Raw genomic sequence first — 139,657 nt, 5'->3', positions numbered from 1 at the left:
ATGCAAGGGGTGCTGGGAGATGTAGTCTTCGCAGGGGGTGCTGGGAGATGTAGTCCACCTTTGGGATGTGGGGGAGATGAAGTCTTCGTGGGCCCAAGAAGAAGAGGAAAGCCCTATGCTATCCTGCTTCCGTCGGACGTTGAGAAGCCATAGTCTTTTACAAACACATACATAATCACTGAGCCACAGCACCCTGAGACCTGTATGATCCCGATTTTAGATCAGACAACCAACGCCAAGAAGGCAACGCGCTCTGCCCTGGGCACACGGCCCGTGAGGAGAAAAGCCCGTCACACATGGACCACCTGTTGTCCACCTGCAGGCCCCAGCCCGGGGTGCTCCCTGTACAGGGACTTGGGGCGGCACCGAGCCTGGCCTGCTAGGCGTCCCTTGGGCCTCCTGGGGGGTCACCTGCTCTTCTCCAGGCGGAGGGGAAGCAGAGCGGGGCAGACCTCCCCCGCCCCCACCGACCTCGCCAGAGGGACAGCCCTGCCCTCGGCCCACCACGGAGACATCGCCTCTGCAGTGAGTCCTCTCACAGCGGACACCTTGCTCCTCCCCGCAAGGCCACACGATGCACAGGGCATGCCCGAGGAGCTTCCGGGGGCTCTGTACTCAAGGCCTCTGATGACAAATCCAAATTCCACAGCTTCGGGGAATCCGTGGCTCTACCAACTGTGATCCAAGCAGTGGGTGAACCCGGGGCCTTGTCGCCTCAGGAACCCTCCCTCTGGACTCTGTGCAGCCCCTGGTCCCTCACCCTTCCCACCCTCTCTGAGCTCTCTCCTCTGGCTTCGCTGACGGCTCCAAGAGGCGGAGGAAACTGGAGGTCATGGCCGGAGCTCCCCAGACCAGCAGTGGTTTTCTGTGTCACGAAAGCAGATCGAACGCGTCGTGCTTCCCTTTACAACCCAAGAAGAGAGGGCTTCTAGATTTCTTTCCCCGAGGAGGAGGGGTGGAGGGCTCGGGTGGCCCCCCTCCAGAAGGAGTTGCTGTGCTGGAAGGGGATGGAGAAGATGCGCATCCAGGGCCAGAGAGCATGCTGGATGGAGATTTGCTGGGCGCCTGTTTCTGGGAAGATAGCCAGGCCCCCACAACCCCTTGGGCCACCCTTTGGTCATCTCACCAGGTGGCCCATCTGCGGGGAAGATGTCTCCGTGCTTTGTTCATGCGCTGTTTGCTGGCCCCAGATTCGTCTTGTTGCCAGAGGAGGCCTGGCAGGCAGTTTCCTCCCTCACAGGGACCGTTCTTTGTGCAGGACTAGAACTCCCCAGGAAGAGGGGATACAGCGAGATCTTGCTGAGGAAATAGTTCTCCTTTGTGGGGGATGCACATGGGGCTGCGAGGCCCGTGCCCTCGACCAGAGCCACCCGCACACCCTCCTCCAACACGCCGCCCCAGAAGGAGAGCGTCCAGGATGAAATTGGGCTCTGAGTCCTGAGCACTCACTGCCCCACAGGTCCCTGCTCATCCTCAGAGCTGTTTCCGGGGGCAGTTGGCCTTAGCGATTCCCTAACTTCTTGGGAAAACCTTCGGGGCATTTGAATGCACCACCCTTTGCAGGTGGCTGCCAACAGGCCTGGTCCAGACGTGCCCCGTGGGGCCAGTCCCCTCTGCACGGCCCAGTGCTGACCACTGCCTCTGAAAGCCCCTCAGTGAGTGACCCTGCATTTTAATCTCCATGTTTCAATATTTGATGGGAAACGTTTGGGAGGGAGAAATCCAACATCTGCTTCGAACTGCGACCCCCAAAGGCCCCATGAAAGCTGGAAGGTGAAGGTCGCATCTGCTCACCCTTGGCCTAAGGACGCAGGAGCCTGCAGTTCAGGCTTTGCTGGGGGAGGTGAGGGGACCCCGGCCTGGTGGCCTGGTCTCACCGCCACAGGAGCTTTCCTCCTGGGCCCATGTCACACCCCCACCTCATCTTTCTGTCCCCGGGGGCCGACAAGCATCCGGTGGCTGTGGAGGCTTGTGCACAAAGTACCGCAAGCCCACGGCTTACACCACCACGCCTGGCTTCTACCTCTGCTCGTGCGTGGCCTGGCCGAGGTGGGCCTCTGCTGGGGTCTCAGCAGGCTGAAAGCAAGGTGTCCCCTCCTGGAGCTCACCGTCCACCTCAAACTCATTCGGGGTCTTGGAGGAATTCAGGTCCTTGAGGCTCCAGGACTGAGGCCCCATGTTTGCACTGGCTGTTGGCCAGGGGCTCTCGGTGCAGAAGGCCCCATCGCCACATGGCCGCCAACTACCTGAGGCAGCAGGATACGCTCCCCCGTGTCCAGGACTGCGTTGTACGCAGCATCCACTGGACACAGGAGCAATCATGTGCTGGACGCACCCCTCACCCAGGGAGGGTCGCCACGGTGCGGCACAGGGCAGGAACTCCAGAGCCACAAGCGTGTTATTTCGTGCTAGGGTCTTTAGAGAAATAAAAATGTTTACACAGTCTCTGCCTCGAGAAACGTAGCCTGTTACAATTGTACGGGGTAGAACAATGAACAAGCCAAAAAATTAATAATACAAACAAGCTCATTTTTATTTCCAGTAAACAGATAAGAAACTGAACACGCGCGCGCACACACACACACACACACACACACACACACTCACACACACACGCACACAGCACCGAGACCTCAGAGCGTGAGGTCCTGCACTGCAGACCTTCTCATCCCATCAGTTCTGATCAGCAAGACACCACCCTCAATATAAGCAAATCATAGGTTTTCAGGAATACAGCAATTTTTTAAAATATATATTTATTTATTCAAGAGAGAGATTGAGTGGGGCCAGGGGAGGCAGAAGAAGAGGGAGAAGCAGACTCCCCGCGGAGCAGGGAGCCCGATGTGGGGCTGGATCCCAGGACCCCGGGATCATGACCTGAGCCGAAGGCAGACACTTAACTGACTGAGCCACCCAGGCGCCCCAGGAATACAGCAATTTTTAAAATGTGATTGTGTCATGCACAAGCCCGCGTGTTTCCTGTGACTGGGCTGATTTCTGCCCTCCCTCCGCCCTAAGACGAGAACTTAGCCTGCGGTGCAGCCTCTGATGCCTGCCCTGTCCGAGGGTGTACTTCCGGGCGGGGGGCAGCCCCTGAGGTGTCCGCGCCCCACCGTGCCCCCCGCGCCCCGCTCGCTTCCTCCCAGGGGTCCGCATGGTGCCGTCCTGGGCAAAGGCGCCGGATCCCCTGGGACGGAGTGCCGGGCTGGCTCACGGACTCTTCCCTCTGCATCCTCTTCGGCTCCCGCCTCTGCCGGACACCACTGTGTCCTGGGGTCTCCGGGCACACCCCCATCTCAGCTGTCCTGGGCCCTCCCTCTCCCTCCTCCATCTGGCCCTGAGGTCTTCGTCCGCACCCACAGACCTATGCGGTCCTTGCTGATGCTGGGATTCGGCATCTCCAAAACACCTCGCCTGTGAGACCCAGAAGCCTTTTCCTGATGTTCGCTCCAGCATGTTTGCTGAGGCAGCAGGAGCTGCGAGTTCAACACGGTCTCGAGGAAATGGGAAGACCGCACCGGCGCCGGCTGGCTGCCCGGCACCGCACTCAGGGCTCACGGCCCGTGGGTGCCCCGGGGCCCTGGGGAGGAGGTTCGCGCTCTCTCCTGAGCCCCCCGCACCCCTTGCGCTCTGGCCTGTCGCTGCCAGCAGTGGGCCGGCCATCGCGGACCCTCGGGGCAGACGGGCTCCGGCCTGCAGCCGCCCCGCACCGGTGTGGCCGCCCCACGCGCGAGGCTGGGAGCCCTGAGTGCCATCCCTGCGGCCGAGGTCGCTGGGTCCGCGTCCCTCCTTCTCAGCCTGCTACCATCGCAGAGAGCCCCCCTTTCCAAAAGGGTCCTCCTCACAGGCTCTGGGCACTGGGACGTCAACGCGTCTTCTCGGGGGGACAACCGACCCACGGCAATGAAAGACGCGGAATTTAGCTTGCAAGCAGAAGGAGAGACAAAAAGAGAAACCGAGTCCTCAGTGTCTGTCAGGATGAGCTTCCTCAGCACAAAACCCAAGCAGGGGCTCAACCAGGTTCAGGTTCCCTGTCAGGTACGCAGGGGCCAGGCCGAGTGGCGGCTTGTGACTGGCAGACCCTGCCCCCGCCCGCCGCTCCACCACCGGGCGCTCAGAGCTTCCTCTCGGGGGCTCCTGTCGCTGATGAGGGGCCAGGGCCGCTGACTCTCAGGCGCCCAATCGAGGTTCCGTCTGTCCCCTGGACCGAGAGTCCTCCTGGGGCCTCACCTCACCCAGGCGCTGGCCGCCCAGGTCGCGTCACGCCAGAGTCCTCCTTGAGGTTGAGGAGCAGCTGGGCTCCCGCCACCCTGGCCCACAGGAAGCGGAGAGGAGAGCACCTTCGGTGCAGACTACGGGCCCGGTGGTGGCAGCCATCTCTCTGGGAATCCCGGTCCGCAGCCTGAAAACGCATTTATCTCCACCGATCTCAAAACTCTACTGAAATGGCCTGCTCTCCTTTTATAAATCCATGAAATAAAAATAATGAAAATGAAGAAAGCAAAGAGTGTTCCCTCACCTGCATGGCGTCACGGGAGCTGAGGTGCTGGGGGACGCAGGGCTCGGGTCCAGCTCTGCGGGGACAGACGAACAGTGGTGCCCGATGGACGCACGGGGGGTGGAAGCCAGGCGTGAGCACGCGGCGTGTGCGCCCCAGGACCCTGCGGCAGGATTCAGGGCAGCCTCGGAAACAGAGCAGGAAGTGGAAGTCTCTGTGGGAAGAGTGGGGCTCCAGATGTCTGGCCCCCTGCCCCCCTCGCCCAGCGGAAAGGGCGCTCCACGCTGGGGACCCCAGGGGGTGGGAGGCAGGAATGCCCAGTGCAGGGCGAGGCCCTCCGCCTCTGGTTCCCAAGCTGCTGTGACCACAGCCTCGGCCTGCGTGCGTCCCCCACGACCTCCAGACAGGAGCAGAGCCCCCCCAGAAATCTGCAGGCCCCCGAGACAAGCCTCAGCAGGAGATACTCGGGAGATGACCAGCCATTTAAGGGAAGCACTAAGTAACATGGCAGAAAGCAAAACAGCCTTCAAAAAGGAAAGAAAAGCTCGGAGAAAACTGACATTTCTGGAAAGAGAAATTTTTTTAATTTGTCATCCAATAGAAAAGGAGAATAAACGGAAGAGTATGACTTCTTCTCTTCATAATCCAAGAAAAATCAAGAGAACAACAAAGATCTCTTTGAAACAAAGACAAGCGAAATAAAAAGTTCAGTTAGAAGGTTAGAGTGTAAAGTTGAGGAAATCTCTCTCAAATTATAAAATGAGAAAAGAAGACAATTAAAAAAAAAACTGGAAGAATCGTGGGGCTTTCGAGCCGGCTAACAGGAGCCTGCAGCAGGTGGGAGAAGAGAGGAGCAGAGGAAGGAGAATCAGCGCGGAGAGGGCAGGGGAGGCGTCCCCGGGCACAGGCGCTGAGGGCTCCAGGGCTCGGTCCGCAGCTTCCGCCTCCAGGGGATGAGCTTTGAGAAGGCGCCATCGAGGAACCAGGGTGCTCGTGACAGGGCACGTGCTGGACAAGGGTCCCCCAGAGAGCAGCAGAGCCAGGGCAAGAAGCCCTCCTCGGGCGCTGCGTGGGGGCTGGGGGCCGGGGCCCAGGACACTGTCCCCAGGCCGTCCTGCCAGGTGACCCTCCCACTGGGTGACCCTCCCTCTTGATGACCCTCCTGCCGGGTGACCCCCCGGCCAGGGCGGCCAGCCTTCCCCAGGGCACCGTGCCAGCGTCTGCCCTCTCCCCACACATCCTGGGCTGGGCATCTTGAGACCCTGGAGTGCCAGGAAGCAAGCCCAGTGCAGGCGTCCCACACCCTCGGCATCAGCGTCCGGCCACCCACGCCAAGCCTTGTCCTCATGAGCGGGCTGGCAGAAGCCGGTGGGGCTGTAACCCAGAGCGTTAGCAGGTGTCTGTGCTGCGGGCCCAGGGGCACCCACTGGATCTCCTCTTTCGCAAGTGAGAAGTTACATCGTAAGAGGGTCCTGATAGCAAGGTGAGGCCGGAAAAAGTAAAATACGGTATTGAGGTGGTGAAACTTGGCTTGAAATAGGCTGTTTGCCCCGGGAGTGTCCCTCCAGGCGAGGTGCTGAGCCACAGGCACCATCTTGCACGATCCGTCGGAGTCCTGCGTCTCTAAACATTCCGCCCCAGCTGCTCCCCGGGCGGCGAACAGCCTCTGGACTGCACGTGCCAGTTTGCTCGAAAGCCAGCCTGTGTCCCTTGAATGGACGAGCCTCCCTGCCTCTATGTCTTTATAACCACACATCCCGGAAACGTCCACTTACAAAGCTCTTTTCAGCTGATGGATTCTCCTGAAGGAGGTCCCTGTGGGGCCGGTGTCCCGATCAAACGTCTGCCTCCCTCTCTCCCTCTGAAGCACCTGCCTGGACCCCACACTGGCCGTGCTGGTGCTGCCGCTGCAGCTGGATGTCTCAGGGCTGCAAGCTGAGGGGCCACCGGTTAGCTATTTGGTGCCCAGAGGGACCAGAACTAAGATTCTGCAACTCTCCAAACCCCCACTTGGAGCAATGCAGTTTTGATTAGAGGAGTTTCCACAAGGGCCACTGGGTCTCCGAGGGAACCATACTGAGTGCTCGGGGTCCACTCCTGGAAGGGGACAGATGTGGGACATTTCCCTGAGTCCTCCCACCATCCGGGGCCCCAGGAGCCAGCACACCAGGACTCGAGGTCAGTGCAAGCCGCCACTGGATGCACACAGACCCGCCCTGCACCCAGGTCAGGGCCAGGGGACGCTTCCATGTTGGACCCAGGTGGACCGTGCAGTCCCTGTGCGCAGGCTGGCGTGCTTGAACGAAGCACGTCACTCCGTGGGCCCGTCTGTGCCCTGATTCAGTGTCCCAGCTTCAGGGGACAGCTCCTGCAATGACACCATCGTCTGCATCCCTAGCTGGCCCTTTCGATACCTGCAAACAGAGAAGCGAGGGAAGATCAAACCGGGTTCTGCACGTCCGCGGCTCTGGGAGTCGTGTTTAAACGGTGCTCAGGGGCCGCTGCTGTGCTCAGGTCTGGGGCTAGCATGGTAGGTCCCACAGGAGGACCCGGGTGCGTCTGCTCTGCCGGCTTCGCCTCACTGATCCCTCGCCTTCTCTGCTGTGCGCCCACGCTCTGTGGCGTCCCTAACTTCTCAGGACAGGAGGATCGGGCGGGGAGATGCCGAGTGTACGGGAGCCTCTGGACTGGGCTGGCAAGGAGACGGCCCCTGAGAAACAGCCCCGACGAGCGCAGATAGGGAAAGACAACCAGGATGCAAACTGGCCGGCTCCACCGGGTGCCCTCCCGAGACCCGGGGACTGGAGACGGGCCGGGCCTGCTTTGTAACAGCGGGGCCGGGGGGCAGACACAGACACCAGCAAACTGCACCTGTGGACATCGGGCGCAGGGTCCTGAGAAGACGCTGGAGGTGGGCGGAGGAGGAGGAGAGGGACCAGAGAGTCCCTGGGGACTCACGCCTGTCAATCTAAAACACCACCTGCAGACACGGTTCACAGCAGCATGGTCCGGGAAGAGCGACGGATGACTCAGCATCTCCCGGATCCTCTGTGTGGCCACCAAGTACAGACCCCTCACCGACGGCTCATCAAAGACAACGTGGACATCGGTGTGAACTGTGAGAAAATCTGTGTGAAGATACTTGGAAAGCATCCTTACATTAATGTAGACAATACTAGTTATTGCTAACAACCATGTAATCCACACTGGCGTTGGGTGTTGGATGGGCACAGGTACAGATCAGCCCCCAAAATCATCGCCAGGCTGTGAACAGAGGCCATCTGGCTCCGAATTACAGTTGAAACGCATGTGTGATGTAAATATACATGTAATACTGGACATACAGCCGTGTGCAAATGTACAGTTTTCATGTCACGAGGGCTGGGGGCCCCCTGTGGGTGCCCTCAGATGGTGGCCGGGGAGTGTGAGGGGTGAGCCCCCCAGGGGCGGGTGTGATGCAGCCCAGGCTCGGGGCCACAGAAGGTGCTCGGGACACAGAATCGTCCTCCATGCATACACAGAACGAAAGGGGAGGGAGGGGAGCCGTCCTGAGAAGACAGTGGTCAGGCGCATGGACCCATTTCCAGGTGCAGAGCGTGTGCACCCAGAGAGGACCAGTGTTAGCAACATCAGGGGCGGTGGGGAAGTTTGCAAAGAGGCCGCTCATTTGATGTCAGCGGCAAACGAGTTTTAAACCTTCAAGTGAGGTCGTGAAATTGGGGTTCTGTTTTTACACCTGCTGCCACCCCCCAGTAATCTACTGGAGGCAGGACGGGGAGACGGAAGTGCCGTGAGACAGAACCGTTGAACCTGGGCTGAGCTCATTATTCGATCTTTCTACATCTGTATGTTTAAAAGCAAATCTTAATTCAGGCCTTGTGTAAGTTTGACACTTTACACAGTAAGGAAGTTTCCAGATAGTCGCTCCATAGAAAACCCCAAGCGGCTCCAGGAGGCATGCGGTGAGGGGCATGTCCACTCCGGCCTGGAGCCCGGCTGCTGTGACTTCCGCTGAGGCCCCGACCGACTGTGTGTCGGCCTGGAACTGCCCCTGATCCACAGGCAGACGCAGCCTCCCTCGTGTGCGGGGAGCGGGCCACACGCGTCCGCCGCTCGGGCTCATTTCCCATTGGCACAAAGCCCATTGCCGGCAGCCAGTCTGATAAAATGCCTCAGTGACATGCCAGGCTCCCGACTCTTCTCGCTGCAGGGCTGGGGGCTCTTCTTCCGAGACCCGTAACTCATACCTCCTTGTGTCTTGTCCCCAGCTTGTCGGGGTGCCCACGAGCCACGTCAGCCATGAAGAAGGCGAAGCTGTCGGGAGAGCAGATGCTGACTATCCGACAACGGGCCAGCAACGGTGAGCACGCCTCCCGGGCGGCCCCAGCCCCGGGCCATCCTGCCCAGCCGGAGCCCCAGACAGTGGCAGCCCCTGTGCTTCGAGAGCCTGGGCGGGATTATTCCGGCCACGTCTAGGAAGCCGGTCCACTTGCTTGGAGGAGGGGCATTACCAAAATCACCGCTTGCTGGGACTCCTGACGGTCTCAGTGATTTGCTCCCCAGAACCTGGCGGCCCCCCATTGTGCCTTTGCCCCCAGGCCCTCCTGCAGGGGCCGAGTCCAGGACAGCTCCCCTGTCCCCTCCACGCTCAACCTCCCAGTGGATGGGCCTGACCACGCACAAGCGCCGTCTCCCTCCACGTGCCTGTGGGCACCCCGGGGAGCAGAGTGCAGGGGTCCCCCAGGAGGGCCAGGGGCCCAGCTTCATCCTTTCGAACCCCACTGTGGCCAGAGTCCCTCTGGGACCCCAAAGTCGGTACTCGTGGTGTTTTTGGGGTCCCTGGGGACGTGGCAGGGTGGGAGAAGTGTCTGCTGGCTGAGGGGACGAGGCCACGCTCGTCCTGTAACAGGGTCCTTTCCGTAGTCTCCTAAAGGGGACACTTTCCAAATTTGGGGAGCTTTTGTTGGTGATTTCTGCATGAAAGGCCCCCACGTGTGGAGCAGGCGAGTGCTCCTTGCACCAGAGCTGTGGGGCACCCACGGGGACACGGGTGTGTTAGGTGAGCCCCGCCCACGCCAAGTCATGTGCCACTGGCCATGAGGTCGGAATTCATGAAGCAACACTGTGCATGCAGGAAGGTGTCTTCCAGCAGAAATACACGTAACACAAGCGTACACACTGACAGGCCGATGAAAATGAGCAGAGGCGCCCGGGGGGAGCAGCTAACTCGGGGTTGGCGGAGACTCCGGAGGACATCACTCCAGGGACTACGGAACAGAGCGTAATCTACAACCACTCACCAAACTGTGGCCTTGGGGGGCAGGAGGACCTTGTGAGCAGGAGGCTGACGCGGAGCCGGTCCAACCGTGACGCTGGGGCAGCAGAGGCCCGGGGCAGGCACTCCCCTCACTGTGGGCTCCTCAGAGCATCGAGCACTGCAGGACGTGGGTCACGCCTGGGCAAAGTCCCTGGACCCATCCCAGGAGCTATGTGCCACGGCTCTGGCCCCATGGACCCCAGCCTCCTGTGCTGAGGCTCTGCGTGAGGCTGCCTCCCCTTGTGGGAAGGCCAGGTGGGCCAGGGCCCCACGGCCTCCGCCAGTCACCTGACCGTTCACGACAGGTCCTGACAACAACTCGGGGCCTCTGTGCGTGGCCTGCACTAAACAGTCCTTAATGTGTGGCTGGCCACGGACCGGTAGACGGCGAGGGTCATGGTGTTTGCATCTTGCTGGCATGGGCTCCAGCCTCCAGCTTCTGCTGGACAGGTGCTGGCTGCTGGAGGCAGGGAGCATGGTTAGACCGAGCGCCACCTCCCACACGTTCTGGGACCCACACGGTCACCCGAACCTCAGGCCCCATGTGGGGCAGCCTCCCTGAGACGCCAGGCCCACCATGTCACTCGTTTGGGGCGTTGCGGGGCAGCGCTCATCACCCCGGAAGAAACTGCCCCGACACTCTTTCCAAAACGTCCCGTGTCGCCTGTCCCCCCAGACAGCCCTGTGCCCAAGCAAGACTCCGTGGGCCAGTGGGTCTGCTTTGTCAGCTTCTGACTCGTCAGCGAAGGAGGCAGCTGTGAGCTGGGTGGCCAGCGCAGAGCAGGAAAGGAAAGGAAACACGAGCGGATCCGCAAACCTGGACAAGGGTCCATTCTGTCGGCGGGAAGTCACGGGGCGTATGCATCTCAGGACCACAAAGGGCCGTGTCTCTTCCAAGGGACAGCGGAACCCAGAGTCCTCTGGCCATGCCGGGCATGGCTGCCCGCAGAACCAGCACTTTCTCGGGGATGGGAGCATGAGCGGCAGTCTGGGCAGGACAGCTCCGTCCCACGGGGAACCACACACGGCGTCCGGGTCTGCACCTGGACAGGGGAGGCCTGATTCCGGGGTCGGGGCAGGAGCCCAGCTCTCTGCGGCGGGTTCTGGTGAGCACGTGCGTGCCGTAAGGATGCTCTGTGCCCAGAGTGAGCCGTGGAAGCCGGTCCAGGCGGGTCTCCACGGGCCCATGGCCAGGCTGCAGCCTGTCACGTCTTATCTGTGCAGACCAGAGTCATTCTCACTAAGCCCGGAGGCCACTTCGTTCCGTGCCACAGCTGTGGCACAGGACGTGGATAGTCAGGCATCGCCTGCACCCCATGTGGCTACCTCAGCGGCAGCGCGTTGCTGCTCCTCGGGGGACAGGGCGTGAACACCCCGCTTCCTCAGCAACTCCTTGCCCGTTCTTCAGAATCAGAAGATCTGGCTTTGGTGCTGCGTCGCTCCAGCTCTCTCCTTGAATATCTGGAGTGTAGAATCTTACCTCTTGCTTTTACGCATTCCTAACACACGTGTCCAGAAGCTTCCCTCCCTCCACACCCTGGCCTGCACGGAGCGCCAAGACCTCAGGGAGACCACTGTTGCGTGGCTGGGGCTGACTTGGCGGGGCAGCGCCTGCGCTGGGCTCCCAGGGCCTCCCCTCGAGTGTGCGCCTGCTCGGAAAGGAGCTGTGTTCTAGATGACCTTGAAGCCCTATTCTAAGTGACCTTGAAGCCCTGAAGCCCCGGGTCTGCCCTTCCCTCCCTCCTCCTCGATCTCATTCTTCAGGCTTTTGGAGAAGAGTCCGCTCTCATCCGTTCCCACACAAGGTCACTGTGAGTTCTCTCCCACTGAATGAGCTCCAGAGCGGCCGATGTGCGGAGACATGACCGTGGCTGCCTGCCTTCCCTGCCCACCCGCCCGCATCGCCACCGGCAGCCCGGCTGTCCCTGGCTCTGTGGTGGGTTTTTGTTGGTTTTTGCCCAGAAGGAAATGAGATAAGCCCTCCTTTTTCTTTCCTCTATTATCATAGAAGACTGGAAGCTGAGGGAAGGGCTGTGACTTCTGTTGCACAAGGAGCTGCAGGCGACCCTCTGTCGGGCCCCTGCGCCGGCAAGCAGTCTCACCTGCAGCATGTAGTATAAACGTTTAGCTCTCGCTTAGCCGCCCTTGAGGGGAGGGCGCCGCGGGGGGTTGCAGGTGTCGCCCTGAGACACAGGCATCAACAAGCAGTCCAAGGACACTGGCTTCCCGGGGTGCAGTCCCCCATCCCCGCTGCACCCTGGTCTGCACTCCCAGGTCCGGTGCTCTCCCCTCTCCAGGAGTGGGCCTTGTGCCGAGCCCTGGGGCCCTCGGGGTGTCCTAGGGGCAGGCGCACATACGTGGCTTTAAGGAAATTCGTTCCCAGACACTCAAATTCCTCCTGACTCTCTCCTGAACCCAGGGGACTGAGGGTCCGTCCGTCTCCCTGCCCCTCATGGTGTGCTGCTCACCCCACCTTCACGGGAGAAAGGCCGCTCAGAGTTGGGCCGAAGTGCTTGCTGGCACCCAAGAGGGCACCCGGACAGCTGGGCTCTGAGGGTGCAGCCCGGAGTGCCGGCGGGCCGGGCGAGAGCGCCTCCTGGGGAGACACGGCGGGCAGCCTGCTCCTGTTTCCTGGAGGCAGAGCCTCGATGCTCACGGGTCCATCCGTTCAGCACACTCCCAGAGGGAAAATCAGAGATGGGAAGGCCACCACAGCAACCCTTGCTGTAGTTTCACTGGACTTAAAATGACCTCTCTCAGGAAGTTGATCTGAACTGCAGACTGGTTTGGTGATGACGCGTGATCAGCCGGTTGGTTTATGTAGTGGACATCTCCCGTAAATCTTACGAGCTGAACATTTTGGTCCAGGTTTTGATGGACATATATTTAAGGCACTCTGCAGCATACAATTTTGGATTTATATATATATATATATATATATATATATTAAAATGTAGAATAAGAAATTTAGAGGACGACTTTAAGACTTATAAAAAGAAATTCTTTTTAATTCTTTAATTCAACAAAAAATGAGGCCCATAGTGCTAGACCACATACCATATTTTTGCTCTTTCTCTTCCTTTTAATGATTTGTCAGCTCGCAGCACTGAGTTAGCAGGACAAAACCATCCCGTGCCACTTTTCAGGCAGGTAAGCACGGAGCCCATGGATGCTCGGGGGCCTCTGGCTTCTGAGGCAACTCCTGATCTTCGACAGTCTTTTCTAGCCGCGGCTTGGCAAGTCCCACTGAGTCAGGTGTCTTACGTAGATTTACTTATCTCTTCCTACCTCTGTGTCAGGGAGGGACACTTTGCAGTGTGGAATTGGAGGTTTAGAAGGACTAAGAAAATTACTCATCACAAAACTCTTAAGTGGAAAGACATGGATTTAGATCCCAGGTCCATCATGTTTCAGATCCCAGGCTGTAACCCCCCGACTTCTCAAACCCCACACCAGGGCGGTTCAGAAATGCACCCAGCCTTTGGGAAATATCTATCCTATCCCAGGTTGTGTGATCTCTGCCTCTGCTTACGTGTTGGTTCCCATGAAAGTTAAATAGAAAGTAGTCTTTGTTGGCCGCTCTTTTGTAAAAATCCAGATCAGTTAAATGGACCTCCAAGATTTCAGCCATATTCTGGGGAGCCACGTGCTCTTCTCAGAAATTTATCCAACTTCTAAGCTTGCATCTGCCAGATTCCAGGGCCAGGACATGTTGACGTTTCAGGCTGTTCTATGTGCTTCACTTTATATCAGCTATACCATGGATAGAGCATGTCTAACAAGGCACTTAAGATGATTTCATTGCAACCCTTAGCCCCACTATTTCCCCCACAGTTCTCTGGGCTTTATGATTACGTGGTGATCTCCAAACAGCCTGTCCCGAAACGAGTTGTTTCGTTCATAATTCCACTCATACATTCTTAGTGGAAACATGCTATCTTGATGTTGGGAACAGGCATGTGCACAGAGCATTTATCACCTGCGCTGTCAGGAAGTGACCAAAATCAATGTCCCGATCCAATGACGGTCCCGGAAAGGAGCTGCACCAGCCGTCCGGTGCGGGATCCACCGTGGTGGTTACCTCCTCAAAACGCAGCAGGTCTACTCTTTGACACTTTAAGCCACCATACATACATAAAAAATTAGAATTCTTATCTAATGGATATAAGAAACCTGTTCTTTTGTTTATTGATTGCTTTTCCTCTGGGCAGTGCATTTACACACAACCCTGGGAGGGACCCTGGGGAGAGACAGTCCCCCCACTGCAGGGGCCCGGAGAAGAGTGCTTCTGAGGGCATAACGGTGTCTTTCAAAGTAGTGTGACACTGGAGAGACACCAGGCCTCGGGGGTGGGAGAGAATAGGAAATCTGCCCGTGCTTCCAGAACCCGAGACGGCCCCTCGCGCTGATGCAGCTCTGTGTTCCGTGGGAACTATCACGCACGGCTGCGAGGAGAGAAGCTCTAAGATTGCTCACACCTGAAACACTGAAGAAATATGACATGAAGAAATCTGAGCAGAAATTCCCTCGGAACAAAGCACAGCCCCAGGCATGGAGGGGCCGTCGCGTGGAGGCCGCCACGGCCCCGTGCACACGGGAGATGTCCTCCGAGCTTGGGCTGGTTGCAACTTAAAGGAACACGTGGTGAGCCCGGGTTAGGGGTTAAAGGGCTTACAAATCAGGATGCTTAGGCCTCGGGCATTCCGATAATTACGGTGGCCACCTCCTGGGACGAGTCTCCTGCGTGCAACGTATCATGTGCAGGAACTCACTCAGCTGCACTCCTAATTGTGAAAGTTGCCACAGATGTCTGGTCTCATGTGGAAAGGGGGACAATGTAACAGCCCGCCCCTGAGAAAGGGTACACCTCGTCGCTGGAAGGGTTTCCTGGGAGCCGTGAACTGCTTCCGGAGATGCATCTGATGGCGACCAGAGTTGCTCTAGACCCGGGGCACAAGGGCCAGGGACATGCGCCCAGGGCCTCTGCGGTGGGGCCAGGGCTGCAGGACCCAGGCTTGGGGTCAGCGAGCCCCAGCCGGTCCCTGTGGGTGCGGGGGGCGGGGGGCGGCAGGCTCCGATCCACATGTCCCCAGGCGGGTCTGTGGGAAGAGATTCCGGAGGAGGGACCAGCTCACGGGGCCTCTGCAGTGTCCCTCCGTGTCTTGGGCCTTCCCTCCCAGGTGGCCTCACCCCTTCTGTCTGCAGACCCATAAAGGGCGTCTGCCCTGGGACCCCCGAGGCCTGGGCTCCGTGCCATCCACGTGGTTTTGCATAAGCAGCCCCTGCTGTGCCCTGTGACCCGTGTCCCGGGTTGTCAAAGGTGATGGCATCTGCAGGCGTCCTGCTCTTCTTCCCCAAGTACACTCAGCCGCATGAGACCCAACAGCCAGAACGACGAAGGGTCTGGATCGTTCCCTCCCTGGCATGTCCCACTGCCAGCAAACAGCCCAGGCGCCTGGTATGGCCCCCAGGGCACACACAAGGCTGCCACCATCCTGCCCTTGTCAGTGGAGGTGCATTTTCTGCATTCAAAGGGAGGAGTTGTTTGCATCAGTTAAATGTCCTCCGTGCGGAGAGCCCTTCAGAAGACCCCTGAAACCTGCCTCCACCACCACGGGGCTCCCTTGCGGTGGGGGCGGGACGTGGCCCTGAGCACTCCAGGCCTCAGGGGTTTGGTCACCTGTGGGCAGTGGTGCTGGGCCTGGCGAGGGTGCGTCTGCACAGCCTGGCACGTCCCCCCAGTGGCGGCGGAGAAAGAGACAGACAGACAGGGAACAGACCAAGGAGTCAGGTGATGGGCTGAAGCAGGTCACCCACCGCCAGGACGGAGCTGCTCTGGGCTGGGTCGGGTGGTAGCGGCAGCTCTGGTGGGCTGAGACGGCACTCCAGCGCGCAGTGCAGGGGGTTGCGTGTGCTCGGCTGATTTTCTCCGCAGTTTAGGCGCTGTGATCACGAGGAGGGCGGCCAGAGGGATGGACGGACACATGAACTGTCACTGTTTTTTTTTTAATCCAAGAGTATATTTGTCCAGCAGATTCAGTTCCAAATACAAAAAGAACAAAGAAAAGTCAAAATTCTAACTCCGTCTTCACGTTTGATAGCTTTAACACAGTCCTGTCACCCGTGCAGGCATAGAAAACGATGAAGAAATCAAACAGTTAGATGAAGAAATCAAGGAGCTCAATGAGTCCAACTCCCAGATGGAGGCCGACATGATTAAACTGAGAACTCAGGTAACAGTTTTTGAAGCCCTCAATTTTAGCCGCATGCGCCGGCCCCGGGACGCACCAGCGGTTGGCCTCGGGGCGCGTGGTCCCCCTTCCTTTTGCTCCTTGTCCCCCTTCATCTCGCATCCTGCCCGCCTGCTGACATCAGCTGTTCAGCGGCAGAACGCACTGGCGCACCGTGGCCACTGGCCGCCCGGGTTCTGCCCACGCACGCTTTAGTGGGAGGCCGTCTGCGAACAGTGCTGCAAAGAGGGCCGCTTGTTGCTGCAGATGAGCTGCTTTCTTCCCAGGACACAGCAGGCCCTAACGCCCTGTGGCCACTGTCTTAGGAAGAGAGCTAAAATTCCCCAGAGAAGGGCAGCCTGGCCCCGGGGTCTGGTGGAGGGCTGCGAGCTCATGCGGGTCCCAGGCCCAGATGCCCAGTGACAGGAGGGAGGGAGGGAGGGAGGAAACAGCCTTTATTGAGCACCTACTGGATGCCTGACTGTGAGGCCGTGGTGCGTAGCCCCACTGTGCTCACGGTGGCCAACCAGGTAAGTGTCATCACTGTCCTCTTATACACACTGTGACCCCTTTGGCTGAGCCCGGCCGGATGGCCAAGCTGCTGCAGCTCAGAGCCTCCTGCCCCTGAGCCCCAGGCTGTGCCCCCGCGCCCTGCCGCCTCTCCCAGAACAGCCTGGGGTCCCGGTGCCACATGGGCTCTGGGATTGGGCTTGCACACACTGCCATCACAGGTCACAGGTACGGCCAGGCACTTCTATCTTGGAAGAAAGCGGGGCTGCATGCCCCCCATCCCTGCAGACCCTTCCTGGCAGCCGACAGTGTGGCTGGTAGGGTTCCGGGTCTGGCCTTAGGACACCAGGTAGTGGTTGCAGCTCTGCCGCGGGCTGGTTCTGTCCGCGGTGGCACCCCATCTCCAGGGAGGGGCATCTCAGGCTGTGTCCCCACCAGAACACCCAAAAGGGCCCCCATGGGTGCCTGTGAGTGGGAAGGAAGCACAAAGGGTGGACGTTCTCTACCCGGGCCCAACCGTTCCGTGGGTTCGCTTTCACACCCACCTCCTCGCCCATAGCAGCCTCGTCCGGGCTGTGCTCCGGCCCCCAGCTCAGCACGTTCACCTGGCCAAAGGCTCGCCTGGAACAGGTGGCAGATTTCCGTAGCATTTATCCAAATGCCCGGCTGTGATCAGCCCGCGGCTGGAGGTCCACCGGAGGTGCTGGCCCCAAGAGGACTCCAGGACCACACAAACACCGCGCCCCCACCTCAGCCACGACTGGTTTCACCAGATCCAGTGAAAACACCTGCCCCGACTCTGGTTCTGCTCCCGAGGGTGCTGAGCAGCCTCATCAGCCCTGCTCGCACTCCAACAATCCCGAGGACTCAGAATCCCTCTTCTGTGCAGGGTGATGACAAAACACACTTGTGACCCCCCGGGGAAAGCTGCTTTCCCCCGGGTCTGACCAGCGGAGCTTTCCCGCCCTGTGGACAGGACCGGCGTGGGGCAGGCACGGCTGCAAGGGCCAGATGCTGCGCCCCCAGACCCAGCTTCCTGGGGGCCCTGGAGCACGCATGCTCCAGTCACCCCCACTGGCCGTTTTGTCCCCGTGCAGGTCGCCAGGGACCATTTGGGGCTCTCTGACATCCAACGTGATGTGCTCCGCCAGGCGTCTGCTTACCTCTGATGTCAAAAATGAGTTTTAAGGGTTGCTGTGTATTCTCACTGTCCTGGCCGATGTCCCTCGGGTGGCTCCTCTTCTCTGGAAGGCCAGTGTCTGCAAGTGGTGGGAGGACCCTGAGCCCTGTGGTTGCCGGGGTGGGAGGGGGCAGCAGCTCATGAAGGACAGGCGGCGTGGCTGAGCCGTCCGGACCTGGTGTCAGCCAGCGACAGAGCATTCCCGCCGATTCCGGGCAGCCTCAGCCAGCCGCGCGGCGCTCAGGAACAAATGAGGCTGCGGCCAAGTAGCCCATGTACCCGTCAGCCCCGTGAGTGCTTTGGCCCTCTAACCTTTGGCCAAGGCACATGTAGCGTCCCCACTTGTCTCAGAAAGTGCCGGAAGGTTGGTGGTCCTGAAGCTGGGCTTTCACCAGCCTCTGGTGCCCTCACTCCAGGATGGGGACGGAACCAACAGTGCAGGCGCCTTCCATCACAGACACTTTCTACCAGAGCTAGGTCTGGCTTTTCTGACACTGGGCATCGCTGCCACAGCTGCACCCACGGTTGCTCCAGGAAGGCTTTGAGAGGACAGCATTGGCCTCCTCCTCGACCCTGCCCCTCCCAGAGCAGGAGCAGGGGTGACCCCACCCTCCCACAGCTGGGGCAGGGAGGCAGGGCCTGGGGCAGGGAGGTAGGGCCTGGGGCAGGAAGCAGAGTCTGGGGCAGGGAGGCAGGGCCTGGGGGGCAGGGAAACAGGGCCTGGGGCAGGGAGACAGGGCCTGGGGGCAGGGAAGCAGAGTCTGGGGGTGGGGAGACAGGGCCTGGGGGCAGGGAGGCAGGGCCTGGGGCAGGGAGGCAGGTCCTGGGGGCAGGGAGACAGGGCCTGGGGGCAGGAAGCAGAGTCTGGGGGCAGGAGGGCATAGCTGGGGCAGGGAGACAGCAGGGGAGCAATCCAGGACGTTTCTGGGGTACATCACTTTAGTGGGGACCCCTGACTAGATCAGAAGTGCAGCAATAACAAAGATCTTCTTAGCGCAAACACTGTGCATGTCTCTCCAGGAGATGCTCCCGGGGCATGTACTGTCCTTTCTGTTTTCCAGAAAACAACCCAGAGTCGGCCTGACTCACCTAGCGCAGGTGAGGCCAGCAACACCCCTTCGACCCCCGTCTCTTGGCTCCCTGAGAAAGCACCAGGCTGGCTAACAGGAGCGGGGGATCCGTCCATGAGAAACGGGGTGGGGGCAGACTTTGGGGGGCATTTATGGTAACTCAGGGGAAAGGCAGGTTCCATGTGAGGGACTGGGCTCACGTCCCCGTTTCCTGGGCCCTGACGGTGCCCTCGGTCCCTGCGCCGGGCCTGCCTTGTCCTGGCTGTGCACCCTGCAGCCCAGACAGGTCGGGGCAGCTCCCCTCCGTCCGCCTGTGTGTGCACCTGGCTGTGTCAGTCACGGGTCACCTGGCTGGAGGGTGGGGGGCAGGGAGACTGAAGACAGTTAGATTCCCTCTGGCAAATACCAGGAAGCCGCATAGGCCTGCCTGCAAGGCAGGAATGCGGCCCTTGTCCCTCCACCTGCAGATAAGGAGGGTGTCTGCCTGTTCCACCCGAGGAGCCGCCGCCGGAGAGCAGGGACTGGCGGCCGTGGACATGAACGCAGGGCGCCTGGCACCTGTGAACAAGACGGTGACTGGCCTCCCCAGTAAATTACAGTTCAGGACTTCTCTGTGGCAGAAGTAGATGTGGGCTGGAAGGAGTTGGCCTCGGCGGCAGGGAGGGTCAGAGTGGTTGATGGAGATGTCATCCTGTGGTAGGCCATGGGTGAGGACAGCAGAACTTTGCAAACATTGGGTAACAGCAGACACAGCCCATGAACCCCTCCCCAGAAAGCTGAGCCCCAGTGTCCCATTGCCAAACTTGCAAGTGTAATGGGTTGAAGCGTAAAAACCGAACCCTTAAAATGCCCAGCTGTGGCCACAGAAGCCTTTTTGTTAAAGCAGAAGGGCTGTTTTCCTGGCACAGGTAGACGGCGGCTTGCCTTGTGTTACATGTCACCCCAATTTGTGCGTTCCAGATCACCACGATGGAGAGCAGCCTGAAGACCATCGAAGAGGAGAACAAAGTGATCGAGCAGCAGAACGAGTCTCTTCTCCATGAACTGGCCAACCTGAGCCAGTCCTTAATTCACAGTCTAGCTAATATCCAGCTGCCACACATGGTAAGTGACTAGGGGCGTGACACGAGGCGCCGGGCGGTCCCCCGCAGTGCACGGCGTGGGGTAGAGGTCGGTCTCTCTGGCTGTGTTCCTGGCTCTCTGCACGGTCACCGCCCCAAAACCGTAACGCGAAGTGCTAGAAGCACTGGTGGGGCAGACCCCCTGCGCCCCATCAGACGAAGTATGCTGAGTGGGCCGTGTAAATAGCGTGACACTATAGCGTGACACTATTACACCATAGTGACGCCACACTATGCTGCTATTTTTTGCTGATGTGAGTATCCTATTAAGAAAGTAAAAGTTGTGTATGAACTACTATTTGATATCTTGTAGGATCCAATCAATGAACAAAATTTTGATGCATACGTGACTACTTTGACGGACATGTATACAAATCAAGACCGTTATCAGAGCCCAGAAAATAAAGCCCTCCTGGAAAATATAAAGCACGCTGTGAGAGGAATCCAGGTCTGAGCGGCTGCTGAGGTGGCGGGACCTTGTTGGAAGGGGGCCTTTTACTCCTTGCTGCTGTGACTCGCCAGAAAGTGTCACATACCTATTTCTGTTGGAAACAGTGTTACGCTCACAAGACTTCATGATGATTTTCTGTCTTGCTTTAAAGATAGTTACCTGCAGAATAGTTTTTGAATACATTCACATTTTGTACGTTTTCATATGAGCTGACATAGTGTGACAATGCCATGTAATGTTTATAGCTGCTAACGTCTGCACACTTGGGGGTATATATATTTCTGAAGAGGTAAGCTGATCAAAATAAATAGAGTGTAAATTCTTTTTAATGCTTTAGTGATTAAATGTTTTAGTATTTTGGACTGAAATGGACAAAAAAAAAAAAAACCCACAGCTTTGAATGATCATGTGGTGGCCTCTCAGCCACTTTTTAGACATTATCATTTTGCCTCATGTTGGAGGATTTTATGGAATTAAGAAATACATTTTGTGTGCATATTGTTTCATAGCAAGAATCGGTTGCAAAAAAATGCTTTATTTTTGAACAATGCTTGGAAATATTATGTGATTTTTTTGTTTGTTTGTTTTAGGAGGATGGTGTATGGTGGGGGCAGTAAATGAGGTTTTTTGCATTCCAAGGAAATGGCATATGGATTAACTGTAAGAGATGAGATAAGTAATTTATTGTAAGACAACATCAAGCCATGGAAATTTGGCAGAAGATTCAAAGCAGCTTAAACAGCACTTTTAAGTTAACTCCTGAGCATTACATGGTGTGACTCTGGGAACTTCAGTTCAGACAGGGGCTTGTTAGAGGTGGACCGCGTGAAGATTTCCTTTTGCAGTGTCTGTAGACTTTGGAGCAGCCTTCCCCTATCTCCCCGAGAGCGCTGTGCCCCTCGGAACCCTCTGTCATTGGAATGGCGTGTGTCTCACAGAACCTGTGTGCTCTCTTTAAGTTCAGAGCTAATTTAAGAGTATTTATTTCCCCTCTCTCCACTTTCAAAAATGATTACTATCATTGTCGCTGTGATTATTCCTCCACGTTCGGGGGATAAGGCAAATGGTGTGCTAGTCCGTGAGCTACTGCACGCGCTTTCTGCTGGGCAGGAGGGCTGGGAGGTGGGGGCGGGGGGAGGGGGCTGGCCGCCCCCGGCCCGTCTCCCCCGTCCCCCGCAGAGTGCTCCGCAAATGACCTTCCTGTTGCAACTCCCCTTGGAGACCAGGTGACCACGGGGCATTTGCATACCCTTGCTGTTTGATTTGTCACAACCTATTCTAAGAATGAATGCAATCAGATTTTAAGAGTAATTCTCTATACTTGAGCACTTTTTTGCTTTACACTAGATCATCTTAGACTTGCTTATACTTGGAGATTTGATTGTTTCCTTCCAATGACTGCACTATATGTATGCATAAGACCACTTTTGATTGCCGCGTTCCCCCGTCCCTTCTGAGTAGTCCCTAGGACGGCGTGTTGTGTTTTCTGGTGTTGACTTGAGTTACATGTGACAGCATCTCTTCCTTCCATGTCTTGATGTTATGCAGGAAGTACAGAAGTACTTTAAAATTTTGTTATGAAAAAAAAAGATGGGTTTTGTAAAAATAAAAAAAAATATTTTTAGCAGAACAGGACTTACAGGGTCATTGTCCCCACAACGTGCCAGTCGACTATTTGCACTTACCTTGTCCTATATTATCCATACGGAGGTGTGCAATTCCTGGGGTCAGCGGCCTCGCGAGGCTGACCCCGGAAGGATGAGGGGAGCCCTCACGGCTGACCCGACGATGTTGCTACGGGAGATTACAGGGATCTCACAGCAAATATTCTGATACAATACTCAACCTCGGTGTATATATATGTATAAATATATGTACATCCCAGCGGCACTTTATACTCTGCTCACTGTACAAACGCTCACAGTTTTCCACGAGGACTTGAATAGCGAGCTGGGACAGATGATGGAATTCCCCGGGGCTCCGCCGCGCCGTCCCTGGAGCGCGCCCTCTTTCTGTTGTGCGACTAATTGTAGCTGCCATGCTCAGAATTGCCTTTCGAGAGCTGAAGCAAGGTGCTTCTCGTCACCTGATGCCGTGGACCCCGTGGGGGGCCCCCTCCCTGCAGGGGCCCGCTGTTCACATGGGCATATGCATTTCCCCGCCGCGTCGTGTCTGCAGCTTTTTTGCCAATATAGTAATGCTTTTAGTAGAGTGATAGGTAGTATCAGTTTTGGATTCTTCTTGTTATCACCTATGTACAATGGAAAGGGGTTTTAAGCACAAATCTGCTGCTCATCTAACGTTGGTACATAATATCAAATCAAAAGTTATCTGTGACTATTATATAGGGATCACAAAGTGTCACATATTAGAATGCTGACCCTTCATATGGAATTATTGTGAGTCATCAGAGTCTATTTATTATAACTTATTGTTCATTATCATTTCTAAGTTAATTTAAGTAATCATTTATTAAGACAGAATTTTGTATAAATATTTATTGTGCTCTCTGTGGAACTGAAGTTTCATTTATTTTTGTACTACACGGCATGGGTTTGTGGACACTTTAATTTTGCTATAAATGTGTGGAATCACAGGTTGCAGTGACACTTCATTTTTAAATTGTGAAATTTGTACAAATTTTGTCATGCTGGATGTTAACACATCTTACTCTAAATAAAAAAGGTGTTGCCACATTTGTAGCACGATGGATCTCTACCCGGGGTCTGCGTCTTCACTTGAGTCTGGAAGCGCTGTGTGGGCCACGAGGCGCGTCTCGCCCCGAAGCCAGTGGCTTTAGCCGCCGTGTTGGTCCGGGTGCGCGCCCCTCCTCGAAGGCGCGGCATCGGTGATTTCTCACACCCACCGCAGGGGTTTTGGGAGGCTCCCTACCCCTTGCTTGTGTGGAAAGTCACTCTGCCACATTTGCTTGTGTGAGGACACGTCACATCTAACGGCAGGTGTCTCCCCAGAACGGGGACGTTCTCTGACACGACCACGGTACAACTCCCACACGTGATAAGACGTCCTCCTAACTTGCAGGTGTATCCAGATGCTCCAGCTGAGCCCATCATGTCCTTTACAGGTTTGCCCTTATCTGATGATCCTGGAGGACCGCAGGCTGCTCTCGGCGCTCACGCCCCTGGTCCCTCACTCCTGAGCAGCCCCTGGGCCTTCCTTCCTTGGTCTCCCAGGGGCAGGAACGTGCATGAAGTGTCCAGGGCGGTTGGTTTGCAGACCCTGCCTGGGTTGGCTTAGTCTGATGGCCACATCCTGGGGGCTCAGGTGCCCTGAGCGATGCCATGTCCCTTCCTGCAGCTCACTTCCAAGGGCCCACGTGGTCACTCACCAATGATTGCCCCTGGGTGCTTCATCATCCATTGTTTCTTCCAAACTATCGGCGAGGACCACCCATAAAACTTAAATTACCCTTCAAATATGGTGTATCATTGAATTACCCACTTTCCCTTCGTCTATTTGAGTAAAAGTCACCCTTTAAAATTCCAGAAACACCCTCTTATAATAGACACAATCCCCCAAAATACAACGTTTGAGGAAGAGGCCCGGTAATCTTTGTTAAATCCAAAGTGTATCCCCGCAGGGGCCCTCTACCTCCCCGAGACTGAGGGCCACCTGAGCACCCAGCCGGCTGGGGCTGTTGGAGATCATAGAGGTAACAGCTTGGCCAGCCTCGTCACAGTGACTGAGGAGAGGGAGGGGCGCCCCTGCAGGTGGCGGGCGGCAGGTGCGGGCTCTGTCGAAGGCCCCGCTTTTAGGACCCAATGGAGTTAACGCAGAAGGTGGTGGGTCCACGAGGGGCTGTCAGTGACTTAAGCCTGTCAACCTGATTACTGAAAAGCCGTTTTCGTCTGAGGGGCAACATGGCTGGAGTTGTTACAAACATTCTGGAAAGCAGTTTAGCCATCATGTCAAAGACCTTATAAAATTCAAATTTTGACCCAGTAATTCCAGAAGTCTTTCTTACAATACCATATACTAAAAACAATTGTAGATGCACGGAAATAAATGAAAATAACCCAAAAGTTCTATTTTAGAGGAACACTTTAACAATTTATGACAAATGCACTTTTGAGGGTACCCCAGATCGGGTAAACATTAGTTAAGAGGCTCGTGAATAAGACGTTTGTGATGCTGTAAGTGAATAGTACGGAGGCAGAAGTATAAACAACTCAGAAGCAGCGAGGTCGGATCGGCTTGCCTCACCTTGCCCAGCCCCCGCACCGGGGGTCGGCCACGAGGGTCTGCCACGGCAGCCCTGGCAGGCAGCACCTGTGGGCTGGGGCCGGAAGCCAGCCTCAGCCAGTGAGGGGAGGGGAGGACCCGGGAAGCCGGAGTGAAAGCCAGTGCTCTGGGCTCTGGGTCAGGATAGGAGAGAGGCTGCACAGTGTAAAGACAGGGGTCCTGGGAGGACCGTTTGTTCTCTGGTTCCTTTGTCTACGACTATCCTACTGAACATGGTCACCGTAGGAACACCAAAACATTTTTAAATAAATAAATAAAAAGCCGGAGTCTAGTGAGGTTTCTAGAAGGTTCTGGAGATCTCCCAGGGGTCTGCATCGTGCACTCAGCCCCGTGGGTATTAAAAGCAGAGAGGACGGAGAACACACAGCAGAGGGGCAGGGCAGGAGGGCGGGTTGGAGGGGCAGGTGCTGCAGGCCAGGCCCCTGGGGACCCCCCCAGGAAGCCCCATCCGGAGCCCAGACACCTGCTGTGTCACCTCCTGGACGCCCCATTCTCAGGAAGGTGAGGCTGCCCATTGCCCACCCACTCCTTCCCCTCCGGCCCTGCCAGAGCCTCAGGAGCCCCCAGCCCACAGCCCAGCAGATACTGGGCTTCCCTCAGCTCCGGCCACGCAGCATCCGGACTGTTCCTGCTCAAGGAAGACTCCAGAGCAGTCCGGGTCCCTCCCTAACCCTCCTCACCTCCAGTCAGTGTCCACACAGCAGAGTGATGCACGCACGGGAGGGCCACGGTCTCAGCAGCAATATTTAAAATACATGTTAAGGAAAAAAATCAAACTTCCATATTTCGTCTTTATATTTCAATCACCATAACACCCCCAAAAAGTTATTGGTCACTATACAGACTCCAAACAAAGTAGAAAAACAGCATAAACGTAAACATGAAGCCCATAATAAATGCAGGTAGAATAGACTCCGCAAAATGACAGAACAGACATGTCCCTGCTCCCCGCACACCTGTCCCGCATCCAGAGCCGTGGCCTGGGATGTGGCTTCTGAGGCGGCCCCAAGAGGACCTGACGGGCCCCGGCTGGGGTCGGGGAGCACCCTGGGACCCTGTCCCAGGACATTCGTCTCTGCTGTCTGACCCCGTGTGCCCTTCAGAGTCCCCTGCTCTACACTTCCTGTCCTATCATATCCTCTACGTTGCCTCAACGTCATATTTCGAGCAAGACAACCTAAGACAATCAACAGGGAGGGGCGTTGCCGGGGAGGGGACATGGGCCTCTCTCGGCCCTCCTGGGTTCTCAGCCAGGTCAGCCACCTCGGCAGATTCAAAAGGGGAGAGCATCCACGCTTATGTAGTGTAAGTCTCACAAGACCCGGGAGCCTCACTAAGGAAATGAAGACCAGGGAAGTGGTGAGGGCTGAGTGTCCTTGCCCCGCATTTGCTGACCAGCAGGGCCTCGGGAAATGTGCCCTGGGGGGCACGTCCAGCCAGGGCTGCTGGCCAGGACTGCCCCGGGGGCTCTCCGCGGGGAGACGAGGGTGTGCCTCTCCGCAGCAACGCATGGGCTCCTCTCCCTGAGGGGCTGCGACCTGTTGCAGGGGGAGGTCAGAGGCCCTCCTGAAACCCCGTCCCCAGATTTCTCCACCGTTAAATACTCAGGATGCCCAAGGGCCATGTTTAGTGGCAGCACGTTCTGAAGCCCAAACAGGTGTGTGTGTGTGTGGGTGTGTGTGGGTGTGTGTGGGGTGGGTCTGTGTGTGGGTGGGTGTGGGGGGTGTTTTGGGGGTGTGGGGGGGTGTTGGGTGTGTAGCATGATAAGGACAGAGATTAACAGAAAAGGGAAGGGAGAGCCGGCAGATGGCTCGTGCAACAGGAACTGGCCTTCGAGCCCGAGAGAGGAACAGTATTAGGTCATCACGGCCATCTGTGATTCTGTGGGTGCAGCGACGGTTCTCAGGGCCTGGGTGCAGTCCTCTTCTGTGACCTGATGCGGCGGAACGTCCTGCCCAGGTCAGCTGCGATTCCCGGGGAAGGCGATCCGCCCTCCAGCACTCCCCGCCCCAGCAGACCGACCTCACATCTGCTCTTGCCCTCGGCCCCCAGACCAGAAATAAGGGACGATGGCTCTGTGACCCGTGGCAGTAGCACCCCACCCCCAGTGCTCGTTAGCGCAAGCAGCTGACAAAAACCCGGAAACCGACACCTGTGCTGAGATCAGGAGTCGGACGCCTAACCCACTGAGGTGCCCCTGGGTCATATTTAAAGACATATTTATCACTTCCAAATTTTGATAGAGCAGACCTCTCTTCAACCCTTCATTCAATTCTGATGCATGCAAGTTTACTTTTCTGGAAACATCCATTTCTGGTAAATATATGTCCACCGTTTTAGGGATCATTGAAAACACGGGAATAGGAGGGAAGATTACAGAAGGGTCAACAAAGGTCAAAGGAGAGCAGGTGTGTATTTTCTGTCCTGCATGGGAGGAACACCCATCTCGGGGGAGGGGCGGGGGTCGTGGAGCCCGGGCTGGGACAGGTCAGTGGGAGTTCAATCCTTGGCTAGAATGCCACACCCTGGGAAGGACATCTTGGAGCAAAGCTCCTAGTGACAGTCGTGTGGAATGCCGCAGACGCCCTCCGTGTCTCATGGGGCTTTATCTGTTTCCGTCCGCTGGCCGTTGAAAATACAGGGTCTTCCAGCTTTCCCATCTTATTTTTCCATGTAACATTCTCCAAATCCATTAAGTTGTGTTAGGGTGGTTTGGAAACATGTCCCTGAGAATACGACACTTGGGCAAAAGGATCTGTACGATGCCACCACCGCATCCCACGGCGAGAGAGACACCGAGGGCTGGGACACCTGCCACCTTCCCCACGTGTTGATATCAGTGGGTTACACTGTCCGTTAGAAATTACTACGGAATAAATGCTATGTCCCCCGAAATTCTTATGTTGAAAACCTTACCCCCGGTGTGGTAGTGTCAGGAGATGGGGCCTTTGGGGGGTCATAGGTCACGGGCATGGAGCCCCCGCGACGGGGTTAATGCCGTGTATGGGTTCCCTCCGGAGGAGGGGACAGGTGGCCATCTGCAGACCAAGACTCAGGTCTCTGCAGACTGCATCCTCCAGAGTGCTGACCACGGACCTGTGAGAAAATGCATCCGTGTTCTTCAAGCCCCAGTCTGTGGCTGCCGTGGCCCGCACCGACGACCACAGACACACGCCAAAGTAAACACAGTGGGCTTTCTTCTCTGCACAGGGGCCCTTGGCTGGAGCTTTTGAGAGTCGACAGGGATTCCGCACACAGAACATCCGTAAGGAAAGTACTCAGAGTTCCAGGAAGACTAGTCTTAAAATGTGCACAGGCTCTGTGCCATCGTAAGGAATGCGCCCTTTTTATTTGTCTGTGGACAACACACCAGTTCCCTGTGTGCAGAAGCGCTCCGATACACAATTTCGTAACTGATTTTTGGTTTGAGTTGGGGCATGAGAAGAGATTTGGGATGAGTAACAGGCTAGTTGAAAATTTTCTTCCATTAAATAGAAGTATGTTCCCAATTGAGGGAGCACTAAAGGCACTGAAGAAGGTGCTAGATCAGCAACAGAAGGATCTAGAAAACAAGGGTCTGATTTTCACAGATGTTACCTTAGAGCTACACCTTCTGGAGCCAGCTTTCACGGTTGGCCTTCCTTCTTCCCCTGAGCAGCTCAGCCTGCAGCCCGTGGTTCCACCTCGCTCCAGCACCTGTGCGGGACCCAGCTCCCCTCCCCACTCCCACCTGCAGCCCTGGAGCTGTTCATTGCTTGTGAGTCACGTGGTATCATTCCCTATGCTGACAAAAACATTTCCCAAGAATAATCCAACTCACTGTTAATTCCCAAATACTCTGAAATGCTTTGGGCTTCTCAGATGCAAAGTGTAGTCTCATTTTTATATTCCTGCAGAATGAAGGGACACCCTGCTCACTTTCTAGATCTACAACGCCCTCCTCAAGTGATCTGAATCTTGATCTGTCTCTCTCTGAAAAAGGAAATGGTCGCCTTTCTTAGCCCCACCTGAGGCTGCGTCACCTCCAGTCTCTGGTCCTCTGCCAGACAGGTGTCCCTCCACACCTTGTCCTTCCTGCGCCTCATCTTCCTGGTTCAAAACTAGGTTCCTGGGCCCTGGTAAGCTTTTCCCAAGACCTGGCTGCTCATAGAATGAGCTTGCAGGCTTGGCATCTGTAAGTCAGGGTGTGCCTAGAAGAGTTCAGAGTGGTACGGATTGTCGAAAAACATAATTCAACCTAGTAAATTTGAAGATAATTTGCTTTACGAAGGGATTCATGAGTCGGGCAGCATCCCGTCTAGCAAATAGAGGGGACCTCAGAGGACTTGTACAAAATGGAAGCTTTTTACGGGAAGGAGGGCAGGCAAGGAAGTTATCAGCAAAAGAAAAGAAAGGATTGTTTCAGGCAAGGTCACCTTCCCTTTGGGGGAAGGGCAGGGGGCTTCATCTTCCGCTGGGGGCTGGAGAAGGCCCAGGGGGACAAAGGCTTCCTTGGTGCTGATCAGAAAGTGGATGACCTACCAGTTAAGACTCACACTTTCCGGGGAGGTTAGAACGGAAGTCAAGTCAGGTATGAAAGCCCAGTTTGGTGACTGGGCTTAAGTAACACCCTTTGGGGGCCTGTGGTTTTCCTTTTCACGGGACCAATGGGAGAGTGTGCTGAATTCCTCGCTTGCCGTGGCCATGGTGACAAGCAGCATAGCCTTTGAGGACAAACACGGAGCACTGAGACCACAGGCCTGGGTTCATTTACAACTTGGTTTGGCACAACAGAAAATCCCAGTTTAAGAGACCGGCGGCCAGGACCCCAGCTCTTTCATGAACTCGTCCTGGGGTGCGCTTTATTCCGTGCCTTCATTCTGGGTGGTGCAGGAGACCCGAATGTGCCCTCCCAAAGAGGCCTCTTTAGCACAAGAGATTCTTTTGCTCTGAATATTTTGAGAGAGGCAGGCAGAGGAGAAGCTGTAAAGACAGAGGCTACAGTTCCCTTTTGTGGGGGACTTGATGCTGATTTGTCAGGGGGCCTCCCTCTCTGAGCTGGAAGGGAAGGATGATTGTAAATCGCGGGAGCTTCTTCTCCGTGGAGACTTCCCAGGGTGTCCCCTGTGTGCAGGTAAGGTATACATGTGACTTCTGTCCCTCATTTTTCTCCTGGTACAGGAGGCCCAGCCTAGAACATGGAAGGGCAGAGGGAGGGTCATTTTCTTCTCCCCTATACTGGGGACAGGCTACGTCCTGGAACCCTGAAGTCGTCAGGGTGATTGGCCACTCCGAAGGTGAACCTAGGAGACCACTACTTACGGAGACTCCCTAGTCCTGCTCCTCTGCCGCCGACTGTGGCCGGGAGCAAGGACCCTCTGGCTGCCCTGAGAGCCCAGCGAGATGCTCTCAGGCCAGTCACACTCAGACCTAGCTCAGACCTCCCCGCACACACTGGCCTCGCTTCCGCTTTCAGGCCCTCTGGGGCCCTCTCCATGGCTGCCTTCCCTCAGGTGCTCCCCATGCACAGCTCATGGTGCTTCCCACACTTGTCGTTCCTTCTGGAACCTTCCTCGGGTGACTGGGCAGGGAGGGGTACTGTGCGTTCCCCCCGGGCCAGAGCCGCCTCGTTTGGAGCACAAGCACGTGATCCAACCCTGGTCTCCGAGCCGAAGGCCAACACAAGACCTGGGAAGCCTTGCGTAACCGTGCGCCCCTAAATAAGGGTTCCTACAGAGCACAGACTTACGATTGCTGGGATATTAACTTTCCGAGGCTGTCGGAACAAAGTGCCGCAGACTGGAGAGGTTAAAATCGTAGGAATGTGTTCTCTCCCAATTCGGGAGGTTGGAAGTCTGAGGTCCGGAACTACGCCCCCCGGGGAAAATCCTTCCTGCCTCTTCCAGCTTCTGGCAGCTCCTGGGCGCCTCCGCCTCTCTGCCCTCCAAGTCCATCTTCACGCCATGTGTCGCCTCTTCTCATCAGGGTGACAGTCATCACCTGTCGGGGCCACCCCAGCCATCTCATCTCACCTGGACCATCGGCAAAGATCCTGCTTCCCTGGGAGGTCACACGCACAGCTCCCAGAGATGGGACTTCAGCCTATCTTTCGGGGCACATGATACAACATGATGAAGTAGAATGCCCATCCCTAATATGTACAGGGTCATCCTGTGGAGTGGGGTCAAGGGCCGAAATTTATCACTCCTGCAGCTTATGAAGCTCAAAATCGGCTGGTGATTTTGAAGGAATGCCTGATAATTAAAAGGATCTAGAAGCAGCGAGAATCAAGATTGAGCTTTATAACAAGAACGGGCTAGACTCTGGCTGAGCCCTGACATGCCCAGACCCAAGCTGGGGCAGCAGTGAGTACTGGTTGGCTTGCCCCTGTGAGCCATGTGAAGTCAGGCTCTCTAGTGCCCACGTGCTCTGTGCCCGTGGACCCTTTTCCAAACAGTTACACCCCCCATCAGCCTTGCTCCGGCCTGGGTCCACAAGACTCCTGCCCTGCCTAGGTGCACTTCCAGGGAGAAAGGGCCACAGATGAAGGAATGTGCCAGCCCAAGTCCACACCCAGCTCCTCTCCGAGAATCCTGGAATCAATCCCCTTCCCAGAGGAAGGGCCGTGCATGCACTCCCAGGCTGCGTGGTGGCTGTGACAGCTGAGGCCCGCATGCTGAGGCCAAATGACAGGCTGGGAGGGACCTTCTGTGAGCCCGGCCGCACTGGAGTCTCTGTGTGTGCACTTGCTCTGGGCCAGACAGAGCGAGGGGCAGGACTCCTGCCGGCTTGTCCCAGACCCTTCCACTGCGGGGGTGGGTCTGCAAGGCCACTCCTAGGTTCAGGCATTCACTAGGTCTCAACACGTAGAAAACGGTCACATCGCAGTTACGGTTTGTCACCCGGAAAGGACACGTTAAAATCAGCAGAGGGGGAAGGGGCAGGAGGGAGAGCTGCCGGGGCACCTCTCAGTGGGGCCAGCCGCCCCCAGAAGCATGAGGATCAGCTCTGCCCAACACACCACAAGGGCCCGGCGTGTTCCCAGACCTGGACCGTCCCCGCAGCTGCCGTGACAAAGTACCCCAACAACAGAAAGCATTCTCTGCCAGTTCCGGAGGACAAAAGTTCAAGAGCGGGGTGTGGGCAGGGTCATGCTTCTGCTGAAAGCTCCTGACGTGGGCCCTCCCTGCCCCTTCTGGTTCGCAGGGTTGCACGCAGCCCCTGGGGTCCTCCGGTGTAGGGTGCCCCGCGCCTGCCTCCGCTCTGTCGCCACAGGGCCCTCCTCTGGGACCACGTCCCCGTCACTCCCCTGTTCTTGTGAGAACACAGGGGCCCACCTGCTCTGCCCCGACCTCAGCCACGTCTGCAGCAGTTCTAGTCCCAAATAAGGTCACATCCCCAGGTGCTGGGGGGTAGGACGCCCACATGTCTTCTCGGGGGGCACAGTTCAATGCACACCAGGCGGCCAGGAGAACCCCTGTCCAAGGAAGACCCACGAGCTCACTGAAGACTCCAGGGTCTGGCCACAACATTGGTGTCGTTTGCAAGCACTGGAGTGATGCCCTTAATGCTCTGGTTGCAGAAACACTGTTAAATAAGTCACTGTGGAAACCCACCATAGCCGATTTGAGAAATTAAAATGACATTAACCGTTACTCCGAGATCTGGTTTCTCTAATGACAACGACAAGGAAAAGCAGCAGAAAAGCTTTGAACTTTTGACCTATAGGGTGGGCATTAAGTCTGAGATTTCGAGGCCACGAAGGAAAGCCACATCTTGGCCAGGATGTGTATCCATGTCTTTGTTTCCATCGATTTCCATACAGTATTTCAGACAGTGTCCTCTCAAAACACAGTCGGTGTCGAATCCACGTAGCTCCAAAGACAAAACCATCAGAAAGGAAAACAGCACAGCTGAGGCGTCTGGTTAACGCACAGAGACCTTCATACTCATGACCAGTGTTTGCAGGGTCTGCCTGCAAACCAGCTGTCCCTGTCCTCAGCGTGCCCGGGTGAGCCCGCGCCCCAGTGCCAGGCTGGCCGGGGGTCCTGCCGGGGAGTGGAGGTCAGGCGGAGGGCATCAGCCTGCACTCGGTGACCCCACCAGACACGAGGGCTTCAGGAAGTGCCGGTCACCATGCTCATGGTTCTCCTAGCCTGGCTTTGTTGCCTTGTGGTGTGGAGTGCAGTTTGGGTATGAAATCAAGAAGTTTCCATGTCATGACAACTCTAACCAAAGAAGGCCATGTCCTTCAGAGCGCTGAGGGCCCTCCCTGCCAATTGGGGCCATGCAAGTGACTCATCGGCTGGGAGCTCAGAAATTTGAACTCATTTCGCACACAGAGGCCTGAACTCCCTTTTCCAAAGTGAGCAGGTGTCCCTTCCCCTCAGCTGGGAAGCAAGCTTTACTCCTTAGAGAAGTCCAGGCGGGTGGAAAGGGTCCCGGGCCCCGGAGGCCCCTGCTGCGTGGGGCGCCGACCCCACCATACGCACAGCCCGTGTCCCTTTGGCCCGTCTTGGGCACGTGGTTCCACCCCAAGGACAGGGACTCCGCGCTTCTGACGGCTCTGTCTGTCCAAAGTCGGGCCGCACACGGCCCCGTGTGATGTGCACAGACTTTCGAAGTCATGCTGAGTTGACAAGGGAGGATCCTGGGATTTTCTCCTGAAATAAGCCCCTTCACTTCTTGGCGGGACAGCGCACACACCCACGCTGAGCTCCCGTTCCGTGGCGCTGGGGTTGACATTCCTGGGCTGCTGGGTAATGTGAGGCTTGTTTACACTGATTGTGTGCAGACTCTCGGAGATTAGGAAGTATTAGTCAGCCGGCTGCAGCCTCGGGGCCCGCGAGCCCACAGCCCACGCTATTGTTCTGAAAGTGATTAATTTATTAGAAAGGATTATGGGGCATTTTTGGCAAGACCTAATAATGATTTCACCTGGGTCAGCCGAGCGCATGCTCAGCATTGCACTGTGTGCCTCTGGTTGGGGAGCAAGTGTGTTCGCCAAAGTGGGAGGTGGAGACTCCTCAGTGCTCTCTCTGTCCGTCCCGCATGAGGGCTGTGAGAGCCCCCCATACAGCACGCGCTCCTGCAGAGGCTTGGACTGCCCCATGCTTCTCCTGGCCTCAGTTCCCCTGAGCTGCCTCCCTGGCCCGGGAAAGGGGATGCCCTCCTCCCAGGGAGAAGTCAAGCGTCCTCTCTAGGAGCAACCCCACGACCTAGCCAGGGAAGTCGAGGAAAGGCTCTGTGAGCTTCAAACAAAGTGACTTTTTATCTAGTTGAAAACGCTGCATGTTGAGGGGCGAGTATTAAAACTCCTGGGGAGAGTCTGAATACATGTTTATTAAACCCCAAATCAAAAGCAAGCATGAAGATCTCTACTTGAAGGATCCTTACGTGAGCTTTGTTCTCCCCCCGGAAGGCGCCTTGCTTACCCACTTGCTCCACAGACCTTTCCTAGAGGCCTTGTGGGGGGTGCCGCCGGCCCTGCCCGGCTGCCCTCCCGGCTGCCCGCCCGGCTGCCCATCTTGCTGGGCTATGCCAAGGTGACGGGAAGCAGCATGGAGCCACGTGGGGAGGAGGGCGTGGGGCACCTGCCGGCCTGCGGGTGATGTGGCGTCCGCAGGGACAGGGCTGCAGACTGCATACAGGGAAGAAACGAGAGTAGGCGGGCCCTCCTCTGGGAAAACGCTCCCACTCACCCCTCATCCAGCAGAGGCAGACCCGGGCTCTCCGGGAGCGTCCACAGCCGAGACAGGCAGAGTCAGAAGCTCTGCCCAACAAACCAACACGGTCTGTTTTCCCCAGGATGGCAAGATGGGCTTCAGGTGCCAGGGGAAGCTGGGGGCGTTGGAGGGCCCCCCAAGGAGGGCGGTGGGCGCCAGGGTGGAGGGGTGGCTTGTGCAGTGGAGGTGACGCAGGCCGTCTCCAGAGAGAAGGGACTGGCTGTGATGTTGAGCTATGCACATGTCCTGTGACTTGGTTCCCCTTCTATCCCAGTGGCTCATGGAGAAGTCTGTGTTTGCCCCAAACTGCGGGTTTCTCAGGACAGGGGCCCTGCTCAGGGGCTTCAGTCACTCGCTGCGTGGACCCGGTGCTCACCAGCCTTCTCCAGGCCTCGAGCTCTGAAGGGAGAGTCACAGGGTCCACCTGCTGTGTCTGGGCGGATTACAGGTCTGGCGGGGGGGTGGGGGGGTGGGGGGGTGTTACCGCCCCTCCCCTGCCTTCCGAGGCCTGGGAGGGGTGGAGATGCGCAGGGGGGGTGGATCCTCACACCCCTTGGTTCTTTTAGGGTCCCTTCGCCCACCTCAGAGAGCTTGGCTCAGTTCACCTCTCCTGGCTCAACCGTGCACGTGTGCGTGTGTGTCCTCCTGGAACCTGACCGACACGGGCCTGGGCAGACGCACCAGACTGTGTGTGTCGATGGGCTGGGCTGTTTGTGCCCAGGGCCCGTGGTCGTGGTCGGGAACAGCATTACTCAGTTGGGACCCTTCTCCCGGACTTGCCCTCTGCTGCCAGACCCCGTCCTGCGGGCGCAGGGAGAGCCCCTGTGATCTGAGAAAACCACTGAATTCAAGTGTGTAGCTCGACTTACACGAAGACACCAGAGCTGTACGGAATCTACGCAAACACTTCTCAGGGGGAGAAGCAAGTGGAACATGACCCTCCAAAGAAAAAGGCTTTTTAAGATTTCTCTTTTCTTGACCACACTGGCAAGGTATGGGATGCCTGGGGCAGCGCTGGGGAGGGATGCAGAGACAGAGAGACAGGCATTACGTTCTAGAGTATCAGGTTCACGTACGCCCTGGCCTCCCCGGCGGAGCCCAGCACCGTGGCCTTGCCTCGAAGCCCCTCGGCCACGCCACTCACCTTGATTTTGTAAGCTACTCCTGCCTGGGAACTGCTGTGACCCAGGCTCTGTGCCAGGCACCTTCCCTGCTGGAGTTCACGACCACTTACGAGGGAGACAGGCCCTTCGATGTGACCCCAGAACTTGACTCCATCTCTGCCCCGTTGCCTCTGACGCCAGAATCCTCGCCCTCGCTGGGAGCTCAGAATGTGACCTTGTGTGGAAGAAGGTTGCTGTGGATACAGTTAGCCATGTTAGGAAGTGATGGCGGGGAGGGCTCTAAGCCAGTGTGGTCCAAGAGGAAGAGGAAAGGACGCCAGGAGGGCAGACAGACACAGGGAGCACCAAGGAAGGACCACAGCAGAGGTGGGAGGGATGCGTCTACACGGCCAGGAGCGCCAGGAGCGCTGGAGAGAGGCCTGGGCCAGGTTCTGTCCTGGAGCCTCCAGGAGGCCCCCACGAGGCTGATAACTTGCTGGCAGACTTCCTGGCCTCCAGGACTGAGGGACCAGACTCCTGCTGCCCAGGGGCAGGTCTCCGGTGTGGCTGCAGTGGGCGGAGCTGGTGGGGGCTGGGCGGCACCTGCCGCAGGCACACACAGGGGGAGGAACTCGCAGGAGGGGTGTGAAGGTTGCGGAGGGAGGCCTGAGCCTCAGGCACAGCCAGGTTCCGCAAGGGGCTGACTCATCGTCTGGGAATGGCCCCACGGCGGCCTTCCAGCCTTCCAGACTCGGGGCCCACCCAGACCCCGGGAAGCCTCCTGGGCAAGAAGGGGGCTCAGCCTGCTGAGTTCTCGCAGAGGACCGTGTGCAGGCAGCTCCTACATCTTCTTTCAGGCTCGCTGCCACCTGCCCTCCTGTCACAGATGGGGAAACAGACCCAGGGAGGAGAAGAGAGTGGCCAAAAGTGTGAGGCTGCCTGGTTCTGGTTCCAAACCGTGCTCTTTCCCGCATACATCCTTGAGGACTGCCCCGTCTGGCAGGGAGACAGGCAGGTACACAGAGGGCATCATTACCCCGTGAAAGGGCAGCAGGAAATGCAGACTGCCATCCTCGGGGGGAGCCTGTGGGCATGAAGGGTGAGAAGTACCCCGGGCCTGGGGCTTCTCACCAGAGCCAGAGGGACATGGGGGCTCTCAGGAGTGGGGGCGGAGGACAGAGCAGGGGAGGAACTGTCCGCCCCCCCCAGCTCTGCAGCCTGAGGGCAAGGGCCAGCCCTGGCTCAGCCAGGGGCCTTGGGCTGTAGCTATAGGGATGGCTCAGCTTCCCGAACGTCCAGGTGCCAGGCTCCAGGTGGCCCCAGGCAACTCTGCAGAGGATAAGGGGGGACTGGGGTGGGGTGCAGCGGCCCAGCGGGGGTCTCAGAGGGTTCCCACCACTGTCAGGTGTAGTAGAGGCAGCTCCCGCCAGAGCTCGGCACCACGTGAACGCAGAGCCACCTCCCTCCCCCCCTCCCAACCTCCCCCCCGATTAGCTACAAGTCCTCTGGCAAGGAGCTTCCATTCTCCAAGCGCTGGTGACTTCCTCATCCACGGGTCCTTGCACACAGAGCTCGCACTGTCTTCAGTCTCCAGGGTCACCCTGAGACTCTGGAAGGATCGCATTCACAGAAAACAGAGGGTTGAGGTTAGCACAGAATTTCTTCACTCCTTATCTTGGCTTCTTTGTATGAATACCAAAGCAACTAAAGGTTATCAATTAGCACAGAGATAGCAGGATTTGGGCTAGATAATAAGATTTGCAAAATCTCCATCAAAGGGAAATGGGGATATCTCACCTGGGTCCTGGGCCACGCAGACCTTCTGTGGCTTTGAAGTCCTCAGACGTTCTGGGGCAAGTCAGGAGCCTGGGGTGTGAGGCTTCCCTGGGCCTCTAGAGGGCAGGAGCAGAAAATAATGAACGCAAGACGCGGGAAGTGCCCTCAGCCCAACAGAAGGAGCTTCGTTAGGGTGAATTCTTTCAGGCATGGATGCTGGTACCGGCCTCCCCCCACACCTCCTCAGCTGGCGCTCTGCAAATGGCTGTGTCAGCCAGGGGTCTCTGGAGAAACAGCACAATCGGAAGATGGAAGGAAGGAAGGAAGGAAGGAAGGAAGGAAGGAAGGAAGGGAGGGAGGGAGGGAGGGAGGGAGGGAGGGAGGGAGGGAGGGAGGGAGGGAGGAAGGAAGGAAGGAAGGGAGGAAGGGGGACTGATGGACAGATTGGACAGATGGACAGTCACACCGCTCCTGTGATTGTGGGGACTGGGGATTCCTCAATCTGTAAGGCAGGGCAGCAGACTAGAAACTCAGGCAGGGGTCGAGGCTGCAGTTTTCAGGCAGAATTTCTTCTCTGGGAACCCCCAGCTTTTACTCTTAGGACCTTAAACCGATTGGGTGAAGCCCACCCACAGTGTGGTGGGGAATCTTGACTTCAAGCCAACAGATCCTCACTGTCAACCAATGCTAGTCTCATCTACGAGATCCCTGCAGCACCACACCTAGATTAGCATTTGATCAAAGCACTGTGTGCACTACCCCAGCCAGACGGACTCCTACAATTAACCCCACCGCTGGTGTGGACAGAGCTGCCTAACTGAGAAGAGAAGCTAACAATGTGTGTTAGAGGCCCATACCTCCTGGGGTGGCCGGAGGTCGAAGGTGTTTTGTGAAACATGGCCTTTGCCCACTTCAATCCGATGTCTGGACTGGGAAGGGGTGCAGCCACAGCTGTGACATATTCTCTGTCCCCTGCAGGGAGGATGGTCAGCCGACCCAGGAGGCAGGGTCCCCAGGAGGGAGTCTCGGTGGTGAGCCGGGGGCGGTGGGGAGGGACGGCACTGTCAGTGGTTATGGAAAGCCAGCCTACAGAGAACAGAATTTCTCCAGCCGTGATGAGCACCTGGAACTGGAATTCACAGCTCCGTGAAGCGGGCTGAGGATGAGGGTGGGGACAACTTCCAGGGGGAAGTTACAGGAAAGTGGTTTGGAGGACCAAATTAGTGATTCAGGAGGAGAAATACATTTTCAGGGAGAGTCACGTTTCACATTTCTGACATGATAAGCTTAAAATTCTTGTGGGGCGATCAGGTGGGGACTTGTAGAAATACGGGGGGCCCAGGAGTGCCCACTGGGGGACGTTTATGACTGCTTAGTATATAGCACCCTGTGAGGGCTTGTGCTGGGTCCCTAGGTGACCAGGAAGGCTGCTCCATGTGGTAGTGGGGACAGTGGCCTCGATGACACGAAGGGCCTTGAGCCAGACCCCAGCTCAGCTGCCCCCAGATGGGGACCCTTGAAACTGTGTGCCATGCAGGTATGTGTTCACCCATCCCCAGGAAAGTGCCTGGTCACTTACCAGTCTCACCCCGTATGCCCTCTGGCACACCTGGGTTAGACTGCCACCAGGCCACACAGTGGACACATCGCACACCAGGGCTGCACCTGGACACTGGCACTTGGTGACGATCCTCATCTGCCAAATGCAGAGATTGGGTTCTTGTGAGAATCAGTGGATAACATGTAGAGTGTTAGAACAAAATTGCAGACATGTATATGTGTGACTCAGTGTCACCTCCTTTCCACAGCTCCTCCTGTGTCTGCTGGTGGTTCCGCCCAAGTCCCACTTGGGGTGGGTCCAAGGGTTTCCTCTGGGTGTGTCTTCCAGGCAGTGAGCTAAAGGGCACTGAGCATCAGTCCACCTGTCTCAGCACTGAACCCAGGACTCGACACAAATGTCGTCTGTGCTCCAGACAGTGCCCTGGGGCCACCACTGGCAGAGAGCAGGTCGGGGGTTGGGGGGGGCACAGGCAGGTGCCAGACTGCTTGGCTTCAATCCTGCTGCAGCCTGTGTGTGTTCACAGAAAGAGGAGGCGAGGTTGATAGATTTAGAGAGAGGAAGAGAGAGGTAGAGTGCGGGAGAGAGAGGGAGAGAGAGAGAGCGAGAGGCCCCTTGGAACCGCGCCTGGAACAAAGTGAGCACGCTAAAAGCGCTTTTATAAAACAAAGACCAAAAAAAAAAAAAAACCCCACAAAAACCCTTTGCACACATGTGGAAAGCGCAGCTAGGCGAGATGGTCGAGGCCCCCAGCTCCCAAGTGCAGACGTAGACTTGTCCCCGGGGGCCCCATCAACCCTCTGCACCAGTAAGCCTCCAGAGAGGGCTGCCGGGCGGCCCCTAAGCTGGGACCCGGGCGCAGCAGCTTGACGCCGGGCCTGAGGTCCCGCCCCGCCCCGGCCCTCCGGGAGGGTGCGGAGGGAGGAGCCGCGCGCATGTGCACAGCTGGCGCCCCCCGCCCCCAGCGCACAGCTGGGACGTGGGCCGTGTGGGCGGGCGCACTTCGCAGCCCTCAGGGTCGCGCCGGGCCCTCCCGGTCCTCTTGCGTCCGAGCGTCGCGCGCCCAGGGCCATGGCCGTGCGCCCCGCGGGCCCCGCGCGTCGCTGCCTGCTGGCGCTCGTGCTCTGCTGCGGCTGGGGGGCGCTGGCCACTGTCGCCCCGAAGCCGGGCGCCGGCTGTCCGAGCCGCTGTCTGTGCTTCCGTACCACCGTGCGCTGCATGCATCTGCTGCTGGAGGCCGTGCCCGCCGTGGCGCCGCAGACCTCCATCCTGTGAGTGCGGGGGGCGCGGGGTCGGGGGTGGGTGGGTGAAGGGCCCGGACGGGGGACCCGAGGGCGTAGGCGGGGCTGTGAGTCTGGGGGCCGGGCAGTGGCCCTCCGGCCTTTGTCCGCCTTGGCCCGGGCGCGGAGGGCGGACCTGAGCGCGGGGCGCGCGGCCTCCGGAGCTTCCTTTGTTAGCAGCTTGGAATCCCCGGCTGGACGGGGAAGCTGTTGGAGCAGCCCGGGAGAGTCCCGCTCGTGGCCCCCGCCCGGCCCCATCCCTGTCGGTTCGCGCCCCCTCCGCGCACCAGTTCTCCCTGCTCCCGCCCCTCTCCGTCCCCACCCTGCCCGAACGCGGTGTCTCCCCCACCCCTCCTCCTCCCCGTCCCCCTCCCCGTTTCCCTCTCCTGTTGGTTTCCCTCCTCCGCGCCCCCTTCTCCCCTCTGCGGCCTCTCGCGGTCCCCCTCCTGCCCTAGATTGGTGCGCCCCGGCACCTCCCCCTCCTCCAGGACCGCAATAGCCCCGTCCCCTCTTTGGAGGACATTCCCTCGCGGACCCTCAGAGACCCTTAGCGGCGCCCTTTCCCCTCATCCGCTGGGCGCCGAGAGCCTCCTGCCCGGGTATCCCCGGCTCGAGGGGCGCGCGTTCCCTCGGACTTTTCCGGTGCCCCAGCGAGCGCGGCAGCAGTGGTGCGGGTCTGCGAGTTCCGGGGCAGTTCGGGCGTAGACGGAGGACTCGGAGCGCGTTTCCGCTCCGGCGCGCCTCTCGCGGGGGTGCCGCACTCGCTGCCACTTGGCGCTCAAGTGGGTACAAAGTGTCGCGCACTTGGCCCCTGCGCGGCGCAAACACCCGTGCCGACCTCGCTTCTCTCCAGAGTGCCCCCTTCCCCGGAGGCCGACCCCGACCCTCGGCCGCAGCCCAGGCCTAGTGCGCCCCGAATTGGCTGCAGGCCTCGAGGTTTCCGGATGCGTCCCTGATTAGAAACTCTCCAAATCTGTAAAGGCAGGCATGCCTTTTAGGCGCCGACTGTGTCCGCGTCCTACAGCTGCCCTTCTGGATGCCAAAAATAGTTTCCACTTTTCTTGCCTGAGCCCGACTCATTTTGGCACCGCCCAAGAGCCTGCAAAAGTTGTAAAATCTTGAGTGAACTATAGGAAGTGGGCGGACAGCGTTGGAACTTGGAAACCGAGTATCTGGCGACCACCTCTGTCGGGGGCCGCTGACTCTGCAGGCAGCCTCGTGGGGTCTTTGGCCGGGGTCATTCTCCGCAATGCTGTTCCTTCCAGAGGGAAATCGGTTTTCCTTCCAGAGGGTCTGTGTAGCCAAGCGAGGCGGACATCCGAGAGGGCATCCCACTCCTAAGGCAGGCACAGCGAGGGTTGTCTGGGTATGGATAATTTTTTTACTGAGTCGGTGTTAGAAAATCGGACCCTGAAGCCACTTTTCACATCTGGCCAGTACTGTGCTTTGCCACCAAATCTTAATTGCTTTTTAAAAAGAGCAGTATTTTAAAATAGGAGGGTTGCAGAACAAAAATGGGGTCTTCCGGCTTACTGTGCATGGCAGAATTCCCCACAGAAACTTAAAGTGTTTCTAAAATAGCCAAAGAAAGTGACGTCATAGTGAACACTCACAAGATTTCCAGAAAGCTTTCATTTGCATAAACTTTACCTTCTATCTTCACGGATTTTGTAGCTTCAGAAATGTTTTGAAAGGACCCTGCTTAGCCTCACAGATTCTGTGAGGCAGGCGGGACAGATGCTCTGCTGACCAAGCCCCTTATGGAAGGAAGACGACTTGCGCAGATTATTGGTGTAATGAACACAAACCCGTTTCACCACCCTGTAGGCTCAGGTCCGGAAGAGGGAGCCTGGCATTGGAGACCCTGGGACCAGGGCTGGGCCGGCTCCTGTGACAGGTTCCAGTGGGAGGACGTTTTGCGGGTCGCTGGGCCCTGGACTGAGGTCACAGGAGCCGGCTAGTAATGGTGAGGACATAGGCTTTGGGAAACGGAGGGGACAGTCCAGATGAGAAGCCTGTGCGGGGGACGCAGGAGATGAAGGGGAGCGTGCATCTGAGGGGCCACGCTGCTCGTCTCTGGGGTCTGGTAGGTCAGAGTGGGTGCTTGGTAGGTGCAGTCACGTGACAAACTGCTCATGCAGAAATATTTAATTTTCCCCCATGGCTTGTTTCCCAGCTCTCTGCTCTCATACACCAGGATTTTTTTGTCTTCTATTTTTAAATTATTTGGTAGAAATTGGGAACTTAAAAATATGAAGATAAAGACAGAACCTGGCCCCCAAATTAGCTGGACCTTGTGACCCTGCATCATCCCTTTGCTTTCGAGACCTCCCCCATCGCCCCCCCACCCCCAAAAAAGATGGACTCAGAGCCACTGGACCACTTCCCACAGTATTTCCGGAGGGTGTTCACGCGGGGCGGAACCGGGTCGCTGAGCTTCGGAAATACTGGTCTGTGGCCGCCCGGTGGTTCTGGTGTGTTTGGCCCCAGCTCGTGCCCACTGGCAGCATCTGCTGGGTGTTCTAGAATGAACTGCACCGGCCCCCTGAGGTCTGGAGCCTGGGGCTGCGGTGGGTGGGCTGCGGTAACCCTCTGGCCTGCAGGCCGGCCGCTTTGCTGCCTTCATGGGCTCCTTCCCCACCAGCTGCTCTTCTGTACACAGGCCTGTTCCAGTCTGGAATGTTCTAGTCTGTTAAGCACCGCAGTAGAAGCTTGTCACCACGATAATTAAAAAGCGAGTCCTAAAACAGTGTGACATTTCTGCCCTTCTTGCCCTCCTCTGGGGCTCTGGCCTGGGGCTGGCAGGCCCTCTGCCCTCGCCAGCCTCCCCCAACCCCTTTCTCGCCCTGTAGCCTCCATTGTGAGGTCATGGGAATCTACTCCAAAACTGACATCCATCAGACAGCCAGGCCATGCCAGACCACTGTCCATGTGACAGGAAGCCCTGGGCGGGAGGCAGCCTGGGGACCTAGCCCAGCCCCAAAGTAGGCAGGGGGCTCTGCCTGCCAGACAGCTGCCCTGTTCTGCCGCCTCAGCTTCCTGATCACCTAGCGGGTTTGGGGATCTGTGCCTGGATGCAGCCCCACCCAGGGGTGCAAGAGGCCCTGTGGAGCTCTGGAGAGCGGGGCCTGCAGGCAGGATGAGGAGCCACTGGGGCAGGGCCCTGGAAGCAGCTAGGGGCAGCCACACCACTGTGTGCCTGGGGACCCCAGGGCTCATGCATCATGGGGGAGGGCACCCCAGGGCTCCCGCTTCATGGGGGGAGGGGACCCCAGGGCTCCCGCTTCATGGGGGGAGGGGACCCCAGGGCTCCCGCTTCATCGGGGGAGGGGAACCCCAGGGCTCCCGCTTCATGGGGGAGGGGACCCCAGGGCTCCCCCTTCCTGGGGGTAGGGGACCCCAGGGCTCCCGCTTCATGGGGGGAGGGGACCCCAGGGCTCCCCCTTCCTGGGGGTAGGGGACCCCAGGGCTCCCGCTTCATCGGGGGAGGGGAACCCCAGGGCTCCCGCTTCATGGGGGGGAGGGGACCCAGGGCTCCCGCTTCATGGGGGGAGGGGACCCCAGGGCTCCCGCTTCATCGGGGGAGGGGAACCCCAGGGCTCCCGCTTCATGGGGGTAGGGGACCCCAGGGCTCCCGCTTCATGGGGGGAGGGGACCCCAGGGCTCCCCCTTCCTGGGCGTAGGGGACCCCAGGGCTCCCGCTTCATCGGGGGAGGGGAACCCCAGGGCTCCCGCTTCATGGGGGGGAGGGGACCCAGGGCTCCCGCTTCATCGGGGGGAGGGGACCCAGGGCTCCCGCTTCATGGGGGGGAGGGGACCCAGGGCCCCCGCTTCATCGGGGGAGGGGAACCCCAGGGCTCCCGCTTCATGGGGGGGAGGGGACCCAGGGCTCCCGCTTCACGGGGGTACCCCAGCTTCCGGCAGGCCGCTCTGGGGATGGTGATGCCTGGCGGCCATCTTCGTCCCTCTCACTTGGTCCCCCGTCCCCTGGAGACGAGCCCCCCCCTGCGTCACCCGCATCCCTGGGAGCTCCCGAGACCTGGCCGCTCCCCAGACGCGGCCATCAGGAGACTCTCATTTCCCGCCAACTTCCCTTTGCACAGGGATGAAGTCCTGCTCACGGGTTCAGCAGAAAGGTGTCCGAGGACTGGGAGGTGGGGGGTCCTCCAGCTGTTCCTCTCTCTACACGTCTGTGTTGTCCCTTCGGCTCATAGGAAGCTCCTCACTCCTGACCCTGCCCTCTGGGGACGCCCTCAGCTCCTGGGGAGGCTGGCCTGAGGGCTACAAGGTCAGTCCATGTGGGTCCTCTGGGCTCTGCAGGGCCCTTGGGAGCAGTATTTAAGTTGGAGTCTTTGGCTTACTTAAAACAAATTCCTAATTTTCCTTGTAAGTTCCTTGTTATGTTGAAGTCAGAGTCTTTATTATCACAGCGCAAATGGATTTGACAAGCACTATAGGAATATTTTAAATGTAAGGTATTGGTAATCTGTCTTCACAAAACACTGATGGACCCACTCCCTGCATGGCCAACTGCCGCTTGGGTCCTTGTGCAGGGCAGCTGCTGGCCGTCACTTGCCGGGTGGCCGGTGTGCTGGGGTCCGGACGAGCTCCGAGAGGGACCTGCCCTTGGAGAGCTGTGAGTGTGGCGTTCGCCATCGGGGAGTGGGTTCTGTGTGTGGTTCGGGTGTTTGGAGAGCTGGCTTCCTCCTCCGTGTTTTCATCCAGTCAAGGGCATATACATGGAAAAGGAATGCTCCCCAGTCCCTGCAGCTCTGACTCCAGAAGGTCGCCCGGCTCTGACTTCAGCTCGGCGGCAGGCCCCGTGCTGGTCATGCTTCATTGGCTTCCGTCTCTGCCTGGCCCTGTGACTCGTTTCCCTCCATAGAGATGCCTGGCAGCTGTGGGCTTCCCTTCGGATGGCCTGGGTGCAGCCTGAGCAATTCGGTGTCCAGGCACAAGCTCTGGGAGTTGTTCTGGAGCCCGAAGGTGTCTGCTCCGCCCGAGACACAAGCGTTCCTCACAAGGGAGTGTTGGGCAGACCCGACTCTCTTCTGTACTGAGTGAGGCTTCAACATTGTAAGTGTCTGCAGAAAGAGGGAGAAAATTCCAGTCTGCACAACTGATCTCTTCAGTTTGAAAACCAGGTAGAAGTCTGGCGTGCCCTGGGCTGGTGCCCACCGGCCTACCAGTATGAGTTTTCTCTTATGGGGGATGCTGGGCTCTCTCTGGGGCGTCCACAGCAGGAAGAAACTGGAATAGATACCCATGGGGCGGCCCAGCTGTGCCCTCAGAGCCCGGGGCTGCGGGGGCAGGGGCTGGTCCAGTGCGCTCCCAGTGTCTGCCCCGGTAAGGTGTCCTGAGGCTGCCGGCCGGCCCCGGTGCGCTCAGCCCTTAATCTTGACAATTTCCAGATGTGTCTGGGGCACACAGGAAAATACCAGGGAATGCAGTTTACTTAAAAATACATTTTGTGGTGAATTCCATGTAAAAGCAGTGGAACTTCCCTGAATTTGAGGCTGCACAGCCCCAGAGGGAGGCTGCCTGTGCCACCGCTCCCAGGTGCGGCCCCCCTCCCCCCGCAGGTGGCTCCGTGTGTGTGGGTTCTCTGCGTGCAGGCTCCATGGCCCTCCCTGGCTGAGTGGGGGCTTTACTGGTGTGGACGATAATCTCACCGAAAATCAGCTTAAAATCTTCTAAATCGATCATTCCAATGGTTTCTATTGCAGTTTCTCCTCCCCAGCCCCTGGGCTTCTCTCCAGATGTCTCATGTTCACCAACAGCCTCCTGGATAAATCCTGAGACCTGGCTGGCATACATCGCTCATCTCTTGATTCCTTTCTGTACTCTGGAAACTGTTACTTCTCCTATTTCTTGACATTCGGGGGATACGGAGCTTCACCCACAGACCTCCAGTGAAGAAAGAGTGATCAGACCCCCTCTGTGTGTCCCAGGCACTCTGTCCCTCTGTAGGATTTTCTTGGGCCCCTTTTTTTCAGTGGTTTGTTCCAGACCTGGTTGCCCACTGGATCCGCAGCCCCCTGAGGATGGGGATCAGGCCGTCTTCCAGATGAAGCCCTGCCCTGGGCGGGTGGAGGATGTTTGGGGAGCTGTGCTCCACCCTTTGGCGGGAACAGGCTCTGGCCTCAGGAGCCTGGGAGCTCAGAGGTTCCCCGGGATCATCCCTGCTTTTGTTCTGTGGTCAGGTCTGAAGCGGAAGCTTAACGGGAGATTAGTCCCTCTTTTGACCTTTGTCCCGGTGAATTTTCACTTAAGAAGAAAAGCCTTATTGAGGCACAATTAACATTTTAAAAGGTGCAGCTATTCAAAGTGGTAGGTTTTGACCTGGTCCATTCCTGTGAGGCCCGCACCACACTCAGGATAAGGAAACTCCCTTGCCCGCTAGAGCTCCCCGCCCCCACCCTGCCCCTTTGGCCTCATCGCCGGTTACTGGGTCTGCCTTCAGGGGGAAGGCTGGTCTTTGTTCTCTTCCTGGAATGTCTTTGTCTGGTTTGGGCACATCAAGGTCAGTCTTGCCCCCTAGGACGAGTTCAGGAACATTCCTTCCTTTTCCATATTTGGGGGGAGTGTGAGTAAAACTGGTTTTCTTTCTTTCTTCAAAGTTTGGCAGAGCTTCCTGGAGAAGCCTCCCGGGCTTGGGGTTTGGGGTTGTCTTCGCAGGAAGGTTTTCGACTACAACATGGATCCGCCAGTGAGTCTAGGCTGCTCAGGCAGTTTTCCTCCTGAGTGAGCTTTGGTAGACTGTGTCTCCCGCAGAGCTTGTCCCCGTCACTTGAGTTACTGGATTCGCCATCCCCTTACTATATCCGAGGAATCCTGAGGGACGCCGCTTCTCTTGCTCCTGGTGAGAGAAAGGGGCGTCTTCCATTTCCTGACGAGTCCGCCGGGAGCGTTATCAGTTCTTCTGATCTTTGCAAAAACCTAACTTTTGGATTCATTGGTTTTTCTCTTCTGTTTCCTGTTTTATTAGTTTCTGCTGTGACCTTTGTTATTTCCTCTCTTCCTCTCTGGACTCCACTTGCCCTTGCCGTGTGCCTGTTCGCGTGTCTGGTCAGCTCCCAGCTGAGCACTCCGTGCTCCGAGGCTTCCTCTCAGGTCTTAGCTCAGGCACACGGTCCTGCGAGTCTGCTGCCTCGGTCTCCCCAGAGGCACAGCATCGTCCCCGCTCCTAGACGGTGACCTGGGGGGCTCGGGTGGTCTCAGCGGTCCTGTTCTTTGTTGACTGATCTGTGCTGTCCTCACAACACCTGTTTGGTGTATTGGGGGAGCTTTCTGGCCGCTTCAGGCAGGAGAACATGTCCAGCCCTTGTTAGTCCATCTTGTTCCAAAGTGTGAGTCCCCACTCATTTTTGTTTCTAATTAAAAAAACAAAACAAACCTTTAAATTCTTCTGCAACAACGTGTATTGAAAAGTGAAAATTAGAAGGAAATAACCACTGGGTTCCCATGCCCAAGTCTAGACTTTAAAGAAAATCAGAAACTGTTCCACCCTGCAGTTTCCCTTCTGCCCTTGGAATGCCGAGCCGAGCCTCAGTCAGGGAGGTTTAACCTCGGCTGCTGTAAGGAACACTCACCACGTCTAGGGGGATTGAAACCATGTGAGTTTTTACTCTACTCACACAGACCGCAGTGCCGACGCGCCTGGCTGGGCGGCTGTCCTTGGGGGGTTCCGCTCTTAGCCAGGGGGCCGCACACCCTGGCCTTGGGATCGCTGCCCCTCCTGGGGTAGACTGGTCTGTACCAGAAAACGCCACACCCCTTCATTGACGTTTTATCCAGGACCGCCTTCCAACTACGAAGGCAGAGTTGCACAGGTGTGACAAGCCAAAATATTTACAATCTCAGAAGATGTTTGCTGTGACTGTGACTCAGGGACCCAGGCTCTGGCCATCCTGTCGCTCTGCGCCCTTACACCCTACCCTGGTCCTCCATGCTGTCCCAGCAGGGGGAGAGGGGGCGAGAACCCGGGGAAGGCCTCCCATGGTGGGTTGCTGCCCCCTGTCCCAACCCGTTTAGCATGTGCCCAGGAAGGGCCCGTGCATTTCGGGCGTCTCCTGAGTTTCTGCCATGCTGTGCTGTACTTGGTCGCCCGTGATGACCGTGTCCCTCGTCAAGCCCCTTGTCGTGTGCCCTCCGCCGCGGGCGCTGCCGTTCACGCGCACCGAGCAGCCCTGAGCTCTCGCCCCGTTTCTCACTGAGGTCTGCTAGATGCCGGGCTGCTGCTGGCCACGGTTCCCTGTGCACCCCGACCCCCGCCTCGCTGCACTTTAGCTCTGGCTACAGCCAGTACCACCGCGGGTACATGCAGGTGAACAACTTGCCCCCTCTTCTTCTAACACAAAGAATTTTGTTACTTGGGGTTAAGGCAGCTTATTTAACCCCCATAGAGAGTTGCCTGGTGTGATTATCTCTGGTGCGGGTAGAACAGTCCAGTGGTAGTGACTCGGACATCAGAGCCACGTCTCTTGTAAGCCAGTTGCTGAACTAAAGACTTCTCCAAAGGACGACAGATTGGGGCTTGCGTCAGTCCTGGGTAAGCGCAGAGATAATGCGCCAAGGGATGAGGGGCAGGAGGAGAAAAACCAAGAGGAAGCCTTAGTCCTCAGGTTGGGTCATGAGCTTCTGTTGTGTTTCTGAGGTTCATACCCCAGATGTAAACCGTGCTGCTCTGGTAGTGCGCATGCCAGGGACGAACGCTGCCCGAGAATGCACGCGCCCCTGCCCGCAGGACCCCGGCTCACTCTTGTTTACTTCCTGCGATTCTGTCATTGTGTTTGACCTTGTAAGATCTTCGGGTTTGCCTCATGGCCTTCGGTCTCAGGTACCCTCAGTTATTCATCACTGTCCACCCCTCCTGGGCAAGGAGTCGGCTAGATGCAGGGTGTGCAGCAGGGCCCTTCCCGCTTGAAGGAAGGTGAGCCACGTTTGTGCCACGAGACACAGCAGAGGAAGCTGTGAGACCTGCCTTCTTGCCCACTAACTGCACCGTCCAGCTTACTGTTCTTACAACATTTTAGAAGTATTTTATGCAAGTTGTACATGTTCCTGACAGAAAAATGTGAAAATGCAGAGGAACACAGCACAACAAATTACTCGCATTCTTTTTTTTTTAAAGATTTTATTTATTTATTTGAGAGAGAGAGAATGAGAGACAGAGCACGAGAGGGAAGAGGGTCAGAGGGAGAAGCAGACTCCCTGCTGAGCAGAGAGCCCGATGTGGGACTCGATCCTGGGACTCCAGGATCACGACCCGAGCGGAAGGCAGTCGCTTAACCAACTGAGCCACCCAGGCGCCCCTACTCGCATTCTTATTAGAGGAAACTTAACAGATTGGGCTTGCCCGTCAGATGCACACATACCCAAACGGTCACGTGTGTGTGGATGTGCACGGAGATATGCGTATGTCTGTGTGTCTTTAGGATGTGTATCCACATCCCTGTCTCCGTATTTACCCTGTCTGTCCGCATCAGTCCATCCATACCTTCTGTCATCTACGTACCTATCTGTGTCATCTGTTTTCATCCATCCATCCGTCTTTCTGTCTATCCATCTGTCCATCTGTCTGTCCATCTATGTACCTATCTGCATCATCCATCTGTCATCCATCCGACCTTCCATCTGTTTACCCATCTATTATCTATTTACGTATCCATCTATTGATCCGTCTCTCCATCCATTTATCCATCCATCCATCCATCTATCTATTATCTGTCCATCCATCCGTCTACCCATCCCTCTATCATCTACAAAAATTGGGACACAGTTTATGTCCTCTTTAGTGCACATTGCATGTTTTAACTCCTGTGACACATTGTGGCCTTGTGTCTATGCAATAATTAAAGGTCTGCACCATCATTGTTAACGGCCACGTAGTATTTATTTGCTTAAAATCACCAAATTTATTGGACTACATTTTTATGGGTCATTTCTTTGTTTCCATGTTTCTGCTACTTTATTTTTTTTATTTTTATTTTTTTAGATTTTATTTATTTGACAGAGGGAGAGAGCACAAGTAGTCAGAGCAGCAGGCAGAGGGAGAAAGAAGCAGGCCCCCCCTGAGCAGGGACCCCCCCCCCCCCCGCCCCTCCGATGCGGGACTCTATCCCAGGACCCTGGGATCATGACCTGAGCCGGAGGCAGACGGAGGCAGACGCTTAACCGACTGAGCCACTCAGGCGCCCTCTGGTACTTTAAGCAATACCTCTCAAATGTCATTGTGTATATACTTTGGTTACTTTAGGGCACATTTCTATAATCTGCAAAGTCTTAGTCTGCACCAAGGACTCTGGTCAGCATGTTGTGGGCTTTTCCTGGTCTGTTATTTTCCTGGACACAGTGTTTTCCTGAGGACAGGCGCCCTCCGTTAGCTGAGCATTGGTCCCTTACCTGCTACAGAGCTAATCCAATCAGATCAAGGTGAGCCTACGGAGAGAGCAAGGTGCGTGTTGCCGCAGTTGGTGGGAAGCATGGTGCAGGGGCACCTCTCTGATGCCCCGTGGAAATGTGATGCATGTACCTGTGTTTCCTTGTTTGTAAGGACACGTTAGTCATTATGATTTGTCTTCTCTCTGAAGACTTTGTTTCTCAGTTTGTCCTGAAAACCAAACCGATCATCCAATTTGTGTCCGTCACTGGGCTTTTGTGGACCGGATCTGTTTTATTTTGGATCCTGACAGGTTCTGTGTGTGGCCTGGTGTTTCTGGTTTGGTCTCTGCCCATGGTTGGCTTTCTCCTGGACTGACAGTCGCATTGTCGCCCTGAGAACCTGCCCTGGGAGGAGCTCCAAGACCCTGCAGCTCCACACCTGGCCTTCTGCTAACAGAGGTGATGTTCATGGTTGACCCTCGTTGGCGTGGGTTATGTTTGTAAAGTCATTGCAGATGCTGTTTTCGTGAACACTGACCTGTTAGTGCAGGGGACATTCAGGGCTAGGTTCCTGGGAGCCCCTTGTCAGAACACTTTCATCAACTGATCAGTAGATGACCTTCTTTTGTAAGTGTTTCTATTTAAGCACACCTTATTTAATGCAGACTTCTGCTTGATTAACCACGAGCTCGAGCCTGAGTAAAGCTCATCTCACGCCCCTGTTTTCTCCGGAGACACATGAGGGCGTCTCGAACTCAGGGGCGCGAGACGCCAGCACAATGCTTGGGGACAATTTGAAGCTGCAAAGTCACCAAAAGAAAGCACAGAAATGCAGACAACTTACCACTCAGTGGCTGGTGAGAAGGCCCGTGTGTACAGCCTGAGCAGGAAGAACCAGGCAGAGGTTCACCTTGCTCCCGCACTGCGGGGAACGTGAGCGTCGGGCAGGCCAGGCTCTCCATCGCTACCTGCTTGTCCTTGAGTGACCGCCAAAGCTCCATGAGTATTGATTTTAGGGTCACAAAGAGATGTTAGGGAGTGGGAAAATTCCTAATACGGAATCCCCAAATCATGAGGATTGAGTGTGTTCTCTGTTATTCTGGGTAGAGAGGCCGACATCTGAGGGATGAGGGAGGGGCCCCCCAGGGTAGACACCGCAGCCCCACTCACTCCTGGGAGACCTTCTCAGTCTGGACCATGGTTTCTGGGAGGTGCTGGGAATAAGGCAGGTCCCTGCAGAACACGGAGAACTGGACCGTGTGAGTGACTTAAAAGTCATGATGTTCAGTTATTATTTAGAAATGTCCTAAGGAACCCACCGTGGGGGGCACTCCAGGTGAGGTGCTGGACATCGAAATGAACCAGGCTGCCTCCCGGTTTCCAGCGTGCCGCAGTCGGAGGCAGGGTGAGGACTGCACGGAGACCAGGGTGTGAGAGGTTGGGTGCTGACCTTGGGCGTGGCAGTGAGGAAGGACCAGTCTCTAACTGAGGACTGAGGACAAGCCTGTGGGAGCCTGTGCCAGGCTCGGGGTGTGCCCAGCCCGCAGCTGAGATCCTGGCACCATGCTTCCAGGGTGAGCTCATTCACCCCCTGAAGACTCGGTTTCCCCATCTGTGGGGGCACTCCGAGGAATAAGGAAGGGCGTGCATGTGAATCTGCTAACGCAGCCTGGCTCGGTAGATGCGTTTGCTGTGGAAACGTGTTTCTTCAGGACTTGAGTGTGCTAGATTTAACTGTGGGGCTGCACCAGCAGAGTCCGGGGGACGGAGTGCCCCTGTGCTAGGCCCAGGAGGGAGAGACCTGGGACGCTGGTGACAGGCCCGCGTTCCTCCTGCTGCTGTTCTGTTGCATTGTGCGTGTACTTTGATTGAGGCAGATACTTGTGATTCAGACAGGAAATACCACGAAGCATAATTTTCAGTGCATGTTAGAAATGCAGTTTTCTCTAACACACCAAACCCAAACGTTTAAAAAGCATGACGTTTACCCCACGTGGACAGCACCTGCAAGGATCCGGGAAGGCCTCGGTGATCGCCCGTGCCCGTCCTGCCCAACCCTGTGAAGTGCCACTCAGGCAGCGTCTAACGCTAATTACTGGCTGGGGACTAAGGACAATAACAACAGAACTCAGAGTTACTCTAATCAAATAGAAGGTTGACATCAGGACATGTTGCTTTGGCAACGATCGGAGCTCTTGGATCATTATCTTCTCCTTGTGGGGAGAATAAAACTTGTACGGCCCTTGAGCAGGAAGAGTCCTTCCCCCAGAGCTGTTGTGCAAAGAAACCTGACTTTGCCGACACGTGAGAGTGTGTGTCACCAGAGGACAAGGCTGCCGCTCATGGGAAGTCCTTGTTCAGCTCATGCCTCACTTCCTTCACAGCTTCCCCTAGGGAAGGAGAAGCTGGATTAGGCTCGTCGCTTCCTGGAATGGAACAATATTTCTGAGATTCTACAACCAGCTGAGCAGCACTTTAACTTTCAAAAATAGCAATCAAAGTGGATACACTTAGTCATCATTGTTATTTATTCAGGCATGTGGGATGTTTGTGTTGGCATGGCAACAGGTGGCTAAATATTAATCTTGAGCATTTGTTTTCCTGTGGATTTTTTGTTGTGTAATTTTCTTACATCAGTGTCTGTCACCCATCCATCCAGTCATCCATCCGTTCTTCTGTCTTCACATTCATCCATTTACCCATCCATCCATTGGTCTGCTTACCTGTCCGTCCATCCATCCATCCATCTGCTCACTTGTCCATCCATCCACCCACCCACCCGCCCACCCACCCGCCCGCCCACCCACCCACCCGCCCACCCACCCATCCATCCACCCATCCACCCATCCATCCATCTGCCTACCTGTCCATCCATCCACCCACCCACCCACCCATCCACCCACCCACCCACCCACCCATCCATCCATCCATCCATCCATCCACCTGTCCATCCATCTGCTTACTTGTCCATCCACCCATCCATCCATCCGTCTGCCTACCTGTCCATCCACCCACCCACCCACCCACCCATCCATCCATCCATCCACCTGTCCATCCATCTGCTTACTTGTCCATCCACCCATCCATCAGTCTGCTCACTTGTCCATCCATCCATCCGTCCCTCCATCCTTCCATCCACCCATCCAGACTCATCCATCTATCAATCCACCCACACACTCACCTACCCCTCCATCCGTCTGCCCTCCTGTTCATCCCTTCCTCTCTCCTTATGGCATCCCCGTTAGTGTCAAGCATTGGTGCTGAGACATGCATGCCCTGCTGCAGGGGGGGCTCCCTGTATGGGGGGCAGGCTACCAGGCACACCCAGCAGTGCCCACCGTGTGTGATGGTCATGTGCCTCTGTCCTGACACAGCCCAGTCCCTGCTCCTTCCTTCCCTGTCCTGCGTCAGGAGTGGAATTGGAAGCTTAGCTAGAGGGACACAGGAAAGGAAATGGTTGTGGAAATAACTTTCTGTAGATCCAAGCCTCTTTTCTCTAAGCTCAGAAAGCATCAGCTTTGAAACTCCTCCTCCTTGGGGTGCCTGGGTGGTGAAGTCGGTGAAGCATCCGACCCTTAGTTTCGGTTCACATCGTGATGTCAGGGTCGTGGGATCGAGCCCCGGGTGGGGCACTGCACTCGGGGTGGAGTCTGCTTGAGCTTCTCTCTCCCTCTCTCTCCCTTTCTAGTAAATAAATGAATAAATAAAAATAAAAACAAAAAAATTAAAATCCCAGCTCCTCATCTTTTAGCCATGGAGAAGCCTTCTAATTCCTCTGAGCTTTCTTGGTACTCTGCGTGTTGCAATAGCCTTCTCGACGGGTTCCTGAGAGAATGACGTCCAGCAGGAAATTATGTGAGTGGTTGTTTGTCAGCTTCTTCAAGGCTCCTACGCAGCATCTGGAGGCTGGAAAAGACCCAGCTCAGTACACAGTGGGAGCTGCATTAGGGCTTCCCATGTTCTCACTAGGGAAGGACTCCCAGGCCGCAAGGACTTTGAAAATCAGGACAGAGAAAGAAGACAGCTCCACCGCGGAGCTGCAGGTCCAGGAGGGCCTGCTGATCACGGGAATGACCTTGATTAGAAGGAACAAATCCCCGGAACAGACTTCCAAGAGGGTCTTCCTTGGCTACGGTTTATTTCCTTTCTCTTTGCAAGATGCCTGTTTGTGTCCCCTAACCTCAGAAGCCTTCCCTGAAATTCACCCCAAACCCATCTGTTGTGGGCCTTTTGTAGCTGATGATTCCGTGCTTCCTTTGTCCTAGGATATATTTTGATTGATGAAACTACCTTATTTAGCACTCTAAAATGTTTTCCTGTCCAGTAATTAATTGAGTTGTATTTCCTGTCTTCCTAAAACTTGCTTCTGTGTGTAGGAAGCCCCTTTGGTGAGATGTTCTCAGAGCCTCCTGGGTGGACAGTAACTATTTTCTGTCCATATTTATTGATTCCATTTTACAATCCGTTTCTTCAGTGTAGGTTATTAAAACACAGCCTGATGTGAGACTTAGAAAAGCAGCAAGCAAAAATGAGTCCGCTTTGGTAGAGCCTGCAACCGGTTACTTCTTGGGCTTGGTTTGTGCTGACAGAATGTGACTCTCTGCTTACCAGTCTGCGAAGATTTGGGTGAGCGCCCAGTGGGATAACATGATTTATCCATTTATTTTGCTGAACTCAGAGAGCAAGCTCTCGCTCTCCGTCTGTGCGGGAACGATCTCAGTTAACCCGTTCAGCTGTTTAAATTCTAATATTTGTTGCAGTAAGTAGGCTACATCAATGCCTGGGTTTCTCTGATGGTTAATTTTGTGGGTCAGCTTGGCTGGGCCACAGTACCCATATATTTGGTGGAATATTATTCTAGACTTTACTAAGTCAGTAGCCTTTGAGGAGAGCAGGTTATCCTCCACAGTGTGGGTGGGCCTCATCCAAGCAGTTGAAGGGCTTAGGAGAAAAGTCTGGGTGCCCTGAGCAGAAAGGAATTCTGCCAGCAGAAGGCCTGGGGACTCAGACAGCACCTCTTTCCCGGGTTTCCAGGCTGCAGGCCCATCCTGCAGATTCTGGACTTGCCAACCTTCCGTAATTAACATCTCCTGAAAATAAATACCCCTTTCCTGTAAGTGTATGTGCACGCACGCATGCCCTGTTGGGTCTGTTTCTCCAGACAAGCCAGACCCATGCGGTGTTCTTGTTGAGCGTCCCGTGACCCTGGTTGTCCTGACCACAGCTGGGTGGATCTGGCAGGCATCTGACCAAGGACAGTCTGTCCATGTGCTGGCTAGTTGCTGATGGTCAGGCCCAGCCTTGACTAAGAACAGACGGCTCTCTGGGGACCTGAAACTAGAAAATATTAAGGGAATAAACAGCTAGCAGTGGGTGCCGACACCAGCAGGCTGTGGCTGTAGAGAGGTTCAGAGTAGCCCTAAAAGCCGTGTTGTAGGCACAGGGCCCCGAGGACGCAGAGAGAGGTGGCTGGAGCGGCCCGCGCACGCCCCTGCGCCCCATGTGCCAGAGAAGAGCCCGTGTCTGCAGAAGCCTCTTCTCCTGCGCAGGATCACATGTCCTTAAAAGGGTTTTTATTACTTGAGCCCAGAATAGTAGGAAAAACTTGATTACTTTGTTTTAAAACATTTTTCAAAACTCCCATTTTTTAGTTATGTGTTATCACGTAAGCAGTACCATTTAAGAAGACTTTTAAAGCACGTTAAGGACAAAACAGAAAAACACTTGTATTTGCTGCCCATGCACTTGGGCGTAGACACGTTGCCTTCTCCTCCCACACGTCTGTGTTTCTGTACCGTCGGTTTGCTTATTTTCTGCGAGGAGATAGATCATCCACGCCGCTCGTCCCTGCACCACACGGTCGGTTCCGTTTCTCCGCCCTTGCTCTCCTGTGTGCTCAGATCAGAGTGGCGACCGAGGACGTCTCGGTGTCACGTGCTGGTCCCTGTTTGGCTCTCCCTGCTCACCCTCGAGGTGGTCATTTTCTGTGCTGTGGTCATTGCCACGACCCACTGAGCACCTGACAGTAGCCCTGCTTTTCAGGGATGGAAACTAGCCATCGTTGTTGGGGTCAGGGGAAGGCCCCTCCGGGTGGCTGGTCAGGGTACAGCCAGGGTCCCGCGTGGGCTGCCTGAAGTCAGGACACCGTGCCCAGTGCTCCACGGGGGTAACACGTGCCTTGAGCATGTGCATCGTGGTGGGAGCGTGGTCTCGTCTGGCTGGCCCCAGCTGTCAAGGGTGTGGGCGAGAATGCATGCCAGGGACTCGTCTGAGTATGCGGTCTGATGAGGGAACCCTGACTGGGTGCAGAACCTGCCCGAATGGACCCCTTCTGTGGGGTTCTTGCCACATGGGGGCCGTGGGGTCCAGAATGCTGGGCCCTTCCTGCCCGGCGGCCCCCTGGCACCCTGCCCCCACCTCCTCCAGAGTCGCCTTTGCCCTTTCCACTCTGGGGGGCACCTTTCCAGCATTGGCAGGCGTCCGCCCTGGTTAGGTGCCATCTGGTGGACGGCCTGCTCCCCTCCACTCGCCAGTCCCGCCTCTCACTTCCTGCAGGCTTTGTCGGAATTACGGACAGAGGGACAGTGACTCAGAGGGAGCGGGCCCAGGGCCGCCCTTGAGGTCAGGGGGGAAGGTCAGTATAGGAGGTTAGTGGGATTTGTTTGTATACGAGTGGTTGTTGGTTAGTGGGGTAGGTTAGTATAGCAGTGGAGTAGAGTATGTTAACATAGTGGATTGGTGGAACAGCTTATCCTAGGAGAGCAGGTCAGTAGCAGTGGATTGGTGCATTATGTGGGTGATTGGAATAGCGGGTTAACGTGGCGTGTTCGTGTTGTAGATGATACCGCAGGTTAGTGCCGTGGATGAGTGTGGGGACTGGTTTGTGGAGCACAGACCGGTACTGCACATCAGTGGACTAGACCACGGGTTCCGGGAACCCAGATCAGCTCGTTTCAAGCCCAGGGCCCCCTCTGCGCCGCACACCGGATGCTGGAGCACGTGCGGGGGTGGCCAGCTGCTGTGTCACGTCTGGGCGTTGTGTCCTGAGGCGTGCTGGGCCCGAGGGGCTCTGCTCCTGTCGGCGGTGCCTCGCTTCATGGGTTCTGGTGTGTCCACGCCCCGGAGAGATCATCACAGTCACCACCGCCCCCCTGCCCCTGCCCCTTTGCCCCCCCCACCACTTGGCTCTGAGAGACATGGGGTAGTTTCTGTTGCTCAAAGGAGGGGGCAGCTCCCGAGACCCGACTCACATTCAGCTAATCGCGGTCTTTTCTCCCATCTTTCCTCCTTCTATGGAGCAGTTCTGTCTGATTTTAGGTGTTCGTGGTGAGGGTTTCCATGTGGCCACGATGTCGTGCTGTTCCCATGCTGAGTTACACGAAACATGTCCTCTTGCACGCTCAGGCAATCAGGTGTTCACTCCGACCCGCTCCAAGCGAGCAGAAGGTTTGTCCGGCTTCCTCTCTGTGCCTGCAGTGGAGACAGTCCCTGGGTTTAGACTTTTACCTGTGCAGAAATCAGCCCGAGATCCCGCCGCCTCGGTCTGCAATCACTGGTTTCCTAGATCGAGGCGGGTCCAGTTTATCTCCTCAGTCAGTTGTATTTGAAGAGCGTCCGGAGTCTCCCGGCCAGGACAGCTGCTCTGGCGACGGAGCCGTGGGAGGGTCTGCCGCACCCTCCGGAGCCCGACTGCGCCCGAGCAGTGCCGCCCTGGGCGGCTGCTTTCCCGACACAAACAAGAACGGAACAGAAACGGAACTGACCCATGTACCTGAAGGTTTTGACCAAGTTTGGTTTTATTTGAAGGAAAAGAACGTGAACTATGTTAGGGTCGAGAACAGTTATTCACCACAGCGCTGTTTAATTCAGCACATACTCCTTGGGTGGCCATTGGTTGTTGGCCAGGCCCTGGCCCTGAACCCCGGTGTCGCAGGGGGTTCGCAGGTGGGCTGATAGCGGGGTGGGTGTGTCCGGTGACCGCACTCAGACGTGACACCCTGTGCAAAAGGTACGGGACACAGGAGTTCCTTCTCTTCCAGGCTTAGGGACGGGGGTGTGGTTATTAGTTGATCCAGACTTTAAATGACGGGTCGATTTTGAAGCGTTGAGTGTGGGAGAGCCTTCCACCAGCTGCGGGAGCTCTGAGCAAAGTCCGAGACCTTGGGGAGCATGGGGTACGTCTGGGGAAGTGGCCGGCTGCAGTGTGCTGAGGGGGTGGGAGTGGCGGGGCCCCCAGCGCGTGCAGCCTGAAGACCAGAGGCCCTGCGGTGGGAGAGAGGAGTTTCTTCCACAGGAAGTCCTCTGATTTTCATCCTGAGCATCTACAAGAAGTTATTGGATGAGCACGTGAACAAACACAAACGGTACTGATCTTGCTGCACATCGAGCTGGTATTTTAGTGGGTTTTTTTTTTAATGAAAGAGAACTATATTATTTTTAATGAAATACTTTTTTCATTTTGTTAGTTTTATTTTTCGTTTTATTCATATATACTTTAGTATGTATTTTTTTTTAAGATTTTATTTATTTGAGAGAGAGAGCGCAAGTGGGGAGGAGAGAGGGAGAAGCAGACCCCCCACCGAGCAGGGAGCCCGATGCGGGGCTCGATCCCAGGACCCTGAGATCATGATCTGAGCTGAAGGCAGACGCTTAACTGACTGAGCCACCAGGTGCCCCTAATATGTATGTTTAAAAGATAAAAACACCTTAAAAAATAACTGATCAATCTGTTCTTCTGTGAGTCTCATACTTCATTTCTTTTTTTAAAATTTTTTATTGTTATGTTAATCACCATACATTACATCATTAGTTTGTGATGTAGTGTTCCACGATTCATTGTTTGGGCATAACACCCAGTGCTCCACACAGAACGTGCCCTCCTCAATACCCATCACCAGGCTAGCCCATCCCCCCACCCCCTCCCCTCTAGAACCCTGTTTGTTTTTCAGAGTCCATAGTCTCTTCATGATTCGTCTCCCCGTCCGACGTACTCCCCTTCATTCTTCCCCTCCTGCTATCTTCTTCTTCTTCTTTTTTCGTAACATATGTTGCTCATACTTCATTTCTTACAAAGCTAACAGATGTATGTCCCGCCGGGTTTCCGTGCTCTAGACATTGGCAACATCTTCTGTGCACGACATGACTCTAACCGTGTCGATCGCAGCTGGTCGCTGGGGCGTGAGAATCCGTCCTTACTTCTCTGGCAAGTGGGCTTGTCGGTGGCGGGTCACGCCCGGTCACGCGTGGCTCGTGGTTGCTCTTCTCTTGTGATGTTTGGATTGATGGATCTCTGGTTTCCCGAGACGTCGGCTGGACTCAGTCCCCGAGATTGCCCCTCAGCAGACGCTCTGCCGTCACTGCTGGTCACCATCTGATCTGATTTCCGGTTCCGTGGCGCCTTCTGCATAGGACTCTGCTGTAAACGAGAACTTACCCGCACCTGCAGTTTGCTGGTCTGATTCTGAGCTGCTCACACACCAGGTGGACAAAGCGTCTGCTGGCCATTCTTCCCAGTGGGAACTTAAGCATCAGGGGCGTCATGCTGAAGTTTATGTGTGTGTGTGTGTGTGTGTGTGTGTGTGTGTGCACGTGTGTGCGCGGGCTCCATTGTTCCGGTAACACAGTTACCAGTCGGGAAAAGCTGCTGAGCCCCGTCGGATGCGATGGCCCTGGGCTGAAAGCATCCGCGCTGTCCACAGGCGCCCGGCAGAGAACAAAGAGGCCTTGACCAGCGGCCGACGCTGTGGAATCCGCGCCCGGCCGACTTTCCACGGCCTGCTGGGGATTAGCTGTCCTTGATGGAGGACGGGGATTCCCGGCGTGCACCCTCTTCTGTCCTGCACTCGCCCCAACTGTGGGGTCGTCCATGTGGCCACACTTTCTGGGGCTTGGGCTGGCTTTAGCATCTGTATTAAAATCACGTCAGTCTTTTCCTCGAAGCAGGCATCTTAACCAAGTTAAAGTCGGGAAACGGCGAGCACTACTCTGACCCTTTCCAGATGGCGCCCCGGGAAGGAAGGGGTCTCGGCCCTGTGGGCTGCGTGCAGGGGCCAGGCCCCTGTAGGCCAGTCAGCTCACCTCTCTGTAACCTAGAGCAGCGCTGTGCGGTGTGGATTGGAGGTGGCCTGTCTCTTTCAAGGGCGGCCCCTCACAGTGCGCCGCAGGCACACCCCTCATTCCAGCGGGTGACCCAGGCCCCCCTCTGATCTCTCTTACCAGTCGGCCTCCTGTTCTGCTCACTTCATTTCCTGCTGTCCTCACGGCAGGGGCAGGTGACATCATTGCTTTATTCTGCAGAGGAGACCGAGGATCAGAGAGGTCAAGACATTTGTTCAGGAGCTCATAGCCCGTGAAATGCGGAGGAGGGATTTGAACTCAGGCCTCTGGTGTTTCCTCTGGGCAACAGTCAGCCTCCTTGCTGCCAAACTAGAAAATGACATACCTACTCAGAGCAGTGGCCTGGAGAAAACGTGCGTGTGCATGCACACACACACGTGCACATGTTATTTTTGTTTGTCACGGAGGAGTCCCGGGATGCAGGGTGGAGGCAGCTCGCAGGGAGGCAGGCCCTTTGCGGGCCATTCCACCCACTGTGGGGGCACCCAGGTCAGAGGCCGGCGCCCAGGCGTCTGTCCCCACAGGGTCCCAGCGCCCTGGTGGGTGCGTGGTCCATTTCCCGCTGTTTTCACTGCAGCCTGCTTGGCTTCCCCAGGCCGGAGTGGGAGCCAGGCGCAGCCCCAGAGCTGGTGGACGCATCATCGAGCCCTGTGATGTCGTGCGCCGAGGCGCTCTTCCCCTGAGAGGAGACACTCACTTATCCGCACCCGCGTCCTGTTTTCAAAACAGGAAGACCGCACATACACGTTCTCAGGAAGGGGGGGGGGGCTCCCGCCTCCCGCGGCCTGGGATTGTGTTGGCATGATCCTGCTGGGATCGTGCCCCATTTATTTGCTGTTTTCTTGGCTGTTTCTAATTAGAACCATGTCTGCCTGCTCTGTTTTCCCTGACACACTTAGTTGGAGAGAATGGATTTCATGCTCGCCCATGCGGGTTTCTGTGCCTCCTTGTTTGCTTAGAAGATGAGAGTGGGGCCTCTTTCCCTCTAATTACACGCTGTCCTCGGTTTAACCCCTGCATGCTGGGCTTTCTGGACAGAGAAAACGGCCTTGGGTAAAGCCCGTGGTATGCAACTCTGGCTTTTTTTTTTCTTTTTGGGTCTGGAAAGTAGGAAAAATACTGATTTCATTTTTTTAAATACCCGTGGAAGAGGTTTGGGATTTTTTTCCCCAGGAGAAACAAACACATGAACTCTAGTACATTTATTTTGTTCACTTGTAGGGCAGAGAGAAGGCTTTGCGCGAAATCAGTTGCCTTTTCGTGTGGCCTGAAAAAGGACACCTCCTGAAACATAAAGCCTGGGAATAGTCAGTAGGATGCGGCCGGAAGGACATGGTGCAGGCCCGACTGGGGCCTCCCTCCCTGCACCCAGGGGCAGACCCCGGGCCGAGGGCTGGAACAAGCCCTTGCCTGCTTTCATCTGGCCTGTGAGCTTGCATTTTACACTTTTACACGGTCGAGAGTAGCATTTCCTGAAGTCACAGTTGAGTTGCGAACTCCAGTGCGTAGCCGCTGTGACAGGACCCAGAAGCTTCCACAGGCACGGAGCAGGTATGAAGCCCATGGTCTTCCTGCTGGCCTCTGGGGGAGTGGCTGGCTGTGCCCTCCGGGAGGGCGGACGATCTGGGAGGTGCCGCTCACAGGGTCCCCGCTCCCCTTGGAGGGTTCAGTCTTTCTCTCGGACACCCAGGAGTTGCCAGCACGAGTGGTGGGTCCCTGAGGGCCTGCGTGGTGAGTGGTCCTGCAGGGGCCTTCCCTGGGGCTCCTGGGATGGCGGCTCACTGGATGGCCAGCAAAGGTGACAAGTGGGTCCACGACACATGAGGCCTGGAGGGCAGTGCAAGAGGCTGTCAGAGGCGTCCCTGCAAACATTCACACCGTCGTCCTCGATGGCGCCCCTGCAAACATTCACACCGTCGTCCTCGATGGCGCCCCTGCAAACATTCACACCGTTGTCCTCGATGGCGCCCCTGCAAACATTCACACCGTCGTCCTCGATGGCGCCCCTGCAAACATTCACACCGTCGTCCTCGATGGCGTCCCTGCAAACATTCACACCGTCGTCCTCGATGGCGCCCCTGCAAACATTCACACCGTCGTCCTCGATGGCGCCCCTGCAAACATTCACACCGTCGTCCTCGATGGCGTCCCTGCAAACATTCACACCGTCGTCCTCGATGCCGACCCCTGGGGCCAAGGAGGTTGTAACTGGTGCTGCAGACACTCTTGGGAACTTTCCTGCCTGGGGGCTGTTTGCAAAACCACCAACTCCAGAATTGCTGTGGGTCCTCAGGAACCCCTTCGCTCTCCTGCGGGACACCTGTGCCAACAGCCCAAGCTCAGATCTGCGTTCCCGCCTGCCGAGGTACCCCCACCTCCTTCTCTTTTTAAGCCACAAGAAGGGGGGGGGGCTCAGGCTCAGGACACAGCCAGCCTGCTCCACAGCGTTTTGACCAGGAGACGTCCCCGCACGTGGCGGACGTCGGGAAGCGGCAGCGTGGGCCGTCCGTCTGTCAGGACTGGGCTCTGTCCTGAGCCTCTGCCCGCTCAGGCCGCCAGCTTGTCCCCCCCACGGGTATCTGCACACCTGTAGGGAAAGTCGGAAGTCTCTCCTGCCGACACTCCTTCCTTCCAGTCACGTTCTCGTTGGGTTTGGTTCTGCCTGTTTCCTGTGGGCAGCAGGTCTGTGCGTAGCTGGCGTCACTGTGCTTCAGGCTGTGACGACCCCTGTTAGGAGGCAAGGGGACCGGCCTTGGAGTCCTTCCTTCTCCCCTGCTGTCCGTCCTTCCGGGTCTCCTGCGTTGTGTCATTTCATGAGGCTCCTCACATTCTGACTTGGTCCTGGACAGCAGGTGTCTTCCGTGCTTTACACGTAGCTAGCCTGTAAAAATTTAAACCCCGTAAAACAAGGTTTACGGTGTTATGATTATTTAAATATCACGCATTACAAATCCAAGCGCTATAGTGTCGCCTTTTCTGGGAAGGCAGTAATGTCGCCAAATCCCAGAGAATTCTAATACTTAGGTATCATTGCTGCCTTTATACATTTACTAATAAAGGAAAACCTTCCAATACCTAAAACCAGAATAGAAATTTCTGTGTATGTTTTTCCTTTGAATGGGTCAATACCTTGGTTGATTTCTGAAAGTCAGTTTTCTTTTAAAGTTTTCTGTCCCATGCTTTGAACTAGTCTTACTTGTTTTTGTTTTCAAGTGTATGTTGGAGAAAAAAATTTTTTTTGCCTTTGTCTCTTTTCTTTATTTATATACATTACTTCATATTTTTGCCAACCAGACTTGGAAGGCATTGATCAGAAGGCTTCCCAGCAGTTGGCCAGTTTGGGCATCCTGCCTTCTGGGGGGTCCCCGAAGGTGGTGGAGCAGTCCCCCAGGCTGGCTGTGCCCGTGCCGCCCCCTCCCGCAAGCCCTGGGCTCGGGGAGACCATGACAAGTCGATGCCCCTGAGTAAGGGAGCTGAGGTCTCCTCAGACCCCAATTCCCGGCCTCTCTGAGTGGGGGGCCGCTCGTGGGGGCCGCGGGAGCAGCAAGGAAGGCTCCTCAGCCTGGAGGCACCCCTTCCCCCCTCCCCTGGGCAGGGCCCTTCCAGATCCTGCCTGTGACTGCCCTGTTCCACCGCCTTGATGGAGCCGCCCCCCACCCGGTGCGCACCTGTGAGGCAGGACAGGCCCTCCTGGTTGCCTGGCCCCGAAATCCAGAGGCGGGTCAGGCGAAGGACAGACGCGTGCCCGACCGAAGCGCCGCCCCCGTGAGCCGCCTCTGTGTGGATGGCCTTCTCTAGGGATGAGCAGCCGTGGAGGGCGCACGCCGGTCCCTGGGACACTGAGCACGCAGGCCTCCGGGGCTGCCTGGCCTTGGTGCTTCTCCGGGATCGTGGGAGAGGTCAGGTCGCATGGAGCACAGAGCCTCCGTGTCTGCCTCTCGGCATGTCTCTGGGACGGCCCACCAAGCAGAGGTGGGCCCTCGCTTTCGTTTTGTGCCCGAGAAGTGGCCCCCGTGTTCGCCAGTTCTTGTGGGTGTCACCTGAAGAAGGGGTGCTCAGGGTGCCCCTGGGCGGGGTGCTGGCGTGCAGGCCCCTTTGTTGCTGGTCCGCAGCAGGGTGGAAGGTGCCTGCCCGGTACCTCGACCTGTCAGAACGTTCTTTACTGTGTTTTACAATCATCCGTCGGTGGCAGAGGGGGACGGAAAGGAAGCCCCGCGGACTGGTCCTTTACCGAGGTTGACCCGAGCCCCACTGGCCTTCAAGCATCTGGCGCCGACCCTGCGAGCGTGCGCCCATCTGCTTCATGGTGGGCCGCGGCCAGCTCGTGCCGGGTGAGGAGGATCGAACCCGCTTAGCCGGGGCTTGTGGGGCTCTGACGGCCCCCTCGGTTATCTTCAACAGTGTGGCTCAGAGGGATGCCCTGGGCTCTCGTGGGCAAATGGGGCGTCCAGCCACCCTGGCATTTGGAAGGATGGACGTGTGTCAGCACCGCCTGCCCTGTCATGTCCACGGGCTCTCTGCATGTGGAGGCATCCCATCCAGGACCCCAGGCGGCGGCAGAGTTGCGGCTGGTCCTGCCTGTCGGGTGCAGGCTCCCTGGTGGTCCCTTGTCCAGAAACACCTGCTCGTACGCGTTTTCGTCACCCTGCCCTGGTTTTCCCTTTGCTGACCTGCAGTTTTTGTTTTTTTAGTTTTAGTAACTTGGATAAAGAAGGGAGTGCATGCCTGTTACACACACAGACGACTCAGGCCTCACGGGCTTAGCGAATCCTTGAATGCAAATCTGGGTCAGAAAGACCTCTGGAGGCCGGAAGGATGAGCCAAGATAAACAGGGATGAAATCTGTGTCCCTGCGGGCTTGGAACCGTGCTTTAGCGTCGTGCCGGTGGGCCCCTGGTGAGGGGCGGGACAGACGGAACCAACCGCCGAGCCTCCTTTCGGGATCTTGTTGACGTACAGTTACGTGGTTGATATTTAGGAGGATCTGTGTGTGGATTTTACCTTTGTCTTGTATCAGTAAGAGCCTCATTTCTCCCGGCCGGTTGGCGAAGGACTTTTCTGGGCTAAGGAATCTTGTGCTAGATTAGGTCCTGGCTTTGCTTGGCTGCGAGGGTGCTGGGAGCCAAGCCTTCTCCTGCCTCTGCTCCTTAATCTTGGTCTTTCTCTGCCCGTGTCTTCCCCTTCTCCCTGAGTCCTTAAGCTCTCTTATCGCTTGTGTTTGGTGTACTTCTGTGCTGCCTCTAATTATTTGTGAAAGAAGATAAAGTTGGGAACAAATAAAAGTGTGTATAAATGTTCCATGATTTCTACCATGACTCCTGTTTTTTTCAGGTCTATTCAGTAAATATTGAATTAAGTTGTATTTTTTTAGATTTTATTAATTTATTTGAGAATGAGAGAGAGAGAACATGGGGAGTGGCAGAGGGGGAGAGCGAGGGAGAGAGAGAGAATCCCAAACGGACTTCGAGCGGAGCGTGGGGCCCGCAGGGGGCTCAATCTCAGGACCCCAAGATCGCAAGCTGAGCCAAAACCAAGAGTTGGACGCTCAACCAACCGCGCCACCCAGGCACCCTTAAATTATATTTTAAAAGTGAGCTGCACACGTCCAGGTTTTAGGGGGAGACATGAAGTTTAAGCCCCTCAGTGAAGCACAGACCAGAAGTCCCCGGACGGTCGCTTTGTTCTGTTTTCCGAGAGGGCAGAGTTCATGCCCAGGGTGATGCCGAGATCTGGTTCTGTCCCGGCAGGGGACGCGAGAGTCCTGGTCAGAGACGGACGCCCTCACTGCTTGCACTCGGCAAGCGGCGTGCTCTTCCCGTTCTCGTGGGTCCCTGAGCCCCTTGAGCCCCTCGGGGGTGATGTGGGGACCCTGCCCCATGGAGGACAGGAGCGCTGAGCCTGGGAATGACCTTCAGGGCAGGTGGTGGGCAGGCTGCCCTTGGACTGGACAGGGTATCCCCTTACCCTTCAAGGCTGCACACACTGCCCCCAGGAAAGGCCCGGGGAAAGTTTCCCCGGGGGGAAAGGGATTTGGGCCACGTGTTCTCAGCACGGCCTGCGGAAACAGATGGGCTTGGGGGGAATGCTCTTGTGCTGGTCAGCCTGTTTCTGGGAGGGCAGTGGGTTGTGGGAGCTGTGTTTGAAGACAGGTGCACCACATCAGCCTTAGAGGTGTGACAGGTGTGCGCTGTGCATGCTTTGTCAGCTGAAGAAAAGCGCGCAGGCTCTGAGGTGTGCTCTTGCCTCTGGCTCAGGTTGCTTCTGGGGCGGGGAATGTCTCCCGTGGTCCGACCTCTCCCCCTGGACCTCCGGCCCTCCCAGAGTCCCACTGAGCTGCAGGCTCCTTGCTGTCATTGCCCACAGCACCGACCGCTTGCCCTCCTCCTGAGTGCTGACCCCCACCCCTCTCTGCTCAGGGGCAGACGTCCATCTGATTGTGCGCTCGTTCTACTCAAAACCTCCCTCCAGCTCCATTTCAGGAGAAGTCGGAGCCCCGTCCCGGCCTCCTTGACCCCAGCCAGAGGCAGGACAGTGTCTTGTGGGGAGCACAGTCAGGGCCTGAGTCTCTGCGGGGTCACGTGCTGGGCCGACGGCAGCAAGCCTTTGTGGAAGTGACCAGCCCTTAGCAGGTGCGCAGCCCATGTCAGCTACTATTAAACGTGACTGTCCTCCCTCCCAGCAGTGCTGCTTACAGGAATCTGTTCCAGAAACACCCTCGCAAAAATCCAAAATGATACCTACAGAAAGCTGGTCATTGCAAGCTATTTTTAACTGCACAGACTGGAGGGAAGTGCGTGAGCCCTTGGGGAGCCCAGCAGTGAGCACACATGGGGCCCCTGGGGAGCTGCGAAAGGAATGAGCTCAGAACTTAGGAAAGCAAATGACAGGAGCAGGTGCACGGCGGGTGACTGTTCTTGCAGGCAAGGAAGGGACCAGAACAAGCCCGCAGTGGAGTGGGATGAGGGAATGCGGTCTGTCAGGGCACCCCCCTCAAAGCCAGGTAGTGACAGGCGCATGTGCCTTTCAGGACGGCGGGGCCCCAAAGGGCCCACACTGTACCTGGGACTGCTTGTCTGCAGGCCTGGTTCCCCCTGAGCTGTTTGCTGCCTGGGTGGTCGGGATTTTAAATCTGTTTCAGCACACTTGTTAAGAATTTCATTAATAAAGTGCCTTTTGGACTTATACAGCATAGACGTCTCTGAACAGATGGTCTTGGCTTTGCCCAGAGTAGTCACTGCCATGGACACAGAACCTGGGGCAAGTTCTTCATTTTCTGTACGTCGGGTGCAGTTTACCGACCAGGCTCAGCACGCTCTATATAATAACAGAACTTCAGGAATACACATAAAATGATGTGTGGTCCTAACAGTGCTGTTTGGCCTGGTCTTGGAGGCCAGGTCCAGTTTCCCGAGCAAACGTGATGTCCTCGCGGGACAGGGGACTGCTTGTGCCAAGGGTTTCTGCACGAGGGACGATGGCAGGCACGTGGGCCCGGCCATGGGAAGGGATCTTGCTTTGAGCAGCAGAGTTGTCTTGGTGGTGGGAGCGGGGGGCAGTAGTGGGCATGTTAGGTCCCAGAGCGACGTCAGATGGGGCCAGGCCTCCCGCGGTCCTGCCGAGTGTCGTGTGGGGGTGGGAACGAGGAGCGAATGGTGGGAAACACTGATGGAAAACAGCGGGCCTGGCAGTGCATCGGAGGCAGGAAGTGAAGGAGACACGGGGTAAGCTTCTGGCTCACCTGTCCAGGTGGCTGAATGTGCCAACGAGACTGGCGGAATTCACGAAGAAAACGGGATTTGTGGGGGAAGGTAATGTGCTTCGGCTGAAGACCGTGAAGTCCAAGGTGCATCCCGTGGGAGGCCCGTCGTTCCCTGTTCCCAGCAAGGCTACTCTCTTCTCACCCAGTCGTTTACAGAGTAGAATGTGAGCGGCTCTTATACTTTTAAGGTAAAATGCTAGATTTCAGAAAGCAATACTGTGTTGGGTTGATTAAGGTCACTGTTGCCCAGAATGTGCAGCACAGTCTGAGCACGTGGAGGTGGGCCTGGCTAAGCTGCAATGCTCGGTGGGTTAGGAGTGTCCCACGCGTGTTCAGCAGGGTATTTGCAGTTTACGCCGGTTTACAGGACGTCACCCCATTGCCCATCAAGCAAGATCTGTACCAATCTCCTGAATTACACCTTTACACAGGAGATAAGAATATTATTCCAGGGTCCTCATCTCCAATTCCACCACCCATAGGCATCTGCAAGTTAGATTCAAGTTTAAGAATTGTGACATTCCGTTTAAGAGTGGCATCATTTTCATCCAGGAGGGTAATGTTTTTTCATTTTTGTGCTTAGAAACTGTGGAAGGTGCTAGTGTGAAAAAACCCAGTTCCCTTGTTCCATCAGACTTCCTGCAGCACAGAGCGGCTGGGTTCACTTTTTTGTACAGCAGACGTTACCGACCCGTGATGGTGAGGGTGAGCGTCTGCCCCGTGTTCGGTGGGCCCAGGAGGCGCTGGGGTCCCCGAGTGCAGCCCAAGCTCAGCAGGGCTTTACTGTGTCTTCAGAGATTGCCTGGACGGGTCGGCACACTAGAGGTTTTCAGCGCGCCTGTGTGGACAGTGGGTGCGGTCCACGGGTAGCGACAGAGGGGTTGTAGCAGGCTTGGTCCTGCTGAAATCCCTCCGAGGCGAGAGCCGGCCCCTCCCGACAGCACTGTCCCCCGCTCTGCGTTAGGAGCCCCGGCTCCCCACGCACGCCCCGGCCCCTCCCGGGCTCCCTGTTCCCCCAGCGCGCCCCCTGCAATGGCTGACAGGCTTCAGGACGTCCCTGGCCCTGTCCCGCCCCTCGCTCTGCTGTCGCCCAGAGGACCCTCCCAGGTCTGGCTCTGCGGTTAGCTCTGTGCCCTTTGCCAACACTCACACCTTTCCACTTGCCCTCCGGACTTCGCCGCGCTCCAGACCCACGGGTCCACTTGTGGGTCTAGTCGGCATCTCGGGCTTCTGTGCCTGGAGCTGAACTCTTGACCTCCCCTGGCCTTCAACCCTCCGAGCGCAGGGGACAGCTCCGATACTCAGAGAGTCGCCTGAGCTGCTGTCCATGCCGTGCTTATGTGGCCCACCACCCGTCCTGGCGATTCTTCCTCCTACACCCGGAGACGGGCTCCGGGTCTGTCCCGTGGCTAGTCCAGTGCCGGCTTGAAGCTCCCGGCGTTTTCCTTTCCGCAGTGATGGACTCGCGGCTGCTGCTCAGTTACCACTTGCTGAATGAAGAGGTGAATGATGCTGTTAAGTCCTAATTATTGGCGGTAAAGAGTTACGTGTGCCTTACGAGTCTGTGCATCCAGGGACGTTTTGATAAATACTAACAGTAAATCAATGGATTTGCATGTGACTTCCTCCTATGCCAACACAGCACTCTCTTTACCGCGAAAAACACGCATTTTAGGTGTTCCTTCAGTGTCTGAAAGGCATACATTAGTATCAGAAATGTAAATCATTTATTCCAGCCAAATATCAATGAGAAACCATAAGGCTAGGTTTAGGATGTTGCTTTCCAAGCTACAACGGTCATGAATCTCTAGTTCTTCAACATTTTTGGTAGGGGTTCAAGAGGGTGGCATGATGAGAGGGTCTGTGTCCCCAGTGGTTGGAGAAACTGGGGCTGGTGTCTGGATTCATGCCCTCAGAAGGCCTGCTGTATTTGTCATGACCCTAATTTTTAAAGTCTGTGAAGTCTCCCTTCTGAAGCGGACACTTCCAGAAACTTCATGTCTGTGTCGTAGATGCCTCCGCTGTGCCCAGCACACTCATCACAGTCCCCCAGAAGCTGCATCGGTCACTGTGTGGCCTCCATAGGGAGCGCTCCTGCTGAAATTACAGTTAACAAAGCAGCATGAAAATGAGGCTAGTTCCGAAGTTGGCCTTCAGGTTAACTTCAGGTGATGTCTAACACTGTGGTCTTCGTGTGATCAGAATTCCCACCTAACATAAAATACTTTATGCCCCAATACTTTAAAAACAAATCCAGACGAAATAAAGAGAAGGTACTAACAGAAGTGTGCAGAGAATAATGACAGTTCACTTCTAAAATGTGCGATTTGTGGAGAAATAGTTACCGGCAGCATGGTGGTTGGATGTGGCCCCGAAGCACAAAGCCGGCTGGAGAAGGGGCGAAATGCAAGAGTTCTCATGATCAAGGGGCGCCTGGGGGCTACCTGGGTGGCTCAGTTGGTTGAGCATTCGACTCTTTTGATTTCTGCCCAGGTCACGATCTCAGGGTTGTGAGACGGAGCCCCGCATCCAGCTGTGTTCGGTGGGGAGTCTGCTTGGGATTCTCTCTCCCCCTCAGCCCCTCTCCCCTGCTCATGCGTGTGCGCACGCTCTCTCTCTGTCAAATAAAGTAAAAAAGCAAAAAGTTCTCGTGATCACATCATAGAAGTAGCTGTAGTCAAGTTTCGATGTTTTGATAGGGTTAAACTGAATTGAAATACTTTTGGTTCTCAAACAGGACATACTGTGTAATTTTGAATTTGTTCACAAATCATTTTTAATTTTTCCTATTTCTATTTTACTTTTGCTATTTAAAGGTAAATTAAAACGTGTGTCACTTTAGTGAATGGGAAAAAGTATTTTAAAAATCACCAAAGACTATGGCAAGGTGGACTTTATGATAGAAACTTTAATGATTCCCGTTTATTTTCTCTCATGACTTTTTTGTGATTTAGCTAAATATTGCTGAGTGGTTTGGAAATGTTGCTGAGAAGGGGTCCCAGAGCTCACGCTGGGAAGGGGGCATCAAGAGAGACACACTGGGTCGCTGTGGCCTCTTCCGGCTCTGATCGGTGGCCGTTCTGCGGTCTGCCATGAATTATGATACGACGCTGACTAGGAACTGGAACCTAGGTGCTGCATCCCAGACCCTCCAGGTGCTCAGTTTCTTGTTTTTGCTTTTTTCTGGTAAGTTTCTGGTTCCATCAGTAGTTTGCAATAATGGAAACATTAAAACAAAGCAAATCACCTAAAACTTCTTGCCTTGTGAACTTAGGAGTTTGTTGGCCTTTTTAATATAAAGTGTAAATCGACTTCTGTTTTTGGGGCTCTATCTGCCTTGCAGAATCCTACTGATTTTGCATGGTTTTTCTAGGCCCTTCTGCAGGCTGAGAGGGTTTCTCTGGCCCTGCACTTCCTCGAGGTCAGAAGGGGCAACACTTAGCATTAATTTTGGGGAGTTCCTGAATGTAAGCGCCGCGGGGCAGGGGCGGCCTGTGAACCCCACCGGCAGGGGTGAAAATACCTTCTCCCCACAGGCTTCCAGGGGGAGCCCTGGCAGCAGAGTCTGATTTTAGCTCTAGTCCTGCTACTCACGAGTGAGTTACCTGGGGCTCGTTGCGGGATCTGTCTTCAGTTTCTGAATCCTTGTTTGCCGAATGCAGGGATTTCTTCTAACCGAATGCAAATTCTCCTTCCTCCTTCTTCCTTCCTAAAACCGACCACCTTTACCATGCCCTCATGTGTTAGAAGCCAGATACGGTGGAGGTGGACCACGAAGCTCACCGTGATCTTGCCCTGAAGTCATAATTTCTAGGAGCCCTTGAGTGACTTCCTGCACGACCCTGAGATTCTGTACGTGTAGCGACTACTCAGTCCAGAGATTGCCACGGATGGTGTGCTTCGTGCCTTCAGTGAGGGAGTCTGGGAAATCCATCGGAACCCGTAGGTGATGGTCACCATGGATGTCTACAAAAGGCTTGACAGTGTAGGGAGCACTTTCCATAGACATGATCTTCTGTGGTCCTATTCTGTAGGGTAGACATTCTGTCTCTCCAGGCATGTGTAGACCTTATTTCAAAAGTTAAAGAATGGGGGGGCGGGTACTTAGAGTATAACTTGGTTAACTGGCTTTGCACTTAACATAAGCTTTATGTCAGTGATGACAAATGGGCTAAGGATCTGATGTGGAGGAAGAGCAGAGGGGACAAGCAGACACCTGCTGTGCATGTGTGTGCGTGTGTTCATGCATGTGTGTGCATGTGTGCACGTGTGTGTGCGTGTGCGCACACATGTGCATGTGCATGGTGTGCAGATGCCGCACATCTATCTGACACAGACAGGTGCACACACTCGTAAATACATATGCAGTCACACCATGCACACTGCTGCCTCCCCAGCATTACTGAAGAGCAGAGTTTTCAAACCTCACCTTGCTCCTCCTGGAGAAATGATTAAAACTCAGATTACCAGGCCCCACCCCCAGAGTTTCTGATCCTATAGATTTGGGGTGGGGCCCAGAATTGGCTGTTCTAGCACGTTCCCAGGGGATGCTCCTGCTGCTGCTGATCAGGGGACACCACTGAGAACATCGCTTAAGAGCATCATCACCATTCCTGGATTAAGAAATTCCTGCTGGTACTTCCTAAGAGTGGGAATCAATTCAGGTAAAACACAGTCTCTGTGATCTGTGGTGATGACTTGGAATTTGGTTCCTATTGGGAATCCATGGCATCTTCATTCCCTGGGCCTGTCTCTCTGGGTCCGGGCCATGCGGCCCCTGACCACCTCTCCTGCGGCTTCTCTGAGGCCGGCCGTCTCTGCGGGCCGCCTCATGTGTACGAGGTTATATTGAGGGCACAGGTGCTGTCCCCCGCTGTCCCTCAGACCACATGCTTCCTGGCATCCTGCCCTCAAGCTCACCCCATTTTCTGCCCTCAAGCTCACCCCATTTTCTGCCCTATTCAAGACGTTAAGTCCATGCAAGGACTTTGCATTTCAGCTGTTATGTGCTTCACTTCCAGAATCTGTTTGGTTCCTCTCTGTTGTTTAAATTTCTCTGCTTCTGTTGGAAAGGGGGCCTCTATGTGCCCCTCCCTGGCTGGGCTGGCATGTGGTCTTTCTCTGGTTCTCTCCTGGGAAGCCGGGAGCTGGCCTGGATGCTTGAAAAGAGGTTGAACGACCATATATGTAAGTTTAGAAGTTGCAGAAGTTACAGTAAAAATTGGAAACAGGTTAATTTTACCTACTTTATTTAGCTGTCTGTCAGACACGCTCATATTTCAGTGTGTAGTCTGTGTGCCAGTGTGTTAAAGGCACTGAACTCGGCTTCCCCCTGAGGTCATTCAGATCTGGCATGGGTCTCCCTGGACCCCAGGTCTCTGTGAGGCCCGGCCCGCTCAGGCGCTCTGAGCTCGTGTGCGGTGGCCGCAGGGTACATGGCAGCCTCCCTCCAGGTGTCCCCTGAGGCTCCCGGCACGGGCTTCACACCCGCAGGCTGGCCTTGCCGCGTCAGGAGGTGGCCAAGTCCTCTGTCCCTCAGCGGCTTGCTTTCCAGATTCCAGGAGGTTTCCGTGTTGCTCCCCTCTGTGTCAGAGGCGTCAGAAGCCACGTGAGCCCATGCCACCGTCCTTCCTGAGGACTTGAGGCCTGGCTTCTTGGTTGGATGATGTCCCGACCGGTTCTGCTGTGCGTGGCGCATGGCACCTCACGTTCCAGGGCACACCTTCTCCACGTTGGCCCCAGGGCGTCTGTCCAAGTCCTGGGAAAGCTTGTGTTTGTTACATGTGAGGAGACAGCTTCCCCACCACCTGTGTTTACACTAAAGCCCAGCTAGCCAGTCTTTGCTCATTAATCACGACCCCACATTCCACACGGGGGACGGGGCCTCTGGACGCACCTGCCCTCCCCTTGGGGACCTGGCTTCAGCACCTCCCCAGTGGACCCACCTGCAATGTTCTTAGTGTGCATGTAGATCAATTTCTCCTTAAAAGTCACAGATCAGTGCAGGGGAGGCGCGTTCCGGGAGAGCATGCTGGTGGCTCTCGGGAACGGGTGGGAGCCCCCGGGGTGAGGGCCAGGTCAGCTGCCCAGGGCAGGTGGTGACTAATGCCTGGGGCCTCCGCTACCCTAGAACCCGACCCAGAGCCAGGAAGCAGATGCCCCAATGTTCCATGTTTCATTTGCTCACTCCTAAGTCAACACAATTCATTTTAGCGACTTAAATACTTTCTGAAAAGCCTTTTATCACACCATAGACTAGAACCAATTCTGTAAAATCATTTACGACTTTTAAATTGGCTCAAAATAATCAGATTCCTAAAAAGTTCATGAACATGTCAGGAGAGAAGCGTCATTCCTGATTTAGACCAAATGTTGCTCCAGGATTGCTGTGTTGGTTTCCTGGGATGCCTGCGCCGAGCCCCGCACACGGAGCTCCCGCAGAAGCACATCAGCTCGAAGCTCTGGTGGCAGAAGGCCCAAGATCAAGGCCTGGGTCCTTCCGGGGTGGTGGGCAAGAATCGCCCCATCTCCCACAATCCCCGGCCTTTGCTGGCTTGTGGTGGAACCACAGGAGTCTTCATGCGGCCCTCTCCCCGTGTGCCTGTCTCCAGATTTCCCCTTTAAGGACACCACTCATACTGGAGTGGTCCACAGGTAGGGACAGAGGGGTTGTAGGAGCCTTGGTCCTCAGGCTGTGTTGGTCTTGTTTTGACTATTGCTGATCTCTGCAAACACTCTTTCCAAATCAGGTCCATTCTGAGGCACTGGAGTTGGATTTCATGTGAATGGGGGTCTCCCGGTTGATCCCACAATAATCCTGCTGCACTGTGTCATGGGGGTTGGGCCTGTGAGCAAGGCATCTTCATTTTTCTAAAACTCTGTGGTAAAGAAAGTGGACTTTCATTTACTTTTCTGTGACTTTCATAAACATTACAATTATAAATTTAAATTATAGGTTTTAATTGAATTCATATATCTTGTATTTTTTACTTTAATTGTAGGTTTTAATTCAGAGGGTAGAAACGGACATCTGCACGCCTTCTATCCCCGGAGCTCGTGGCCCCGGGGATGAGCCTGGCGCCTGTCCCACGGAGGGGCCGCCCCACCAGCTGCCCTGCCCTTCCCCCACAGCTCCGGCAGCCTCTGTGTGGACGTGGTCTCGGGCTCTGGCCTCTCCTGGGCTGCTCAGATCGTCCCTCTGTCCCGAAACATCAGGAACTGTTCTCCCAGCACACATTTAACTATTTAAACTGCCTGTGTGGAAGTACTGAGTTAGGGTCCACGCTGCATGCGTGGATCTTTCCAGTTCACAGACATTGGGTCTGAACTCCTCCCTGAGAAGACACTGTGGGCAGTTTGCAGATGAACCGCTGAGTTCCAGCTCGAGAAGTTATTGGAGTGGGTGCCGGGGCGACTCCGTGGAGTATGTGTGGGTCGATCCTATGTCTGGGGAAGGCTTGACGACCTTAGGTTTGGCAGAAGATGGGTAGAGGGCTAGAATAAGTTTTTATCTCTCCGTAAGTGTTGTTTAAACAAACTTCTGTAATGTGATATAGCTGCCCTGTCGTGCAGATAAATATTCATTTATGCAGTTAGCCTCAGTGAAGAGAGAATTGGTCCAACCAATGAGCTGTGAGGTTTAATTCCTTAAATGTCTTACCGTCTTGCTGGAACTGAGTGAGATGACACAGCAGCAGTGGTGACTGCGTATTTCTCTATATAAATGCATTTCTTGTTTTTTTGTTTTTTTGTTTTTTTCCCCAGGGATCTTCGCTTTAACAGAATCAGAGAGATCCAGCCTGGGGCGTTCAGGAAGCTGAGAAACTTGAATACGTTGTAAGTCCAAACATTCTACTGGGACCCAGTAGGAAACAAGTATGGAAATCATCACCCCTTTCCCCTGTGGTCAGCCTTGATCATCCGTGGTCAGCCTTGATCATCCGTGGTCAGGGGCATGAATGAGGAGAGTGGACTTGGGACCCTAGAACAGAATATGCACATTACGATGCCAGGCCTGTGGATCCTGTGCTTGGCCGCCATCCTGTTTTGTCCGACATCCGTGGACCTGTGTGGGTCCCTCATAAGTGGCTGTGACCCAGACCAATGGCCACGTGATCCCCTTCTCTTCCTGTGAGTAACTCAGTCCCCAGCTAGGCCAGATCCATTCACCAGTGCTAACTGGTTCACACGCCCCATCGGATGGTGGAGGGGCCTTCGCTTCTCCTGGGTAGCTGGACCCAGGAGGGTTTGGGGCGCCATCCTGTTGTGCACCCATATGCTTAGTCGTCCTCAAGGGTGCGCAGACGAAGGGAATGGGCCTGACTGGCGCTGAGAGGTTCTGCGGCTGACCTGGGCTGCTGTCGAGTATCCTGAGCTTGTCAGGAGGCTGGCGTCTCTGGTTCTTCTGCTCCGGAGGGCGGCTGTGGGCACAGGGGGATATAGGCAGGGCCCTGGGAGCCTGGGGGGTGGTCCGACCCTGCTGAGACCACCCTGCACTGGCCTTCCGCTCAGCCGAGGTGGACAGTCTGACAGACAGCAGGACAGATAGCTACTCCTTTGCGTCGGAGAGGGAATTTGGTCGGTGCTCATACGGAGGGGACTGGTGTGCCGTGCCAGGGACGCCTGTGCCCCGAGGAAATGCGTCATCACAGGGTGAGCGCTGAAATGCTCCCGTGTGAATGTAGCGCTCGGCCAGTGGGCCGGTGTCGGTGCTGAGCTCTGTACCTGAATTGTCTTACGACCTTTTCCAACCAGTGGGAATGTGTTCCCACAGTGCGGTTCAGAGGGGTGCTGGTTGTAATTCTTACTCAGACTTTCTCTCGTAGGCTTCTCAACAATAACCAGATCAAGAGCATACCTAGCGGAGCATTCGAAGACCTGGAGAACTTAAAATATCTGTAAGTGAATGATCAGTCCTTTACCCCAAAAGCTTGTGTTGTTTGCATACCGACTGTTTAATCATTGAGCTGAATTTTTTGCAGCTTGCAGATTAATATAAATACACTCATCTCTTAGGGTACATTTTCAGAAGGTGACTGAATTTTTGGCTGGGATTTTTAAAATGAGTTAAAATGAGTTAAAAGTTCGCTGTGTGATGCTTAGTGTGTGTGTCTTCAGCCGTAAGTAAAGTAGGTGGAATGAGATTAAAGCCACAGTCCTGGAAGGCGGTGCGGGAGCAGGTGACTGGCGGCCCCTCGCTGCTGTGCGCGCCGGGTGGGCGTGCCAGGAGATGGAAGCACGGTTTCCAGAGGCCTCTCCAGCTGTGGGCGAAGTGTGAGAATTTCACTCATCTGCTAATTTCCCAGTCTTCCTCTGAGTGATTTCACCTCTTCTTATTTTTAGATAGTAAAATTGTAGTTTGCTTTTTAAAACTGATTTTAGTTAATTTACTTGAGCATTTAAAACATGAGTTTTGCAGGTTAAAAGATGACCTAGCGGGCAAGTGCCAGCTGAATACCTCTGCAAGCACTTATTTTAGGACTGGAAGCCATAAGGCAGACATTCCAGTTACATTCTTGGTTGTAGATAAAAGTACGTGTCTTGTGCTTTGAGCAAATTATTCTTACTTTTGAACCATTTTAATGAGGGATTTAGGTCAGTGACTTTTTTGGGAAATTTATGTCATAAGTGAACCTGAATGTCTATAAGTCATGTTGATTTTTAAAATAAAGTCACATTGTTAGATGTGTGTTTTGAAACCTCTATGATTTTAGATGTCATTGGTTCTTAACTAAGTGATCACTTTAACTGTGTTTATAGAAATATATATTCCTCAGTGAAGGTAATCGAAACTGTTAGGTATAAATATTTTTCCATCATTTTTGGCATACTCTGTTAATTTTTCCAATAGAATAGAATGGAATAACGTATGAAAATTATTAAGCCTTGTAGCTCATTTTAAAAATGAGGGAAAGGCCTTCTATTTATTCTTGAGTTTTTATTTATTTGATTTGTTTTGTTTTTAAATTTTAAGTGCTGTACAAGTTCCAGAAGAAAGGTTTTTGTTTCTTAGAAAGTACGCTCAGTTAGATGATAACCAGCATCTGTAGTTTGTGTGTGTGTGTCACTTTGTTTTTTATTTTGTATTTTGCTTTTGGCTCGAATTAATTAGGAGCAACTTATTATTTAACCTGCAAACATATTTAGTGTGAAATAGTTTGGGATACCTTGTTTTTCACTTAAAATGATTTCTTTAAAGTAATACTTCATAAGGCTTGCCTGCTGGTTGGCTCCCCATCGAGGCACCTGTGCTCCAGCCTCTTCCTCCGCCCTCCTCCCATTTCCACGATGCCCACTGGTGGAGGGCCCCTGGTCACTGGGGAGGGGTTGGGCAGTGGTCAGCAGGAGAGGGGGGGAGGGCCCTGGCGAGGAGGGACCCCAGGAGCAGGGGTGAGAAGGGGTCCCACTTCCCCATTTGATCCCCGTCCTCGGCAGGAGAGGGCACTGTGTGCACTTTAAACATTTGAGAGCTCTCGTGAAGTTTACTGATTATTTCTGCCTTTATATTTAGTCCGTGCTTTTAGAAGTTGAGTCCTGGTTTATGTGCTGGAACCCTAGTTACTTGTGGGAAGGCGTAAACCTTCCCCTTAACTGATATTTCCAAAGGATGCCATTAAGTCCGGGGAGGGGCCTCCTGTTCAAAGTGGACTCTGGTGGAGTAGAGTACTCTTTAGAACCCATTATCGGAAGATGGTCAGTGCCCTTTATTCTTACGAAGACAGAGGGTGCTCCCATGTCCTCTAAACACACATTCTTCCGTATTAGCAGGCCTCAATTGTCTCGCACTCCCGTTGTCTTTAAAGTGTGTGCCAAGTGACGCTACACCGGTAGGCCATTGCCCTGTTGTTTAAGAGAAATGAGCCCAGAAACCCTGCTCGTAATAATGGGGGAGCAGGAGCTCCCTCCAGAACTGAAGTTGCCAGTGGCCAGGCTGTATTCTTTTAGCTTTCGAAATACTTACTAAATTTCGGTGATTCTGAGGGGCTGTGCTCTCCACTTTACACAGGAGGAGACTGAGGCACAGAAAGCTTGATTCAAGAGCACACAGCTAGCAGGTGCAGACGGAGGATTCAAACTCATGCGGCCTGGCGAGGTGCCTGCCGCGTCAGGCCTCTGTTGCGGGCACTGGGCTCTGGACCGGTGGGCGAGCGCCGCCTGTTTGTGCCGAGCCTTGCAGCTCTCCGCGGGGTTACCACAGCTGATTTGTGCAGAGGGAGAAGTGACAGCCACTTAACGGGATGGTGGCAGTTAGAGACGGTGTAGTGGGTCCTGTGAAACAAGCCTGCCCCGAATACCGTGAGCTCAAGTGTGGTGGTGCGCACTGTCCTGGGAACGGAGCGTGCAGGGGCACGGCATTAAGACAGAGCAGGTATATTTGCGGGAGCAAATAGGTGGAAGCCCAGCTGGCCAGTGTCGGGTGCAGAGAAGTGCCTGCTGACATCACGGTGGCGACGGCGTGGAGTTTGATGTCATCGGCTGGGGAGAAGCGCCAGGGGCTCACGTCTCTGCACCTGACACACAAATCACGTCCGATGCACCACGACGTTGGTGGGGTTCACGAGATCTGCTGCCGCAGAGACGTGTTTGTTAGGACTCTGAAGTTTAGATTTCATATAATTTTCCCGTGTCATGAACTATTAGTCTTCTTTTGAAATGTTCAGCCATTGAAAACTATAAAACCATTCTCAGTTTACAGACCGTATAAAAACAGGCAGCGGGCCAACTCTGTGATTCTTCAGACCTGCCCTTGTTGCTTCTGTTTTGCAAGAAGGATTCTGGTGGGTGAGAACGCATTTAGGCTTCATATCGTCTGCTCCCCCAACCGTTCCTGGGTATCTTTAAACACCCAGGTTGTGGAATCTTATAATCAACGCACATCACGTGTGTGGGGAGGTGGTTCTCTTTCCTTCAAGCTTTGGAGCAAGTGCATGGTCAACAAGTCACAAACCACACTCCAGAGCCTGTGACTTTTTGGAAGACAGGGCGGTGGTTGGAGAACCTCCCGTTTGGAGACTTTCCTTTGAGGAAGGGCCGGGAACCTCCTCCGAGAGGGGAGCCACACTGCCGTGTAAATGTTTTGTTTGTATTCTAATACAGTCATTAATTTGAAAACGCCCTCCATGTGTCAACGTAATTCTTCTTTCCATCTGAAGTTGCGGCTTCTCGTGTGTGTGCTAATGCTCCCCGTTTCTTGTTTCAGCTATCTGTACAAGAATGAGATCCAGTCAATTGACAGGCAAGCATTTAAGGGACTTGCCTCTCTAGAACAACTGTAAGTGTCCCTCTCCCGTCCTTGGCTGTCTTGGATGCCACCTGCCCTTTGCCTCTTGTAGGAAGATGAACTAAGTTTGCTGTTTGCATGATGCATGTCTGTACTAATGGGGGCGTAGGGCGTGTGTGCATGCCAGCGGAAAGAGCGGTTCTGTCCGACCCCTCCACCCCGGAGTGGGCGGCACTGGTTTCTGCTGACGGCAGCCCATGCCGAGCATCCGTGACCCAAAGAACAGTGAGACCGAGCAGCCCCCACCTCCATGGTGCTCCCGATGTAAGGCAGAGACAGACTTGCGAACGAGGAAAGGTCTTCGGGGAGGGGTATCCGGGGCAGTGCGGGACGAGCAGGTTGTTTTCATTGTACCCTGTTTCCCGTTTGTGACTCCCCACACATCCAGCTTCCTTTCTGCCTTTATGTCGTTATTCTGGAGAAGATGAACCTTTTTTTCCGTGTGTTTCTAGTTAGTGTATGTTGGATGTTGTTTCTTTGGCGGCATATGAAGTCAGCATGTTCATTTTTGAGTAGAATTCCCGGTAAGAGTTTTTCTGGTTTGTTCGGGCTGAAGTGGTTCCGAGGAGTTTCAGATGGCCATCCGGTTACGGTCACGGGGCTGGACAGGGCCGTTGGCTGCGACGCGTCCTGACGTCTGTCTGCGTATTTCCTGGCCGGGCACAGACGCGTCTCCGGAGGCGCAATGGCGGAGCTGGGGCTCCCCCCGAAACCAGGCGCTTCGGAAGCACAGACGATGCTCGTGGGTCTAGGTGGGTCTTTATTCCAGTGGGACCTGCTTTGCTGAGCTCACTGTGCGTGGCGTGCAGTAGGACTGGGAAACAGTTGTGCGTCAGGTTTGTATGATCTCTGCTTCGGAGAGGACCAAAGAGTTCACAGGGTTGCAGAAACACATGGGAGTGTCTGGAAAACATCCAGGTGGACGTAGAGTCTATGAAGGACAGAGTTCTTGCATCTGACACGCTTCTCCTGGGGTGGGGGCAGTAAGATAATCATGGCCAACACCCAGAAAACCGTGTCTGATTTAAACGTGCTGAAAAAAATTAGAACCAGGTGGTGCTCACCCTGACGAGGCGGGAGTCAGTTTATCTTTGAGGAGGAAAGAGGCAGAGTCTGGGGAGAAGTGAGCCCCGTTGCACCAGGAGCCTGGGGCAGGGTGTCGGACTGAGCATCCTGGGTAGGCGGCCCTCAGAACCCTGGGTTACAGGTAGTTAGGGTCTGGGCCACTGAAATGTGGCTCTCCTTCCGTGAATGTCAGCGAGTGTCTGACGGGACACGCAGAGACACTGAGGACCAGGTCCCCGCCCGCAGGGAGGGTGCTGTGTGAGGAGATGAGGCTGTTCCTGGTGGGTGTGCGTGGTGCCGTGGCCCAGGGGGTGGCTCCTGCCCGGGCTCCCCCTCCCCACACCAGGAGCCCCTCCACACCCTCCAGAGGCTGCCAGCCCAAAGCTGCCAGGAGTCGGTGGAGCCTGGGCTCCAGCGGGCTCCCGGGAGGCCCTCCTCTTCCTGGGTGGCGAACACGTGACCAGAGTCAGAGAGCGTTGATTGGCATTGGGACCCACGGCCACCTTGGGGCCGTGGGAGGGTGGTGGCACCCAGGCTGCCTGGAGCTGTGGGAACTTTCTTGGCCTGAGCTCACGGGCCCAGCCCTAGTGCCTGTGAGCAACAGGAACAAGCCTCCGGGAATTAGGACCAGCAGGCCCTCCCTCCTCCTCCCTCCTCCCCGGACGCCTCCCCAGGGCCCAGCCGGCCTGCTAACGAGGGTCTCCTTCAGGCTTCTCCCGTGACGGCCGCTGAATGCGGATTTTCCCCCGTTCGGGCTCCCGTGCTTCCCACCCTGGAGTGGAGGTCGATGGGCAGGGACCTGTCTCCGGGAGGCACGGGAGGCAAGTGTGGGTCTCACCTGATCTCTGGGGGCTCTGCAACCTCCCGACTCGGGGTCATCGCGGCGCCCTCCCGGGGAGCTGGGCCAGGGAGACAGCGATGGGCTAGGAAGGGCAAATGAACTTGGGTGACCTTGAAGTTCCAGTAACTTCAACGTTAGTGAAGGTCTCTGAGGGGTCCAGGGTGCGTTTTGAGAAGGCTTTCTGTCTGGTGTTTGAGTTCGTGATGAAACCTGTAATCGCTCGAGGCTGTCCCTGTCTCTCTGCTGGGCCCCATGTGAGCGAGCCGTGGAGGGCGGAGACCTCTCTTCTCCTCGTGTGGGTGGGGGGTTCGCTGCAGAAGCATCCCCATCACAAGGCCACGTCCAAGTCAGTGTCCATTGTTTCACCTAAGGGGAAAAACACCGATTTTCACAGTGAGAAAAGCAATGTTCAGGAAAATGAGGAGAAATTAGTTGTACCAAAAAACGTATGAATATATGGAAAGTGAGGAAACATAGCAAAAGAAGTGTGAATGCTGTATATTCCGTATAATTGAGCACATTTGAGGAAACACAGGATCTTACTCTTCATCATTTATGTGGTTAATCCTATGCTCAGTCTGAAATTTAAGTGTAAGTTCGTCCCCCCCTAAATTCACACAGAGGTTAGAAGATTGAACAAAGGTATTCGTCTACTTACCTTGTGTGCTGTAGGGAAGGTTACATGGACTTTTTTCCTGCAAAGGCCCACATACTGCACGGAGGTCACGGCCACGCGGTCAGGCCCCGGGCGTGGAGGGGCCTCGGTCAGAGTCACCAACAACCGGTCAGTCGTACGGTCTGTGCCGTTTTTAATTGTATTTAATCTTACTATTTGATGATTTCACTTGTTTTCCACACAATGTAGGAAATCTAGAGAGTTATTGACATACGAATTTGAAAGGACTTAGGAAACATTTTTTTGAGCAGGAAATCTAGATCTGCGAAAAGTAAAACTGTTTAAAAGCTCTTTCTTCTCTCTCTCTCTTTTTTTATACCTGTCTAGATATCTGCACTTTAATCAGATAGAAACTCTGGACCCAGAGTCGTTCCGACATTTGCCGAAGCTAGAAAGGCTGTAAGTTGCATTTCCTCCCGCCCGCCCATGTCCACCCATGGTCCCGGGCCATCGCCCCATCCAGGTTCTGCAGGAGAGAAGAGGCCACAGTCTGTTCAAGCCTCCGAGAACTGGCCGGGCAAAGTCCCTGCTCCTTGTCTCACAATTCAGAGGCGGGACTGACAATTGTCTCTTTGGGAATGGTGATAAAATAGAAAAAAAAAAACCCTAGTTCTTTTCTGGGCTAAATAACATTCTCAGATTCATTTGTATGAAATAATGCAATCACTGGGTAATTTTTTAAAAGCTCCTCTGTTTTGACTGTTGATACTCTTTTCTACACATGTAAGAAGCATTTTTTAAAAATTGGTTTGTTGTATTATTTCTTTCAACAGATTTTTACATAACAACCGAATCACACATTTGGTTCCAGGAACATTCGATCACTTGGAATCCATGAAAAGACTGTGAGTATGTGTTCAGCGCGGCCCCGTGTCCCTGAGGCCGTCGACCAGTCCCCTGCTGGGCTGTGGAGCGTGGGTCCCCCTCAGGAAGGGGCAGGAGGCCCTGAACCCTTGGAGCGGGCGCAGCTCGGAGCCCCGGTGACTCGGGCACTGTGCCAGCAGATCGACCCTTTCATAGGCGAGCAAGACATTGTTAAAGTCAGTTTTAAATTCTTCAGATTAATTTTTACTCCCATTTTGCCTATTTTAGTGTGGGATTAAGATCCTCGGAGAGGGACTCAATCCTGTTTCCTGTATTAAGCGTTCCCAGAGCTAGACGTTCAGGACACTGGCCTCCAAAGCCTCCGGGCCTCTAAAAATATTTCTTATACCGAGTACGTAACTTTGCTAGAATAAAGGTATGTGAGTGCTGGTGGAGAGTTAACGGACGCCTGCCGGTGCTTCCTGTGCTTTGCCCCGTGGCCGCGGGGCTGCTCTGCGGCTGGCCCTCGTCCCCATCCCCCGTCCGCGTCCCTGAGGCCAGGGGCTCGATGTCAGGAAGTGGAGAATCAGGCTATAGGAAGTGTAGTTCCCGCGCAGGATACAGGAAACTGAGACAGCCTTCCTCGCTGGTCAGCATTCCTTCTGATAAGGCCGTCAGCCGCCGCACTGAGAACGGCGATGTGGGGCCAGGGTTGCGTGGGCCCAGGCCCGTGTGCGGGGGCCTGGACCTGCTCGACCCCCCGTCTCGCTGTCTTCCTCCCGTCAGGCGGCTGGACTCCAACGCGCTTCACTGTGACTGTGAAATCCTGTGGCTGGCGGATCTGCTGAAGACCTACGCCCAGTCGGGGAATGCGCAGGCGGCGGCCACCTGTGAATATCCTCGACGCATCCAGGGGCGCTCGGTGGCCACCATCACCCCCGAAGAGCTGGACTGTGGTGAGTGAGCAGGACGGAGGGCGTCGTCCGGAGGGCGCGGCACGGCCTGGCCTGCCTTCTGTGTTGGTGTCCCCAGATCGCGTCTTGGTGGGACCCGACAGGACGCTCCTTCGCAAAGCCGCGATCTGTATGAGCATCTGTAAGCAACTGTTGGTTTCCTCAGCTTTTGTTTCCAGTTTCTGGAACGCACTGTGTCTCCCGCTCCCCCCACGGCCGCGGCTGCTGGGCCCGACTCCCAGGTGCTCGTGGGGCGGGGCCGGGCCGGTGGGGCTGGCAGCGGTCTGCCTCTGGGCTCGGTCCATGCCGCCCAGAGCCTCTGCCCGCTGAGCCGTGCCCATGGGCTGCACCGAGAAACTGGTCACGAGAAAAGGAGCAAAATCCAACAGCAGGGCAGAATCTTGCTTAGAGTGCCCGAGGACTCCTTTGCTTATTCTTTTCATTGCAGCACTTTTTGGGGGGTGCTAAAATTAGTTTCTCTAAAGCATCGTCGTTTTTAAGTCTTAGAGGTCTGTGTCCTAGAAGCTAGAAGTCCGTAGTTTTCAGCAGTCTCCCGCCCGGGACACGGCTCTCCCGTCCGCATCTGGATTCCTTCATCAACCGTAGACGTGTGTGCTTCGCTGTGCACGCAGCTGCTTCGGGGTGTGCTGTCAGGGGCCCTGTGCTGCGTGAGCCCATCCTGCTGCTGGGCACACGCCGGGTCTCCAGCTGTCGGGGGCCATGCTGCGCAGGAGCAGCGGTACTGGGCAGTGGTGCTTCGCGACAGGACTGGTTCCTGGGACAGAGGCCGGGGCTGCGCGCCCGGCCACCCCCGGGTCTAAACCTGCCCCACACAGCAGATTCCCCCGGGCCAGCCCTGGGTGCCCTCGTCTGCTGTCCGCTCCCTCCTCCGGGGCACAAGCCACCCGGGCTCCCACTCACCAGCCACCTCTGACTTCACCCATCGGGACCAGGCTCGGGCGCCGCGGGTGTTCTGTCTGCCTCCCCGGCACTGTGGTCGTGGAGAAGGAGAATGTGCGGCACCCACCAGTCCGCAGACTGGAGGAGGCAGCTGGTCTGGCCCGGGGCCGTAGGAGGGGCACGCATCCCCGGGGGATGAAAGACAACGGCTCTGCCGCCCTGCCCTGCATGGTAGAGCTTTCTGCTCTCAGCGTTGCTGTAGCTAAAAAGTATCATTTCTTATTTACTCAAGAACAGCTTTTCACGGAGTGCGCCGTGCACACAGGCCCCTCACCCTCTTGAAGGGTGAGCAGCCACTGGGGCCTTGTTGGGTGCGTGTCGCCACCCAGGCTCTTAGAGGTGGATCTGAGGGTCAGAAAATGCTGGGTAAGGACTCAGCGGTCTGTGCAGAGAAGCCTGTCTGTCCTTCTTGTGGGAGCATTTGTGCTCGGGATATATGTTTGTTTGGGATTTTCTCTTGAATGTGAGGGATTTGGTTTGGGGTCTTGTTTACTTTTATGGGACCATTTAAGAGCCAGAAGGTCTCCATTTCCTTCTTGGCACAGAAAGGCCCCGGATCACATCGGAGCCCCAGGATGCAGACGTCACCTCAGGGAACACCGTGTTCTTCACATGCAGAGCAGAAGGCAACCCCAAGCCCGAGATCATCTGGCTGCGAAACAAGTAAGTCAGGTGCTGGCCAGGCTGCCACGGGTGCTCCTTGTTCCCCCAGATGCCCCGTCGGGTCTGCTGTGCACGGCCCCACCCCGACACCTGCAGATGCCCCTTGACACTTTTGTCCTCTGCTGCGGAGGGAAAGGTCTAAAGGAGAGAGCTTTCTGCATCTTTGCTGCTATAAAGGGGGGCACGTTGCTCTCCCTGCCAGGGGTGAGGAGTGGGGGAGCGTCTTGGTTCTTAACCTGCCCACGTTCTGTGCCGGAACCTGGCGGGTCTGGGCACTGGGGCTCCGCAGCTGGAACACTGGGACCAGTCCTCCTGGCTAAGGAGGGGTCCTTCCTGCTGGGACAGCATCTTCAGGGACGCCATCAAGCCAACACTTACGTACTTAGCTCCTTGTGCACCTGATTTGCCTCAGGAAACACAAGTCTCCCCTTTGATCCACAAGCATTTTAGTGTGTGGGGGCAGAGGTGTAGGAGGAGGGTGCTCCAGGGGTCAGCCCCCCAAGGGCCCCGTGTTAACGAGGACACTTTCGGGCGTTCGGTGAGAACTGACTCAGAAAGAAATTGTTAACCCGAAAGCACTTTGTCGCGGCTCCTGTCCCCATTGTGACGGGGGCACGGACAGACACCCGCTTGTCGGTGGATCTCGGCTCTCAGCACTTACACTCTGAGCTTGCGGGCCATGTTTGGTCATGACCGGGCGAGGAGGATGCCCCCCCCAGCCATTGTCCTGCCCAGTGCTGGGCTGGTGAGTCCAGCAGCGCTCCCAGAGGAGAGGAGTGGAACAGGGAGCTTGGCATCGGGAGCCGTCAGGTGCAGGAGGGGAAGACACCTTCCTGCCTGGGTTTGTGGCCATGACCTGGGCCCAGCGCCGCGCAGGGACGGACAGACGCTGGCCGCACCTTCAGATGACCTGTTACCTTGGATGACTCTGGACTGTTGAGATTTAAAATCCGGAGTTAACATGGGAGGAATAAGTATGTATTTAAAAGGCAGAAAAGCATCGATTTGGCTGAGCCCTTTACACCTGCTTTCATAAGTAAACACATTGCTCACAGAAGTTAAAGTGTCAGAGCCAAACATGGCAGAGTGAAAGCCCAAAAGCTCTGGGCCTGAAGTCTGGTGCCGGGCTCTCCCTCCACTTGCCAGCCTCTCTATGGGCCTGCCTCACCTGGGGGCCTGGCTCACCTGGGGGCCTGGCTCACCTGGGGGCCTGCCTCACCTGGGGGCCTGGCTCACCTGGGGGCCTGGCTCACCTGGGGGTCTGCCTCACCTGCTGGTCAGTCTCACCTGTGGGCCTGCCCCATTATCTTGAATGAATTTGCCAGAAACCAACGAAAATGTTTCCTTTGAATTTTTCCCACTATGTTTCTTTTTCCCCTTTGGCAGGAGAACTACTTTAAAACTTTAAAATCTTATAGATTGAACACATAAGTAATAAAGTAAGTTGATGAATTAGAGATGTGGTGGGTCAGCACTTTTTCTAGAAGTACTAAGCCAGAGTCTGTGTGGTAGGACAGTTTCCTGGACAGGCCAAATGCTGTCCCCCCAGGTGCCAGGTGCTCAGGGGCTCTTCCTGTGTGGCTCTGGTGTGTCCTCGTGCTTCAAGAACCTGAGCACCAGACTTCTGTCTTTGTAGTAATGAGCTGAGCATGAAGACAGATTCCCGCCTCAACTTGCTGGACGACGGGACCTTGATGATCCAAAACACACAGGAGACGGACCAGGGGATTTACCAGTGCATGGCCAAAAATGTGGCCGGGCAGGTGAAGACACAGGAGGTCACCCTCAGGTACTTTGGGTCTCCAGGTACGTGCAGAGGATGGCGCACGAGGCTCCCCCAGGACGGCCCTTGCTCCCCGTGCCCAGCCGGGTAGGGACGCGGGCGGGATGTGGGTGGGACACGGGTGCAGTGGTCTACAGCCAAGCACCCTCAGCCACAGCCTTGCAGGCGGGGTACTAGGTGACCCACAACCTTTGCTCTGCCTTTAAAAAAAAAAAATACACGGACTGACATTTTCTTGAAGGAGTCCATTTGTATATGTTGCCGTGAGCAGTGTGTTTAGATTTGCATGTTCTGCATCTTACTTGACACTGTTTGTCCAGTCTTTTCTGAGTTCCAAGCCTTCCTTTGGCATAATTATCGTTCTTCTTCCATTTCCCGCTTCCAGTTTGGAAGTCCCCCAGCGTCCTTTGTGTTGGTCGTTGGCCTACTGCGTTCTTAGGTTATCGGAGTCAAAGTTACCCCCTACCACTGTGTCCAAAATAGGCTGAATTCTGTTTTCCCGGTGTGTGACACACAATCATTAGTGCCTGGCTGTGATGTCTTTCCCACTTGCGAATCCTGTTGTTTCTTTCTGCGTCTCTGCTGTTCCGTGGCGCCACGTCTTTTCCACCCCGTGGCGTGGGGGTCAGGCAGCATCCCCGCGCGAGGACCAGCTTTCGGTTGACAAAGCCTGGAGTGAGATTCACTTCTCTCTCCACTGATCTTGGCTGCCTGTCACCGAGGGGCAGCGCGTGGGTCAGCCAGACTCGGAGGTTTCTGGGTGGCGTCGTGTTGGGCCTCGCCTTGGCCTGTCGTGACACCGCTTCTCACGTGCCCTCCCGGTGGGCTTTGACGTTGGGGTTTTTGTCCCTGCAAACGGCTTCGTGTTCTAGCTTGCCATTCTCTGGAAATGCTAGTATTAGGATCATTTCTGCATTTCCTATCCTCTGCTCTTCCGTAGATATGTGGGTAACGGAGCTTCAACGTTAACCAACATGAAAGACGCAGAAATGTGTCTTTCCTGCTTCTTGCCTTACCCACTAAATTTCTGCCTCCATCCCCACTCTCCCAAATTCCAGCCAGTGCCTCCTTCTTCATCCCTGCCTCACTGGTCTTCAGTACATGACGGCTTCTCTTACACTTTCCTTTCAGTGCCACGTGGGAGTCATTACCTGGTGGGAACGTGATCTATTTAACTGGTTCTTCAGCAGGAATACCGGAGGGTTTTTCCCCCAATTCTTTTGCTATTTCAGGTCCGTGTCTCTTTATCAAAAACCTCTTGGGTCTGCTATCGTTTGGAAATCAGAAATCTGGGGAATTTCAGCAGGCCACCTGGTGCATGGTCTGCTGAGCCGCCCGGCGCTGCCGCGGGGTCCCAGGTCCCACCCTGTCGTCAGCGTCCACGCGAACTGTGTGAATAGTCACAGCATGTGGGATAAGTGAAGACTGTAAACGCCTCATGCCAGATAGATCCAGTTTTATAAATAAGTGATGAAAGAGTATTTTATTTTAGGAGCATTTCTGGATTCTAGAACTGGGGAGAAGGGTGTCGGCCTGAATACGCATCACAGGAATGTTTTAAGAACCTCCCTTTTTGAGTACATACATTGCTTTTCTTGTTTGTAAGCTCCTAGCAGAGTAACTTCTGGGTGAAAGGGTGCATGGATGGCAGCAGTCCTGACGTGCGCGTCCGAGCCGGCCCGCAGTGGGGACGGCAGCCGTGGACACCACCCGCTAGTGAGTTCTGTTCTGCACAGACTCCCTCACAAAATGCATTACTGAGGGTGTGGATTTTTCTTTTAGAGTCAGACCTGCAAAGTACTATCTTAGTGTAGTTTTAATTTATATTTTTGGTTTGGGGAGGGAAATTGCTTATTTTTATATGTTCTAAATATAGTTTAAAAGCAGTGTTTTATGCCAGGAAGAACCTCCAGCCAGGTCTGACCAGACTGACCCGATGTACTTAGAATCAACAGAAGTGGGGGTTCTCCCTGGGGCTCAGGCCACACTGAGGGAGCCACGCTCACCCTCGCTGCTGGCACAATTTCTGACATGGGAAAGAAAGTGAGAGCGTGTTCTGATTCAGTCGTGTTTGCTTTACTTACTTTAAGGGCCGCAGATGAAACGAAGATAGAACAACCCAAGCAAAATGCCGTTGCTGACCTGGAGGGAATTAACGCAGAACTTGTGTTTCGTTGTGACAGCTCGACCCGCTTTTGTAATCCAGCCACAGAACACGGAGGTGCTGGTCGGGGAGAGTGTCACCTTGGAGTGCAGCGCCACAGGCCACCCTCCGCCGCGGATCACCTGGACTAAAGGGGACCACACGCCCCTGCCCGAGGACCCTCGCGTGAGCATCACCCCGTCTGGTGGCCTCTACATACAGAATGTCCTGCAGGGCGACAGTGGGGAGTATACCTGCTTCGCATCCAACAGCGTGGACAGCATCCACGCCGCGGCTCTGATCATCGTCCAGGGTGGGTCAGGGCGCCCGTCCGTCCATGCACACGCGCAGACCCTCGCCCGGCAGCCCTCCCTGCACAGACCCCACCCCGCCCGCCGTCCCCACCCTGCGCCGGCAAGTTGCTTTATGTTTCCAACTCGCTTCCCACATCTCCCTTCTTGACTTGGTGGTAGGTTTGTTTTCTGAATGGAGGCTTCAGGAGCTTCTATTTTGGGGTTTTATTTCTGGCTGTTATTTGTGGCTGAGAGAACCTGTGGTGTTGAGACCTCAGCTGGGCATTTCCAAATGTCCCACGTGACTCCATAGTGAGCTTCTTAGTTTAGAAATAAATTGCAAAGTGGGGCATTTGTGTGGAAGCTCTAGACAGCAAAGTGCGAACTACGGAGAAATCAGTGTTCCCCTACTTCTCTATCTTCGCCGGCCCCTCCCGCCTGCAGGGAAGCGGCCTCACGAGCCGTCCGTTGTGAGTCCCTCCTACTGGCCCCTTCGCGCACATGAGCACGCGGCCCTGGCCCGTCTGGTCGTTCCTTCTGTACAGATGGGATTGATCTGGATTTGGGGCTGTGACTCCGCCCAGCGGTAACGAAGCAGCCCTGTCCCCACACAGCTGTTGCGTGACACTTACCCACTTCCAGGTGCTGCCTGAGGTCCGACAGCCAGAGGGACCTTCGGGTCTCCTGACCGCTGCGGGCGGAAGCCGGACACCATCCCCTCCATCCACACCACCCGTGCGGTGCAGCCCGCAGCCGCGTCGACCTCACAGAGGCCCCGGCAGGGGGCCGGGAAACACCGCTGTTTGACTGCCGTTGTGCCCTTCCCTGTCCTCGGCCCCCTGCTCGCCGATGGTCCCCCTGCCGCGCGGCTTCCAGTGCACCCACAGGGAGCGCTGACGCTGACGCTAGCTTACAGCATTTTTACCCAAAACTGTCTTTGAAATGTCGTTTCCGATGTTTTTCCTTCCGGAAGCTCTTCCCCAGTTCACTGTGACGCCTGCAGACAGAGCTGTTATCGAGGGTCAAACAGTCGATTTCCAGTGTGAGGCCAAGGGCTACCCACAGCCGGTCATCGCGTGGACGAAAGGAGGTGAGAGCCAGCCCGGCATCTGCGGGGATGCGCTCCACACTCGGGGGCGAGTCTGCCTGCCCTCTGCCCAGGCCCCAGCCCCCGTGAGCAGGGGTGGGGACAGTCGTGTCTGCGTGTTCCGGCTGCAGGCCTTGCCCACGGCTACGGTGCAGGACACGCAGAGGAGACTGTCCTTTCCGAGGATGCGGGTGGCCTGTGCCTTCTGTCTCTCTCGCCTCCCAGATGGTGGCTGTCTTGCCTTTAGTGCACACTTAATTAGCATCTTGATGAAATTTCATAGCAGGTAGGATAGAACTTTCTGGAAACTCATAGCATTTGTTTGAAGCTCAGTGTCACTTCATTCTCTGGGGCTGTCACGCTGTCTCCACGCGAGGTCAGACGGCTGATCACATTGATTCTTGGGGGGCGATCCCCCCGCACCATCCTGCTCCAGCTGGTGAGCCCCTGGTCAGATATCCATGAAGACAGACTTCCCCGAGGGCGAAGGTCTAGGGGAGGGGAGGTGGCCTCAGGGCTCTGTCCTGGAATTGACCTTGAGGACCTGCCCAGGGGCTCTGCCTTGAACCAGAGGGCCGCTCCCTGCCTTCCTACCCTGAGGAGCGAGCACCCTGGGTGGGCAGGTGTGTGAGCACCTAGCACCTGGACTTCCGCGTCCCCAGGCAGGAGGGGCCATGTGCTAGCACCTCAATGGGGTGTCCTGTGCTTTTGCGTAACTCCAGCCCCCCGGCCCCTCCCCAGCAGTCCCTCCCCAACGGCCCCCTGTGTCCTGGCTCCTGCACCTCTCTCTTATCTGCTCCTCCCGCTTCTGGGGAGTTTCTAAGAGGCAGGGCAGCTCTGTTTGTCTCTGACCTGGCCATTCCCAGTTGGTAGGGAATGTCACTCGGGAGGTGCAGAGCCCTGCCGCCCCTGACTTGGGCAGAGGCCAGTCCGTCCCACTGTTCCGTTTGCTCCAAGAAAGTTCTGCTCCACCCAGCCTTCCTGAGTCCGAGTGGCCCACTGTACGTCCATGCCTTTCAGGGAGCCAGCTGTCCGTGGACAGGCGGCACCTGGTACTCTCATCGGGAACGCTCCGGATCTCGGCTGTGGCTCTGCACGACCAGGGCCAGTATGAGTGCCAGGCCGTCAACATCATTGGCTCCCAGAGGGCCGTGGCCCACCTGACCGTGCAGCCCAGAGGTACGCGGCGCTGGCCCCTCCCGGTGGACGGGCTGCTTTGTGCAGACCTGCTTTCGGGAAAGGCGGGCCTTTGGTAGCCCGTGCTCACTGCTCAGGACAGGAGCTGGTGAGGGCTTGCGGTCTGCCCTTGAGACCCTGCCCCTCAGGTGGAGGGCGGGCAGCCGGCAGACCATTTCCCCTTCCCTCCGGTCCCTTTGCTCTGTGCAGACCGAGCTGGGAGGCAGAAGGAGGGCCCAATGCCGGCTGAGAGTGCGCTGGGCCTGCCCTGGCTGAGGACGAGGGGCCTGTGCTCTTAGGAATGAGTGTCCCGAGTTCTCCTCCTCGGTCAGCTCGGTGTCCCTTGCTTTGCAGTCACACCGGTGTTTGCCAGCATTCCAAGCGACATGACGGTGGAGGTGGGCACCAACGTGCAGCTCCCCTGCAGCTCCCAGGGGGAGCCCGAGCCCGTCATCACCTGGAACAAGGTACCGCCCACGGGGGGCGGGGCACGGGTGTGGCAGGTGCCCGCCAGCTCGCGGCTTCTCCACACCTTCTAGAGCGGAGAAAGCATCCCCACCACAGCCCGAGTTAAACGATGCTGAGGGATCCCTACTAACAAAACCAGAAGCAAACAAACCCGCATTCTCCTTTTCACGTTCTTCTCGGTGACAAAGCAGTGAAAACCCTCCAGTTAGATCCATGGCCCCATCGTCAATGGAGAAGGTTTTTTGTTGTTGTTCCATTTTTCTGGGTTGCTTTTGTGAAGCCCAGTAGAAAATTGCATCTCGGTGTTTAGCCATTATGCACAAGGGTTTCGACAGGACATGTGTCCCTGGAGGACAGGGTGGCCACAGGCAGGGGGCTCCCACAGGGAGGTTTGAGTTCCGGGGTACACCCTGGCCCTCTGCCGCGTCCCCCCACTGCCCAGATCTCACCTGTCGGGACCACGTGTGGCCGTCTTGCTGTCCCGGTGGGCTTGCTCTTGTCCTTCCTTGGCCAGGCCCGTTGCCTGCCCTTCTCAGGTGTGGCTCAGGTGTCCTGTTTCCCAGAAGACCTTGCCCAGGGCCCTTCTCTGTCACTGGGCGCCCGCGTGCTGTGCGCATCCCACGGGGGATTGTGTGCCCCCAACCCCCGATCCCGGAGAATCCAAGGGACTCAGTCTCTGTCTTAATCTTTTCTGGATCTTTCACAAGAGTTTAAGAAAAGTTCTTCTCAGTATATTGGAATAAATCTCCTCTTCTCTCCACTTCTGGATAGATCTGAGCATAGCCTCTAGGCCATGTCCATCTGTGAGGTGCTGAGAGTGGTCCCTCCACCCCCAGGGAAAACAACTTCTGCCTCTGGGTCTTGTTCCTAGTATCATTCCTGTTCTGCTTTGCTCCAGGATGGGGTTCAGGTGACGGAAAGTGGGAAATTTCACATTAGCCCCGAGGGGTTCCTGACCATCCACGATGTCGGGACGGGAGATGCAGGCCGCTATGAGTGTGTGGCCCGGAACACCATCGGGCAGGCCTCCGTCAGCATGGTGCTCAGCGTGAGCGGTGAGTCCCTGTGGCCCGTGTGGACATTCCCCGGCGTGGGCTCACAGGCGGGAGGGGGCACCTGGCCCAGGGCACTTGCAGACCCACCATCTGATTCTCAGAAGGCAGCGCGTCCCTGGCTGGCGGGGGGACACGCCAGGGCCCCGGCATCACACACTCTTGCTGCCGCCCCGGGACTGCAGGCCAGTGTGGTCACATGCCCTGTGATCAAGGCTCTCCGTGAGCGGGGTTTAGTGGTTGGCATGGCCGTCTTCCAAACCAACTCGAATTCAACAGTGTGTAATTTACGGTCCCCATTTGGCAGGCGTGTGTTTGAATGAGCCGGTGCCCCTCTGCCGTGCTCACTCTTGCTCCGGATGGGGCCCCACGTCTTCCCGGGATGAGTGTCTTTAATCAGGGGCAGCTCCCTGCCCTGGACCCTGACAACACGCTGGTCCAGCGTCTGCGTCTGCCCCTCACCTGCCTCCTTCAGCTGCTCTGTCTGCACAGCCATCTTCCTGAAAGGGCAGGCCCTGTGACCTGTCGCTAATGCTTCCCCCGTGCTGTGGGTGAAACCCGCGTCCCACGCACGTCCCCTCCAGCTTCCCTGTGCCTTCTGGGCGGCCCGTCCTGAGTGTCCACGCTTGGGTCTGCGCTTCTGCCTTTCCCACTGCAGCGCGCCCACCCGCCTTCCCCACAGGCTTGTGAGCACCCCAGGTGGGGCGGGGTCTGCTTGGTCTGTGCGCCCGGCACCCTCCCCAGTGCCTGAAGCACTCGCCAGATGGGAACCCTAAGGGAATAACTGGGAGCCTGGTTTTGGGTTTTTCTTTTTTAGGGAAAAGTGTTATTTTCCCATTATATATGGTGTGTGAAATGGATGTAAAATTCAATTGATGAATTCTACAACTTTTTGTTTTTTGAAAGACAATTTTTGATACCTAAAAACAATCTTACTTTGATGTGAATTTAGTCGTATATATGAGATTTAAAAATAATCTCCTACCCACAATCCCACCTCCAAGAAACAATTTCTATTTGGTGAATTTCATTTATTTCTTCTAAAGATAGGTTAATGTTTTCAAATTATTTTTGTGATCGTTGCTTAGAGAACAACAAATCCAAGTCATGCATAATAATGAAATATTGGAGTCATGAAATTGTGTAAAATTATCTGATCCATTTGTCTACCACTTAGCATAAAAGTATTCGGTTCCAAAAATTAGTACATTTGGCCCCGTTGGAGACACACCGAGGCGGGGTTGTGCCGGGGGAAAGGCTGTTGGGCCATGTTTCAGACGTGTGGAGGGGCCCGCCAACAGCGGTGAGTGGGCCGGGCCTGTGGAGTACGCAGGGGTGGCTGCACCCGGCTCTGTGCAGGGCTGCCACTCCCACATGTGCAGGGCTGGGCGTCAGGGGCTGGTGGGGGCCCGAGGGGTGAGTCAGACAGCACCTTCCGGTTCAGCGCAGAGATGCTGGTGGCGGACAGGGACGAGAAACAGGCTGGAATAGTGATCCGACCCTGAGAGTCGGGGTTGGGGGAGGCCGTCGGAGAGGACCACCCCGAACAAGCAAATTCTGAGACGTAGAGCCACGTGGCATGGCCAGTGTGAAGCCTGAGGTCGGGACAGGCCGAAAGCTGGAGGCCAGTGGAGGAATCGGGGAGGCCAGGCTGGTCTGGGGCCTTGTTGGCCATGGTTTGGTTTTTATTCCACGTATGTTGCAAGCCACCGGAAAGTTCTGAGCAGGGGGTCTGTGAGCCGGCTGCTCTCCTCAACGGTGGTGTTGGCCGTAAGGGACGGTGAGGTGTGGGGGAGGAGGTGAGGACGGTGGCCGCCAGCCTCAGAGCCGGTGATGCCACGCCGCAGATCTGACAGGCCTGCCGATGGTGGACGGGGCCTGGCACCGTGGGCGCCATCCGCTGACTGGCAGCCACGCCCGGGCCGCTCTGGCGGGAGGCATCTGGCGGGGAAGGAGCAAGCAGCCAGATGCCTGAGTAACGCGGTGACGTAACGAACGACTTCATGTTTTCCCAGTTCCTGATGTCAGTCGAAATGGGGACCCGTTTGTGGCCACATCGATTGTTGAAGCTATTGCGACCGTGGACAGAGCCATCAACTCGACCCGCACGCACCTGTTTGACAGGTACCATGGGGGCGGAGGCGGGTAGAGACCTCTGCTCACTCAGCCTCTGGGGTAGAACAGAGCTGTGACCTGTTTCGTCCCAGGGAACATTTTTTAATTTAAAAATCGTAATCAGCGTTGGCATCAAGTTTTGTGGGGTTTGGACAACAAAAAGACACATCCTTTCTGAGTAGAAGCGGAACCAGGATTCACAAATGAGACATTTTTAGAAACTTTGAACTCATTCCATGGGCTTGTTAATGAGTGATTTGGCAAGAACAAAAATCTCTCAGGCCGTAGCGTATTTGTTCACGTTGGTAATTCCGAAGTGTTTTATTTTGCATTGTAACTAAAATAGATTGTGTTTCCTCTATTGACTTAATTATTTGTTTTTAGTGTCTTTGTTTTTGTTTGTGTTTGATGCCTTCCGCTTGGGATGAGTAAGGTACGATACATCATGTCTCTAGAAAAGTAGCTACAGAAATATTTAGTGGCAATAATTATAGTTTTGGATGTGAGTGATTCTTGTCCTCAAAAGTTGGTTCTGTTCTTCCCTGTGTGCCCCTCAACCCGATAGTCGTCCCCGATCTCCCAACGACCTGCTGGCTTTGTTCCGGTACCCGAGGGACCCCTACACCGTGGAGCAGGCGCGCGCCGGAGAGATATTTGAGCGGACCTTGCAGCTCATTCAGGAGCACGTGCAGCATGGCCTGATGGTCGACCTCAACGGAACAAGTCAGTCCCGGGCCCCCCTCCCCTGAGTGCTGGGCCGCACGGCTGTGGGGCCTTCCCAGGAGCCGTTCCCTCATCCCCTTGTCTGAGGGAGCACTCGGTGGCCCAGGCCTGGGCTGCGCAGCCACTGCCTCAGGTCCCCTGACACGCAACTGGGCCGTGCACTGCCCTGAGCCCCAGGGCCAGACGGGTCGGGCGGCTGTGACCTGGCAGGCTAGTCGCAAATCCGTGAGGCCGTGTACCTGGGATGCAGGGTTGTGGCTGTCGGGAAGGAGGCTCCTGGCGCTCGGGCGTTCGTGAGACCGCTGCTGAGGCCGCCCTGGTGCTGTGTGGACAGAGGTCCCGCGGCCTGTCTGCGCAGAGCCAGCCGGGCGCAGCGCTCTCAAGGGCGCTGGAGGCCCGGGGTTTCTCCTGTGTGGAAGCATCCCTTCAATGGCGAGTGTTCATGTAAAGTGTTGTGGGAGCGCGTGCACACCGTCCCCTCACTAGGGGTCAGGCTGGGGGCTTTCCACGGGGTTTTCTGACTCGTCTTCGGGGAGCCCATCCTGCCCGTAGGACGGAAATGTCACTCAAGAACTGAGTGTTCTTAGATACGAACATGCGGCATGAGGATGTGGAAACCGGGCCCGCTGCTTCCTGGGAGGAGAGGAAGTGCCCGAGCCGTCCTCTGTCCTGCCCGGCTTGGGGCTGAGCTTCCCGGTGTTGCTGTGTAGACGTGTAGACCGTGGCGCCTCCTCGTCCTCCTGGAGGCACCAGCCTCGGTCGGGGGCCCTGCGGACGATTCCACTCCTTCTGGGACCGACCAGCCTGGCCTCGTAGGCACTCCCTGGGGAGAAACGTGGGGGCCCCGCCTTCTCTGCCCTCGCCTGTGTTGGGGGCCCTTTCCCCCCTTCAGGCCCGGGAATGGGGCAGGGACATGTGGGACATGTGGCCTTGTCCCATGCTTCCTGCCATCGGTCGTAAGGACCGCGGTCTGCCGAGCGTGGAGGGTCCGTGGAGTGCGCGGTGCTCCTTCTCCCTGCTGTGGCCTCCCTTCGTCAGTTGGCGTTGGACCTTGTGCAGCCACCTGCAGAAGCAGAGCCCATCTGCCGTTGTTCTCGTGCAGGACGGCGTGCTCACCTCCTACCAACTCGTGCTGTTTACAGAAAAATGTGGAAACCTGGACAGAGAGGAGAAACTAAAGTGACTCAAAGCCCCAGCAGAGGGGCGCACGGCTCTGGGCCGTACTGGGGATATTTGCGGGTGAGCAGGCCGCCCGCACAGCTGCAGCAGGTGGACGCACAGGCGGGGGCGCGAGCGTGGTTTCGGGTTCTCGATCTGAACGGGCTCCTGAGGCAAGAGGATGGACTTGTCTTGGTGTGTGTGATGTGGGAGCCATGGGGCTTCCTGTAGACAAGTGACCTGATCACGTGGATCAGGTCATTGGGTGGCCCTGCCACAGAGGGGAAGGACAGTGTGGGAAACCAGACAGGTGTCTGTTGGGGTTTCTGGGGTGGCGGGCGTCCGTGGGGCGGCCCAGGTGGGTCTGGGGTGGCAGGCGTCCGTGGGGCGGCCCAGGAGAGAGGAAAGTGTTGGCACCAGGGTGGCTGGTGAGAGGGGTGGATTCCAGGTGCCTTGAAGGCAGAGAGACATAGTCACTTGTGGCCTGGATGTGGAGGGGTCAGTTGATGGGGTCTCCGCCCCAGGGGCCGGAAGGCCAGAGGTGACACTTAGTGACGTGGAGAAGTTGGTGGAGGACCAGGTGAGGGGCTGAGGAGGGGCTGTCTCACCTCCAGAAGCTCCGGGCGTGCACAGGAGACATTGGTCTCCAGGGGCACCTGGGTCCTGGTTCCACAAACCCCAGTGTCCTAACTCACCCCGGAAGAAAATGTTTGAGCCTCCGCAAACAGTCCTCCCAGCCTCTCTCGGGTCATGGAAGAGTCTTCTCGTCTGTTCCCTTATTCTCAGGTTCATATTCCAGTATTTTCACTAGTAGTTAGTCGTTTGCATTCAGAGATAGTTTTCATTTCTAAAGCAAAGCACAGTGGACAAGTATAGTTGAAAATGGTCAGGGCAGTTTGCAGAATTCCTGGTGAATAGCTCATAGTCCAGAACTTACGTATGCCTGCTCCGCAGTGATTGGCCTGCTCGGTTTTGTAGGAAGGTGTGGTTTGGCATCATTTTATCAGCGATGCTTTAGAAGGCTCTGTCTCTCAAAGCACAGCAAGCACGTCTGCCCTCACGGGCGGCCTGTCACGTCCAGCCTGGGCTGGTGGCTGGTGCCGCAACCCCATGGAGAGAGGGACAGTGCGGGAGGAAGCCTCCCCACCGGGCTTGTCCATGAGCCCCCAACCCCTGGGGGTTCTGAGACTTCCTGAGCTAACAGAACAGAGCCAGACATCCCCATCTCCCATCCCCGTGTCCGGGAGGTGCTTGCTGACAAGAGTTTTCAGGTCTAACTGAGCCCAAACACCCTAGTGGCGCATCCTCTCATGCAGCCCGCCAGCTCCCATTTCTGACTGGGATACCTCCCCGCCTCCAGCTCCATGGGGCGGTTGTTCAGACGCCGCACCCACAAACTGGAACTGGTTCGGTTCCTTTAAATGTAGGCAGGGTCTATCTTGTTCTGCTCTGAGCAGATACTTTGGAAATACGTAGTGGTGAGCAGGTGCCCAGCAGAGTGGGTGGGCATGTGGGCATGAGGGCGCGTGTGCGAGCCCGTGTGCCCCTGCGTGTGAGCGTGTGGGCACGAGGGTGCATGTGTGAGCCCGTGTGCCCCTGCATGAGTGCGAGGCTCTTCGGGCAGCCCCCAGAGTCAGCCCTGTTGCAGGTCAGGTCCTTCCCAGCTGTTGCTGCCAAGACCCCTTGCCCTTGCTGAGTGGACCCCAGGTTGTCCCCCCACCCGTCACACACAGGTCCCCTCTCCCCGTGTGTTATCCGCTGTCCAGGGAGTAAGCTGCGTCCCCCTCTCCCCTGCAGGTTACCACTACAATGACCTCGTGTCTCCCCAGTACCTGAGCCTCATCGCCAACCTGTCGGGCTGCACGGCGCACCGGCGGGTGAACAACTGCTCGGACATGTGTTTCCACCAGAAGTACCGCACTCACGATGGCACGTGCAACAACCTGCAGCACCCCATGTGGGGCGCCTCGCTGACCGCTTTCGAACGCTTGCTGAAAGCCGTGTATGAGAACGGGTTCAACACGCCCCGGGGCATCAACCCCGGCCGGCTGTACCACGGGCACACGCTCCCCATGCCCCGGCTGGTGTCCACCTCCCTCTTTGGGACGGAGACCATCACGCCCGACGCGCAGTTCACACACATGCTGATGCAGTGGGGCCAGTTCCTGGACCACGACCTGGACTCCACGGTGGTGGCCCTGAGCCAGGCCCGTTTCTCCGACGGCCAGCACTGCAGCTCCGTGTGCAGCAGTGACCCCCCGTGCTTCTCGGTGGCCGTGCCCCCCAATGACCCCCGTGTCCGCAACGGGGCACGCTGCATGTTCTTTGTGCGCTCCAGCCCCGTGTGTGGCAGCGGCATGACGTCCCTCCTCATGAACTCCGTGTACCCGCGGGAGCAGATCAACCAGCTCACCTCCTACATCGACGCTTCCAACGTGTATGGGAGCACGGAACACGAGGCACATGCCATCCGAGACCTGGCCAGCCACCGGGGGCTTCTGCGACAGGGCATCGTGCAGCGGTCAGGGAAGCCACTGCTGCCGTTCGCCGCCGGGCCGCCCACGGAGTGCATGCGGGATGAGAACGAGAGCCCCATCCCCTGTTTCCTGGCTGGGGACCACCGTGCCAACGAGCAGCTGGGCCTGACGAGCATGCACACGCTCTGGTTCCGTGAGCACAACCGCGTGGCCGCTGAGCTGCTTAGCTTGAACCCGCACTGGGACGGCGACACCATCTACCACGAGGCGAGGAAGATCGTGGGCGCACAGATGCAGCACATCACCTACCGGCACTGGCTGCCCAAGGTGCTGGGCGAGGTGGGCATGAAGGTGCTGGGCGAGTACCGCGGCTACGACCCGGGCGTCAACGCTGGCATCGTCAACGCCTTCGCCACGGCCGCCTTCCGGTTTGGCCACACGCTGATCAACCCTGTGCTGCACCGGCTGGACGAGAATTTCGAGCCCATCATGCAGGGACACATTCCCCTGCACAAAGCCTTCTTCTCTCCCTTTCGCATCGTGAGCGAGGGCGGCATTGACCCACTGCTCAGGGGCCTGTTTGGTGTGGCGGGGAAGATGCGTGTACCCTCGCAGCTGCTGAACACGGAGCTCACGGAGCGGCTCTTCTCCATGGCCCACACGGTGGCCCTGGACCTAGCCGCCATCAACATCCAGCGTGGCCGGGACCACGGCATCCCGCCCTACCACGAATACCGGGTCTACTGCAACCTGTCGTCTGCCCACACCTTCGAGGACCTGAAAAATGAGATCAAGAACCCCGAGATCCGGGAGAAGCTGAGACGGTGAGTTGAAGGAAACCGTTTGGCATTCTCCGTTTGTAAAGGTCAGGTGTGCCGAGAATGGTGGCCCCAAGCTGTGGCTGCTGATCTTTGTATTTGAGTGTGTGTTTGTGCAGCTAGAGGAGAGGAGCCCTGGAAGGTGGAGCCTGCAGAGGGGCCACCTCTGGTGGCCGTGCTGGGGCAGGAGGCCATGGCCATAGTCACGTGGTCGTCCAGTGTGCCTGTCTGGCAGGAGGGCCCAGCTGGGATATGTTGGGCTCTGTGGGGAGCTCCTGCGCTCCTGTCAGGCAGAGGGCACCAGGGCTCGCCCAATACAGCGGGGCCAGAGTTGCCAACCTCTCGGAGCCTGGGGACCACCTCAGGCGATCGTGCGGGTTTCCGCTGAGCAGGTACGGGGGGCTGCGGCGAGGGTGTGCTGGGCCCCTGGAGACCACAGGAGCAGAGAGGTGAGAGGCCTTGATCCAGGAGGATGGGGGCAGCCGTCTACACCAACCCTTCCGTGGCCTCCGTGGTGGACCTGCAGTTTTCTGCACGCTCAGCCGCGGCCTTTCTCTGTGGTCACCGCTGCCCTTGGCGTGGTGACCGTTACCACATTTATCATGCCAGTTTCTTTAATGGAATCAGCCGCTCAGTAGAGTTTCTCTGTCATGATCACCATCCTGGGACTTGTCAATTCAGTCCGCAGGACACTGGGTATTTCGGCTGTGTTCATTCGCATTTGAAAGAATTGTTTTAAGAGGGAAATCTTCTGAGGACTCACTGTGTTGTTTCGTGGACTCCAGTTCACTGCGGAGTAAGTTATGTATTCTTGTCTTACTCCCTCAACACTGGATGGAAGGGTTCTCTAGTCAGCCTCCGACATGTCCTCTACAGAAAGATGACTTTTTTGGTGCGATGTAAGTTGTGCAGAAGAGCACGTGTGAGCTTCGCATGTCCCTGCGCTTGTGCAAACACGGCCCTGGGCTACTGGCCTGTCCAGCTCGCCCGGTACCGGACCATCTTTGTTACCATGTGGCTTGATTATGATTTACCTGAGCACTCTGTATTCCCCATGTGCTTAAATCTCCTCCTCTGCTCTCGTCCTCATGGACACAGGTAACTGTCCGTGTATTTCTCTCCCTGGCCAGACTCACGTCCAACAGTCCAGAGGCGCTAGTGCTCCTGCATAGCATTGTTGGCGGGTAGAAGGACGCACCCCGTGTGTGCTGCAGACCCCGTGAAAGACATTCCACCTCATTCACCAAACACCCAGTCGCTCACTCACTTTCCTCTTGGTCAGCTGGCCATGCGGGGAAAGGGGACCTGCAGTTGGAGGCCTGGAGGCTCTGGAAACTCCAGGACCTTCCTTAGGGTCCGAGGGAGGGAGGGGCAGGGCCTGGCCAGAGTGGGGAGCTGCCCTGCTGGCTGCGTCCCCCGTTCCGTCGAAGAATCAGGTGCGAGGTCGTGGGAGGTGTGTTGGTGGGGCTGGGGCTCCGGGTTTTCGCACCGGCTCTCAGGTGCCTCCCGGGGAACCACACCACACAGCTGCTCTTTCCATGCACGGGCTTGCTGGGGGCCTGGAGTCCGAGGGAGCGCCCAGCCTTCCCAAAAGACCAGCGCTGCCGCCATAGTGCCCCCTCTGTCGTGTGCGGGTCACGAGCCACAGGGCCCCTCAGCCAGCCACGCTGAGAAAACCCCCTGGGCTTGGAGTCCCAGTTGAAGGCAAGCTGCCGTGTGCATCTGGGAGGGCTGTTTGGGGGTCTTTGGCAGCCTGCTGTCCTTTCCTCTCCCACACTGGCGTTCCTATGGAATTGCAAGAATTCGATGAACGCGTTTGTTCTGGAGCAGTTAAACCTTGCTGTCTGAGGCGCGTGTATGAGTTCCGCTTAGCAAATAGCTTCTCTGCAGCACATGTGTTTTCAATAAATACTCGAATCCCAGTGTTACTGTTAGTTTTTTAAAAGTTATGTGAAGTTTTTTCATTTGTATTTATGAAAAGAAACTCAAAAGATGCATACTTTGTACTGTCAAGTGTGACTATTTCTGAATAGAAAAGCTGTGAGTTTAATTTTCTTCCTATATTAACTTGGTTTTTCTAAACTTATAATAAATGTGTGCATGTGTTTTATACACGTATATATAAACAGTACAGAAAATTTTTCAAATATAATATATAAGAAGAATGAAACTGGACCATCTTTACACCACACACAAAAATAGACTCAAAATGGATAAAGCCCTAAATGTGAGATAGGAGTCCATCAAAATCCTAAAGGAGAACACAGGCAGCAACCTCTTCGACCTCAGCTGCAGCAACTTCTTCCGAGAAACATCGCCAAAGGCAAGGGAAGCCAGGGCAAAAATGAACTATTGGGACTTCATCAAGATAAAAAGCTTCTGCACAGCAAAAGAAACAGTCCACAAAACCAAAAGACAACCGACAGAATGGGAGAAGATATTTGCAAATGACATATCAGATAAAGGGCTAGTATCCAAAATCTATAAAGAACTTATCAAACTCAACACCCAAAGAACAAATAATCCAATCAAGAAATGGGCAGAAGACATGAACAGACATTTTTCCAAAGACATCCAAATGGCCAACAGGCACATGAAAAAGTGCTCAACATCGCTCAGCATCAGGGAAATCCAAATCAAAACCTCAATGAGATACCACCTCACACCAGTCGGAATGGCTAAAATTAACAAGTCAGGGAACGACAGATGTTGGCGGGGATGTGGAGAAAGGGGAACCCTCCTACACTGTTGGTGGGAATGCAAGCTGGTGCAACCACTCTGGAAAACAGTATGGAGGTTCCTCAAACAGATGAAAATAGAGCTACCCTACAATCCAGCAATCGCACTACTGGGTATTTACCACAAAGATACAAATGTAGGGATCCGAAGGGGTACGTGCACCCCAATGTTTATAGCAGCAATGTCCACAATAGCCAAACTGTGGAAAGAGCCAAGATGTCCATCGACAGATGAATGGATAAAGAAGAGGTGGTCTATATACACAATGGAATATTATGCACCCATCAAAAGGAATGAGATCTTGCCATTTGCAACGACGTGGATGGACCTGGAGGGTGTTATGCTGAGTGAAATAAGTCAATCAGAGAAAGACATGTATCATATGACCTCGCTGATATGAGGAATTCTTAATCTCAGGAACAAACTGAGGGTTGCTGGAGTGGTCGGGGGTGGGAGGGATGGGGTGGCTGGGTGATAGACATTGGGGAGGGTATGTGCTATGGTGAGCGCTGTGAATTGTGCAAGACTGTTGAATCACAGATCTGTACCTCTGAAACAAATAATGTATGTTAATAAAATATAATGTATAGATAAATAAAAGTGAATTTTCTTTGCTAACAGAACATCTGAAAGGTGCTAAATAATAAAAAATGAGGGTTTTTTTCATATTTGTTTTATCTACCACCTACCGCTTTCTTAGGCAAATTTAAGGTTTCACTTGTTTGTTTTACAGGTTGTATGGGTCCCCACTCAACATTGACTTATTCCCTGCCCTCATGGTGGAAGACTTGGTCCCCGGCAGCCGACTGGGGCCCACCCTGATGTGCCTGCTGAGCACGCAGTTCAAGCGCTTGAGAGATGGGGACAGGTAAACGCAGGTGCCACGGGGACAGGTGAATGCGCGTGCCATGGAGACGGGTGACAGCAGGAGCCACCTCCACTCTTAAATGCACATTTCTGGGGACTTGGGGAGATGAGCCGTTGGTGGAGGTCTGTGTCCAGGTGAAAAATGAAGGAGTGTCTTTGCCTCTCACTGTGTTTGTGATCAACTCCCTGGTGTGGGGACTTTCCTCCCGCCGCAGCCTGAGATTTACATGACCCTGTTCTCAGGTGCTTTTGTGTCCTTGCACTTAGGAGACTTCTGTTTCTGGGAACAGACAATTCACAGGGTTCAGCCACTGTGGGAGTTTGGAGGAATTTGAACTTCTGGCAAGACTGCAAAGTGTCAGGTTTAATGTGGTGTCATCAGTGTAGTTTAACACAGGGAAGCCCCCGTGCGTCCACGGGGCTGCGCCACGCCGTGGTTTCTAACAGTGGCCTCTGCCGGCTTCTCAGAGCAGCTGACCCTCTGCCAATTTTAGTCCAGGTTTTTTGTTTTGTTTCTTGAGTCGGAAAGCTGAGTCCCACCGTAAGTGACACCCAGTTGACACCAGTGGTGTCCGTCCTGTCGGCAGAGCTGGTTGGGGAATGTGTGGATTCACCTCCCTGTGTTTGCTCTTCTTTCGTTCTGGGGAAGCACAGGTTATGGTATGAAAACCCGGGGGTGTTCTCCCCGGCGCAGCTGACCCAGATCAAGCAGACGTCCCTGGCCAGAATCCTGTGTGACAACGCCGACAACATCACGCGTGTGCAGAGGGACGTGTTCCGCGTGGCGGAGTTCCCCCACGGGTACGGCAGCTGTGACGAAGTCCCCAGGGTGGACCTGCGCGTGTGGCAGGACTGCTGTGAAGGTGCGCGTCCCGGGACCCTGCCGCACGTGCCGGGGTACAAATCCCAGGGGTGTGTCGTCCCAACTCCGGGGGTGGCCATGTGGGGATGCAGCGGAGCCTGGGCTGCAATCGTGAGGAGCTGGTCCTTACACCGTGCTGTTCGCTGAAGGAACTCAGTGCCGAGTGCCGCACACAGGAGGCAGGAATAAGCATAATCAGTCAGGCTTCTGCTTTTTCTTTAAAACCTAACCTGTGTCTAATACGAGTACTTGTGTGTTGGATGAGTGTCGCGTGTTGGTGCCCGCGGATGACACATGACGCAGACTACTCACCGAACTCAGTACGCTGTGTGTTCCAAAGGCCTGTGATTACACACGTCTCTGGAGCGTGTTGTCAAAGGTCTCAAGGTGGGCCTGCCGTGCGTGTGGAGGCCTGGGGACGCCTGGAGGGGCTGGAGGGTCCCTGCCGCCTGGGGCCGCCGTTCTCACCCCCAGGCTCCCTTGAATTCACAAATCCTGCTGTGGCTCACGTGATTTTCATTTCCTATTTTGAACGTAATTTTGGCTTTATTCAAACTGCAATCAGAGACCTGGGGAGGATGAAGCTGGGGCGTGTTTGGAGCCGCCCGTGGACCCTGCTCTTCTGCGGCCAGGAGACTAGAGCTGTCCTTCTTCTGCCTCCTCTCCCGGAGGAAACAGTTGGTCGGGCTCTCATCCTCCCTGGTCATTGCTTTTAATCGGCTGTCATGTCCGTGAGCGTTAGAATCGGGGTTGGTTGGTCAGCGCTGTTCTTCCTCTGCGCCCGCCTGCGTGCGGGTGGTTGTGCTGATCTGCTCGTGTGTCTGCCTCTGCCTGGCTGGCCTTTCTAGGTGAATATGCGGGGCGTGTACACGTGCAGGTGCTGAACACACATGTGATATTATAAGAGGATTCACATGAAGATTAGAGCTCCGTTTACTGCACACCCCACGTCCCAAAACATTTACATTCTCACTCTTACATCTAAGGGAAACTTGTTTTGGGGTTTTTTTTAAAGCTTTTTAAAAAAATATCCTTGCTGGTTTGTCCAGCTCAACTTGCATTTCTGTGAGTGTGGCAGAGAGTGGTCCTCGCACCTTCAGGGAACTGCTCTTTGAAAGCCCCTGGGAAAGGCCGGTTCTTCTCGGATACAAAACTTCACGTCCTGATGGTGCCACCAGGCCCCCCCTCACTGCTTAGATGGGGGCTGAGCCGGGTTTTCTGTTGTTTTCTCTTGGAAAAGCCAGAGTCCCGGGTGAGACAGAGACTCAGAGCCAGGTGTCATCATTGGGACCCTCTCCCCTCCGTGCACCTGCTGAGGCCTTTCTGACTTACCTTCCCCTGGACACGTTTCCTCCAGGTCCTGAGCGGGCCAGGTTCAAGGATGCTTCGGAAGCTTTGTCTTCCATCATAGGTCAAAAGCCACGTCTGAAATACGGCAGAAAGAAAAAGAATTAAGGTTTGGCGGGACCAAATATCGGTTGCCGTTTACTTTCCACTCCACTTAAAAAATAAAAAGGGAGCAGCTCACTTGAGCTCACCGCAGTGTCCCGTCAGTGCGTTTGGAGACCCAAGCGGGAGGCGCGCACACAGGAGAGCCCTGAGAAAGGACACCTGGGTGCTCGGTTTCTTTTTCTTTTACCAAAGTTAGAAATTGCCCTTTTGTGGGGATTGATGAGGCACTTGCACACATGTGCACACAAATGCACACACCCAGCTTTGAAATAATTGCATCAATTTTAAAATACTGCAAAGAATTCCTGTACTTCGTCAGATTCATCAGTTCTTAAAGTTTTGTCCTGTGTTACTGTTCTCTCTCCCCATTTACAGGAGTCTGTATGGGCACACGTGTGCATGCATGTGTATGTGGATGTGTGCATATGTGCGTCCGTGTGTACAGGGATGTGTGTGTTTGTAAGGGAGTACATCACATTTTTCCTAAACGAGCCGAGGAAGGCGCAGACTGCTCTCCTGAAGAAAGTGCGCGTATGGGCAAACTTGGGGAGGTGAGTGCAGACGCACTCCGGGTACTTCCCATGGGGGGATTGCATGCCACACCCCTTGGCCCCCACTTTCCGCAGCAGGTGCTGGGTCCGCTTCCTCTGGACCCGCTGTGAACTCTGCAGCCAGTTTTCTCGGATTAGACCCAGGTTGTGCCTCCGGCGTGCTGGCGCTCCGTGGGCAGGCTGCGTTCTCCTGGGGCAGGCTCAGGAGGTGCGCGATGCGGCTCCTCACTGGTGACCTGGACACGGGTTATCTGGTTGGAACGTAAATTCGCATTTGCCCAATGGGGGCGGCTGTGAGAATGGGTGTGTTTCTGGGTGTGGAAAACACAGGCCGTTTGTCTTCGAAGTGAGCTCCTACTGCAACCCCGAGGGGCACGTGGGCTGTGAGCCATGAACCCCGCTGGGGTGGTGACGCTTTGGTGTCGGGGGCCCTCCCACACCGCATGACCGCGGGGCCTCCTGGGTCCGGCGCATTTACACGGTGAGACTGCCTCAGGGTTGGAATTTCGGGCAATGGGTCCAGGTTCGAGTGGGAAGCTGAATGCTTAGCTGCTGGAGTAAATCGCAGAACGCTTGGAGGAGTTGCCTGTGGACTCTGTCCTGTGCACGGACATGCGCTTTAGGTCCCTGCCTTTGCTCTCCGGCGGCGGTCACGGGCCCACCAGACTGGGAGAAACGAGGGGGAGCAGGGGAAGGAGACCAGCCTATTTCTCATGTACTTTTTCTTCCCGGGGATTTCCACCACTGCTCTGCACACTCCAGGGTTTGGGAAGGGCCAGGTGTTGCCTTTGCCATTCCCGGCCAGGCATGTCCTGGGCAGATGGGGCACAGAGTGAAACAGGGTGTTTGTGGGATGGGCAGGAGGGAGCTGAGGAGGAGCAGGGCTTGGAGGTGGGACGGGGGAGCAGGGGTGTGTGGATGGCGCCCCCGGGTGTGTGGATGGTGCTCCCGAGCGCACAGCGCCCGGGCCGCAGAGGAAGGTGATGCCCTGGCCTGAGTTCTCCCCAGTGGTGGTGGGAAGCCAGCTCGAGGTTGAGAGGCCGGGGGCTGTGGCGCGAATATGGAGGAGGAGGCTGTCCTGGCTGTCGGTGGGGAGTCCGGGTGGCTTTGAGGGCTCCCGGACCAGGAGTATGTGGTCCAGCAGCCGGCTTGGCCGTGGAGGGAGGAGGCCCGCCATGAGGCCCTGGCTTGCACCAGAGACGTGCTGTGAAGGCTCAGTGGCGTTTCTCAGGATGTGCTTGCCATCCCCTGAGCTAGAGCCAACGTCTAACACCTGTACGCTCATTTCAGACTGCAGGACCAGGGGACAGTTCAACGCGTTTTCACACCATTTCCGAGGCAGGCGGTCTCTGGGGTTCAGCTACCAAGAGGATGAGCCCACCGGGGAAGCAGGCCCCGGGGGGACACCGAGGTACGGCCAGCTCCGGGGAGGGGTGCGGGGTGCTGGCGGGGGTGCTTGTGGCCACATGTGACATGCTGAGGCGTGTTGGCGGCTTCTCCTCCCTCCCCCCCCGCCCCCCCGCCGTGCAGCATCGGGAAACACAGAAAGCATCCGGGCAATGCCACGGCCCCCTCCCATGAGCGCTCTCAAGTACCGGGGATGAATGACTTCAAGGACTTTGTTCTGGAGATGCAAAAGACCATCACAGACCTCAGAGAACAGGTAACTGTCCCTGTCTCTGCACATCCCGTCCCGAGTCACAGGCGGTGTTCTCACTCCCGAGACCCTGCAGGTGTGAAATCTGCACCAGCTCCCCGATCTGGAGCCTCCTGTCTGAGTGGCTCTTCTTTTGTGGCCTGTCCCCGGCCCGGCACATGGGGCTGCCCTCCGGTTTCCTGGTGGCCGGGGAGCTCTCCCTGTGGGCTGCCCTCAGGTGCCACTGGGGAGGGGGTGGGGTCCCTGGAGCGGCCACAGAGATCCTAGGTCGGGAGGGGGCATGAAGGAGAATTCAGACCTCAGGTCCTGTTCCAAAGCCACTTTTTTAGGAATGTCGGTCTAATCCTTGACCCCAGGGAGGGGTCAGCAGGCATTTTGTGGTCAGGTCCCCCTGGATGTGGGGAAGGGCACCCACCAAGGGTCTCCACACTGGGCTCTTCTCCGAGGACCTGTAGGGTTTTGCAGAAAATGACTGGTCTGCCTTCCCCCGCCCGGGAGCTTCCTCCTGTCCGCTTTTCTGCATCCCGTCCTCAGTGAGCTCTATGTGTGCTCCAGTGGAGACTGAGGTCCCAGGTTAAAAGTCAGTGTGCAGATCGGACGGTCCTGTTGGCACAAATGTCTGATGCTGTGGAAACTTCTGGAGATGGGCCTATGAGTAGTGCTCTGGTAGCAGGACTCCATTGCTACATGTGGGGTCCTTAGTCCTCGGGCGTGGAGGACATGGGGTTGTCTCTCCCAGTCATGTGCACGTGCTCTCACGGCTGGATGTGCAGCTTAGCGTGAGCTGCGATCTCACCTGACAGCCTCCATGTGTGTGGCAGAGACTGGAGACAGGGCAGGGGGGGACGCCTGGCACCGGTCAGAGGGCAGGGCTGTGGCATCAGGAGAGAAGCCCCTCGACCGTCGCCCACAGCCAGAGAGACATAGCCAGGCTGTGACAGGCACAGGGCATACTGGAGGCTCAGCCCAGGGCTGGTGGGTGCTGAGTCCTGGAGGTGGTCACTCCGGACCGGCAGGCTGGACGAGTGACCACGGAGTGTGCAGGGGGGAGAGGTCGCACTGTGCAGATGGGTCAGTGCGAGCAGAGGCAGGAGGGGGGACACAGCCGGCTGCCCCCAGCCCACCAGGGCCCCGCGCCCCCGGTGCCCACCAGCACGTGTGACTCTGTGGCTTCTTCCAGCTGCAGGACCAAACAACCCCAGCATGCATCCCCTTCCCCTGTGCACCCCCGCATTTCAGGGCAGGGCTGCTCGACGGGCAGGGCGCCAGGTCTTGGGAAACGCGGGTGGAGATGGTGGGACGTTTGCGGGCATTTCTCTGACTCTGCGCGGCCGCGTCCGGGTCACACAGAGCTGCTTCTACCCCAGTCGCCTCCCAGGGAGACGCCAGGCGAGGTTTGTCCTTGCTTCTTGCGGCTTTATACCACGGTTCGGTCAGCGATCACCAAGGAGAGCCCCCCAGCGTCCCCAGCAGCTCCGCCCAGCCCGTGCTGCCGCTCCCGCGGCCTCAGGGACGCTCCTTGCCCTCAGGAGTGGGAAGACAGCTCAGAGGCCTGGGGGTGTCAAGATCAGGTCGCTAGCAAGGGCCTGAGTGCAGGAGGCAGCCTCCCTCCAGAGCCGCACCCGACCTGCAGACCTGGGCGGCAAAGCTCAGGTCACCGGGCTGCGGGCCGCGCAGATGCAGAGTGTGCGAGCCCAGGTGACCTGGACCACGAAGACCGCGTGGTCTTGTGCAGCTTGGAGGCCATGCGGTGAACGGCACGCTGTCACAGGGCGTGGATGGAGGACATTTAATGGCCGGCGGCGCGCGGCAGGTCTGCATGTCGAATCCCTTCTTGGCGCTCCGTCCTCTCTCAGAGCAGGTGCCCCCGCTGCTGATGCTTCCTTAGGCGGTCTCACCCTGTTGCGTCCGTTCTCCGTGGGGCCGGGAGATTCGGTGCCTGGACGGGAACCCCACTCAAGGACCAATAGATGAGCTGGGAGTTTTGGGGGCTGCTGGACCCTGCATGGTGCAGAGACAAGCACGTCTGGCCACCATCCGTGTCGGCCCCCAGCAGAAGGGATGGAGGAGGGGTGCCACCCGCGGCTGGGGCTGGTGGCCGGTCAGGGCATCCAGGAGTCTACCTGCAGGATGTTCTTGTCTGGGTGGTTCCCACTCGCACGGTCGCGTAGGAGCCTCTCGTCCAATCCCCCCCGGGCTTCTGTTCTTTCCCTGGAGCTGCCGTAAGCTGCAGTGTGTGCCCCGTGACGCAGGGCTGAGGCTTAGGTCTTGGAACCCAAAGCGTCCCTGCTGAGCCTGAGGTGTCATCATCCCAAGCGGAGGTACGGGTGCGCTTCCAGAGCTGAGACCGTCACTTCCAGTGAGCAGTGCACATTTTTGCTTTGCTGCAGATAAAGAGACTGGAGTCCCGGCTCAGCACGTCGGACTGCACAGATGCAGACGGGGAGCCTCACGCCAATGGCGCCAAGTGGAAGCGAGACGCATGTTCCGTCTGCGAGTGCCGAGTGAGTGTGGGGCTCTGCCGTGGGAACTGGGGGGACTAACTGCACTCTGAGGCGGGTGGCCACACTCGGAAGTCAGGGGCTCTTTCCCCAGAGCTCTGTTAAGGGTGGGCCTGCACACCACGGACCCTGGCAGCCTCAGGGTGTTTGCACCAGCTGGGAGGGTGGGCCTGCCAGGTGATTCTCGGTCTCCAGAGAAAGTGGACCGAGGTGCTGTGGTGGCCGTGGTGGCCCCTGTGTCCAGGCCGGAGCTTCAGGAAGGGGATGTGTTTCCTGGCCCGGGGATGGGAAGGGAGCTCCAGGGTCCCTGGTGGTTGTCCTGTTTGGGAATGACAGAGCAGATTGGGGACAGCACAGTCCCCTGCAGCCTCTCCCTACTTCTGTCCTCCTTTTGGTGGACATCCCGGACGTGATCCTGGGGTCCCAGGTGCAGGGCCAGGGGGCTGTGCTGAGCCCGTGGTCCTGGGCTCTCTTCAGGGTGGGTGGACAGTTGGGGTGGGGGCGGGAACTTTTCGGAAGAGGTGCAGTGTGTCTGCAGCTGTTAATCAGCGGGAGAATCAGCCCTTGATTACAAACTGCACCAAAGAGCTCAGACCAGCACAGGGATTGGAAGGGCAGACAGGCAGGGGAGTGATGCACAGGCTGCGTACCCCGGGAACTGACGGGTCCTGGCACCTCTCTCCCCCAGGATGGGCAGGTCACCTGCTTCGTGGAGGCCTGCCAGCCTGCCGATTGCCCAGTGCCCGTGAGAGCCCGTGGGGCCTGCTGCCCGGTCTGCCCAAGAGACGGCATGGGGAAGAAGCCTTAGGCTCAGCGAGGCCTTCGGGGCCCTCCGCGTCCTCAAGACTGACAGCCGGCACAGGGCGTGCGGATGGGAGGGACCCCTGTGTCTCAGTGGAGGGCAGGTGCTTAGACCAGATCATTCACAGAGGAGAAACCACGGACACGCGTCCTAACTTCACGTTAGATTCTCAGGTTTTTATTTAATGTTTTTATTGAAATATTGGTGCTACTATTAAATTGCACAGTTAAGTCATTTAGGCTCCTAAATTCACTTCCCTGGATACCACCGTTTTCTTCTCGACCGAAAGTGAGTCCCGCTTGGTTCGGACACCTGGAGCTTGCAGACGAGCCCCCCGCAGCAAGGGCGCGTCCCAGAGCCACCAGAAGGACGCACGCCACGGTGGAAAGGGAAGATCGGTGTGTGGCTGATGGACAGACTTGTAGGAGAGCTGGGCTGACGGTCTGGGCAGAGGGCGCTAGCATGTCGTCCCTGAGCGACGGCCCTGCTGCTTGGGCGCCCGCTAGCCTGCGACTTCCAGCACCTCGCCCGTGAGAGTAAGATGAAGCCACGTGCAGAAATGCAGAAACAGGTTGGTTTTCACTAGGGCTTGCGTGACACTGCCCGGCGTGGACCAAATGTGAAGCCCGTTCCTACTGAAGGCCCGCGCCCGTGCCCGTGCCGGCGGCACACGCTGGGCTCTGTTCCTGGCCGAGCGCCGAGGACTTCTCCCCATGGAGGGACTTCCTACCTTCAGGTCGTGTGAGTGCCTTAAAGAAACAAAATCGATCCCTTTACCTCATTTGTATTTTCAAATGCATGACGTTTTTGCCCGTTTCAGGTGCCAGGAATGGTAGAAAAATCACTTCCCCTATGCAAAAGTTGTCTTAGAATTCAGAGAAAGGCAACTATCATACCTCATGGTCTCTCTTCTTAATCGACCGGAAACCTCCTATTTTGTTCTGGATATGAAGTGATGTGTCCTGAGAAGCGTGTCCCTGAACATGCAAGCTCAGTTCCGCAAAGCATGTGGTCGAGCACCCATCGCGTGCATGCACCGAGCTGAGCACAGACGCCGAGCTGAGCACAGACGCGGGGCCGCTGCCCTGCCGGAGAGGACCCCCAAGGACACAGGTGGTCTCAGTTTGTGCTGGCGAGTCCAGGGTGGGGCGCTGTGGGGTGGCCATGACCGCGGCGCCTGGAAGGCAGGTCTCCTGGTGGTTAGGCATGTGGTGAGCAGGGTCAGAGCCCGATCTGGCCTGGCGCGGGCATCCTTCTGGAAGCAGGAGATGCCAGTCTCTGTGACCAGGCTGCCATGCCCGCAGGGTGGGGTGAACACTCCAGTTGTGAGAGTGTCCAGAGTGGCTTTAAACATGGCCAACTTGACTTCTTGTCCTTGGAACGTTGAATGGTAAACAGAAGTTGGTGTCTCGGGCATGGGCCTTCTTTGGAGATATCAAGTCACATTTAATAACCAAATCTTAGAACTGATTTCTGTCAACGAGAGAGTGGATAACCGTGTGCACAGCGTGATGGTTATGGAAGTTGCTCAGGTATAAGATGACCGCGCACCCCACCTTCTGAGAGTCTGGTGTCTGGGGGCGGCCCTGTGGCTTTGTTACAGAGGCGCACACACGCGGGTTAGAACGTGTGGCTTGGACCGTGTTCTCTCAGTGGGAGGGGGGCTGTCTGCGACTCACGGTGAGGGTCTGTAACTGCAGCGGAATGTTGCGGGGTCCCCGGTTTCATCTGACACGCGGTGTCCAAGCTGCAGGCAGGGCCCGGAGGGACCCGCGGCCTGGGGTGGGGGGGGGGTCGCGGCCACGCGAAGCGAGTGTACATATTTATTTACTTTCTAACTGTTGCCAACAGCCAAGTGCCTTTCTGTGTTCATTGTAATCAGTTCATTACCAAAGAAACGTTTGCACTATGTAACGATGCCGTCAATTCAAATAAATGGGCCACGTTTTCAGATGGAGAGTGGCATTCTTCTTTCTGTCAAGCCCATCGTCGGGGCGGCCACTTGCTGGCCCCGTGGGGCCGACAGCAGCTAGGGAAGAGGCAGCTCCTGGAGAGCCGGGGTCTCAGAGTGGGGTCCCAGGGGCCTGTGGGAGCTGCCCCTGCCTCCAGGCGCGTCGTGCTGTGGACAAGGACACGTCCTTGTCAGAGGGACTGTGTAGCCCCGGCTGATACACGCTGAGGCAGGGAGGGGTCCAGGGATGGGAGGGTCTTCCAAGGGACCATGCCGCGGGGCCGCGGGGGACCCCTGTCCCTGCTCTGGGCTTTGGGTGTGGGTGGGAGAGAGGACGCTGCTTCAAGGAGAACTGGAAGGATTTGGGGCATCTTCACGGGGCCTGGGGGCAGTCACTACTGTTGACAGAATCCTCACCCAGAAGGACATTTGAAATACTAGGGAAAATTAAATGAGTTTCTTAAATTGCCAGATTGCTTCAAAATTTGGGCAGTTTTCATGAGCATGCCGAGTTACGGGAGCGGCGGCCCTCCGTTGTCTGCTTCTTGATGGTGAGTTCTGTCAGTCTGGATGGTGCAGCAGCGACCGATGAGCTTCCCCTCACGGGGACGTGGGGAGCTCAGAGCCATCTCTTTGCAGCTATTCCGGAATTCAGCCGGCTCTTCTTGGATACGTGTAGTGCTACATAGTTTGTATGACATCAAGAGATTATCCATTCCATTTAAGCTCAACTATTTCAAGGTTGCCATGAGCTGCAGCTTGGGGAGCATGTGTCCCGGGAGAGTGGCAACAAGACTGTGTGTCGGCCAAAGGTCGCTCAAAACTCTGGATGAGGTGCTGGTGGAGACCAGGCTCTGGAGCCGCCTTGCCTTGCTGTCCCTCACTGGAGACAAACGCCTGTGCCGTGTGCTGGTCTCACCTGTGCCAAACACACCTGGCCATGGGCCGGCCTCACCTGTCCCAACCATACCTGTGCCGGATGCTGGCCTCACCTGGGATAGCAGCCCTTGGAAGGATGGGCGGTGGGTCTGGGGTGGGTGGATGGGGGAGGCGCTCGCCTGGCTCCTGCTCTGAGCAGGCACAGTGGTGGGCGTCACCGAGACCCCTTTCGCGGGAGGAGCGGGGGGAGTGGGGTCCACAGTGGAATCCGCTAGGCTAGAGGAGCCTCAAGCCTCAAGCCGTTGCACCGGACGCAGGAACGGTTCAATGCACATGGATCACCTGCAGCTCCACCCATGAGAGACAGGCGCAGCCCCAGCCGGCGTTGTGCATGGGGGGGGTGCAGGGAATGGGCGCCATTTACCTGCTTTAAGTGAAACTGACCGTGTAAAACTGGCAAAAACTGTGAAGAAGGTATAGAAATATTTCACTGCCTTTTTAAAAGCACTTCACACCTGCTTCCTGTGTGCAGAATTATGCACCAGATGACCTAAATACTTGTGTTTTATTTGCCAAGTGATTCACCAAAAAGATTTTCACACGTGTTCCTTGAACTTAATAAATGCATTTTAAATGCATTTCGTATTTAGAGAAAAATGTATCTGCTGTTGGTTCGAAGTTTCGGGAAGTCATCTGATTTGCACATTTTGTTCTGGTTTTAGCATCTCCTGCCTTCCCGCAGTTGAGGCCCAGAGATGGGAGGTGGATCGGCGGGGCGGCGACATCGGGTGCTTGGGTGGGCGTAGGCTCATCCTGTGGTTGCAGCCAGGGGGACGTGGCCCCTGCGGCTGGGGACATTGTCCTGTGGGTGGAGAGCAGGTGGGGAAGTCTGGACGTGGTGCCAGCCCAGCCCTTGGTGCCGCCAGCAGAGGGCCTGAGCGGCAGCCCCAGGCGCTTCCCAGTCCTTCCCGGTCCTCCATGCTGCCCGCCAGGTGCTCTCCAACATCACAGAGATAGTGACTGGCCTTCTGGCTCTTCAGCAGTTGAGCACACATTTTATGCTTGATCTTCAAGTCGTGTGTTCGAGGTCATTTGTATTTAGGGAGACAAGCATCCTCCCGCCCCAAACCGTGTGGCTTTGGCAGTGGGGTAACATGTTTGAATCTAGAAGGTTTTGGAAACATCAGTGGTGCCTATGTTCATGTTTGTGGGATCTGTTGAGAGTAACTCAGCTTCTACCTGCTATTTTGGGGGCCGGTTTCCTTGTGCAGAGACAGCCGTCCCCACCGGCCTCAGCTCCTGTCGCAAATGTCTCTGCCTTCACGCGGTCATTGTAAAGTTGTAAAGTCATGTTTTTTCCGTTATGATTCCTGACAGCTGGTCGAGGGCTGTTCTGCCAGGAAGCCCAGGAAGCCACGTTTTCCAGGAATAGCTTCATCTGCTGGTTTGGTGGGACTGCGAAGGGAAGGAAACAGCTCACGTCCCAAGTCGTCTGCAGTGATGACTCAGGTTTGGGACGGTTCCTTCAGGTGCCTTTTGTCTCAGAGCTTTGAGGAACGGAAAGAACCAGAATCTGATTTCCATTATTCTTTGTCCTTTTCCAACATTGATCATCATGAGCTGCATGGAAAACGTTACTCTCAAAGTGTTTACCAAAACCGAGTCCCCCCAGACAGTTACTGAGCCTCGGCTATAAGCCCTGAATTCTGGAGCCACATGACGACATTGTTAGATGCTTTTCAAGTTATCCACATCCTTCCAGCGTGCAAACAGATTTTCGTGTTGCTTTGTCTTCCGTAATCAGAACAAATCAAGACAGACACACGGAGTCTTTTCCAGGGGGCTCCCTGGAGAACGTCCGCGTTTGTGCTCTTTAAAAAACGCCTGCCCCAGAAGTTAACTCAGAGAGCTTGTCATTGTCGTGCTCTGCAGGGAGCAGGCTCAGCTCGAAGACCGCGTGTGCCGTGAATGTGTGGACTGCTGGAATGTGCTCGGCGCCCTGAAATCCGGAAATGCCGGACCCCAGGGCCAGCCCCAGTTCTGACCCTGCAGCCAGTACTCCCTTCACGTCATCAAACCCAGAGAAAGCGACGGACCCTCTGCTGGGAGGCTGGGCTCTAGCGCCCTCCCTGCCCCAGGAGGGGACGAGGCCCTCGTGGATACAGAGCAGCCAGTCTTCCACGCGGCACGGCCTGACACCCGGCCAGCTGCACTCCTGCACCGCGGGCTCGGCAGTCTCCAGGGCAACGCCTGGGTGGACGTGTTGGGGCCAGGGCCCCGGTCGGATGCTGAGCGGCCGCCGGTCGGAGGGCCAGCAGCTCCCGGGCAGGCTGTGGGCCGACCAGGCCTCCCTGGCGTCTTTGGGCAGGAAGGCAGCTGGTGGAGGAGTGCAGCCCCAGCAGGGAGGGCGCCACGTGCAGCTGGCCGCCCCCACTGTCCCGCACGACCTGCCGCGCACCCCCGTCCTTGGGCCCCAGATCCCCACTTTCTCTTGGGGCTTTCCCGGTTCTGTGTCCTGACGAAGAGCTTTCATGGCCTGGCCCTCGATGTCTCCCAGCCTGGTGACAAACTCCCAGGACCGGGGCCCCACCTACTCACCTTGCCTCTGGCAGAGCCGCATCCAAGTGGTGGGATAATCCACTCTGCCTTCGAGTGAGACGCTCTGTGCCGACGGAGCAGAGAAGTCACAGATGAGGGGCCTGCAGAGACACCGAGGGGACCTTGGTGTGGCGTCGCCATCTTTGTGGCCGCGGGTCCTCACCCACAGGCTGCTTCTATGCAGCCGACATACGAGTATTGGATCACTTCGTGAATTTTTGGGATCAAACCAAACAGATAAACCTGTGTGAGAAATTCGTATTGCCGTGTAGTTGAGGGTTATTTTTCTTCATAACGACAGTAGGCATCGTGTCCGTGGTAATGGGTGGAAGAGAAGGTGTGTTCAGTGCAGTGGGCGTGGGGTTGGTCCCCAGACTGTTGGAAGGACGAGCATGTCCATCCCTGGTTGGGGCGTGCGGGTTGGAGGGTTGTATAAAATCCTTCTGTCAGGTTTATAGACAGAATTTTGCTTTTTACGCACCTATCCTGCTAATTTGCACGGCTGCAGACTCTTCCCAGGGGCAGAGGATCTGCATGTTGAAATCAGTTCATCTCTCTGCAGAGACACTAGGTCTGGGGGAGGCGTGGGGGCTTGGGCGTCCCAGGGCCGCTCCTGGTGTCTGTCCTGGTAAGTCTTGCGCCCAACACAGCCGCTTGTGCACACAGTGCTCTGTCTGTAGGTGACAATGTCAGGACATCATTCACTGGGATTCCCCAAACCCAAGGGGCCATGAACCCGACGAACCAGACCATTTTCCCCCACGGCAGGAAGGGGAGCCTGCAGAGTCCCCGGCACACGGCCCCCGAAGGCTCCCCAGCTGGGCAGCAGGTGGAGGGAAGTCCAGTGATGCACCTGACTTCAGACAGCAGCTTTGAGGTATCTTCACTTTCCATTTGGCTCAGTGCCCCCCGAGGTCCCCGAGCTGGGCCGGCGTTCCCTCGGTAGTATGGGGCCCGGAGAGGTGACCAGACCAGGGAACGCCTTGCAGGCCAAGTGGTGACCCCAGCCCCACCAGGGAAAGTTCCGCTGGTTAGCACGGGGCACCTAGGACACCTCGCTCAGATTCTGTGCAGGACCCCCCCGCCCCGCCCCTGCTGCCGACCGAGGGACGGCCCCCCATGGTGGACTCGGAGTGCCCCCAGCTGTCCAGCGCCTCCTTCCCCTGGGCTGTAAATTAGGGACGGTCTGCTTTCCTTGCATAGTTGCGTATGTTGCATAGTTTCCATCTTTCTGGGAACAGCCTGTTTCTGCAGTATGAGCACAGGGACTGGACACCATCCAGCTCCTGGCGCGGCCCCTCCTCCTCCTGCAGCGGGGGCCGCGTGCAAGCCCTGCCCATCGCTGCCTGATCTCGAGCCACCCCCTGGGCTTGGCCGGGGCAGGTCTGGGAATTCCGGGGGAAGCACGTGTGCCTGTGTGAAGAGCAGACGCCAACACTGGTTTTTCGTGCTCGTGTTTGGCTGCTCTGTGCGGGTCCAAGCAGAACCTTACGGTGCGGTGTTCACTTGTGTGTTCTTTGTTCCCGGCGAACGTTGACGGAGCCCCGCCTGAGGCCCGGGCGCCGAAGGGCACTGTCCCTCCCCACTGATGAGCACAGGCCCTGCGGGGAGTGAGCTGGTGCCCAGGGGCCCGGGGACAGGGCTCTCCCCCGGGGAGGGAACTGTACCAGCTCCCTGGAGCAGGGGCTGGGCTGAGCCTGGGGAGAGGGGCCTGCTGGGGGCAGGGGCGCAGAAGAGCGGCTGGCTGGGCATGGGGGTGAGGCTGGCCTAGAAGAACCCCCGTTAGGGTTGAGGCAACGAGGGCGGTGGGAGGGGCGGGTCTGTGGCCTCCCCAGCCACTGAGCCCCTTCCCATTGGCGTCAGCTCCCCAGCAAGGGGCTGTGGGGTCAGTCCCCCACAGACTGAGGACGCGGCTGGAGGCCCGCCGGGCACCAGGGATGGTCTGGGAGTGCAGGGAGAGCCCCGCACCCCACAACTAATGGTACTGTCAGTAGAACTGATTTTTTTTAATTCAACCCCTGCTTTTTTTGAGGAAAGACAAAGCACACGACGTAAAGCTGCCGTCAGGGGTTTATGTAGAAGCACATGGCGGGGCATTCGTCCTGGTAGCAATGACGTGGGGGGGGGGTCCACGTGCTGGGCAGAAGCTCGGTGAGTAAGGCAGTGAGGGCCGTTCAGTCCGGTGCTCATTCAGGCTGCCGAGCACGGGCCCCACGAAGCCTTTCTGGTTCACGTTTAGTTGAGGACGGGGCACGAGTAACCAGGGGCTGTTAGCCCTGGAGCTGGACCTTCCGAGGGTGTGGTCTGCCCCTGAGCTCTGCGTGGACAGGTCGGTGAGCTCGCGCTCCGCACCTGCCCCCTGGGTGTGCTACAGACAAAGGGTGGGCGCGGGGGCCAGCCCCTTGTCCTCACGGACTCACGATCCTGGGAAGACATCACTGGGAACATAATATGAACAAGCGGATTGGAAGGAAAGCGTTCATGAGACAGTGGGCGGCGGGAACAGGAAGACGGCCCTGCAGTGGGACAAGCGTGGCACGTGGGAGGAGGGGCCAGCAGGCCCCCGTGTCTGACCTAAGACAGGGCCCGGACAGGCCTGGGGCCCGGCAGAGCATGCAGGCCTCTGGATGCCGTGCCAAGGGTCTCAGGCTATGTTCAGGGCAGAGGGGGCTACTGAAGGAGGCGCGGTGGGCTGCACGGTGCCTCCCAAACCCACGTCTCCCTGGACCTCGTTAGTGGCTTCATTCACAAAAAGGGCCTTTGCAGATGTGCTTAAGGGAAGGACAGATTTGCGGTTGTACTACATTGGGATGGCCCTAAGTCTGACAACACCCTTACGAGAGGCCGAGGGGGACAGGCAGAGACGCGGGGGGGCGCCGCGTGCAGGCAGGGGACGCGGCCACGAGCCCCGGAGCCAGGGACGGGGCCCTGCCCACGCCTTGAGTTTGGACTTCCAGCTCCCAGAGCACTAGAGGGTGAGTCCGTTGTGTTTAAAGCCACCTAGTTCGTGGTAACTTGCTCCAGCAGCCCTGGGAGACAGTGCAGGTTGTAAAAAGAAAGAAAAGTGATTTCACGTATCAAGGGCAAGAAGACACAGACCCAGAGCTCCGGCCCGTGTTCTGGCCGCTGTACCCCTCGTACCTCAGTTTGCCTGAGCGGTCCAGCTGCCCACTGCCTGCCTTGGTCACCGGTGCCCCTCCCGTCCTCCCAGGGAGCAGCTGGGGTCCCCCAGTTGTCCCCGAGAGTCTCTGGGTGACAAAGTGGAGACAGGGAGTTTCTATGCTCATCACTCTGAGGCTCTGGACACACTGACCTCTCCGTGGGCCAGGCTGGCTTTCAGAGACTGACACATGGGGACCGGTCAATTTTGTTTCGAAGATCCAAAAAGGGTCACAGTTTTTAAGTTTTATTTAAGTTTTAATGTTTTCTCTGTAGTAAAATAATTTTAATCTATGGTTGTTTGTAAGCTTTTTATTGTTTCTTGATAAAATGTTGACAACTTGGGGCGCCTGGTGGCTCGGTCATTTGGGCGTCTGACTCTTGATCTCAGGGTCCTGAGTTTGAGCCCCACATCAGGCTCCTCACTGGGCATGGAGCCTGCTTAAAAAAAAAAAAAAAATGGTGACAACACAAAGCTAACCACTTGGTGCAAAGTACCAAGTCTACCCTCAACCCAGTGTCTTCTGTCCTGGACCTCGGGCTCTGGTCCAGCCTGGGCACCAGGGTCCTCGGATCCTCAGGTATTTCCAGCACTTTCTGCAAGCATTTTGGAGGCACCAACTCAAGAGACTTCTTTTCTCCTCCTTCACTGTAATGGCCAACACTGCGTAGAGGAAACCTGACGTTTTCATGGAGTTTCCTTCTAGGAGCAACTTGCACGACTTTCGGCAGGGCATTTGTTTGGGTTCACTTTCTCCTCATGTGAAATGGGGGAACATAGTACCTTCCTCATTAAGCAAGACAACATTAGGTGTTGGTTTCCCCCTTGGCTTGCAGCTGGGCGATGGACGGTGGGGGACACAGCCCGTGTCATCAGGGCTCCGACCTCAGCGTCTCTCTCCACTGGCTTAGCCTCTCCGGCTCCACTGGAACGTGACTCTTGGTGGGCGTCCGGCGCGCATCACCTGCTCCATCCGCAAAGAGCCCAGCGGCCCCAGGTGCCAGGCCCTGTGGACAGCCCCCAGGGAAAGTGGCCACTGGCTGGGTGGGGTCAGTCACTTTGGGGGTCTGTAGGAATACAGCAGGCGTTATGCAAACCCACACCTGGAGACAGAGAAGGCCTGTTTCTCACAGCACTGGAGGCTGCCAGGGGGCTGGTCACGCTCAGTGAGCTGGGGCCCCAGGGGGCATGCAGGGGGGCCGGCCTGGTCCCACCACGGCTGCGTCTTAAGGGTATGGCATCTAGAAGTCCCACGCATTTAGCCACATTGCATATGACTTACAGGAACGTTACAGGAACAACACTCGACGTTTGTCAAGCACCAGGGTCACTGCTGGCCACGTGGATTTCACGCATTTGTTACGTTATTTTACCCTGAACCTTTCTCGTTTTCATCTGCTGCTGCCTTTAACATGACACCTGCCCTGTGGTCCATCTCCAGTGAGTCTGACCCAACTGAAAGGTGTTGCCTCCAGATTTGCCCCAAGTTTCCTACATAGAAATCTGATTTCCTGGAATTATTACTAAGTATTCCTCAGTGATCTGAACTGTCCATAAACCGGGAGTCGATGTCTCTGTTCCCATCAGGTTCTAGACTCTTCCAGCCAGGGCACTGTTGCAGTTAGAAAGCCTTGCATTTGTGTCCTGGGAAGTGTTTGTGTTTGGTGACAGCTGGAGCAATTTGGGCTTAAAATTAATCCTGGAACCACCCATGTGGGCTGTTTGCGCCAGTTTCTAGGTGCTTCTGCGCCGCATCAGGGGGGCATCTCCCTCCCTCCCCAGATGTGTCTCCAGTCACTATCGCTCTCCCAGGCCTGAGGCCCCATCTGTTGGACGCAGCAGGAATTTCTGGAGACCAGACGAGAGGTTGCTGCCGTCTCGTGCCACGGCCGCTTTCACACAAGCAGGCCAGTCCGGTTTCTTATCGACCATGCGCAGTGTCTGCACATCCTGAGGCTTCCTGACTGACCAGCCAGACGGGGCCTTGGCTCCATGTGGCGCCGGCCAAAACCTCGTTTCCCTGTGGGGAGCGGAGGCGGGAATGTCAGGCTCGGCCACTCGGATGGCTCCCCGAGGCGTTTCTCCAGCCCACACCCCTCCCCTGGGCTCAGGTCCAGCCGCACACTGCCATCCCCCGGAGAGCCCAGCCATGGACAGTGTCCCTCCCCAGCCACAGGGCCACCTTTCTGTGACCCGCTGCCCACACAGAATTCAGGAGAGAGGCTCCAGCATTCGTGGGGTTAACGTTTGATTCCAAAGCAGCAAGTGGAGGACCCCCCCAGCACTGAGGTCGCCCCTGCATCCAGCCACCGCTGGTTCCCACACGCAGTCCTGTGCCGGTCCCTGGAGCTGTGCTCCCAACCGTCCCTGCGCCCCAACCAGCGTGGCCTGAGCCCACACAGCTGCCTGGTGTCACACACGCTGGGCCAGAAGGGTCCTTCCTGTGCCTGGCGGGGTTGCGCCCAGTGTGCTGAACTCACGACTTGGCAAGTTCCTCCAGACGCACCTCCATCATGTAGCCTGGCCCCACGGCATCCCACGGGCCCTACCTCCTTGCAGGATGGATCGGAGCCGCGGTTCTCGTGGGGACTTGTCGCCCCTGGGGACTCCGACGTGCATGCAGACCCTGGTGGTGGCTTCACCTGACAGTGGGCAGCCGGCACCAGCGGGGACTGGGGTGCCACTGGACGGCCACCGCTGCCCACCACAGCTGCACAGAGTGTCTTGATCGGGAGCCCAGGGGTCGGATTGTCCTGTCTCCTAGAAGCCCTGCGGGGACTCAACTCTGAAATCCTCCCCTGCCTTCTCGGGCTCCCCATCCCCTCTCCAGCTCTGTGTGATGCCCCTTCCTTCACCAAGGGGGGTGGTCCATGCCACCCCCTCTTCCTCTGCAGCCTGGGCCACGGACTCCCTGGGGCTCCAGGTCTGCTGTGGCTGGCCTCCCTGTTCCTGACCTTCAGGGCACTGCTGTAACCCTGAAGGATCTCACAGAGTCCTTTGCTTACTGGTGTTGCATCAGTGACTGAGTTCAGCTGCTGAATTCGCTGTAAGGGTGGATCATTACAACAGGAAACCCAGATAAGAGTCACTTTCCAAAGACAGGGAATTGGTTTTCTCAAGTCAGGAGCAGGGCAGTGATGCCCTTGTCCTCCTGCTCTCAGGGTGGCTTCTGGGGCTCCTGCCATTGTTCGTTCGTTCCAAGCAGCAGGAAGAAACTGGGGCCGAGAGCAAAGCTCTGTCCCAAGATTTGCCAGAGGAGTCGCCCCCTGCTCGTGAGGCATCGGACGCAGGAGCACTGAGGACACGGCACTGAGGACGTGGCACTGAGGATGTGGCACTGAGGACGTGGTACTGAGGACTGAGGCGTGTCTCCCCAGGTTTGCTTGCAGTATTTGTTTAACCTTTGGGGAGAGAGGAAGCACTTCCTGGTGGCCATGGGTCACGGGACACTCCTGCCCTGATGGCTCCGTGGCACGGGTGCAGGACGGAGGGTCGTCTGTGGCAGAGACCCCATGCAGACCCCTGGAGAGGGGTTGGTAGGTTGGCGGCTGCCGGGGAGTGCCCACTGGACAGAGGCCGGCGTCAGCGTCCCCTGGGGCTGCTCCCAGGACGGCATGGGCTCTGCACGCTTGGTTGTGGCCTGGTGCACCTGGACCCTGGCAGGGCAGTCACCTGCCGCGGAGGGCACCGCCTGGGGTCACTGCCTTGGGCCGCGTGAGAGCCTCATGGCTTCTCAGGACTCCGAGCCCCATGCTCTCGCCTCGGGGCCGCTGCCCTCTGGTTGGAGCACGTCCGGGGGCACCCCTCCCGCCCTGCCCTTCTGAGCCTCACCGCCCGGCAGTCAGCCGCATCACCGCACCTGGCCGCGCCTGGAGGTGTGTGGGGAGCGGCTCTGTCCTCTGCGTCTGGCCTGGGAGAAGAGCCCTTCACGGGGACGGAAGGCCGTGTCCTCGTGTGGACACCCTGTTCATTCCCGCCCATGGCAGCCCGCCTTCAGCCCCCACCACGTACCAGACATGGTCACTCGAACCTGTGCAGGTGAACACACGTGTTGTCACCGCTGTGAACACACCACGCGAACCGTGCTTCGGGTGCGATTTAGCATCACAGAAAATCAGACACACTGAACTGAGCCCCGTGTTGGCAATGGGTCGAATTGAGTGGGTTTCTCTGCACAGTTTAGGGTCAGGGAGGCTTCACACTGGCCGGGAGTTTTAATCGGCTCTGGGAGCACTTGCCCACGAGTCACTCGCATGAGGACGTGAAGTTGGTTGATCTCATGAATGAGAGATTCACACTTTCCTGCCAATTGGAATGACTTGTCCTTTCTCTGCCTCCACTTCTCCACTGAATCTCTAGAGAAGGTTATTCCAGGGGCTGTCCTGCCTCCCGGCAGGGGCTGCAGGGGTGCCTCCGGGAGCAGGGAGGGGAGAGGCCCCCGCTGAGCGGGCTCAGCAGCCTGCGTCTGGGCGAGCTCTCCCCCAACCCCGCGCGTGCGAGCCAAGTGCTCACCTCGGACGAGTGGAAGTCACTTCATACCTCCCAACTGCCACACCCGGGAGCACAGTTTTGTAACAAAATTTTGTAGTAAAATGATGCTTTCTGTGCTTTTCCGGGTAGCCCATCGGTAGGTCCTCCTGGATGCGAAGCTTCTCCCCTCCAGGTTGGTGTTCTCTGAGGAGCGAGCGAGAGACCAGAAGGAGGGAGCTGTGATATTCCTCAGGGAGGCGCCACTGATCTCCAGCCTTCTGGAAACCGGAGGAAAGCGTGTAAACACCGAACCGCCACAGACCACAGAGCCTACAGACTGAGCAGCGGGGAGCCGCTGCGGGATGGCTCGTCTCAAGGTGCGTCAGGGGTTAGCCACTGGGACCCTCGGCCAGGGGTGGACCAGGGCTCTGGGTCCATCCTGGGCTTGGAGGGAGCTCACCTCGCCCCAGCCGGGACTGCCGTTTTTCGGGAGGCGAAGCTGTTTGAAGAGATGGAAGGAGAGGCGGCAGCAGGCTGGTTTGAGGAAGTGGGTTTAGAGTCCACTGAGCTCCCGCAGGTCGCGGTGGGCCTTGAGGCAGCTCGGGAAGCCCTCCGCCGGGTGAACTCACACTGGCGTGGTCACGGGCCAGTCGTCTGAACGCCCACCTGCCTGGGCGTCTCCCTTAAATTAGTTGGCTTCTGTCACTTTCCCGTTAGCTTTTCCTGGTTTCCGTACATTTTCTGGATAGAAGTCCTTCTTCAGATACACAGGCCCAGACGCTTTCCCTCACTCTGCCTTTCCTTTTCTTTATGGTGTCTTTTGTTCTTAATTTTAGTACAGTCTTACTTATCAATCTTCCCATTCATGGGCTTTTTCCATCCTGTTTGAGACATGTTGAGGAACATTAATATATTCTCTTATGCAATCCTCCAGAAAATTTCCCTCCCACTTTTTTTCTTAAGATTTATTTATTTATTTGACAGAGAGAGGGAACACAAGCATGGGCAGAGGAAGAGGGAGAAGCAGGCTCCCCGCTGAGCAGAGAACCCGACATGGGGCTCGATCCCAGGACCCTGAGACCATGACCTGACCCAAAACGAAGTCGGACACTTAACCGACTGAGCCACCCAGGCGCCCCTGGAAAGTAGTTTTAAGTAGAACACATCCATGGGACCTGTTGGTGCTTGTCCACATGCGTGTGCAGCTGGCCCGGCAGACCCCTGGTCTGGGGTCACCACGTCTCAGTGGGGGGCTGGACGCGTGCGATCTGTCCTTGGGGCATTGCTTCTCTTGGTTTCCTGCAGAGATCACACGGTTGTGTGGGAGTGGAGCGCGTCACCCGTGCCCTCTTCTTGAAGACTGTCCTGGCCATTCCTGGTCCTTCCCTGAGGCACATCAGCCTGTCGCTTCCCTGCAAAGGAGAAAGGTCTGCAAGGGTCTTGATTTGCTGTTGCATTGAGTCTATAATTCAATCTGGGCTCAACTGACATTTTTAACAACATTCAATTATCTCGTTCATAAATATGAAATGTTCCTACATTAATTTATGACTTCTTTATAGGTTTCAGTAATTTTTATATCTTTTCTAAAGGTTTTGCACATTTTTGTTAGACATATTCTCTGCTCTTGCCATTTGATGCTACTGCAAATGTTATTTCTTAAAAAATTTCATTTTCTAGCTGTGTGCTGTTTGTGTATGGCAACGCGGTTCAATTTTGGACATTGGTGTCCTACAGTCTTGATAAATTCAGGTAGTAATCCTGATGGCTTTTTAAAAATATTCTTTTAGATTTTCTGTATTTACAGTCTTTTTTGTATATAAGTACAGTTGTATTTGTTTGTTTCTCACCCCCCATCGCGTTGGGTGCCCTGCTGGCTGGCAGCCTGGCAGGTCTTGCCTGGATGGTGGCTTCCAGGCAGCAAAGCCCCATTCTCACCTGCATACAGTCGGTGCTCAATAATTACCTGTTGCTTGAGTATTTTTTAATCTAACTGGTAACATAAACTTGGGTTTTTATCTGCCGTTTAGTACCCTTTTAAAAATATTTTCTTGGCAGTGTAAATTGTACCAAATATCCGCATGGCAACCCCACGGTCCTAAATGTGGATTTCACACACCTAGACCACGTGCATGGTCTCCTTGTCGTTAATGAAACTGTTTGTGGCACTAATGTTGAGATTGAGGACACGGGCCAGTCCACAGTTCGTGATGTCCTTGTGTGGAACCGCATCCCCGACTTGTTAACTGCATTTTGTGCAGGGACACCCTCGCAGTACCGCAGGCCCTGGAAGGGAGTAACGTTGAGAGCATGAGGTGGGGACTGGTTCTTGAGCAAATGCCTGCCCCGGGCACAACCCAGGAGCTGTAGGCCCTTCTCTGGCTAATCTGGGCCAGCAGCTCCCCTCCCACTTCAAGAACCACTGTGTCCTGCACCGTTTGGTCTGGTCCAGCACATTCCCCGCCTCTGAGGCCAGGTTGTGACGTGGAAGGGTGAAGCTCTGCACCTGGTGGGGAGGAGGGTTGGCTGCTGGGGAGGCGGGTTCGCTGGTGGGGAGGCGGGTTTCCTGGTGGGGAAGCAGGTTGGCTTGTGGGGGGCAGGGTGGCTGGTTTGTGGAAGACCACATCCCCTTCTGACTCTCATGTACTGAGGGCCATTCGTTGTCTGCACCCTTGGTCCACTGGAGCGACCACCACCACCTGGTGACCACTGTGCATGGTCATCCAACTCTCCTCCCTCACCTTCTGTCTTAAAGAAAACTCGAGAACCTATGAAGCATCTCTAAGGTGACGCTCACAATTCCATTAAATCCCTTTATTTAAATTGTATCATGCAATGTCCCAGGTTCCTAGGGTGCCCAGGTAATAGTGCTGAGCCTGGAGCTCACCGCAGACGGGGGCAGTGTTGGTCGTTCCCAGGTCCCGGTGGTCCTTCCATGTGCGTGTCCCTCAGTGACCCCTCGTGCCGGGGGAGGCTGCTTCACGCTCATACAGGTGCCCACAGCCTGCGTGTCCGAGCGAGCACCAGCAAGGGTCTCGTAGGGACACTGGGGGCGCCGGTGATGCCGTTCGCTTGTTGTGAGAGGAGCATGTGGGGCGGGGTCACAGCCCCCAGACCTGCCCCTCCCTCCGTCCTGCCTCCAGTGAGCTTCCTGAATCAGCCTCCCACAGGACAGGCTCACCTTCCCTGGTGTCCGGAACACCCTTCCCTTTCTACCGCTCTGAATCCTGTGTAGTCCATGCCCGTCCCGTGTCCGCCTTCCTGCCCTTCTAAGGCCATGTCTCTGTTGCAGGCTGGCTGTGATTATATTTGTTCTTTTTCTCAGAATTTCCAAAAACCTGTGCCAGTCGCTCATTTCTCAGTATTAATTCCATACAAAGTTCATAAAATTAAATCAAGCCCGCTCTGGGTCTTGTAAGGGAAGCCCGTCAGAGTGAGCAACAAGGAGAGCTTAGGAAGCGTCTTGTTCCTGTGATTGCGGGGAACGTCCTGTGGGGACAGCGACGGTGTCATGCTGCCGAGGAGGACGCCACGCCAGGCCCTGGCTCGCTTGTGCAGACCGAGTGAAGACACTGGAGACTTCCCCTTTTGGTTACCAAGGTCACGGTGTCCGTGTCCCCAGGACCCCACTTTCCTGATCTCCGCTTGGGGTTTGTGCCTCATGGCCGCACCCCACGGTGTGCGGTGGGCGAAGCCAGGGCACTTTCCCACAGAAGGGCTGCAGCCTGTGGAGCCCTGCCTCAGTCCTGCTGCTGGAAGGGACGCTTGCTGATCAGCGAACAGACTCCGGGCCGCATGGCCGCGTCACCCCCAGCTTCACAGCGGGCGCACCGAGTGCCCGTGTTCTAGAACGTCCGTGTTCTAGAATGTCCGTGTTCTAGAACGTCCGTGTTCTAGAATGTCCGTGTTCTAGAACGTCCGTGTTCTAGAACGCCTGTGAACACAGGTCAGCCGCGCCCAGGGGAGCAAGGCCCGCGAGGCTCTGGCCACGCTCTCATCCACAGGTTAACACAGTACCTGTTTGATGTGCGTTTCTGTTCAAAGGCTCCGTATTTGGTACAGATCATTGATCCGTGAATGTGGAACTCACGGCCAGCAGTGCTCTCGCCTGAAGGAAGCGCATCTAACACGTGGATTTCTCCTGAGGCACAACACCTTCTGCACCCAGAACCACCAGACAACACCTCAGCACTGGGCTTGGGGGCCATTTTAACCAGAGAAATCACCAACAAGCACAAAATTGCCAAAAAAAAAACCCAACAACAACAACCCACAAAAGCCACGGCACTAAGTGGACTCTGTGGAAAAGGCCCTTGTTTCCAGGAGAAGCTGAAAGCCGAAGGCAGAGCGTGGCCTGGTCCCCTCAGCCGGAATGCACGCGGGGGCCGCCCGTGCGCCCCGCGGCTCTGTGCACGCTCAGCGACGGTGGGCGTAGTGATGTGGGTTCACAAACTTCAGCAATGGGCAGAAGGAGGAAGGTCGGGGACGGCCATGGGGAGCGTGCAGCTGACCGGCCAGGGACAGCTCTCCTCTCAGACTCAGGAACGGCGTGTGCGCGCGTTGCTTTGAGGGGAAGTGCCGTTTCCAGCGTCTGTGCGGTCGGAGGTCTCAGGAAGCTCTGCTCACCCTTGGCAGACTCCTGGCCGGCCTGGCGCGTCGGCAGAGGGGCACCTCACACAGGGTGTGGCTGGCGTCGGTGGGCCGACCCGATGCAGCCGGCACCGCCCGAGGGACCTGGGTCCAGGAGCTGGTCTCTCAGCAGAGAGGCCTGGATGCGGGGGGACCCCGAGCGCGTGGAGGCAGCTGGAGCACCGTGTGCACACGCTTCGGCTGGAAGAGAGCCCAGCTCACAGCCTTGGAAGCTCTCCCCTCGGCAAAACCACAAACCGTAAGAGATATTGCTCACTAACCATGTCGTCCAGAGCATTTTCAAGGGAAAATTGTTTTTCCAGTGAGGGGTTGGGGGAAAGTGGATTTAAGTGCTGCCAACAGAAAGCATTTCACATGGCAGTTGAGACAACTCTATTTTCTCAAGAAGGAGTTCTAGGGCACAGGGCCCATTGTGGGCGGGTTTGACGGGGTCTGTTCAGTGTCCGAGGCTCTGGGAATGTGGATGAGCGAGGAAGCTCACCAGCCCGCCGGCGCCCGGAGCCTCGCACATGCGGTGGAGTGGCTCGAGCACGTGGTGCTGTCGCCGTGGCCGGGATCGTGGCCCCACACTGAATCTGGAGAAGCCATGTCTGCGGCCCCTGCAGGATGACCCAAATAGCCCCAGGTCCCCTGGGGGCTCGGGGCGCACCTGCCTGAACTTCCCGGCGGTGACGGCACAGCTGAGTGATGACCGCCCGTGTGTGCGCCTTCTAGTGCATTCTGGGAGCAAGCTCAGCTCCACGTGGGCCCTGTGTCCTGGCTCCGGACCCTCCTGCACGCCCACCTGCTCGCAGCAGACGTCGGTGAGACGTTGCTCCTTCCTCCTTGGAAACTTCCAGAGGTTTCTGAACCGATCGGGATGAAGCTCTTCCCATTGAGATAAGTCTCTAGGCCGAGGATGGAGCACAAAGGGAAGCATGTCCCCGAGAGCGCGCCACATGGCTGTGCCCCACACAAGGCCAGGTGCGCCCCGACAACCGGATGCCTCCCGTGTGGCTCCTGTGCTCTGCTCTTTACCACGCTCGCCTCCCGACCTCTGCCCCGTTCTGCGGTTCTCCAGGAGACCGTCTGCCTCCTGAAGCAAAATAAAGTTTTTTGTTCACCTGAATTGTCTTTTTTCATCAGGTTTAACATCCCCAGAGCTTTACCCGCTGTGGCCAGGCCCTCCCGCCTCTCCCAGGACTGAGCGGGGGCACACGGGGCCTAGCGGGCCGGTCGCTGGGGGCCGGCCGCTGATGCTCACCTCCCACGCGGCATGTGGTTTCCTCATAAATTCAGTGACACACACTCCCATTCAGACCCTTGATGGCTCTAGGAAGTGACACACGCGTTCACAAACCCGGCGTTTCACCCTGCTGTCCATCCAAACCCTTTGTTTTCCTGCTGCAAACCCACACTACCATAGCTCTGGACTGTCCCTCCATTTCTGTGGTCCTGCTGGCAGCTGATGATTTTTAAGGAGCATTTTTTCATCAAAAAATAGCTTTTTCCCCTAACAATTAGATACCCAAAAGCCTGTGCCCCACGTGTGCCCCACAGGCACTGCTGAGCCAGGGAAACCTCATGAGGTCAGGGGTGTCACTGTGGACGTGCGGCCTGGTCCATGCAGGGTGCAGGTGTGCCCAGGTGGCGGGAAGCGGGGCCTGCAGCATGGCCAGGAGAGCCGGGAAACGTAATGTGGGTGGGCAGGCGACCTGAGGGAAAGCACCAAGATGCGGACATCCTCCTTGGAGCCTCCTGCTCACGTTGAGGGACACACGCGCTCTCTCCTCCGTGGAGTTTAGGACGCCCTGTCTCAGATGGCAGAACCCCTCCCTCTCTGACCACGTTGGGCACGCTGGGACTGAGCGGAGCCCTCACCTCTGGCCTGGGCCGGCGGAGACGCTTCTGCAGAGGACAGAGCCGCCCTGGTCCCCGCCGCACACCCAGCGCCCTGGGCCACCTGGCTGCCCGGCTGTCGGCGCGCGAGAGCTAGCGCAACCACATTCCCAGGGAGCGGGAGCTGCTCCGGATGAGAGCCGCAGGCTTCCGGGCGTGACCCAGAGTGAGCTCCAGAGGCTGGAAGACCGATTTCCGTAGGTCTGTGGAAAATCTCGTGGAGCCTTCTCCACCCTCTAAGAAAATAACTTTTCCAGCGTATGTTTTCATTTTCAGCAGGGCCAGGTTTTAGGCCGGCGTCTGGCTACTGCAGGCCAGTGCGGTGCCGTGAGGACGCTGCCTCGGGGCCCCCAGCAGATGCTTGCTGGATGCACGCGCACCAAGCCCAGCGGATACCACGCAGGCACTGTCCTTGGCCCCACACACCCCTGCACTGCGGCTTTTCATCTGAAATTTGCCGATGAGCAAACCACACTCAGAAAAGCAAAGCCTCCTGCCCAAGGCCGAAAGCCAGGAGGCAGCAGCCCCATGGAATGGGGTGCTGGTCAGTGCTCACAACTGGCTCTCAGATTGGGGGGGTCCTGATCTGTGGCAGTTTCCAATTTCACTCTGACACCAAGCAGCTCACAGATCTGGAAAAGCAGGAGTCAGGCAAGCCAGCCCAGGCACCCCTGCCGGGTGGAAGCCCAGCCCCGGGCATAGCCCTGGGGGCTCCCAGCTGAGGCCCAGGCGGGTGCAAATGCAAACCCCCTGCCCCGGCCACTCTGACCCAAAGACCTCATGGGCTCACAGGTGCATTTTCTGCACCCGCTGGTGTTGGGTAATTGGGGCCACAGCCACAGAACCCGGGGTGGGCATCGTGCCTCCCAGGGACAGGGCGTGGGCTGCGTTCCAGGTGCTCTGGCTTGCCAGCGCTAAGCAGGCCTGGCGACTGGGAAAGGGTGGGGGAGCGGGGGAGGGAGGGAAGGAGCCCGTAGTCAGTACCCCACCCTCCATCCAAAACCCAGAGCAGCACTGAGCAGGACTGTCCCAAAGGAGAAACCTCGCCAACACCGGAAACCGGTGGAGCCCTTTCCAGGACCTGGCGCCCTGTGCCTTCAGCGAATTTGAGCGCCCACCGCGGCCACGCTCCAGACATGGGACTCCGAGGTGCCGCTCGGTGACCCCCGCGCTGGAGGACTGACCGTGTGGACAGCAAGGGAGGCAGGCGTGCAGACACCTGGTGCCTCAGGGAGACACAGCATCTGTAGGAAATAGAGAAGCAGCTGGGTGCTTCTGATCCTTACCGGCCAACCTGGACCCCCAGTGAATGAAGGGAAGGTGGCCACTCTGGACAGAGGGGTCCTGAGAAAAATCCCTGGTGTCCTGACTGCGAGAGGCGTTCCGTCCCGTGGGGTCCACAGCTCCTCGGTGCGCGTGCTCCCGCCCTCGACCAGGACGCTCTTCTCCAAGCAGCAGTGCATGCCGGCTGGGGTGACGGGCCCCCGGGTGGGAATGGCTCAGGAGCCACAGCGAGGGCCGTGCCCGGGCAACGCCATCCAGTATTGGCGGGCGAGGGCCCAGAGCAGCCGCCGACAGGGCCTGGGGCTCTTCCTACCACAGGAAAGCCGTCTCCTCCGCAGGGCCAGCCTTGGGGACGACACACGCGTCCTGTCGCAGCAAATATGAATTCAAGGTCCACTTGGTGTTGACCCATATACTCCCCGGAGTGGGCAGGCCTCAGCGTTGATTGCAGAACCTTCCAGAAGGGAGGGGGAGGTGTTGAGAGCAGGGCCTGGACTGGCCTCACCACTTTCAACTCTGTGGGCTTGGGAAAGTCGTGCATCGTCCCGTGCCTCAGTTTCCCCTTGTGCGAACCGGGATGAGGCCGTTCCTGCCTCTGTGTGCGTTTGCTGTCCTCAGAGCGAATCACTGAATGCAAGCACAGCGGCGGAGAGCACGCGGCCCGCACACCTGCTGACTCTGCCTGAGTGCTTGGCCCAAATGAAGGTGCGCAATACCCCTGCTTACTGGCCTGGGCGACTCGTCCACGGTGGAGCCGGAACCTGTCATTTCTCCTCCTCTCACTGGGGAGAGGCTGATTCATGAGGACAATGGTGGGCGGTTTGGGGACTCGCCCCCAGCAGATTTGGGTTTGCAGCCTGGCTCTCACCCTCCAGCATCACAAACTCAAACTCGAAGGCCCTGGGGTGGGGGGCAGGGCAGGACGGCCCCGACGCCCACCTTTTGGTGCCCACCTCGAGCGTGGGGGGGACCTGTGACCAGCTTCTACTCAGTGACATATGGCGCGGGGAGGGCCCTGTGACCACGCAGCCCCACAGACATCTGTCTGCAGACGTGCTGTCACTCCCCTTGTCAGCACAGCCCTGCTGTGACCCGCCTCAGGAGCGGGACCCGCGAGGACCCGCCAGCATCCTTGCCTAGCCGCCGGCATGCTCTGGCTGGCTGCCAAAACAAGCACAAATCAAACCAAACCAGACAAAAATCCCACAGAACCAATGAACACACACCAAAACCCAAGAAAGTCAACCCTTTTTCTCTGGAACCTAAAACTGCTCCCAGTCCTACCCCCACAAGGAGATGAATCCGGTCAACAATCTTACTGCTGGGGGCTGAGAATCCACCTCCCAGCTCCCCACCTACCCCGGCGTGGCCGCCCCCAGCCCAGCCCCCGATGGGAGCTGCCCGCCCTTCAAGCACAGAGCCCGGCGTTGTGCCTGGTGTCTTGACCCACACCCTGCGGGTAACGCCAGGCCTCGGGCTAGAGCCCGGAGTAAGACCAGAGAAAAGGTTATTCCATTACCACACTAAGGACGTCTACGGACTAATCCGTCTCCATTTCCCAGCAGACACGGATGGTTTAGAGAAGTGGGTGGCATTGATTCCTTGCACGGAGACCAGGTTTGATCAACCTGTTTCCCTCGCGCTCCTGTTCAGTGTGAGTTGTTCTCGGAAGCAACGTCCAAACCAGGCTTTGCTCGAGAAGAACAAGCGTGCCCATCTCTGGACTCTGCCTTAAAATTCAGTTAATTACCGAGATCGGTGGTTGGAGGCTGCCCACCTGAGAGACGTCCTGCTCAGTCCTGAGAGCCCAGATCCGAGTGTGCTGGGTGGTATGGAACCCTCTCTTGTGGACCGTGGGCTCGGTGGCTCCTTCCTTAACCACCCAGGCTTCCAGGTGTAGCGCAGGTGAGGACCTTCCTCGGAGTGGGTCTCTGTCACACAGGCTTGCTGCTGAACCATGGAAACGCACTCTGCACTTCACAGAGACCTGGGCTGGTCACGAGGTCAGCCAGGGGGCAGGTGTGTCTACAAGGACCAAGAGAACAGGCTCCTTCCCAAGCTCCAGCTAGCTGTTGCTAGAGAGAGTGTCTCAATTTGGGGAGGGCATGGGGAGGTTGAGCAGATGCACCTGCTGCCCTGGTTCTTTGGTCTTCCAGAATCTGAGAGGTTGCAGCACCCCCCAGCCTTTCTGCTCCCCGGCGGTCGGGGCGGGGGGGCTGCCATGTAGATTAATTCTCTCTTGCTTTTGCACCAAAAGCAGCCGCAACAAAAACCCCAGCATGTCATCACTGGAAACTGAACCCTTCATTCTACCTGGACTTTTGGAAATAGGTCTATAATAGGACATGTTTTCTTTTCTCCAATTTTTAAAAATCTACATTAATAAAAACAAATATAGCAAAATTTCCCTGGAATCACATTTTGTAAAGGAATCGGTGCCAATACTTAGTCTTACATGCTCGCCCCACTGGAGAGATTAAATCGTATTTTGATTCGCCCTTCACACTGCACAGTATGTGGTCTCCACGGGGCTAACCCAGGCCCCGGGCAGACGCTGTCCTCAGGGCGGCCGGACCCCACTGCCGAGTGCACACCGCCTCGGCCAGAAGTCACTACAAGGTGAACTTTAAATAAAAAAGGACAGATGTACTTTGTTGTGAAAAAACACATTACACTTTTTTTTTTTTTTTTTTTTTGACAGAGAGAGATGCAGCGAGAGAGGGAACACAAGCAGGGGGAGTGGCAGAGGGAGAAGCAGGTTCCCGCGGAGCAGGGAGCCTGATGCAGGGCTTGATCCCAGGACCTTGGGACCATGACCTGAGCCAAAAGCAGACGCTTAAGGACTGAGCCACCCAGGCGCCCCTACACAATGTTTTGATAAGTCTTTTATTTCTATTTCTGACAGTTTTTGCCATCGTTCCCCGCGGTCGCCTTCAGGGGCGAGGTTTGCCACACCCCGTCCCTCCCCAGGTGTTTAACTCCCAAATAAAACAGGTACAATAAGCGGCTGCCTTGTACTCGGCACAGGTCCTGCATGCTGGAGCCAAAGAGGAATTCTTCCAAGCCAGCCACTGAAGTGCCTGGTGCTGGTCACAGAAAAGCAGCTGGGACGGGCTGTGTTCCCCACCACACCCAGCAGGTGGTGCTGTCGGCCAAGGAAAACAGCGCATTCCCTGGAAAAAATGCTCAGAAGAGGTCTGGGCAGGGGTCCAGCCCTACTGAACCCCGGGCTCCCGTCGGGGCACTCAGGGGTGAGGCTCACGCGCGATGGACATGCCCAGCAAGGAGGGGGCCCGGCTTCCCCCGTGGGACGCGGTCAGATGCTCCCAAACAGCTACCGCACGGTCGGGAGTCCAGGTTTGGGGTGGAGATGCCAGGCAGTTGGTTCCATGGTAGCGGCAGGTGGATCCGTGAAGAGCCACAGGGATGGCGTTTCCACCCCTCCTTGAATTTAATTTGCCATGTGACGCAGAGCAGTTCTCTGCCCGCACCCGGGAGTCGGCTGCCCGCTGTGAAATGAAGGGGCCGCACGAAGTGACCTTGGGGGGGACGTCCAGGGCTAACGTCCAGTGAGGCTCATTATCCCAAGGACGTTGCGGTCATCCTCCTGGGAACAGCCCCAGGGAAGGAAGGGAAGTGAGCCGGGGACAGCGGACACAGGAGGGCCTGGAAAGGGAGCTGACGGACACCCGGAAACTTGGTCCAAGTGCTTAGACCACCACCAAACTATCACCAGTCCTGACAACAGGTCACCCAAAGTTATGCTTGCCAAGCAACCGATACCCCAAAGCAATCTGATTTCACAGAGAGTAAGGATTCCCTGCAAGTGACAAGACGGTGTGAGCACATTAAGGCCCAGCTGAGGGTCATTGGGATTGTGACTCGTGGATACTTAATTATCCCGGGACGACTCCTTCTGGCTAAGTAGTTCGTCATACTGCTTATGGGGCAAACACCAAGCACACGGGAACCACGACACAAAAAACAAGATCCCAGGGCAGAGTCAGCATGGGGACCACTAGCTGGGGGCCGCGTCCTGGCCGCTGATGCCAGCAGGAGCCTGAGGGGCCGCGGAGGAAGACTGACCTTCAGTGCGTCCCCACTCCCAACTTCCTGCGGAGTCCCAGGGCGTCCCAGGCCCGGGAGCGCGGGCTGCAGGGTTTGCAGACTCACTATCGACCCCGACGTCCGAGGGGGATGAGGGCTCCGCACGGTGAGCTCTCCCCAGGGTGCCTCTGATGGCGGTTTAATCTTTGTCGTTAATGTTAAACTGAACAGTAATAAGAATCTGGGACCCGCCCCCGTGAGGGACACAGCAGCATTTGTAGGTTAAGAGCAGGGAGACCCGTTTCTCAAACATACACAATTTCCTCGCCAGGTCCTCCCTCCTGCGCGTCAGGAAGAGCTGCTCGGACTCAGCTGGTCTCTCTGTCACCAGCTGTGCTCCTGGCTCCGGGGCAGGTGTGTCTATGTGCGGTTCTGCCGGGAGGGAAGTCTTCCCATCTCCCGGGGGCTGGGAGACACCGGCCACCTGGGCATGGGACGTGGCCTGCCACTCGGTCACTTCGTGTGGAAAGCTAGGGTCATGACAATCCCTGCTCTGTGGGGACCTCAGCTCCCTGACGCCGCTGAGGCTGGGGACCCTCCAAGGGGGAGACCCGCGTGTGGGGAGCTGGAGGTGAGCTGCAGGTGCCCAGAGCGGGCCTGGCTCTAAGGGATTTTTGCCGCAGTCTCCTTGGGGGCAACAACCATCCCAAGAGCCATCCTCCTTCCCCGGTTGCAGCCCACAGGGAGGGCCCGTGGGAGGGGACGCAGCCGGGAGCGCTCACGGGTGTGGAGCATTCGGGGCTCAGAGGTCGCTGAGACGTGGGACGCAGAGAAGCGGTTTGGCGGGCAGGAATCGGCGCAGAAGGAAGAGAGGGGGCAGGCCGACACCAGGGAAGACAGACGCGAGTGCAGAGCAGTGTCCCCATTTGTCGGGCGCGACGGAGAGCCTCGTAAGCGTGTAGATGCGTGTGGAGGCAGCCCCAGGAGGAGCAGGTCCACACAGCGCCAGATGGCGGTGAGGGGCTGCGATTTATTCGCCTGTGCTGGATCGTGACCAGAGCACATGCCAGATTGGCCTCCACTTGAAAACAGCCTCAGCGGTGATTTTGGAAACAGGAACCGTTGTCAAGCCCTGAACGCCGGGTCAGTGCGTCCACCCTGTCACTGTCCCATGAAAGTGAATGCGAAGGACACGTGACTCTGGCTTGGGGAGCAGCACACACTTTATTTTGGATGGAAATGCTGGGATTGGTGTTTGCAGAGTGAACATCTCCCCCTCGTCGGCAGGGAGCTCCTGTCCCGAGACCGGCCGTCCAGGCCCAGGAATCAGCCCGCAGCTGCACCTGCTCACGCCCGGCTTCCAACCACACCACTGAGGTTCCTACTGGTAGAGAAGGATTTGGGATCCACAGGCCGGGTCCTACGGGAGAGAAGTGACTCAGCACACGGACAGAC

The 139,657-nt window shown here is 56.4% G+C and overlaps 2 protein-coding genes and 1 long non-coding RNA gene across 24 annotated transcripts in view; 2 read left to right on the top strand and 1 right to left on the bottom strand.

The window, feature by feature from the left end:
- Positions 1-23,089, top strand: part of MYT1L (myelin transcription factor 1 like) — a 419,036-nt gene extending 395,947 nt beyond the window's left edge. For 10 of the 16 annotated variants that reach the window (XM_027623405.2, XM_027623404.2, XM_027623410.2 and 7 more), the window contains 5 exons: positions 8,767-8,858; positions 15,945-16,048; positions 18,756-18,833; positions 19,766-19,909; positions 20,240-23,089. In XM_027623405.2, coding sequence (XP_027479206.1) covers positions 8,767-8,858; positions 15,945-16,048; positions 18,756-18,833; positions 19,766-19,909; positions 20,240-20,380 — 559 coding nt within the window. In that variant the 3' untranslated portion in view covers positions 20,381-23,089. Of the gene's footprint in view, positions 1-8,766; positions 8,859-15,944; positions 16,055-18,755; positions 18,834-19,765; positions 19,910-20,239 lie in introns of all 16 variants that reach the window. The other 6 variants (XM_027623418.2, XM_027623417.2, XM_027623415.2 and 3 more) reach the window with 2 other exon arrangements.
- A 13,840-nt stretch (positions 23,090-36,929) lies between these two features.
- Positions 36,930-38,177, bottom strand: LOC113937160. The gene is made up of 3 exons (XR_003524521.1): positions 38,081-38,177; positions 37,245-37,339; positions 36,930-37,056 (listed from the first exon to the last, which is right to left on the bottom strand). It is a non-coding gene; the product is annotated as an uncharacterized LOC113937160 (long non-coding RNA).
- Positions 38,178-39,759: 1,582 nt separating this feature from the next.
- Positions 39,760-115,423, top strand: PXDN (peroxidasin). Of its 7 annotated transcripts, XM_027624056.2 has the most exons (24): positions 39,933-40,052; positions 75,321-75,746; positions 76,084-76,155; positions 77,145-77,216; positions 80,519-80,590; positions 83,509-83,580; positions 83,955-84,026; positions 84,772-84,941; positions 86,444-86,561; positions 88,198-88,367; positions 90,528-90,800; positions 91,754-91,870; positions 92,888-93,046; positions 93,398-93,510; positions 94,410-94,566; positions 96,579-96,687; positions 97,244-97,401; positions 100,357-101,860; positions 105,327-105,461; positions 106,115-106,323; positions 109,616-109,736; positions 109,856-109,988; positions 112,373-112,486; positions 113,172-115,422. In XM_027624056.2, coding segments are annotated over exons 2-24 (4,242 nt in total). In that variant the 5' UTR covers positions 39,933-40,052; positions 75,321-75,744; the 3' UTR covers positions 113,292-115,422. The 7 variants fall into 7 exon arrangements, with proteins under 7 accessions (XP_027479855.1, XP_027479853.1, XP_027479856.1 ...); XM_027624054.2 differs by lacking the exon at positions 75,321-75,746 and having other exon boundaries at positions 39,760-40,052; positions 80,519-80,554; positions 113,172-115,423; XM_027624052.2 differs by lacking the exon at positions 75,321-75,746 and having other exon boundaries at positions 39,760-40,052; positions 113,172-115,423.
- Positions 115,424-139,657: the final 24,234 nt, after the last annotated feature.

Source organism: Zalophus californianus, chromosome 8, assembly GCF_009762305.2.
Source record: "Zalophus californianus isolate mZalCal1 chromosome 8, mZalCal1.pri.v2, whole genome shotgun sequence".
Classification (NCBI taxonomy): domain Eukaryota; kingdom Metazoa; phylum Chordata; class Mammalia; order Carnivora; family Otariidae; genus Zalophus; species Zalophus californianus.
The sequence above is the reverse complement of the archived record's forward strand: the minus strand, read 5'-3'. Positions and strand labels throughout refer to the sequence as shown.

Excerpts from the sequence above, each read along its gene's own strand:
- PXDN (XM_027624052.2), top strand. The coding sequence starts at position 39,853 with ATGGCCGTGCGCCCCGCGGGCCCCGCGCGTCGCTGCCTGCTGGCGCTC. Across the intron at positions 88,368-90,527 it reads CAGGTACTTTGGGTCTCCAG|CTCGACCCGCTTTTGTAATC; the intron begins GTACGTGCAGAG and ends TCGTTGTGACAG. Across the intron at positions 97,402-100,356 it reads GGTCGACCTCAACGGAACAA|GTTACCACTACAATGACCTC; the intron begins GTCAGTCCCGGG and ends TCTCCCCTGCAG.